We start from the raw sequence: 144,179 nt of genomic DNA, 5'->3' as shown, positions 1-144,179 counted from the left end.
ATATGACACTGTAAACAGCCCCGTCTGGTCGAGCTGTCTCATCTACATATCTATCACGTGCAGCACAAATGTTTGTGCAATACAAATTACAATTGTAAATACACATACAACTTCTGTATACTGGTTACAAATTATTGCTCTTATTGTTGTGGTTGTAACATGGGTATATAATATAGTATATGATATAGAAAATAACATAGTATATAATATAGTATATGCTATAGTACTATGTCATATAGACTGCAGGTGTGAGGTGGATGGTAGGTGAATATATAGTGTATACTTCTGGTACATGAGATAATATAGTAGCAGTACATAGTACTGCGTATGAGCATAGGTTGTTGATACTCAAACAAAACAAGACTAGTATATCTGTTTGAAGAGGGAACGACCATCCCTGAACCGAGGGGGGTTTAAGAGTACATATGTCGCCATCTTACAATGCTGTGATTGCAAACATTCTCCAATCCTCTGTGAACAGTACACATGGCCACTGTAACTCTAGTTAATGGTCACGGTAATTTGCATATGAAACTGCTCGTTGGTTTGGGTCATTACGCCACTGTATTGTTTATAAGGGTGGGGCACCTGCAGTCACTGTATTGTTTATAAGGGTGGGGACACCTGCAGTCACTGTATTGTTTATAAGGGTGGGGACACCTGCAGTCACTGTATTGTTTATAAGGGTGGGGACACCTGCAGTCACTGTATTGTTTGTAAGGGTGGGGACACCTGCAGTCACTGTATTGTTTATAAGGGTGGGACACCTGCAGTCACTGTATTGTTTGTAAGGGTGGGGACACCTGCAGTCACTGTATTGTGTATAAGGGTGGGGACACCTGCAGTCACTGTATTGTTTATAAGGGTGGGGACACCTGCAGTCACTGTATTGTTTACAAGGGTGGGGGTACCTACAGTCACTGTATTGTTTATAAGGGTGGGGACACCTGCAGTCACTGTATTGTTTGTAAGGGTGAGGACACCTGTAGTCACTGTATTGTTTATAAGGGTGGGGGTACCTACAGCCACTGTATTGTTTATAAGGGTGGGGTACCTGCAGTCACTGTATTGGTTATAAGGGTGGGGACACCTGCAGTCACTGTATTGTTTGTAAGGGTGGGGACACCTGCAGTCACTGTATTGTTTATAAGGGTGGGGTACCTACAGTCACTGTATTGTTTATAAGGGTGGGGACACCTGCAGTCACTGTACTGTTTATAAGGGTGGGGACACCTGCAGTCACTGTATTGTTTATAAGGGTGGGACACCTGCAGTCACTGTATTGTTTATAAGGGTGGGGACACCTGCAGTCACTGTATTGTTTATAAGGGTGGGGACACCTGCAGTCACTGTATTGTTGATAAGGGTGGGGGTACCTACAGTCACTGTATTGTTTATAAGGGTGGGGACACCTACAGTCACTGTATTGTTTATAAGGGTGGGGACACCTGCAGTCACTGTATTGTTTGTAAGGGTGAGGACACCTGCAGTCACTGTATTGTTTATAAGGGTGGGGACACCTGCAGTCACTGTATTGTTTATAAGGGTGGGGACACCTACAGTCACTGTATTGTTTATAAGGGTGGGGACACCTGCAGTCACTGTATTGTTTATAAGGGTGGGGACACCTACAGTCACTGTATTGTTTGTAAGGGTGAGGACACCTACAGTCACTGTATTGTTTATAAGGGTGGAGACACCTGCAGTCACTGTATTGTTTATAAGGGTGGGGACACCTGCAGTCACTGTATTGTTTATAAGGGTGGGGACACCTGCAGTCACTGTATTGTTTATAAGGGTGGGGGTACCTACAGTCACTGTATTGTTTATAAGGGTGGGGGCACCTGCAGTCACTGTATTGTTTATAAGGGTGGGGGCACCTGCAGTCACTGTATTGTTTATAAGGGTGGGGACACCTGCAGTCACTGTATTGTTTATAAGGGTGGGGACACCTGCAGTCACTGTATTGTTTATAAGGGTGGGGACACCTGCAGTCACTGTATTGTTGATAAGGGTGGGGGTACCTACAGTCACTGTATTGTTTATAAGGGTGGGGACACCTGCAGTCACTGTATTGTTTATAAGGGTGGGGACACCTGCAGTCACTGTATTGTTTATAAGGGTGGGGACACCTGCAGTCACTGTATTGTTTATAAGGGTGGGGACACCTGCAGTCACTGTATTGTTTATAAGGGTGGGGACACCTGCAGTCACTGTATTGTTGATAAGGGTGGGGGTACCTACAGTCACTGTATTGTTTATAAGGGTGGGGACACCTGCAGTCAGGTGAGACTGAAGAGGCCACTTAGATGATGACGAAGCGCCTGTGTCAGTAAAGGGTGTGTCCAGATGAACTTGTTCAAGCTTCTTACCTGGGTTACTGAGCGGCATCAAGACAAGACTGTGTAGTAACGATATACACGTTGTGCATGTATGCTTGCCTCTAATGTCCTTTCGTTGTTCTATTTATTTATTTATTCTGTTTTGTTGTTTTATTTTGCATGTGAGGGATGTATGCGAGTGGTAGAAGCCATTGTGTACTGGAATTAAATTCCTCATGTGCATCGGCCAATAAAGTTGATTCTGAACAACACCAAGGCGGCATGGTGGCGCAGTGGGTAGTGCCGTCGCCTCACAGCAAGAACGTCCTGGGTTCGAGCCCCGGGGTAGTCCAACTGTGGGGTTCATCCCCGGTCGTCCTCTATGTGGAGTTTGCATGTTGTCCCTGTGTCTGTGTGGGTTTCCTCTGGGGGCTCCGGTTTCCTCCCACAGTCCAAAGACATGGAGGTCAGGTGACTCAAAGACATGGAGGTCAGGTGAATTGGCCGTACTAAATTGTCCGTGTGTGTGTGTGTGGGGGGGGGGGCTGTGATGGCCTGGTGGCCTGTCCAGGGTGTCTTCCTGCCTGCCACCCAATGGCTGCATCCCTGGGAGCAGCATAAGCGGTTCAGATAATGGAGGGTGGATGGTTCAGATAATGGAGGGTGGATGGGTCACCAGCAACACAGCAGTATCAGATGGTGCATGGGAGACCGGCCAGGCACCAGCTGCAGTTGGGTTTTTCTCTTGAACATGGTTTGCCTGCATCCTTATGTGACAGAGAAATGAATGATGTGTTGAAGCTACCTGAGGTACATTCAGAGGCACTGAGAAGGCCCGTGTCATCCATTGATCAGCCATTTACACACAAGGTGTTTCGTTCCCTCATACCTTGTTGTTTTGTTGTCTAGATTAGCATTTCCTTTACCAATTAAGTTGTGTGTGCAACAAAAAGCAGGCAGAAATCCCGCTTTGCCTCTCGCCTTTCTCAATTAGTCTAAGGCAATAAAAACCTCTCTCCCCCAGGGAGCTGCTTCGCCCGTGAATACTAAAGAGCAAGTCACAACCCGTCAAAACAATAATAAAATCCCTTACAGAGAAGGAGCCCCCCTCAGCTCCACTAGTCCTGTGCAGGTTTCCAGAGAGGGAAAAGAGACCCTAACAACACATAACGGCAGCTAAGAATCACATACACGACAGGCTCTGCTGATACTAACGACTATGCAAGCTCTCAGTTCCTGTTCTGTCTGATGCGCTCAGCCGGGGAACAAACGCAGTCGCCATCCTGAAGCAATGGCTGACTACTTGCTCAGGGGGCAACTTTGCTGACAGCACAAAGACCAAGTCCATATTCAGAACTACACCCATCATTCAGAGAAGAATGGGTGTTCTCTCCATCCTCCTCTGCCATTTCACACTCGGGCAAGATGATCTTTGTCAGAGGAGGAGCAAATCCCACAGCCAGGGCAGCCCTGACAGACAGTGTGCATACCGCCACAGCTCACATGAAAGGAAAGCTCACCCCAGTGAGGCGTCTCCTCTTAGGATAGCACCACATGTGCCGTTGGGATTACCCCATGTGAGGTCTGTGCCACTGGTCTTTGAGCAGGGAGAGGAAGCGAAACGGACATGCAAAGGAAAAATAAAAAGGTTGGGGGTACAATATCCTGGTAATAGCTTGTTTGCATATGAGGCACGAAGTGTAGGTGGAGGGCAGGAAGTGGTTTTCTACATAGGAAGCACTGTCACACACTCTCAAAATGCCAGTCGCTCACATCGATTAAACAGAGAAACTATGCGGAGTGTTCATCGAGCACCAAAAGCTGCTGTTCGTATGGGATGGAATGCAAGAAACTGACCGAAAACGGATGTGTATGTTCGTTTGGATGTGTGTGTTAGTTTGGATGTGTGTGTTAGTTTGGATATGTGTGTTAGTTTGGATGTGTGTGTTAGTTTGGATAGGTATGTTAGTTTGGATGTGTGTGTTTAGTTTGGATGTGTGTGTTAGTTTGGATAAGTGTGTTTAGTTTGGATGTGTGTGTTTAGTTTGGATGTGTGTGTTAGTTTGGATGTTTGTGTTTAGTTTGGATATGTGTGTGTTAGTTTGGATATGTGTGTTAGTTTGGATGTGTGTTTAGTTTGGATGTGTGTTAGTTTGGATATGTGTGTTAGTTTGGATAAGTGTGTTAGTTTGGATAAGTGTGTTAGTTTGGATGTGTGTGTTAGTTTGGATGTGTGTTTTTGTCTTTGTGTAGCACTGCTGTGGGGTGCAGGAAACATGTTTCGCTTCGTGGGCACAAGTGCATGGGATGAAATGACAAATAACGTGTGTCCCTGCTTCCTGATCAGCCAAGTAAGCAATACATTTTCTAATTGTGCCTTTGCCAAGATGGAGAATGGGATGATATCCTGTAATGTACAGCTGAAACATATCTATGAAGACCCAAGTTGGCCTACAGCACTGATTAGAAGACAAATCGATGTCATACACATTCAACACCAGCCCCTTAACCTTCTACCCCCCCCCCTCTCTCTCAATGTATTATGACTGAAGGAGGCCAGGAGCCTGGGGCTGGGGTGGGGTGTTTGCTGTGCCATCCAAGGCTCATCTGCTCTGTGACGGCCCCGAGGCAGCAGCGGCTGTCACCGGCAGAGCAGACTTCCTGCGCCCAGCCGAGGCCTCTGTTGGACCGAGACAAGCTAATGAGGATATGATCAGATCAGCGTCTTCACCCTGACACGACCCCAGCCGCTGGCACCACCGAGGCGACCTTTTCCACCTGCCTCCCTCCTCAAAATGAACAACCGCTACCTTACACAATATCCACAGATGAACAGGAGGGAACAGATGTTGTATATTATTGTTGTGAGGACCATAACGCCCAATTATTGTTATTATTATTTCTTTCACGTTTCCTGTTTTACATCGTGTAGAGCCGGGTCCAAACTATGGACCTGAGGCACTATAGGGCAGATGTCACCTGATTGACAGTACCCATTGTAATTTGTGGGCTGTTCCGAGTAGGGCGATCTTCTGGATTGCACTGATGTTGATGTTTGCTGGGATACGGTTGGTGAACTTTTCCATTCCCTTCTTCATGAGTCCTAGAGCTCCGATGACCACTGGTGTTGTTTCGGTCTTCATTTCCCACATCCTGTTGATTTGTCTGTGAATGTTCTCGTTATCCAAAGGAATTGAATCGAGTGCAACTGGACTTGATATACCAAGTCCAGTTGCACTCGATTCAATTCCTTTGGATATCCTGTTGATTTCAGTCTCCAGGTCTTTGTACTTGGTCAGCTTCTCTGTGACTTTCACTGAGGTGGTTTTTCAGATGGTGTTGCCATGTCGATGAGCATGCACCTCTTTTGCTTCCTATCCCTGATAACGATGTCGGGCTTGTTGGATTTTATCTCTCTGTCAGTGTGGATGGGCGTGTCCCAGAGGATGGTGACTTCATTGTTCTCAGTGACCGTTTTTGGCTGATGTTCATACCACTTCTCAGTCGTCTTGATCTTATAACTCCTGCAGATCTTCCAGTGCAGGTATGCTGCCGCCCTGTTGTGTCTGTACATGTACTCGGTCTTTGCCAGTTCCGGGCAGCCTGAGACAATGTGGTCAATACATTCCACAGATTCTGCATTTTGGGTCTTTTCCATCTTTGATGATGCGATGGTGATAGGATCTGGTTGCCAGGCTCTCGTCTTGTGCAGCGATTATCAGGCCCTCCATCTCTGCTTTCAGCCCGGTGCTCCTCAGTCACTGGTGTGTCTTTTGTTGGTCCACGTCTGTATCTTTCATTCTTTTTGGGTATTTCCCGTGCATTGCTTTGTCCTCTCAGGTTTTTGGCAGTTGCCGCTGGCCATGGTGTTTTGCCTTCGGCTTCACTCGTTTGGCGTAGATGGTAGTTGCCTCATCAAGCTCTTTCTTGAATTGCGCAGCTTCTTTATTGATGGAGTAGATCTGATGTTTTACTATTCGGAGGAGTGGGTCATCTGTTTTTGTCAGGTAGGCATCCAGCCCGATAGTGGTAGTCTTGAAGGTCAGTTCGAGTTGGACTAGGCCTCGTCCTCCTGAAGCTCTTGGTAGGTACAGCCTGTCGACATCTGCTTTCGGGTGGTGCATCTTCTCCATGGTCAGCATCTTTCTTATCTTGGCGTCTAGTCTCCTGATGTCATTCAGTTTCCAATTGATGATGTTGAAGCTGTACATCACTACAGGTATCGCTAGGGTGTTGATAGCTTCAATTCTGTTAGCTGCATTGAGTTCGCTCTTCAGTACCATACACACTCTCCTGTGGTACTCTTTCTGGATCTTCTCATTCATGGTTGAGTGTTGTATACCATCTCCTTCGTTCACTCCTAGGTACTTGTATATGCTATCTTGGTCTAGCTCTTTGATTACGGTGTCAGTGTCAAGGTCTAAGTCTGCAGTCTTGGTAAGTCTTCCTTTCTTGAAAGTGACTTTGGCACACTTGTCGATTCCGAATTCCATCTTGATGTCATCGCTGAAGGTCTTGACAATGGTCAGTAGACCCTTCTGCTGATTGTCGTCCTTGCTAAAGGTCTTGAGGTCGTCAATGTAGAACAGGTGGGTCCGTTTGCCATTCTGTGATTTGTACCCATAGCTGATGTTGTTCAGTAGATTGCTGAGTGGTGCTAGTGCAAGGCAAAAGAGCAGTGGTGATAGTGAGTCCCCTTGGAAGATTCCGCTTCTGATGCTGATCAGTCTCGATGTTAACGACCCCTCTGCATGATGGAGATTCAGGGTGGTCTTCCAGGTCTTCATGCTCTCTGTGATGAATTTGACAGTTGTTGGGCAGTTTCTGTAGATCTTGAGGCTCTTCTCTAGCCAGGAGTGTGGCATGCTGTCAAATACCTTCCTGTAGTCAATCCATGCTGTTGACAAGTTCTTTTTTTCCCCCGATTTAACCTCTTGCAATATGGCTTTATTGATGAGTAGCTGGTCTTTGCATCCATAGCTACCTTTCTTACAAACCCCAATTCCAATGAAGTTGGGACGTTGTGTAAAACGTGAATAAAAACAGAATACAATGATTTGCAAATCCTTTTCCACCTATATTCAATTGAATACACTACAAAGACAAGATGATTAATGTTCAGACTGATAAACTTTATTGTTTTTTGCAAATATTCCCTCATTTTGAATTTGATGCCTGCAACACGTTCCAAAGAAGCTGGGACAGGGGCAACAAAAGACTGGGAAAGCTGAGGAATGCTCAAAAAACAGCTGTTTGGACCATTCCACAGGTGAGCAGGTTAACTGGAAACAGGTGAGTGTCATGATTGGGTATAAAAGGAGCATCCCTGAAAGGCTCAGTCGTTCACAAGCAAGGATGGGGCGAGGTTCACCACTTTGTGAACAACTGCGTGAGCAAATACTCCAACAGTTTAAGAACAACGTTTCTCAACGTATAACTGCAAGGAATTTAGGGATTTCATCATCTCCAGTCCATAATATCATCACAAGATTCAGAGAATCCAGAGAAATCTCTGCACGTAAGCGGCAAGGCCCAAACCAACATTGAATGCCCGTGACCTTCGACCCCTCAGGCGGCACTGCATTAAAAACCGACATCATTCTGTAAAGGATATGACCACGTGGGCTCAGGAGCACTTGGGAAAACCATCGTCAGTTAACACAGTTGGTCTCTACATCTACAAGTACAAGTTAAAACTCTACCATGCAAAGCCAAAGCCAGATATCAACACCACCCAGAAACACCCCGCCGGCTTCTCTGGGCCGAGCTCATCTGAGATGGACTGACGCAAAGTGGACAAGTGTGCTGTGGTCTGACGAGTCCACATTTCACATTGTTTTTGGAAATCATGGACGTCGTGTCCTCCGGGCTAAAGAGGAAAAGGACCGTCCAGATTGTTATCAGCCCAGAGTCCAAAAGCCAGCATCTGTGATGGTATGGGGTGTGTTAGTGCCCATGGCATCATGGGTAACTTGCACATCTGTGAAGGCACCATTAATGCTGAAAGGTACACACAGGTTTTGGAGCAACATGTGCTGCCATCCAAGCGAGGTCTTTTTCAGGGACGTCCCTGCTTATTTCAGCAAAACAATGCCAAGCCACATTCTGCACGTGTTACACCAGCGGGGCTTCGTAGTAAAACAGTGCGGGTACTGGACTGGCCTGCCTGCAGTCCAGACCTGTCCCCCATTGAACATGTGTGGAGCATCACGAAGCACAAAATACGACAACGGAGACCCGGACTGTTAAGCAACTGAAGTCGTACATCAGCAAGAATGGGAAAGAATTCCACCTACAAAGCTTCAACAAGTAGTGTCCTCGGTTCCCAAACGCTTATTGAGTGTTGTTAAAAGGACAGGTGGTGTAACACAGTGGTGAACATGCCCCTGTCCCAGCTGCTTTGGAACGTGTCGCAGGCATCACATTCAAATTGAGGGAATATTTGCAAAAAAACAATAAAGTTTACCAGTTTGAACATTAGATATCTTGTCTTTGTAGTGTATTCAATTGAATATAGGTGGAAAAGGATTTGCAACTTATTGTATTCTGTTTTTATTCACGTTTTACACAACATCCCAACTTCACTGGAATTGGGGTTTGTACATCCCTTCTGTTCTGCTGGTAACAAGTTATTTTTGTCGACGACGTTATAGGTCCTGTCTGTGATGATGGAGGTGATGATCTTGTACATTGTTGGTAGGCAGGTGATGGGTCTGTAATTCTTTGGGTTCTGTGTCTCCTCTGTCTTCGGGAACAGGTACGTGGTCCCCCATGTGAGACATTTCTTCTTCTTCTTCTTCTGATTATCATTATTAGGTATTACCCAATTTCCCCTCGGGGATGAATGAACTATTTTGATTCTGATTATTATAATAATAGCATAAAATATGATGTGTGTGATGTGGTGTCTCTACATAACTCAATATTAAGGACTGTGGACTACACTTCTTGCATAGCATAATTTTAACAGACTGTGTATGCAGCCCTCATTGTTAATTCAGTCTGTCTGGAGGATATCAGTTCAGCAGCAGAGATGTATTTTAAAGAGGGTTGATTTTAAACTGATTCGTGATTATTCAAAAAGACAACACTGTACTGAGGGAAGCTTTGTTAGATTTGTAAATGAATGAAATTTTGTTCTAATTAAGGGATGCTAATCTGGCATGGAGTGCGAGGAGCTAAAACAACAGCCACACTGATGCTGCCTAAATCTATTGTCAGAAAAAATGTGTGGAAATAGAGCCAGTGCTGCTCAAGCATTGCCCTACATACCCCTCCCTAGTGATGGGTAATTGGTGTGTTTGTATGTAGGGGCTCCATCACACCCCCGATTGTTGTCATTAGCAGGAGCAGCCGCCAGCTGCAGCGCACGCACACCAGGCGTTCATGCTGTCATACTCTCCTCCACGCCCAGCGTTCAGACAGGGACAGCACTTTGTGATGGTTGCTATCGGTGTTGCCTTTAGGAAGCCACTGAACTTTGATGGAGCACAGAGTGTGAAAAGCCATGCTGAGTGCTCGGTATGCACCACTGAACATTTGCTTGACAGAGTAAAGTAAAATCAGAACCAGAGAGGAGACCCGTTCATTTAAGCATCCGGGCTGAGTGATTATAAAGAGCTCCAATACCACGTTCTGTCTCTGCCTACGAGGAATTCTATATATCGCCATTTTCTCACTTAACAATGTGGCCATCTATTGCATTTCACAGGAAACCTCTCAAATCCATTGTGAGCTACAGAGCAGGAAGAGGAATATGATTGGGAAGCTAAGCCCTGAGAGTAAATAGGCTTTGTTTACCGCTCTGTGCTAATACATCAACTCAATTATCACCGTCATGATGAAGGAGAGGTTTCTATAAGCTGAAACCAATTTTAACTCTGAATTGTCATCTCTTAAAAAGGGCCGTTCTATCATTCTGAAAGGCTGATGTGAGCCATTAGCATGCACAATGAGGTGCACTTCATCTTCACACAGGCAGCACATTAACTTCACACACGGCGCTGGAGCGACACTACAATACAGAGGCACTTTGAGATTCAACAGTGGAAACACAGGGCTGCACTACACCAGCACATATTGCTTTTCCCGAGTTGGTTACCGTGTCAACGCTTCCTGTACATCCTTTTCTGCTGCTTACGGAAAATCACGACATTGCTTTGAGGAAACATGCAACAGCCAAACCCACCTGCTTCTTACGCCGGCAACACAGGCCAAAAACACGCCTCAGAGAACCCCCTGAGGATGGTCACCGCATGTCTTCAGTGACAGACAGCTCATTCGGTTGTGTGGGAGTGAAAGGGGGCTGCCGGAGTGTTTATTCCCCTCAGAAAAATCAACATGTCTAATCTTGGAAGGGAGGGAGAGTCGTTTTCCAGAGTTAATTTTCTTCCTGTCAGAGTAACGGCTGTTAGAGGCAGTGCAGCATCACTGCATTGCATTTCCGCTGGGTGCCTGTCCAAATTGAGATTGGTCACAGAGGTCACATCACAACTGAACTGACTCATGTGTATAAACGCAGGCATTATTTTTTTCAGTCTCGTGCATGCAACATGAAATAAACAGCCATGGATGTCTGAGGCACACTAGAAGGATCAAGATGTGCAGAGACACCGAAGAGAATATGAGCACTTCCGTCCCTGTTACAATACAGGGACACTGAAGGTGCCTGAGGACAATAATGTCAGCAAAGCCTTCATGATCACTTTTTAATTTTTGTACCATCTTGTTGGTACATTACTCATGACAAAAGTACAGTACAGCAATAATCCCAAGCCACACACTACTGGATTAGGCCTTATAAATACAATTGAACACTTTTTTCTGTGCCCATTGGAAATTGTGATTTTTGTTGTTCTGGAAATGTTCAGATCACTCAAACGTAGACAATCAAGGCAAAAGAATATACACATTAAACATGGCACACACCAGATGACTTTGTATTGAAAATGAAGTAGACCACACAGAATCACAGATTAAACCGTATTTTTTGGATTTTTAGTCATGAAAAGGCACATACTAGAGAGTTGGGTCAAGATCGGGCATCACATACTAGAGAGTTGGTCAAGATCGGGCTTCACATACTACAGAGCTGGGTCAAGATTGGGCATCACATACTAGAGAGCTGGGTCAAGATCGGGCATCACATACTACAGAGCTGGGTCAAGATCGGGCATCACATACTAGAGAGGTGGATCAAGATCGGGCATCACATACTAGAGAGGTGGATCAAGATCAGGCATCACATACTAGAGAGTTGGTCAAGATCGGGCATCACATACTAGAGAGTTGGGTCAAGATCGGGCATCACATACTAGAGAGGTGGATCATGATCGGGCATCACATACTAGAGAGGTGGATCAAGATCGGGCATCACATACTAGAGAGTTGGTCAAGATAGGGCATCACATACTAGAGAGTTGGTCAAGATCGGGCATCACGTACTAGAGAGGTGGATCAAGATCAGGCATCACATACTAGAGAGCTGGGTCAAGATCGGGCATCACATACTAGAGAGCTGGGGCAAGATCGGGCATCACATACTAGAGAGGTGGATCAAGATCGGGCATCACATACTAGAGAGGTGGATCAAGATCGGGCATCACATACTAGAGAGTTGATCAAGATCGGGCATCACATACTAGAGTTGGTCAAGATCGGGCATCACATACTAGAGAGGTGGATCAAGATCGGGCATCACATACTAGAGAGGTGGATCAAGATCGGGCATCACATACTAGAGAGGTGGATCAAGCTCGGGCATCACATACTAGAGAGGTGGATCAAGCTCGGGCATCACATACTAGAGAGGTGGATCAAGATCGGGCATCACATACTAGAGAGGTGGATCAAGATCGGGCATCACATACTAGAGAGGTGGATCAAGATCGGGTATCACATACTAGAGAGATGGGTCAAGATCGGGCATCACATACTAGAGAGATGGGTCAAGATCGGGCATCACATACTAGAGAGGTGGGTCAAGATCAGGCATCACATACTAGAGAGTTGGGTCAAGATCAGGCATCACATACTAGAGAGGTGGATCAAGATTGGGCATCACATACTAGAGAGTTGGGTCAAGAGTAGGCATCACATACTAGAGAGTTGGGTCAAGAGTAGGCATCACATACTAGAGAGGTGGATCAAGAGTAGGCATCACATACTAGAGAGTTGGGTCAAGATTGGGCATCACATACTAGAGAGTTGGTCAAGATCGGGCATCACATACTAGAGAGATGGATCAAGATCGGGCATCACATACTAGAGAGTTGGGTCAAGATTGGGCATCACATACTAGAGAGGTGGATCAAGATCGGGCATCACATACTAGAGAGGTGGATCAAGATCGGGCATCACATACTAGAGAGGTGGATCAAGATCGGGTATCACATACTAGAGAGATGGGTCAAGATCGGGCATCACATACTAGAGAGGTGGGTCAAGATCAGGCATCACATACTAGAGAGTTGGGTCAAGATCAGGCATCACATACTAGAGAGGTGGATCAAGATTGGGCATCACATACTAGAGAGTTGGGTCAAGAGTAGGCATCACATACTAGAGAGTTGGGTCAAGAGTAGGCATCACATACTAGAGAGGTGGATCAAGAGTAGGCATCACATACTAGAGAGTTGGGTCAAGATTGGGCATCACATACTAGAGAGTTGGTCAAGATCGGGCATCACATACTAGAGAGATGGATCAAGATCGGGCATCACATACTAGAGAGTTGGGTCAAGATTGGGCATCGCATACTAAACCATTACACTCAGGATCAGTCAGACTCCTGATTCCCACAGCCTGAAATCTCACAGAAACTAAAATGACCCAGGAGGACTCGGACAATGTAAAACATGGAGGCAGACAGTCAGACCAAGCTCACAGTGCTTGTTGGTTGCACATTATTGTGCAAAGAAGACGAAAGAAAAGACAAAAGAAACAAGATATGGAAGAAGCCGTGGCTGGGAGGAGGGGTTCAGTATTGCCTGTATATTGTGCAGAGGGAGCTTGACATTGTGTTTGGTTTCAGCTGGGCTCTTATTGGCTGTTGTGGGTCTCTGTTCAAGATGGAATCAGCGTTCAGCCCATTTTGAGTCATGTTTGATATTATCCGTCCTTCCCCGACTGGATTGTGAGTAGATCTTGAGGTTTAAGATTGAATCTGTAAGTCCGCGGTGGCGTAGCGGTCTAAGCATCGGCTTGGTGTCGATGCAGTTGCCCACTGGGGACTGGGGTTCGCGCCCCGGTCTCGTCAGATCCGACTATGGCCGGACTCGATGAAGCAGCAATCATTGGCAACGCTGTCTTCTGGAGGGGGGCGGAGTCGGCTTGTGTTCGTCATGTGAATGCGTCTCTGTGTGTGTCGGAAAAACAGTGGTTCGGCTTGGATTCGCCTTGTCACGAAAGTGGGGAGGCGCTTTCCTTCGAGACTGCCGGCCGGAGAGATGCAGTTGGCGAACGCATGTAATATGAGGGTGGGTGTTTGAATTAAAAATAGGGATCAATTGGCCACTAAATTGGGAGAAAAAAGGGAAAAATCAGAAATAAATTTAGAAAAAAAAAAAAAGATTGAATCTGTAAATACTTGGAACTACAGGATAAACACTGTGGGACTTTATATTACAGGACCCCCCCCTCCCCCAATTCTCTGTAGGAAAAAAATCGTGCCTGAAATTCAGCCCAATTATCCTCTAGTGTGTGCAAGGCCTTTGAAAAGTGTACATAACTTAAAATGTTGACTAACTTTCAGCATAAATAAACAACATGACAGACAGACAGAGACAGACAGATAGAAAGAAGAAGTAACTCTCAATACTGCAAGCCTGCACCACAATAACATGTAGACAGACAGACAGAACGACACAGACAGACAGATAGATAGATAGATAGATGGATAGAACAAGTAACTCTCAATACTGCAAGCCTGCACCACAATAACATGTAGACAGACAGACAGACAGAACGACACAGACAGACAGATAGATAGATAGATGGACAGATAGATAGATAGAACAAGTAACTCTCAATACTGCAAGCCTGCACCACAATAACATGTAGATAGACAGACAAACAGACAGACAGACAGATCGAATGACACAGACAGACAGACAGACAGACAGATGGAAAGAACAAGTAACTCAATACTGCAAGCCTGCACCACAATAACATGTAGACAGACAGACAGATAGAAAGAACAAGTAACTCTCAATACTGCAAGCCTGTGTCACAATAACATGTAGACAGACAGACAGACAGACAGACAGACAGACAGATAGAACAAGTTACTCAATACTGCAAGCCTGCACCACAATAACATGTAGACAGACAGACAGACAGACAGACAGACAGACAGACAGATCGAATGACACAGACAGACAGACAGACAGACAGATACATAGATAGGTAGATGAAACGACACAGACAGACAGATATATAGATAGACAGATAGATAGATGGATAGATAGGTAGAAAGACCAAGTAAATTTCAATACTGCAAGCCTGCACCACAATAACATGTAGACAGACAGACAGACAGACAGACAGACCGATAGAGAGAACGAGTAACTCTCAATACTGCAAGCCTGCACTACAATAACATGTAGATAGACAGACAGACAGATAGAAAAAGTAATTCTCAATACTGCAAGCTTGCACCACAATAACATGTAGATAGACAGACAGACAGATAGATAGAACAAGTAATTCTCAATACTGCAAGCTTGCACCACAATAACATGTAGATAGACAGACAGACAGATAGATAGAACAAGTAATTCTCAATACTGCAAGCTTGCACCACAATAACATGTAGATAGACAGACAGACGGATAGATAGAACAAGTTACTCAATACTGCAAGCCTGCACCACAATAACATGTAGACAGACAGACAGACAGACAGACAGATAGAGATAGATAGAACAAGTAACTCTCAATACTGCAAGCCTGCACCACAATAACATGTAGACAGACAGATAGACAGACAGACCGACACAGACAGACAGATAGATCGAACAAGTAACTCTCAATACTGCAAGCCTGCACCACAATAACATGTAGATAGACAGACAAACAGACAGACAGACAGATCGAATGACACAGACAGACAGACAGACAGACAGATAGAAAGAACAAGTAACTCAATACTGCAAGCCTGCACCACAATAACATGTAGATAGACAGACAAACAGACAGACAGACAGATCGAATGACACAGACAGACAGACAGACAGACAGACAGATAGAAAGAACAAGTAACTCAATACTGCAAGCCTGCACCACAACAACATGTAGACAGACAGACAGACAGAGGCAGACAGACAGAAAGAACAAGTAACTCTCAATACTGCAAGCCTGTGTCACAATAACATGTAGACAGACAGACAGAAAGACAGACAGACAGACAGATAGAAAGAACAAGTTACTCAATACTGCAAGCCTGCACCACAACAACATGTAGACAGACAGACAGACAGACAGATAGAAAGAACAAGTAACTCTCAATACTGCAAGCCTGTGTCACAATAACATGTAGACAGACAGACAGAAAGACAGACAGACAGACAGATAGAAAGAACAAGTTACTCAATACTGCAAGCCTGCACCACAACAACATGTAGACAGACAGACAGAGACAGACAGATAGAAAGAACAAGTAACTCTCAATACTGCAAGCCTGTGTCACAATAACATGTAGACAGACAGACAGATAGAAAGAACAAGTTACTCAATACTGCAAGCCTGCACCACAATAACATGTAGACAGACAGACAGATACATAGATAGATAGATGAAACGACACAGACAGACAGATATATAGATAGACAGATAGATAGATAGGTAGAAAGAACAAGCAAATTTCAATACTGCAAGCCTGCACCACAATAACATGTAGATAGACAGACAGACAGACAGATAGAAAAAGTAATTCTCAATACTGCAAGCTTGCACCACAATAACATGTAGACAGACAGACAGACAGACAGACAGATAGATAGATATAGAAAAAGTAATTCTCAATACTGCAAGCTTGCACCACAATAACATGTAGATAGACAGACAGATAGAAAGAACAAGTAACTCTCAATACTGCAAGCCTGCACCACAATAACATGTAGACAGACAGATAGATAGACAGACAGACAGATAGAAAGAACAAGTAACTCAATACTGCAAGCCTGCACCACAATAACATGCAGACAGACAGACAGATAGACAGACAGACAGACAGACAAACCAAGTAACTCTCAATACTGCAAGCCTGCACCACAATAACATGTAGACAGATGGACAGACAGACAGACAGACAGATCGAACGATCTATTGTACCTTTGAAATCAAAACTCAAAACAAACTAGAAGTCTGTCGGGCCCTAAAAACAAGCTATGATTTGGAAGAACACCTCTTAACGGTCAGAGACAGGAAGCAGCGACAGACCCTCACCAAATACAGGCTCAGTGACCACAGTCTAGCCATTGAAAAGGGGAGACACAAAAAGACGTGGTTGCCAAAAGAGCATCGAACATGTGGTCAGTGTAGTACAGATGAGGTGGAGACAGAGTTGCACTTCCTCCTTAAATGTGACAAATGTGAAAAACAGCGCCGGGCTTTTGTCCAGGAACATGTGACTCCAGAGTAGCAGGACATGGAGGATGCAGGTAAGCTGCGGGGGGTCCTGGGAGGGGGGCAGCGGTGAGCATTGCAGCAAGATCTAGATTATCTTGCCACAACCTGAGAGACAGTGGGGGACGGCACCTATTGCTACTATTGTTATTTAATATCATAATCATTGTTGTTGCTTCACATGCTTTGGCAATATGTACACAAATGCATGTCATGCCAATAAAGCACATATTGAATTGAATAGATAGATAGATAGATAGATAGATAGATAGATAGATAGATAGATAGATAGATAGATAGATATAGATAGATAGATAGATAGATAGATAGATCCTGCAGCATCAGAACCGTTCAGAGGCTCATTCTGTTATTCATTCTGTTATTCAGAGCATATACAGATTGACGACACAAGGACACAGCCAGAAAGTACTGAAAAATTAAACTGGTGAATTTTAAAATCACATCGCACCTCATGCACACATGCCAGAATCCTCCAAAGAATCCTTTGCTCAGCTGTATCCTAATACCATCAATGAAATGTCCTCAAAGAAACCCCCTTTCTCTGAAAAGGTGGACAGCAATGGTTAAGTCATTATGTTACCGGTTCGACTCCCGCTGTGTCCCATGAAGAAGACACGCTGGTCAACACATTTATCAATGCCTAACATGAAGGCCAGTGCGGTTTGGGTCTGAAGTGCATGCAGCTGTTGGTTTGAAGCAAAAGGGCGGCCTCAGGAGATGATGTGAGGAGAGGCCTGAGGAGATGCCTAGGGGAGATGATGTGAGGAGAGGCCTGAGGAGATGATGTGAGGAGAGGCCTGAGGAGATGATGTGAGGAGAGGCCTGAGGAGAGGCCTAGGGGAGATGATGTGAGGAGAGGCCTGAGGAGATGATGTGAGGAGAGGCCTGAGGAGATGATGTGAGGAGAGGCCTGAGGAGAGGCCTAGGGGATATGATGTGAGGAGAGGCCTGAGGAGATGATGTGAGGAGAGGCCTGAGAAGAGGCCTAGGGGAGATGATGTGAGGAGAGGCCTGAGGAGAGGCCTAGGGGAGATGATGTGAGGAGAGGCCTGAGGAGAGGCCTGGGGAGATGATGTGAGAAGAGGCCTGAGGAGATGATGTGAGGAGATGATCTGAGGAGATGCCTGAGGAGATGATGTGAGAAGAGGCCTGGGGAGATGATGTGAGAAGAGGCCTGAGGAGATGATGTGAGGAGAGGCCTGAGGAGATGATGTGAGGAGATGATGTGAGGAGATGATGTGAGGAGATGATGTGAGGAGAAGATCTGAGGAGAGGCCTGAGGAGAGGCCTGAGGAGATGATGTGAGGAGAGGCCTGAGGAGATGATTTGAGGAGAGGCCTGAGGAGAGGCACGACAGGAGAAGCAGGCTACAAAGTCCATTTTCTTTGAAGATAAGGGCGAAGACAGCATCTCTTTGAGTCACGAGGAATAGAATAGAGATTGGAGTTCCAGCTGTACATTATTTCTCGGCAGAGGAACCATTTTTCTGGTGTTAAAAAAGACACAGCAAAAGACGTGGTTGAATAGTTCTTTCTAATGAGAGACTTTCCACAAAGTTAGTTGATTGTACCTTTGTGTACCTTTGAAATGTGTGCACAGGCACGGATATGATGTTGAACACCTGGCACACAAAAGGTGCTTTGTTTGTGTGCCCACTCTCAAAAACACATTTAACCCATAAGTTAAAGCTTATGCATTTCCCTTACATGTACATTTTCCATCAGTTTGATCACATAGCTCCAACGTAAAACATGACAGTTTTTTCTTGGACTGTCATGTTTTATACTGCAGTTTTGTGGTCAGATTGGATGGAAAATGTACATGTAAGGGAAATACACTTAACTTACGGGTTAGATATTTTGTCAAGTGCATGGCTGCATGTTATGAGCATGTGTGTTTCATGAGCTCATCTATCAGAGGCGCACACTAGAGGCTCGAGCTTCAACATTCAACACACTCGACAAAACAAAAGAGAATCTCGTTTTCCACATTTGGCCAAGACCTTCTGGTTTTCCCAACCATTAGCCGTGACTCGTCACGTAGCAAATTCCTGGTTGAGATGAAAGTCAAAGATAGTCACGTCCCCAATGACACTGAGCTCCACGGCGTTGGGCTGCTGCTTAAAAACCCTCTCACCCCCACGGTGGAGGAGACTGAGGACAGTGTGAAGGTGATATTACTACACCGATTTACTGAGCAGCCTTTCCCTCCCTCCCTCCCTCCCTGCAAGCAGATGGTGAGCTGGAGCGACGCTGGCCGCTATCTTCTCATCTGCGGATCTGTCTCTGCCCATCAACAGCTGCCTCATGGGCAGTAAGCGTATTGATTACAGGTGGCACTGAACCCTGGACGGCCCGGCAGAGGCAGATGGCACTCTGTGGAGAAAACAAGAACAAAAGGAGTGGCACACAAACGCAGAATATTAATACCTCAAGTTTGACTTTTGAATTTCCCTTCATACTGAGTGTTTCTTCTCTGTGCCACTGGGGTAATTAATGATGGGAAAAGAGTGGTTTGAGGCTTTTTTCACCTTTTACTTCTCGCTGTGTTTGTTTATTTATTTATTTTTGTAATGAAGGTGCAAAGATCAACTGAAATTCTGCCATGGCATGATGAATCCAGAATACCAATTGCCTGGAAACGTGGAGATTAGTCTAATTAGGTTCGTTACACAAGAAACACACATACACGCACAAAACCCACTCACACACCTACACACACACACACACACACACACACACACACACACACACACACACACACAGAGTTACAGGTAAACACATACACACAAACACACACCACCAATTAGCCTGGGCTATGTCTCCTTGCGGATATAGACCACCTACCAGGACTCTCAGCAGGCTCTGTCTTGTGGAGTGACTGAATCTACAGGTGCTCAATGTTTCCAACTGCCCTGTTCTGCATACCAGACCCTCCTCTCCCCCAGCCTCATTAAAACCCTGATCAGCTGGGTGGCCTCATTATTTGACCTCTCACAGAGTGCACTTGGCTTTAAATGAACTGTTGGGTTGCAGTTCCAAGGGACTAGTTAGAGGTGTGTGCTGATGGTTTTGAGGCTCTTACAGCACAAATGCTTCATGTCTGAATCATGACTATGAATTATATATATATATAAATAAAACAGCTGCCAGAAAATGACACAATCTAATCAATATAGATAGCATTTATTCAAATGGGGTTTGTCCAGAGGCAGCTGGAGAGGAGGAAGGGTTGGCGTGTGGAGGTGAGAGTCAGAACTTTGAATGTTGGCACTATGACTGGTAAAGGGAGAGAGCTGGCTGACATGATGGAAAGAAGAAAGGTAGATACACTGTGTGTGCAAGAGACAAGGTGGAAGGGGAGTAAGGCCAGGAGTATTGGAGGTGGGTTCAAACTCTTCTACCATGGTGCGAATGGGAGGAGAAATGAGGTAGGGGTAATTCTGAAGGAAGAGTATGTCGAGAGTGTGCTGGAGGTGAAGAGAGTGTCAGACAGAGTGATGAGTATGAAGCTGGAAATTGAAGCAGCCGAAAGTAGTAGTAGTTGTTGTTCAAATGGGGTTTGGGTGAAAAATAAGATTTCAGCAAATGCAAAAGACATCTTCATATTAATGAATAATACGACCATGCACAACACGTAGCCCAAACGTGTCTTAGCTGTTGTCATGAAAATCCCTGACCTATGTAAGATTTATCATTTTGTCTCCAATGCCATTATTATTTGATACTCTGCTGTCTTGTATCTCACAGTCATCTTAGATCAGCTTCCAAAACTGACTGGAAGGCTCACTTCTTAGATGGGTGCTACTTTTTTTAAAGTCTGTCTTTAGTGCAACGAATTTAAAATAATTAAATAAATAAAATCAGTGGTTCCAGCAGAGGGGCAACAGCATTTCAATGATTAGGGGTGAAAAATTATTATGGATATGGGGCTTTAAAGCAAAAATCCTGAAGGTTTGTTGTTTGACAACTTTGTAATCATTAGATCCATTTAAAATGAAACGTGTTGTGTCAGCACCTTCCCCACAACCACACAGTCAACCCTGAGTTTTACCTGTTTGTGTTACAGTACCTGTTGGTGAAGGACTTCTGTAAGAGTTTAGTCTGCTATTTCTGCTTTTTAGCCACTTAGCTTCTCCTTCAAACCCAGCACTACATGCCTTATTCATCCACATTTAGCTTGCTATGGTGAAGACACAGAACAGAACGTTTACGCACCAAATAATTTTCCCAGGAAAGAGAGACCTGATAGTAACCAATAAGACGGTAGTAAAGAGATACCTGAAAGAAATACCTGATAGTAACCAATAAGAAGATAGTAAAGAGATACCTGAAAGTAACCAATAAGACGATAGTAAAGAGATACCTGATAGTAACCAATAAGACGGTAGTAAAGAGATACCTGAAAGTAACCAATAAGATGGCAGTAAAGAGATACCTGAAAGAGATACCTGATAGTAACCAATAAGACAGTAGTAAAGAGATACCTGATAGTAACCAATAAGACGGTAGTAAAGGAGATACCTGAAAGTAACCAATAAGACGGTAGTAAAGAGTTACCTCATAGTAACCAATAAGATGGTAGTAAAGAGATACCTCATTGTAACCAATAAGATGGTAGTAAAGAGATACCTGATAGTAACCACTAAGATGGTAGTAAAGAGATACCTGAAAGATACCTGGTAGTAACCAATAAGACGGTAGTAAAGAGATACCTGATAGTAACCAATAAGACTGTAGTAAAGAGATACCTGAAAGAGAAACCTCATACTAACCAATAACACGGTAGTAAAGACATACCTCATAGTAACCAATAAGATGGTAGTAAAGAGATACCTGAAAGAGAAACCTGACAGTACCCAATAAGATGGTAGTAAAGAGATACCTGAAAGAGATACCTGATAGTAACCAATAAGACGGTAGTAAAGAGATACCTGATAGTAACCAATAAGACGGTAGTAAAGAGATACCTGAAAGAGATACCTGATAGTAATCAATAAGACGGTAGTAAAGAGATACCTGGTAGTAACCAATAAGACTGTAGTAAAGAGATACCTGAAAGAGAAACCTCATAGTAACCAATAAGATGGTAGTAAAGAGATACCTGATAGTAACCAATAAGATGGTAGTAAAGAGATACCTGAAAGTAACCAATAAGATGGTAGTAAAGAGATACCTGAAAGAGATAACTGATAGTAACCAATAAGACAGTAGTAAAGAGAAACCCGATAGTAACCAATAAGTTGGTAGTAAAGAGATACCTGATAGTAATCAATAAGACGGTAGTAAAGAGATACCTGATAGTAACCAATAAGACGGTAGTAAAGAAATACCTGAAAGTAACCAATAAGATGGTAGTAAAGAGATACCTGATAGTAATCAATAAGAATAAGATGGTAGTAAAGAGATACCTGAAAGACATACCTGATAGTAACCAATAAGACGGTAGTAAAGAGATATCTGATACGAACCAATAAGATGGTAGTAAAGATATACCTGAAAGTAACCAATAAGATGGTAGTAAAGAGATACCTGATAGTAATCAATAAGACGGTAGTAAAGAGATACCTGAAAGACATACCTGATAGTAACCAATAAGACGGTAGTAAAGAGATATCTGATAGTAACCAATAAGATGGTAGTAAAGAGATACCTGAAAGTAACCAATAAGATGGTAGTAAAGAGATACCTGAAAGTAACCAATAAGACGGTAGTAAAGAGATACCTGATAGTAACAAATGAGATGGTAGTAAAGAGATACCTAAAAGTAACCAATAAGATGGCAGTAAAGAGATATCCGATAGTAACCAATAAGATGGTAGTAAAGAGATACCTGAAAGAGATACCTGATAGTAACCAATAAGACAGTAGTAAAGAGATACCTGATAGTAACCAATAAGACGGTAGTAAAGAGATACCTGAAAGTAACCAATAAGACGGTAGTAAAGAGTTACCTCATAGTAACCAATAAGATGGTAGTAAAGAGATACCTGATAGTAACCACTAAGATAGTAGTAAAGAGATACCTGAAAGAGATACCTCGTAGTAACCAATAAGACGGTAGTAAAGAGATACCTGATAGTAACCAATAAGACAGTAGTAAAGAGATACCTGATAGTAACCAATAAGACGGTAGTAAAGAGATACCTGAAAGTAATCAATAAGACGGTAGTAAAGAGTTACCTCATAGTAACCAATAAGATGGTAGTAAAGAGATACCTGATAGTAACCACTAAGATGGTAGTAAAGAGATACCTGAAAGAGATACCTCGTAGTAACCAATAAGACGGTAGTAAAGAGATACCTGATAGTAACCAATAAGACAGTAGTAAAGAGATACCTGATAGTAACCAATAAGACAGTAGTAAAGAGATACTTGAAAGTAACCAATAAGACGGTAGTAAAGAGTTACCTCATAGTAACCAATAAGATGGTAGTAAAGAGATACCTCATTGTAACCAATAAGATGGTAGTAAAGAGTTACCTGATGGTAACCACTAAGATGGTAGTAAAGAGATACCTGAAAGAGATACCTGGTAGTAACCAATAAGACGGTAGTAAAGAGATACCTGATAGTAACCAATAAGACTGTAGTAAAGAGATACCTGAAAGAGAAACCTCATACTAACCAATAACACGGTAGTAAAGACATACCTGAAAGAGAAACCTGACAGTACCCAATAAGATGGTAGTAAAGAGATACCTGAAAGAGATACCTGATAGTAACCAATAAGATGGTAGTAAAGAGATACCTGATAGTAACCAATAAGATGGTAGTAAAGAGATACCTGATAGTAACCAATAAGACGGTAGTAAAGAGATACCTGAAAGAGATACCTGATAGTAATCAATAAGACGGTAGTAAAGAGATACCTGAAAGAGAAACCTCATAGTAACCAATAAGACGGTAGTAAAGAGATACCTGAAAGTAACCATTAAGATGGTAGTAAAGACATACCTGAAAGAGATACCTGATAGTAACCAATAAGACAGTAGTAAAGAGAAACCTGATAGTAACCAATAAGTTGGTAGTAAAGAGATACCTGAAAGAGATACCTGATAGCAACCAATAAGACGGTAGTAAAGAGATACCTGATAGTAACCAATAAGATGGTAGTAAAGAGATACCTGAAAGTAACCAATAAGACGGTAGTAAAGATATACCTGATAGTAACCAATAAGATGGTAGTAAAGAGATACCTGAAAGTAACCAATAAGATGGTAGTAAAGAGATACCTGAAAGAGATACCTGATAGTAACCAATAAGACGGTAGTAAAGAGAAACCTGACAGTAACCAATAAGATGGTAGTAAAGAGATACCTGATAGTAACCAATAAGATGGTAGTAAAGAGATACCTGATAGTAACCAATAAGACGGTAGTAAAGAGATACCTGAAAGAGATACCTGATAGTAACCAATAAGACGGTAGTAAAGAGATACCTGAAAGAGATACCTGGTAGTAACCAATAACATGGTAGTAAAGAGATACCTGAAAGTAACCAATAAGACGGTAGTAAAGAGATACCTGATAGTAACCAATAAGATGGCAGTAAAGAGATATCCGATAGTAACCAATAAGATGGTAGTAAAGAGATACCTGAAAGAGATACCTGATAGTAACCAATAAGACGGTAGTAAAGGAGATACCTGAAAGTATCCAATAAGACGGTAGTAAAGAGTTACCTCATAGTAACCAATAAGATGATAGTAAAGAGATACCTCATTGTAACCAATAAGATGGTAGTAAAGAGATACCTGATAGTAACCACTAAGATGGTAGTAAAGAGATACCTGAAAGATACCTGGTAGTAACCAATAAGACGGTAGTAAAGAGATACCTGATAGTAACCAATAAGACTGTAGTAAAGAGATACCTGAAAGAGAAACCTCATACTAACCAATAACACGGTAGTACAGACATACCTCATAGTAACCAATAAGATGGTAGTAAAGAGATACCTGAGAGAGAAACCTGACAGTACCCAATAAGATGGTAGTAAAGAGATACCTGAAAGAGATACCTGATAGTAATCAATAAGACGGTAGTAAAGAGATACCTGGTAGTAACCAATAAGACTGTAGTAAAGAGATACCTGAAAGAGATAACTGATAGTAACCAATAAGACAGTAGTAAAGAGAAACCCGATAGTAACCAATAAGATGGTAGTAAAGAGATACCTCATTGTAACCAATAAGATGGTAGTAAAGAGATACCTGATAGTAACCACTAAGATGGTAGTAAAGAGATACCTGAAAGATACCTGGTAGTAACCAATAAGACGGTAGTAAAGAGATACCTGATAGTAACCAATAAGACTGTAGTAAAGAGATACCTGAAAGAGAAACCTCATACTAACCAATAACACGGTAGTAAAGACATACCTCATAGTAACCAATAAGATGGTAGTAAAGAGATACCTGAAAGAGAAACCTGACAGTACCCAATAAGATGGTAGTAAAGAGATACCTGAAAGAGATACCTGATAGTAACCAATAAGACGGTAGTAAAGAGATACCTGATAGTAACCAATAAGACGGTAGTAAAGAGATACCTGGTAGTAACCAATAAGACTGTAGTAAAGAGATACCTGAAAGAGAAACCTCATAGTAACCAATGAGATGGTAGTAAAGAGATACCTGAAAGTAACCAATAAGATGGTAGTAAAGAGATACCTGAAAGAGATAACTGATAGTAACCAATAAGACAGTAGTAAAGAGAAACCCGATAGTAACCAATAAGTTGGTAGTAAAGAGATACCTGATAGTAATCAATAAGACGGTAGTAAAGAGATACCTGAAAGAGAAACCTCATAGTAACCAATAAGATGGTAGTAAAGAGATACTTGAAAGAGATACCTGATAGTAACCAATAAGATGGTAGTAAAGAGATACCTGAAAGTAACCAATAAGATGGTAGTAAAGAGATACCTGAAAGAGATAGCTGAAAGTAACCAATAAGACGGTAGTAAAGAGATACCTGATAGTAACCAATAAGACGGTAGTAAAGAGATACCTGATAGTAACAAATGAGATGGTAGTAAAGAGATACCTAAAAGTAACCAATAAGATGGCAGTAAAGAGATATCCGATAGTAACCAATACGATGGTAGTAAAGAGATACCTGAAAGAGATACCTGATAGTAACCAATAAGACAGTAGTAAAGAGATACCTGATAGTAACCAATAAGACGGTAGTAAAGAGATACCTGAAAGTAACCAATAAGACGGTAGTAAAGAGTTACCTCATAGTAACCAATAAGATGGTAGTAAAGAGATACCTGATAGTAACCACTAAGATGGTAGTAAAGAGATACCTGAAAGAGATACCTGGTAGTAACCAATAAGACGGTAGTAAAGAGATACCTGATAGTAACCAATAAGACTGTAGTAAAGAGATACCTGAAAGAGAAACCTCATACTAACCAATAACACGGTAGTAAAGACATACCTGAAAGAGAAACCTGACAGTACCCAATAAGATGGTAGTAAAGAGATACCTGAAAGAGATACCTGATAGTAACCAATAAGATGGTAGTAAAGAGATACCTGATAGTAACCAATAAGACGGTAGTAAAGAGATACCTGAAAGAGATACCTGATAGTAATCAATAAGACGGTAGTAAAGAGATACCTGAAAGAGAAACCTCATAGTAACCAATAAGACGGTAGTAAAGAGATACCTGAAAGAGATACCTGATAGTAACCATTAAGATGGTAGTAAAGACATACCTGAAAGAGATACCTGATAGTAACCAATAAGACGGTAGTAAAGAGAAACCTGATAGTAACCAATAAGTTGGTAGTAAAGAGATACCTGAAAGAGATACCTGATAGTAACCAATAAGACGGTAGTAAAGAGATACCTGATAGTAACCAATAAGATGGTAGTAAAGAGATACCTGAAAGTAACCAATAAGATGGTAGTAAAGAGATATCTGATAGTAACCAATAAGATGGTAGTAAAGAGATACCTGAAAGTAACCAATAAGATGGTAGTAAAGAGATACCTGATAGTAACCAATAAGACGGTAGTAAAGAGAAACCTGACAGTAACCAATAAGATGGTAGTAAAGAGATACCTGAAAGAGATACCCGATAGTAACCAATAAGATGGTAGTAAAGAGATACCTGATAGTAACCAATAAGACGGTAGTAAAGAGATACCTGAAAGAGATACCTGATAGTAATCAATAAGACGGTAGTAAAGAGATACCTGAAAGAGATACCTGGTAGTAACCAATAAGATGGTAGTAAAGAGATACCTGAAAGTAACCAATAAGACTGTAGTAAAGAGATACCTGAAAGAGATACCTGATAGTAACCAATAAGACGGTAGTAAAGAGATACCTGAAAGTAACCAATAAGATGGTAGTAAAGAGATACCGGATAGTAACCAATAAGACATTAATAAAGAGATACCGGATAGTAACCAATAAGACGGTAGTAAAGAGATACCTGATAGTAACCAATAAGACGGTAGTAAAGAGATACCTCATAGTAACCAATAAGATGGTAGTAAAGAGATACCTGATAGTAACCGATAAGACGGTAGTAAAGAGCTACCTGAAAGAGATACCTGATAGTAACCAATAAGACGGTAGTAAAGAGATACCTGAAAGAGATACCTGGTAGTAACCAATAAGATGGTAGTAAAGAGATACCTGGTGGTAACCAATAAGACGGTAGTAAAGAGATACCTCATAGTAACCAATAAGACGGTAGTAAAGAGATACCTGAAAGAGATACCTCATAGTAACCAATAAGACGGTAGTAAAGAGATACCTGAAAGAGATACCTCATAGTAACCAATAAGACGGTAGTAAAGAGATACCTCATAGTAACCAATAAGACGGTAGTAAAGAGATACCTGAAAGTAACCAATAACATGGTAGTAAAGAGATACCTGAAAGACATACCTGATAGTAACCAATAAGACAGTAGTAAAGAGATACCTGATAGTAACCAATAAGACGGTAGTAAAGAGATACCTGATAGTAACCAATAAGACGGTAGTAAAGAGATACCTGATAGTAACCAATAAGACGGTAGTAAAGAGATACCTGATAGTAACCAATAAGACGGCAGTAAAGAGATACCTGATAGTAACCAATAAGATGGCAGTAAAGATATACCTGATAGTAACCAATAAGACGGTAGTAAAGATATACCTGAAAGAGATACCTGATAGTAACCAATAAGACGGTAGTAAAGATATACCCGATAGTAACCAATAAGACGGCAGTAAAGAGATACCTGATAGTAACCAATAAGATGGTAGTAAAGAGATACCTGATAGTAACCAATAAGATGGTAGTAAAGAGATACCTGATAGTAACCAATAAGACGGTAGTAAAGATATACCTGATAGTAACCAATAAGACGGCAGTAAAGAGATACCTGATAGTAACCAATAAGACGGTAGTAAAGATATACCTGAAAGAGATACCTGATAGTAACCAATAAGACGGCAGTAAAGAGATACCTGATAGTAACCAATAAGACGGTAGTAAAGATATACCTGAAAGAGATACCTGATAGTAACCAATAAGACGGTAGTAAAGATATACCTGATAGTAACCAATAAGACGGTAGTAAAGATATACCTGAAAGAGATACCTGATAGTAACCAATAAGACGGCAGTAAAGAGATACCTGATAGTAACCAATAAGACCAGCAACCACAAGCATTTTTAATGTAGAATTTCTCGGATAATCTACTACTACTATTACTACTACTACTGCTAAAACTGCATTTTTAATCTACTACTACTACTACTACTATTACTTCTACTACTGCTACTACTACTGCATTTTTAATTTAGAATTTCTCGGATAATCTACTACTACTACTGCTACTACTACTATTACTTCTACTACTGCTACTACTACAACTGCATTTTTAATTTAGAATTTCTTGGATAATCTACTACTACTACTACTGCTATAACTGCTACTACTAGTCTCAGCTGCTCCCGTTAGGGGGCGCCACAGCGGATCATCCTTTTCCATCTCTTCCTGTCCTCTGCATCTTGCTCTGTCTCAGCAGCCACCTGCATGTCCTCCTTCACCACATCCATAAACCTCCTCTTTGGCCTTCCTCTTCTCCTCTTCCCTGGCAGCTCCATATTCAGCATCCTTCTCCCAATATACCCAGCATCTCTCCTCCACACATGTCCAAACCATCTCCATCTTGTCTCTCTTGCTTTGTCTCCAAACCGTCCAACCTGAGCTGTCCCTCTAATAGACTCATTCCTAATCCTGTCCTTCTCCGTCACTCCCAGTGCAAATCTTATCATAATTTCTTGGATAATCAATTGTCTTAAATACACCAGCAAAGAAACGACATCAGAAGGATATTTACCTGTGTGTAGGTCTTCAGGATCGTAAATCAAAGCTTGAATATGACCAGGGACGGCTGGTATAAATGGGCTAACAGGACTAAGCCCTCCCTATCTTTTACAATAAATATGACATAAGTTATTGTTAAAAACCTTAGAACAGATTCTTTCAAGTTTCTGCGGAATCTAGAGCAGCAACAGCACCAAACAGTCACAAGAAACACAGGATCTGTCTAAATGGGGCTGTTTTTTACAGCCCAAACAGTAGAATCAGCTTCCACTCGTCTTCTTAGTGAGCGAGTGACAGGCGTCTTGACACGCCCCCTTGATTTGCGGCTCAGTCCCCAGGCCGCTGGCTTCTGACCAGTAACAGCGGACGTACAGAGTGACGGTACGTACAGCGAGGAGAGCGGGAAGGGGAAGGTGAGCGCGGGCGTTAGCATGAACGAGGTGGATTATTTACTTTAGCGTCCATTTTCTTCGATGTCTTTGGAGGAAAATTTGGAAGTGAAGAGACTGGGGACACATCGTCCAAATAACACAAAGGGACAAACTCATAAGTTTGTGTTACTTGGTTTCAACAAAAAGACTGGCTAATGGCAAGTGTAGCAAAGCTAAGAATTCACTTTTCTGTTTCCCATGCTAGCTTTTTAGAGGAGACACGGCTGGGACCCAAGAAGGGATTCTGGATTTGACACATTGATCCATCAGAATTAGGAAACTCTGTGTGTGTGTGTGAGAGAGAGAGAGAGAGAGAGAGAGAGAGAGAGAGAGAGAGACAGAGAGAGACACAGAGAGAGACACAGAGAGAGAAGATAGAGTTATTTTGGCATCAGCCCATTCTTGTGAGTACTCCTCCTGGAGAATGGTGTAGTAGAGCACTTGCTATAACAAAGTATACATATAGTGTCGTTGCTGTAACTTGGTATCTCGGATGTGATGCTGCTGCAGCGTGAACTACTGATGGGTTAGCCCACCCACCCAATATCACCAGCAGCCATCACTGCTAAAATGATGTTTATGCTACAACAGAGATGATCAGACATGCTGTAGAATCTCTGAGATGGTTTAGAAAAACAGGCTTTAATCTGTATTCCTAGATCACCACAACCAGTCCTAAATCCTTGAGAAATAAGGGCCTCATGTGTTGTTGTTCTCACTCTTATGCTTTTATCTCCCTGTTGCAATCCAGAGCTACATGGTTTCAGTGCTGCCTAGTCCATATACAAAACAGCCTACATTTGGCATTGCAACAACTGTAAAGTAGGTGAGCATCATGTGGCACTGCATGAGTACGAGTCTGAAACCCTGCTTTGGCCTGAAGCCAAGGAGATGAGAGACGCAAGGAGTGAATGCCAAGTACATCAACTACAAATAAGAAAAACTTTCAGCTTTCAATACGTCACAGCCCATTTTGAAGTGAAATTTATTCAGACCGCTCTCTTTGAAAATCCTTCTTCCCCAGACCAACTGAGCGGTGTTTAAAAACTTCTGAGGTTCCTTCTGCAGGGCAGTAATAATAAGGTTAAGACCTGGTGGAGCACTTTTTAATTACTTCGTCGTAGTCAGGGTCCTTGGAGTAGTGTTTTACCTCATTCAAAAACCCAAATGTTCCCACAGAGGCTATGGGGTCAAACACTCCCAGAAATGAACAGACTTAAAACACACCCTTTCCAGTGAAACACTCCCTCCAGGTACCTCCTCGTAATTAACAAAGTTTGTATGCGTTGTGTTCCACTTTGAAACAGTTCAAGTGGATGCAGATTAGGGAGTAAACATGAATATCAAAAGTAGAATGACATTATGTAATCCTCCAGGGCACCTTACAGTCGTTCAGGCAGCACGCCACAGCATCCACATGCACTCTGCATTGTTGCTAAATGTCACGGTAACAACCTGGCCAATCAGGGTACAAATCTCCTTCCAACACGGCCTCCTTGCTGACTTTCATCATTATACTGTGCACATGGGCAGGAGGCTTTGAAGGGCCTGGTATTATTAAGCACTGCGGGCTCTTGAAAGGAGCCCTCTTTTCATTTAGTAGTCTCAAGAAGATGATTTGCATTCAGGGGTTTTAATTGTCCTGTGTGATGTTCAACAGGGTAAGCTGCTGGAGAGAGCTTGCTCCTCTCATCTGCATTGTTGATTGATGGATGATGATTTCTCCCTTGAACTCCCAGGGCTGGAGAGTTCAGAGGGCTGGGGGTGGCTGGTAGGGGCGGAGGGGCAGAGTTAGGCGGGCAGGAAACCGGGTCGACTCAAGTGAGAGGACAAGCGCTCGTGTCAGCCCACACATTCAAGGACAAAAAAGGCACAGTCAGCCAGAGAGGCTATTTAAAAGGATGCCTTCATTTTCCAATGCTCCCTAAAAGAGCAATCTGCAAACAGGCCATTAGTCAGCTACCAAATATTAGTTGATAGTATGACTGAAGGAAATACTGCAGTAAGCAGCTTTGGTAATATTTGCAATATTTCACTTACTGGCATCAGTGCCAACTTAACAATGCAATTCACAGTTTTAAGCATTTGATGGCCAAACAGTCGCTCAATTCACCATGGCTCTCGCACAGATTGCAGTCTCATCTCCCGACCAATAAATATACACTTTGGGACAATATGTGGTTGCAGTCTGACAGTAAGTCGATAGTTTCAGTATTTGAAAACAGAGAAGCCAGCCCCCCAGCATGCTATCAAAGGCATAAATATCTCAAGAGTCGAGTCTGGCCTGTGAATCGATACAGGTAAAATCCACTATCAGAGACAGATTCCATTAGAAGCATACAGCAGCTTGCCACTTTCTAAATGGGGATCGCAGAGCAAAGTAGCCAGGATGCTTCGGACACCTCTACAAATAGTCTCAGCTTTATTCAATTCGACTATTTTCAAATGGCACCTTTTACAATCACACAATGTGAAGGTAATACTAAGGAACTGAATATGCTGTTCAGCTCTGAGGCAAAAAAGATTAGCCCAGCCTGCAGATGTGCTAAACCCACGTGGCGTTGACGTCAAGTGGAGGGGGGAAAAAAAAGAGGGAAAAATTAATGCTGCAATCAGTTCCAGTTCACTACATGGACATGGCTAATTAAATCAACCTTTATTCCTCACAAATATCCACAGCATGAACTACATCGCCAACCCAAATTCTGGAGTGGTGACTGGCATCTACTGCTACGAGTGTAAGTACATCATCCCCCCATCCTGAGGTAAACAGACACCCAGCTGTGATAGTTTTGCAAGTTCTGTAAAAAAAAAAAATGGAGGCATATTTTAGGCATGTAAAGGTATATTTCTGCCGATTGCTCTTCAGTATTTAGTCCACTGTATGTTTGATGCAAAAATAAAACTTTCACTCACAAACTTTCCTTCGTTCCTTTTAAAGGAATCCAGTTTTACAAGAGGTGGGAGACGGCAGTAAAAATAGCAGGGTTTAGTTTGGGCGCATCCACGATTACACTGAGTGAAGGCACTGCTACTGCTGATAAAGGAATGCATTTAAGGAAAAATGAGGGGGCTGGCTGACTGAGAGCTCAGGGTGGCAGAACATCATCCCGTGTGAATCAAGCACTCTTTACTGCATCCAGTCTTTGAATAATGCATGCTAGCTAGCCGCATGCAGACGCAGCAGACGCACAACTCTCTGTAGCATCTCTTCTCCCCACAGCCAGACTGCAAGCCCCCCATCCACACACATCAAAACTACAAAAACAGCTGTTGGATATAGGGATATGGAGAAACACCACCAGACTAAGCCACATGTTGGCCTCTTGCACAGTGTGCACAGTTTTATGGATAGTTAAGTTTTGATATTGTTTGTCGTCAAAGTCTTTCTTTATTCAAGAGGGGACAATGGAGAAACAGATGTGCATATACAAGAGATGAGAGTGGGATGAAAGTCTTCCTATTGTTGGAATCACCTCAGTGATGGGTCTATGAGCATTCCAGCTCCATTTTACATAGCTCGTTTTCTGCCCTCTGTAGCACTTTCTAGGCTCTGTGGACCCATAATTCATTTGAGAAGCAGTGACAGGTTCGCTTTGAGGTCAGGTGACCTCTGAGAAATCCCCAATTTTGCTTGGCACATCTCCAACTGTACAGTATGCTGTCACGTACCTTATAAGAATCAGGGTCCTGTGGTTGCCATGGTTTTACAGTGAGATGCATCCCCATACAATGTCAAAACATTAAAATACCTCCTTGCAAACCCCTATGAGTTTTATCTCTTTGAAATAAACCCGTTTCCCCCTTGGCACTGTAATTGTGACAACTCTGTCAGAGAAGATGTGTGCCATGACTTTTTTTAAATTTTATTTTTTGCCTTTATTAGGTAGTGGACAGTGAAGCGGAGGACATGAAACAAGGAGAGAGAGAGAGAGAGAGAGATAGGTATGACACGCAACAAAGGTCGTTGGCTGGAATCGAGCCAGGGATGTTGCGGTTAGGTGGCATGCACTGTAACCATTTGGCCACCAGGGTGCCATATGCCTTGACTTTTATACAGAAACTTATATTTTGTCATTAATTCTGGAAGAAAGGTCAAGGTCACATGTGTTTGATAGAAGCAAATCAATCTATCCACTGAAGTTACGCCAAACTAGCATGGATGAGCTAAATCATTTCTGTGCCCGCTTCGACGAGGACAATACTGACCCAGCCACAAAAAGCCCCAGCCACCCAGAAAACCAGGTGCTCACTCTATCGATCGCAGAGGTCAGAGAATCACTGCACAAAGTGAACACACAGAAGGCCGTCGGACCAGACAGCATACTGGGCCGGGTCCTCCGGGAATGTGCCAACCAGCTGGCTGAGGTCTTCACACCTGTATTTAACATCTCACTGTCCCAATCCATAGTCCCGGCATGCTTTAAGACCACCTCTATCATTCCTGTCCCCAAGAAACCAACATCCACATGTCTGAATGACTACCGACCCATAGCACTCACCCCCATTGCTGTGAAGTGCTTTGAAAGACCGGTTCTGGCTCGCATCAAAAATATTATCCCCCCCCAACATTCGACCCACATCAGTTCGCCTACCATCCCAAAAGGTCTACTGAGGATGCCATTGCCACTGCCCTGCACTTTGCTCTGACCCACCTTGAACTTAACACATACACTCACCGGCCACTTTATTAGGTACACCTTGCTAGTACCGGGTTGGACCCCCTTTTGCCTTCAGAACTGCCTTAATCCTTCGTGGCATAGATTCAACAAGGTACTGGAAACATTCCTCAGAGAGTTTGGTCCATATTGACTTGATAGCATCACGCAGTTGCTGCAGATTTGTCGGCTGCACATCCATGATGCGAATCTCCCGGTCCACCACATCCCAAAGGTGCTCTATTGGATTGAGATCTGGTGACTGTGGAGGCCATTTGAGTACAGTGAACTCATTGTCATGTTCAAGAAACCAGTCTGAGATGATTCAAGCTTTATGACATGGCGCGTTATCCTGCTGGAAGTAGCCATCAGAAGATGGGAACACTGTGGTCATAAAGGGATGGACATGGTCAGCAACAATACTCAGGTAGGCTGTGGCGTTGACACGATGCTCAATTGGTACTGAGGGGCCCAAAGTGTGCCAAGAAAATATTCCCCACACCATTACACCACCACCACCAGCCTGAACCGTTGATACAAGGCAGGATGGATCCATGCTTTCATGTTGTTGACGCCAAATTCTGACCCTACCATCCGAATGTCGCAGCAGAAATCGAGACTCATCAGACCAGGCAACGTTTTTCCAATCTTCTATTGTCCAATTTTGGTGAGCCTGTGTGAATTCTAGCCTCAGTTTCCTGTTCTTAGCTGACAGGAGTGGCACCCGGTGTGGTCTTCTGCTGCTGTAGCCCATCTGCCTCAAGGTTCGACGTGTTGTGCGTTCAGAGATGCTCTTCTGCATACCTCGGTTGTAATGAGTGGTTATTTGAGTTACTGTTGCCTTTCTATCAGCTCGAACCAGTCTGGCCATTCTCCTCTGACCTCAACAAGGCATTTTCGCCCACAGAACTGCCGCTCACTGGATATTTTCTCTTTTTCGGACCATTCTCTGTAAACCCTAGAGATGGTTGCGCGTGAAAATCCCAGTAGATCAGCAGTTTCTGAAATACTCAGACCAGCCCGTCTGGCACCAACAACCATGCCACGTTCAAAGTCACTTAAATCACCTTTCTTCCCCATTCTGATGCTCGGTTTGAACTGCAGCAGATCGTCTTGACCATGTCTACATGCCTAAATGCATTGAGTTGCTGCCATGTGATTGGCTGATTAGAAATTTGCGTTAACGAGCAGTTGGACAGGTGTGCCTAATAAAGTGGCCGGTGAGTGTACATCCGGATGCTGTTTATAGATTACAGCTCTGCCTTCAACACCATCATCCCCGCCAAACTCCTCTCCCTTGGCCTCAACCCCTCCCTCTGTAACTGGATCCTGGACTTCCTGACCAACAGACCTCAGTCTGTTAGGTCAGGTGACCACACATCCTCCACCCTGACCCTCAGCACAGGTGCCCCTCAAGGCTGTGTTCTGAGCCCCCTCCTTTTCTCCCTCTTTACCCACGACTGCCTGCCAACTCACCCTTCAAATGTTATAGTTAAGTTTGCAGATGACACCACAGTCATTGGCCGTATCACCAACAATGACAAGATGGCTTACAGGGACGAGACTGAGCACCTCACATCATGGTGTACTACCAACAATCTTGTCCTTAATGTGCAGAAGACAAAGGAGCTGATTGTGGACTTGAGGAGGTCTAGAAGCTGCAGCCACTCCTCCATACACATCAATGGGGTGGAAGTGGAGTGTTTCTCCAGCTTTAAATTCCTTGCAGTTCACATCAGCGAGGACCTTTCGTGGACATTAAACACCCAGGCCCTTGTGAAAAAGGCCCAACAACGCCTGCATTTCCTGAGGAGGCTGAGGGGCGCCCGTCTACCCCCCAAATTTCTCACCAACTTCTACCACTGCACCATAGAGAGCATCCTGACCATCTGCATCTCAGTGTGGTACAGCAACTGCACCTCAGTAGACCAGAAAGCTCTGCAGCGGGTCGTCAAGGCGGCCCAGCATGTCACCGGTACCCAGCTCCCAGCCATAAAAGACATTTATCACAAACGCTGCCTTCGAAGGGGTCTGAGCATCAGCAGAGATCTCACCCACCCCAACCATGGACTGTTCTCCCCCCTGCACTCTGGGAGGTGCTACAGGAGCCTCAGAGCCCGCACTACCAGGCTCAAAAACAGCTTCTTTCCACAAGCTGTTGCCCACCTGAACCTGGCTACCTACTGAATGTCTGTCGATATTTTTAAATATTTTGTACTCCAGCTCTCTTTTAACTTATTTTAGCTTTTGGTCTTCATGTTTGTATATCTTATACTGTGTTTGCTGTGTTTATCTGTGTCTGTCTTGCAGTGGTTGGTGAAGCCACAGCCCTCATTTCATTTTTAACATGTGCCTAAACATTGTTTTTAATGAAAATACATTGAATAACAAAATATCATAGGATGTGGCAGATAATTTTTTAAAGCGTTGATTCAAGTTTCCCTACGTAACCATTCATGTAACGTAGTTACAATATTTAAACACTTCACAGATAAGCCAGACAATTAAATAAAAAAATTAAATAAATAAAAACTTCCTTGCTGACCTGCATAGCACAGCATCTGATGAGACACCGCCCTGAAGACATACAATATGTCATAACCCAGAGGAATCCAAGCAGCATTTCTATGACACAGCCTACTCATCAGCCGACAGTTCTAGCTGCAAACATTTTCAAAAAGTAAAGAAAAAATTAAGATAAATCGGAGAGGCTGGAGGCTGTTTTGCTGCATGATTCAGGCTGGCTTCAGACAAAGACAGATTGCTTTCGTCAAGAATACAACACAGCTGTCGCAAGATTCCAGCAGAGAAACAGCGAACACTTAAGAGTATTATGCACAGCACATGAAAGGTAACCAGATTGAAACACATCACAACTACCATGTGGCGTTCCATCCCCATAGGAGCTAGCTGCACGAGGAGGATGAAATCAGCAGAAAACTGGCAGGGGATTTAGATCTGAGAGAAGAACTGCAAGCTTCAATAGAAGCAGTCCATTATCTCTAATCATTTGGGAGGCTATCTGAAACAAGACCTTTAAACCACAACCCAGTCTTCTGAAGACCATCTACCCACTAATAAACTGGCTTTTCAATTAGTGCCTATCTGACAACCTAACGACGAGAACACAAAAACCAATTACACGGTGTGCTGCAGATAACTCCTAAGCCACTTAATAGGTCCGATTTAACTTCTTTCTTTTTCGAGCCTTCCCTCCACCACCACAGCCCTAGGGCTTTACTGTTCTCGAGATATAGCCAGGTGTCTGCTAGAATTGGTATCGAAGGCACATCAGAGTTAACAGGCAGGCCCGTCTCCTGGAGGTCTTGATGACTTTTTTTTATGTCTATGTAGACATGGGACGAGGGGGCACAGCTTTCATCATCTGCTTCAGGTGCTGACATTGCTCTCGCGGTTCAGCATCTCACCTACTGTAACCCTACGTATGGGCTTAAAGAATGTCTCTTAATCAACACAATTAAAAGCGCTCAACTTCCTCCAGCTTGGTCAGCTCCCTACAGACAGTCTATTCCACTGCCTACCAACACAGGGATCGCCGGTTCGAATACCTGCGTTACCTCCGGCTTGGTCGGGCGTCCCTACAGACACAATTGGCAGTGTGTGCGGGTAGGAAGCTGGATGTGGGCATGTGTCCTGGTCGCTGCACCAGCGCCTCCTCTGGTTGATCAGGGCACCTGTTCGGGGGGAGGGGGAACTGGGGGGAATAGCGTGATCCTCCCATGCGCTACGTCCCCCTGGTGAAACTCCTCACTGTCAGGTGAAAAGAAGCGGCTGGTGACTCCACATGTATGGGAGGAGGCATATCGTAGTCTGCAGCCCTCCCGGATCAGCAGAGGGGGTGGAGCAGAGACCGGTAATGGCTTGGAAGAGTGGGGTAATTGGCCGGACACAATTGGGGAAAAAAAGGGGGGGAATCCCCTCCAAAAAGCGTTCAACTCAATTTGAACACACTAGCAAATCATTAAAAACATTCCATGGTTTGTGTGTGTGTTCAACCCACAAGAACAAAGATTGCTGGTGAAATTCCCCATCGTGGGATTTGGCAGCACAGAAAACATGGTCCTTGCAGTACTCTGACAAAAAAAAAAACATGCACAGGCTTGTCAGACCTGTGCAACCCCAAATGGTGTGGTGGAGAAAGAGGGCGCTAGATAGAGAGAGAGAGAGAGGCGGCAGACCTGGGGAATGAGAATTTCTGGATGCATCAGAGCTGAATAAGTAGACCGCCAGACCAAAGTGCACCACTAGCCTGGAGCTGTCTGTACTGGGACCATACATGCAAGTACTTCTAATGTCAGCACGAACCTCTACTTATACGTAGTTGTACTTTCCAAAAGCAGGGAAAGAGCAAAATGTTGTTTGTTCCAACTGGAAAATCACAATATGGGGTCATCAACTGTACATCCATCCGCCGCTCGCTCAAATAAAGGCTAATGTGTCAGCATTTTTCCTTTGTCAGTCATGCACAAGGGAAAATAAATTCCCACATTTTAATCAAACCCTGGAGTGATCTACTTTCATTATCTACCCCATATGAGGCAACCTGTCTAACTGCGTCACACAATGCACAAATCAGTCATCATTTGCATCAAAATAGTATGTGAGTGGGATCTTCTGTCACGTCTCACAGCGTGTTCCTCATGTCTAGAAAAGCAAATAAAAGCCATTTTCGCTTCAGGTTTGTTTGTACAAATGAGTGGGAATGAAGAGACAGTAGATGCATTTATCAAAAATGGCAATTTGCTTAATGGACTCTGACAAAGCCAGTGGCTGTCGTTATTTAGACGCAGATGACTTCCTCTGTCACTGCCGCCCGCCAAAGAAAAGGAAAGAGCACTCCCTCCTGGGTCTAAAGACTGACAGCCAGCCACGAACATGGTCTATCTGACGAGCTGTCTATCTGACTAGACTGTCTAACTAACTGAATGCCTGGGCATCAGTGTATCTCCCTTTGTTTCGAATCACTTTCCCTTCAACCCCACCTCATCCCTGTATTTCAGGGATCCATCCTCCATTAATTCTGAATCGGGCGACCAGAAGTCCCATGTGGGTGGTGGTACGAGGCGGTGCCGGCTCCAGGACACTCAGAACAGTGCATTGTGCGAAGCCCAGAAATAAATAAAAGATGGCTGACATGATTACAGAGGGAGGTCTAAAATGCAGCGTGTCTCTCAGTAAGGCATCAGTCCAGCATCATGTGATATGAAAGCAGACAGTAGAGACACCACCACCACCACCACCACCACCTCCACACACACACACACACACACACACAGCCCAGGGAAACAGCAGCTACACATAGCGGGGATGCGTTCAAGTCCAACAGTGGTAAACATTACACAGCACGAATCTGAACAAAGTGTGAGCTGCTAGCTATTCAGCTGTTCTGCTGCTGAAGGGCTGAGCTGCAGGCCTGCATGAGCGGACAGTCACGCTACCAGCACACAGCTTTCCCTGTGAAAACAACGAGACGGGAGCCTGATGCTGAGGCAACAGTGCCCTCTTGAAGAAAAACACAAGCCATTACCTTTATGTACACTACAGTTCACTTCTGACTTTGTCTTTTTTACTTGGGATATGCTTTGTGGTATTGTAAACTAGTCACATTTCTACTCTTCTTGCAGGTTTTTTTTAAACAGGTTTTATGGTCCAATCATCATAATATTTCAAACATAATGTAAAGGTCCCCGAAACCTTTTCAGTGGGTTCACATGAATATGTTGTCTCCCATCTCATCTCATCATCCACCGCTTCTCCGGGGTCTGGCCATGGTGGCAGCAAGCTAAGTAGGGCCTCACCCCAGCAACGTCCCTCTCCCCAGCAACGCCCTGCAGCTGCTCCTGGGAGACACCAAGGCATTCCCAGGCCAGAATGGACATGTAGTCCCTCCAGCGAGTTCTGGGGTAGAACAAGCCCTTGTTTAGGGGGGAAATGGGGGGGGGGGGGGTTGCCATACAATGACAGTCAGAGAGACTGGCATTAGGAGTTTACATCCTGATGGGAGAGCAGCACAGTGAAATCATTTCAGTTAGTCGGCAAGATATCATGGATTCACATGCATTACTGCATGAGGCTCAAAATAGCACCGCCTGGACCAGTCTGCGATGCCGGAAGTCGGCACGCCCGGCTCCTGCTTTTGCCTACCCCGCCCGGCATGCATTGCACCCTACCCCAATGCTCTCATCCTGGCGGGTGGTGGGTCCACAGGGTGAATATGTTGTACTGACATATATATATTTTTATGTAATATGCATGTATGCTCCTCAATTACCTATATTGCTTTTCAACAGAAAGCTGTATAGAATATATTTGTGCTGTGGGATTCATTCTTCTCTCTCATCGTATTAGAAATGGACTGGTGATGGTCAGGTTATGCGGTTTCCTTCTGATGCAGTTATTCTACATTAACTCCACGTTACGTTTTGCAGGAGAGGAGGCGAGTAGATGCTGAATAAGTAAATCGTATTAAAAAATCCAGTGTCTATGTATATGTACACCGACTGGTGGTATAGTCACTCCGTGTGCCTTCCGACTGCTAAAATAAAGCTTCTTTTAAACGGTGCATCAAAAACAGAGTCTTATAACAGCTGCAGCAAGGCGCCGCTGTGGGACTGCTACCATGACATTAGTATCCACACAACCAAACTAAAGTCCTGAGGGCCTCAGGTTCGAAGACGGTCGACTATAGCCTCTCATAAGGCATCTAAACACACAACGAATAGAATTATTCTGTAATGAGGCTTAAGACTTGCTAATGGCCATTAATCTCTAGCACTGTCACAGCTGCACAGCTTCGCTGTCTCGGCCTGGCATCAAAAGAAGTGAGATTAGCCAGAAATCCTACAGGGATGATAAGTGTTTCCTCGCATTCCCATATAGGGACAGAAGACCCACAGAGAGACTGGTGGATGACCTGCCTGCTGCCATGGAAACCTTTACCATTAGTATGGTAACTAACTTCAAGCAAGGAGTGTCAAGTCTATCAAGCAAATAGCCCATGACTAAGACGCTGACATCCTGCAGAAGAACGAGTTTCACTGGGCTTGTCAGAGGTGCTGTGAGATAGCACAAATGATGCTGACATTATTTTTTTCAGAGACATTATCACTTTGTCTGACATTTATCAAATACAGTGCTTTCAGGCCTAGTTTGCATTTGCCATGTGACAGTTTGAAGTGGACGAATGAACAGAAATGTGTGGACCTACTGTGCACACATGAAAATGCTGGAAACATCCTCATCCATACGTACAAATGTGTTCGCACACACCCATGGCATATTTTAGCCCTGACATTGGTCTCAGACACCAGTGCAGAGCCTGGCTAAACCCTGAATTCAAACACCAGTTGGCTAACACTGCTGTCTCAGTGATGGCTCGTTGCAAGAGGTAGACAACAGGTGTTTGGAAGAAGGAATACAAATAACCATCAGGCTTTGCCTCTGGACGTCTCTGTCGAGTGACCCACCCTGAACCCAGACTGGTTGGGGTCCAGGAGGTTGTTCTGGTGGAGGTACAAAGAAAGTTGGTTAAAGACAGCACGTTCGAAAGTTTTGGATAGAAAGGGCAGCAGGGAAACCGGTCTGTAGTTTTTGACGTCAGAGGAGTTAAGTGATGGTTTCTTGAGAAGGGGGGTGACTCTAGCAGTCTTGAAGGCAGATGGAAAACATCCTGCCTGGAGGGAGGTATTGATGAGGTGGGTTAGATAGGGAAGGAGTTCAGGTGCTATAGACTGAAGAAGAGGGGTGGGGACCGGGTCTGATGAGGTTTAGAAACTCGTTGGGGGAGAGGGGAGCGAGGTGGGATAGTGCAAGCAGCACTAACCGGGTGGTGAGAAAAGGAGGATCTGATGTCATTTACCTTCTTGTCAAAGAAGTTAGCAAAGTCATCAGGGAGAAGGGAGGAAGTAGGAGGAGGTTGAAGTGTAGAGAAGGTTTCAAATAGTTTCTTAGGATTAGAGGCAGAGGATAGGATTTTAGAGTGATAGAAGGCAGCTTTAGCAGCAGAAAGGGAGGAGGAGAAAGTGGAAAGAAGAGATTGGAAGTTGAGAAGGTCCTCTGGGAGTTTGCCTTTTCTCCATTTGCGCTCTGCCACTCTCAGGCTCCGTCTGTCAGTACGTACTGAGTCGGACAGCCAAGGGGCAGGTGGAGTTGGGCGTGCAGGCCTGGAGGTGAGAGGACAGAGATTGTCCAGAGAAGAGGAGAGGGTAGAGAGAAGAAGATCAGTAGCAGTGTCAGGGGGTAGGAGAGAGAAGGATTCAGGTGTAGGGAGGCTAGAGGTAACAGAGGAAGAAAGATCAATGGCGGAGAGAGAGTGGAGGTGTCTACGGGTGGAAACCATGTGGGTAGGGGGAGGGGCTGAGGGGGGTGAAGAGAGGGAGAGAGAGTAGGACATGAAATAGTGGTCAGAGAGCTGGAGGGGAGTAACAGAGAGATTGGAAATAGGACAGTGTCTAGTAAAGATAAGGTCCAGCTGGTTGCCGGCCTTGTGGATAGGAGGAGAGGGTGAGAGGTGAAGGTCAAAGGAGGAGAGGAAAGAGAGAAGAGGATCTAGAAGGATAAGTGCAGAGTCATCAACAGGGAAGTGCGAGACAAGTGTGTCAAGCTCCTCCAGAAACTCACCAAGGGGGCCTGGTGGGCGATACACAACCACGATGGTGAGTTTGACTGGATAAGAGACAGTAACAGCATGAAATTCAAAAGAGGGCGGAGAAAATTGTGGAATGGAAACAAGAGAGTATTTCCATTTCAGGGAGATCAGCAGGCCAGTACCACCACCCTGCCTCCCAGCTCTGGGAGTGTGAGAAAAAGAGTACACATCAGGCAGAGCTGCGGGTGTGGTAGTGTTTTCTGGCATGATCCAGGTCTCAGTTAGAGCAAGAAAGTTGAGGGAGAGCAAGGATGCTGAGCCTGAGATAAACTCAGCTTTCGGCACTGCAGACTGGCAATTCCAGAGCCCTGCCGTCACCACTTGCTCCACGTGAGTGGAGAGAGTGGGATAGATGAGATTGGTAGAGTCACAGCGCCTAGGAGTGACCCAGTGTCTATGCCAGCCCCGGGAAGAGGAAAGGACAGGAATGTGAAGGAAACACATAGTCTATACTAGGTACACAAAATAAAGATGACTGACCGGATCTAAAAAGAGCAGTCCGTGCTTGATGAAGTCTTGGCTTGAAGAAGTCGCGCTTGCCTTTGTTCACTCTCGCCTTCGTTCAACCTAGGCTTGTTTGCCTGACGCTTGTTTGCCTGATGCTTCCAAGTAGCAGCAGTGATTTAAAGAACACTGATTGCTAATTGTCCGCCAGGAGTGCAGGCCACACCCTGGCCACTTAACATCCAATTGGCCAAAGAGGTACACTGAAAATAGGCCTATTGCCCAGAAACTGGTCACTTATGTAAAACTCTATCAAACCTCACACAATACTATTAAAACTGCAAACAGCAAGTTACCAAGGAATATATTTATCAGCTAAAAGGATAACTAAGTCAAAACAGCTAGGCAACAAGAAATATTTAAGGACACACTAGGTGAAAAACAGCTACAGCTAGAATAAGTAAATAAGACAGGTAAATAAATATGAACTATTTTATGAACTATTATATGAACTATTTTATGAACTATTATATGAATTATTATATGAACTATTATATGCGCTATTATATGAACTATTATACGAACTATTATGAGCTATTATATGAATTATCATATGAGCTATTATATGAACTATTATATGAATTATTATATGAACTATTATATGAGCTATTATATGAACTATTATATGAACTATTTTATGAAATATTATATGAGCTATTATATGAGCTATTATATGAACTATTATACGAACTATTTTATGAAATATTACATGACCTATTATATGAGCTATTATATGAGCTATTTTATTAACTATTATATGAACTATTATATAAACTATTATATGAACTATTTTATGAACTATTATATTAACATTTTATGAACTATTATATGCACTATTATGAATTATTATATGAACTATTATGAGTTATTATATGAGCTATTATATTAACTATTTCATGAACTATTATATGCACTATTATATTAGTTATTATATGAACTATTATGAGTTATTATATGAACTATTTTATGAACTATTATGAGCTATTATAAGAACTATTATATGAGTTATTATATGAACTATTTTATGAACTATTATGAGCTATTATAGGAACTATCATATGAACTATTATATGAGCTAATATATGAACTATTTTATGAACTATTATATGAACTTTTTTATGAAATATATGAACTATTAAATGAACTATTTTATGAGCTATTATATGAACTGTTTTATGAACTATTAAATTAACTATTTTATGAGCTATTATATGAACTGTTTTATGAACTATTTTATGAACTATTATATGAGCTATTACATGGATTATTATATGAACTGTTTTATGAACTATTATGTGAACTATTATATGAGCTATTACATGAATTATTATATGAACTGTTTCATGAACTATTATATGAACTATTATATTAACTATTTTATGAACTATTTTATGAACTATTATATTAACTATTTTATGAACTATTATGAGCTATTATATGAGCTATTATATGAATTATTATATGAGCTATTAGTTTGTATGAACGGTGGAGAGAGGGTGGCAAATAACCCCCAAAGTTGCCGGCTCTATTTTCCGCCCGCAGAGAATCTATAGTTGCCCTTAAGCAAGATAAAGACCAAGCCGGCTCAGTGGATGGAGGACCTAACTCAAGCACGCTTCAAGTCTCTGCGCGTGGATTTTCACATCGCACTGGGGCGCATGGACGGAAGGAAGGAAGAAAGAGCGCGTGGACGGAAGGAAGGATGGACGCATTGACAGAACACAATAAAAACACTACGCCGTGGCTTGGGAAGTGCTCCGGGCGCACTGATGCGGACGGTGAATGAGCTTTATACAAGCAGGGAATGTGCACGTTTGCTTTGTCCAACAGCGCCCCTCAGCGGTGGCTGGAAACCAAAGAGAGGACGTCTCCGCTGCGAGCGGAAGTACCGTTGCTTGGCAACCGAGAGGTAAAACAAGCAGAGCAACTCTCCGAGCTTTCTAAATGGCGGGCAAGAAGAAAGAAGCGAGCCTGCAGGTTGGTGACGGACAGCTTGTTTCCAGACACATCCTGGCTGAGTGACGTGTTTCCTGACTGACGGCCTGTTTGCGCCCCTGCTTTTTAACCGGTCTCGCTGCTTTTTTCCATTTTAGGCGTGTGTCACAAACCAAGCGCAGTGGGACGAGATGCTCGCCGCAGCAGGTTTAGCAGGTACGCTTCCGACTGCCAGGACAGACGCGCTTCCTCAGTAAAACCACGTGAATGGAGAAAGACGTCTGAACGATAAGCGCGGTGGAGTGACTTTAATTTGTTGTGTGTTGCTGCCCCGCTGCGGTCATTAGGGGAACTGCAGAATAATACGCCTTCCTTATTAAGCCCCTCTGCCTCTACCGACCCTTTCTGTAGTTGTGGACGTGTACCAGCAGTGGTGTGGTCCCTGCCGGGCTGTGGTCAGTCTCCTCCGCAAGATAAAGAACGAACTGAGTGACGACCTGCTGCACTTCGCAACGGTAAGCCCGAGACAGGCAGGAATGTGATATGGGAGGAAAATCTGACTAGAAAGTCCTAATCACTTAATGTGTGTGTGTGTGTGTGTGTGTGTGTGTGTTCCATGCAGGCTGAAGCAGACAGCATTGATGCTTTAGAGAAGTATCGAGGGAAATGTGAGCCGACCTTTCTCTTCTATGGGGTGAGCGTGTGTGTGTGTGTGTGTGTGTGTGTGCGTGTGTGTGTCTAAAGTGTGCGTTAGACATGGTTGCGTTCACCGTGCATGTTGCAGAGCCAGCAGACAGTGTGTGTTTTGGGTGAGCAGGGAGGAGAACTGGTCGCTGTGCTGCGTGGGGCCGATGCCCCTCTCCTTCAGAGGATGATTTCAGAAGAACTGGCCAAGGAGAGGCTGATCCTAGAACAAGGGGGCGAACGCATAGTAGTGAGCTGGATAACAAACACACACACACACACACACCTGCATGCTCCCATGTGCACACAAGTGTTCACATCTGTGTATATGGTACACATAAACCCTATTTTTTGGCTTTCTTGTTTTTATATTTTCTTTATTGATTTCTTTTTCTTTCTTTTTTGTATGGCAGGTTAAAGATGAAGGTCTAGTGGACGAGGAGGAGGAGGAAGAACAGCAACAGAATGATGAAGGCCTCCTTGGTACTGTGAAAAAAGACTATCTTGTCTTCGGATGAATTGTCCAGTCTTGCGGCGCTGTCATCCGCGCTGATGTTTGTGTTGGTGTTTTTGTTCTGTTCGGTCATTCATCATCATCTTCATCATCTTCATCATCTTCTGTGGTGCGTTTTGCTGTCTCAGTGGTATTAGGTCTTACCCAAGATGCTTTTCTCTTTGTCTTTGTCTTCTTCTTGCTCCTCCTTTCCTTCTTTAGTTCCTGCAAGGAAATCCTACACCGTGGCCATCATCAAACCAGACGCCGTTGCTCACGGAAAGGCAAATGAGATTATTATGAAGGTGCAGTACAGGGAGAGGAACGCCATTTGTTTCCTTTACATAATAAGAGTGTCTCACTCTGCCCAGCATTGTTCGTGTTTTCATACTGATCAGCACTGACGTGATGGCTATGTACTGTGTTTTCTGTGGGTAGATTCAAGATGCCGGGTTTGAAATCCTGGCCCACGAGGAACGCATGTTGACTGAGTTTGAGGCTCGAGATTTTTACCAGCACAGAGCAGCAGAGGTACGGTGTGACAAAGTGCAAGACTACAAACAGGACGTTTGCATATGCAGATCTACAGATGAGGATGATACAAATGACATTATTTACAGAGAAGGATGATGGGATGAGCATGCAGTAGTGCATTTCAGAGAGCCCCTCTCTGCTTGAACAAGCCCTTGTTTAGGGGGGAAATGGGGGGGGGGTTGACATACAATGACATAGTCAGAGAGACTGGCATTAGGAGTTTACATCCTGATGGGAGAGCAGCACAGTGAAATCATTTCAGTTAGTCGGCAAGATATCATGGATTCACATGTATTACTGCATGAGGCTCAAAATAGCGCTGCCATGTAAGCAGATTTGGTTTTCGCTTACCGAGCAGTTGGTGATGAGTGCAAACGATTAGAGAGTCAGAAAATATATAGGAGGAATCAGACCAGGGTAAAGTTCCCAGATTAGGGCACACGTAAAGCAGGAAAAATGCACAAACATAGGAGCATATCTACCACATGTGCCTTCTGAATACGGATTTTATTCTCCATTCACACCCTCTCTTTCCATGTCTTGCACTACATGACTAAAAGTATATGGCCAAAGCATATGGACGTCCTTTCTAATGAGGGGGTTTGGCTATTTCAGCCACACATCCGTGCCATGCAGTCTGTCTCTACAGACAAACACTGGCAACAGAATGGGCTGTACTGAAGAGCTCAGTGACTCTTTCAATGTGGCACTGATGCCACCTTTTCAACAAGTCAGTTGGTCAAATTTCTGCCCTGCTAGATCTGCCCTGGTGTACTATGAGTCCGTTATTGTGAAGTGGAAATGTCTCAGCAACAACAGCTCAGCCGTGAAGCAGTAGGACACACAAGCGCACTGTACAGGACCCCTGAGTGCGCAACACATAGCGTGTAAAAATTGTCTTTCCTCAGTTTCAAAACACACTACCGAGTTCCAAACTGCCTCTAGAAGCAATAACAGCACAAGTGCAATGTGCAATGCCAAGCGTCGACTGTAGTGGTGTAAAGCACACTGCCATTGTTCTCTGTAGTGATGAATCATGCTTCACTATCTGACAGTCTGATGGACCAATCTGGGTTTGGCAATGCCAGGAGAATGCTACCTGCCCAAATGCATATTGCCAGCTGTAACGTTTGGTGGGGGAGAAATAATGGTCGGGGGGAAAAGTCCATGTTTTGGGCTTGGCCCCTTAGTTCCAGTGAAGGGAAATCTTAATACTGCCGCATACAATGACATTCTAGAGTTATGTGCTTCCAACTTTGTGGCAACCGTTTGGGGAAGACCCTTTCCTGTTTCAGAATGACAATCCCCCTGTGCACAAAGCAAGGTCCATAAAGATATGGTTTGCCGAGTTTGGTGTGGAAGAACTTGACTGGCCTGCACAGACAGAGCCCTGACCTCAACCCCATCCAACACCTCTGGGATGAACTGGAATGCCGAATGTGAGCCAGGCCTTCTCATTCAACATCAGTGCCCGACCTCACTAACACTCTTGTGGCTGAATGCAAGCAAATCAACACAGCCATGTTCCAAAGTCTAGTGGAAAGCCTTCCCAGAAGAGTGGAGGCTGTTATAGCAGCAAAGCAGGGACCAACTTCATATTAATGCCAATGGTTTTGGAGTGAGATGTTCAACAAGCACATGTGTGCTGTTCAGCTGTCCACATATATTTGGCCATGTAGTGTTTGTCTTTGTCTCACATGTTAGCATGTACACATGCATACTGTGTGGGCCTCTGCATGCATAGATGTGAACTGTATATGCACGTGTCCCTGGATTTGAATGTGTATACCTGTGTAAGTGTGTTTTGTGTTAATGGGTGTGCTTGTATAGTTGCATGCTTGCTACACATGTATAGATGTGTGTGCATGTACATGTTTATGTCACCCACACTTGGGGTGGTACTCATGTGTACGCGATGGCAATTTGCAGGCTTGCTTTGAGGAGCTGGTGCAATTTATGTCCAGTGGCCCCTCCCACATTCTGGTGCTGTCCCAGGTAGAGGGATCAGCCAATGTTATCCCAGCATGGCGAGAGTTCATTGGCCCAGCAGACATGGAGGAAGCCAAGAGGGACATGCCAACAAGGTTACCTGTTCACAGTGATATACAGTGTTTCACTCAGACAGATCATTTGTAAACCTACCATGCTCGCAGAGACTCATTAGACACCATTGTCACAGAAGTCATCGTCCAGTATGTCTAATTCATAAACATGAACACTTGTATATATGCTCTCATTTTAACGTAGGCCTTAAGTGAGTCTTAAGCTCTGTGAGTGTTATATGACCATGCAGGGCATTCTATAGCAGGTATTGTAAGGTCTGGACAAGCAAATTAAAAGCACATTTTAGCCTGCTCCGTCAGACACACCCAAACATTCTGCTCCTCCCTGCTTTAACACCAGCTGAGTAACCATCTGTTCTCCTCTCCTTTCTCCCGTTGCCTCCTGCAGCTTGCGAGCGCAATACGGCACACAGACGCTTTTCAACGCCGTGCATGGTAGTGAGGACACTGACCAGGCCAGCAGGGAACTCGCCTTCTTCTTCCCCAACTTCAGAAGCGCCTCGGTAGCAGAGCAGGATGGGGAGGAAAAGCGTGTGGAGAGAACACTGGCTCTCATCCGGCCTGACATTGCCAGAGAGAACAGAGGTAGGAATTATGCCAAATACACAAAGTATGCACATAGACATATGCACGCATGCATGCATGCACGCACGCACACACACACACACACACACACACACACACACACACACACACACACACTTGAGCAAATATATGCCCACTGAATGAAGTGCACAGGAGCACTTGTTTAGGTCTCTTTACCAGTTCTTTAAGCTAGCTTTCAGACAACAGAGATTTAGATGGCAGCTATTGATCTTGATTACCTATGAGATATTTAATGTTCCGCAGAAGAGATCTTATCTCAAATCAACAAGGCTGGTTTCACGGTGGCTCTCCAAAGAGAGGTGATGTTGTCAGAGGAGCAGGCTAGGCAGTTCTACTCAGAACATGTTGAAGAAGACTACTTCCCTGCACTGCTCAAAAACATGACCAGGTAATCTCCAGTTGTCCAAATATAAAGAAAAATGTCAGCCATACAGAGTACCATGATATTGAAGAGATATATTCAATATGTTTCTTTGCAGTGGGCCCGTACTGGCTCTGGCTCTGGCCAGGAAAGGCGCTGTCGATCACTGGAGGGCCATCCTTGGTCCCACTGATGTCAACAAAGCCAAAGAGGGGGCTCCTGGTTGGTGAGTTTGTGTATCCCTAAGACATCTAAACTCTCGTCTCACTAAAATCAGCCAAAAGGATGTCACTAGGGTATAACACATGGAGTGGCGTTTGTGCTACCTGTCATGTTGCCACTTTCATTCACACACATGTATTAACCACCCTTACATCCTATGTGTATTAGTCTAAGGGCCCAGTTTGCTGTGGAGAATGAGCCTATCAACCAGCTACATGGAAGTGCAAACACTGAGGCGGCAGAGCGAGAAATCGACTTCTTCTTCCCCAAGCAGCGGACCCTGGCTGTAATTAAACCTGACGCCATGGAGAAACACCAAGGTTCAACGGTGTCAGTCAATATATGGCTTAATTTGCCTCACATTTATAATGCACACCATGCCAGCAAATTTCTTTATGTGAAGAGATGATGCAGCCGACAACTTGGTTACCACTAGATGTACTGTTATTCCAGCTCCTTTCTATTTATTCTGACAGAGGAGATTCTGGAGGAGATCCGTGGGGGAGGGTTCTCAGTGATGCAGTTGAAGGAGACAGTTCTGTCCAGGGGGATGGCTGAGGAGTTCTACAAAGAGCACAGGGACAAGCCTTTCTTCAGCCAGCTGGTGGAGTTCATGTGTCGGTTAGTCCATCTCTGGACACAGCCACGAGAGTAGTGCAAACTGACTACAGCAAAACTGCCCCAATTCCCATTAGCAGTGCGAGCTGCAGTCAACCTTTTAGTCTTAGCATCTTAGAACCGAGGCAGCCCCAAGCAAGTGGCTGGAAAGTCCATCTCGATTTCATTCTTATTCCACTGCACATCTCGATTCTAGGCACATCTTCCGCTCCGATAAACCCCTTCACTGGGTTGTTACACAACTGATCAAACACAATGGGCATAGAGATGTGTGCAGCTGGGCGCTTCACTCTGAGACAGTCTTGGCTGTCACTCTCATGGTTCTCTAAGGTTTAGCCATTACTGTAGCGACAGATCCAGACATCTCAGGTCATCCTAAGGCGATTTAGAAAAACAATATTGATAGCCAAAATAGTTTTTACCCCTTGCCATGTTTTTTTAAAACCTACTGTCCAAAGGCTGTTTGATAATGCTGCAGGGAAAATGCCTAGATAATAAATGGATTTCACTCCACTGTGCTGCTCATTACATCTTCCATACATTGTTTGTGTGCTCTTTTCCATTACACATGTCCCTTGGCGTGTTGACAAGCTGTTGAAGTATAGTCATCAAGAAAACCTGTTGCTTTTAATTAGTCAACACAAACATAAACCTTGGAAGAGGATGTACTCATCGCTAAATCTGTGGGTGTGAAAGGTGGGTGTGCATGTCCAGCTAGTTTTTGGCAGCCATCGGTCCAACTGGCTGTTAAAGATGCAGTAGCAAAAGGCCAACTGACTAAGCAAACGTCATAGAAAAAATGAAAGGCCTTGACCTAACATGAGAAGTGCTGGCAAGCAGGGGGAATAATGCACTCTCTCAGTTGCCATGTTAGCCTTGATTTCAAATAAGCAATGGATTAACTGCCCATAAAAGGGCACCTTGAAATCAAATCGATCTGTGTTATCTCCCCTTTGAACGAATGTGAATTTCTGACTGTTCCAGAGGACCCTGTACAATGCTGGTCCTGGCCAAGGAGAACTCAGTGGAGGAATGGAGGGCTATGATGGGCCCCAAAGACCCAATGCAGGCCAAAGAGACAGCACCAAGCTCCTTGAGGGCCCGATTTGCTTCCGACATTCTCCACAACTCTGTCCATGGCTCCTCCACTCAGCAGCATGCTGAAGAGAAGATCCGCTTCATCTTTGGTGACATCTGCTCGGACACAGAGTTAACCAGCAACACAGAGCTTGACACCGCCCTGCTAGGTAATGATGTACACTTGTGAGTTGAGGACAGTTATTATTGTACACAACCTAATCCAACAGCCAATTTGACAGCTAACATAGGATGACTGAGATGAATTTACAGACTCATCAAATTTATTTGGGAAATTCACTCCATCACAATCAAATCAAGGCCCATTTATATATTTATAGAAAAAGAGCAAGATAGTTTTGATGATGCCATAAATTCAGAAATGTTGAGACCTGCCACAGGAGAAACCTCTGATGATGTTCACCAAAGACATGGAAGTACTCTAAGCATGAGACGCAACTGAGACTGACTACTCTTTTTAAACATATCATACATTCCAAGGAGACGGCAGAAACTCTTCAGATACCAACAATGGACGAGGAACGGTTGTCTCTCCCGAACCGGGGAAAACGGATGGCACTGATCTGTGTAGCGTCACAAACAGCAGTCAAAACGTTGAAGGTAAAACGTTATAATGGTCTTCCCACGTACTGTACAGGGCTCATTCAGTTTTGTTTCGTATGAACCAGCCTTCAAGTGCATTTTGGTCGCCCATTGTGTATGATGTTTATTCTAAATGTGCTATATTTTCTTTCCCTGCTTCATAATTAACAGCTCTGAGAAATAACCCTGGTCCATTTATTACTCAGATAAGCTTCAGCCCTGTATGACTGACGTTCTCAACAACCACACTCGTTACATCGACAATTTTCATTTTACAGGTGACCAGAAACTTGAACCAAATCCTTGCAGCCTTCAGACCCCCGAGACTCAAGAACAGGACCGACATTAAACCATTATCTACAATCTTCCTCTCTTCTGTTATTCTGTAAACGAACAATACTACAAACTGTGTTGCTGTAATGAAAAATACACCTTTTACGTGTTTTATGAACACTTTCATATGAAACTTTTTTTTCTCACTCTATATTGTAGTGTTAATTGACATACAAACTAAAGTTAGAGAAGAACTATCCTTTCACAATTCAACATCAATATTGTCTTGGACTCTTTAAAGGGTTTTCTGTTGATTGTGACGGTTTCTTGGTCGATTTTGTTCCATTTGAAGTGGCAAGCATCTTCAACCTGGATGTTCTCCTCCGTTTAACAATGTCCCCACTTTTCTTTCCCCCCTCCAGTAGCTTCTTTGCTATTGCAATTCTTTCCTCGGCAAGCTCTTTTGAGAGTGTGTCCGTTAACCTGGGAACTTTGGTGGCCCTGGTAGCCAATAGCACATGGTTTAGGCCCACTTGGACAGGTCGCACAAAATTCCAGTTGTAGAAGATTTTAGACAGGATCAGGGTGATTACTGCAGCTATGTTATTATGATGAGTTGGTCAGCAAATATTTTGTTGCTTGGAAAACTTTCAGGAAGCACCGTTTGTCACCATAGCAACTAATCAAGTTCCGAGTTCCGATAGCTTCCATTGATTTCATTCAAGATTGTGAAAAATAAGGTTTATTACATGTTTATTTACATTAATTAACCAACTGAAGGATTTTTAAACAAAGTTCATACCAGACATGATAAATCGATGTCAGCGACATCTGAGGGAAATGAGCGCTGATTACTCCAAACAAACGAGACCTTTTGTGGGTCCATCCATCATCCAAACCGCTTATCCTGCTCTCAGGGTCACAGGGATGCTGGAGCCTATCCCAGCAGTGATTGGGCAGCAGGTTGGGAGACACCCTGGACAGGCCACCTGGCCATCACAGGGCCCCCACACACACATGTAAGGGCAATTTAGTACGGCCGATTCACCTGACCTACATGTCTTTGGACTGTGGGAGGAAACCGGAGCCCCCGGAGGAAACCCACACAGACACGGGGAGAACATGCAAACTCCACACAGAGAATGACACGGGATGACCCCCAAGGTTGGACTACCGCGGGGCTCGAACCCAGGACCTTCTTGCTGTGAGCCAACCGCGCTAACCACTGCACCACCGTGCTGCTTTTCATAAATATATTACAAAAAATACAAATTAATTTGATGAACTTTAATTTATATAACCCACAAATTTTAAGAAGGATCTGTGTAAACCTTTGAAAATTGCAGTCTGATCAAAATGTAAAAAAATTTTTCAAAACATGTAACTTCCTAACTTGCTCAGTACTTGAGACATGACCGCATGCAACCTTACTGTAGATGATCCATGTCATCATCTGCTGTGAAAGTCCTCTGGAACATCTCTGTGATGGTACTCTGCAGAGTCCTGAACAAATTCTGATGATAACTCTGGAGACAACCAACCTCTAGATGTTATCTTCACAGGCACGTCCTTTGAAAAAAAAAATGAATATGTTGGTTCAACTTTATGAATTATGCTGGCTTGGGGACTTTAACTTTTGTGAGCAGTAACACAAAATTTGATCAAGTCACCTTTATAGAATTTTTTCAAAAGCAGAACAGATGCTTCCCAGGTCACGTAGTGAAACAGTCTTTGATGCATCTCTTTTTGTGAGGGCTCTCTGTGACTATGTCATCATGCTGTCCGTAAGCGTGTCCCAGGTCATCTTCTTCCCAGTCATCCAGAGCATCCAATAAGACTGCCTCATCCATGTCATGATCTGCTGTGAAAGTCCTCTGGAACATCTCTGTGATGGTACTCTGCAGAGGGTCCTGAACAAATTCAGATAACTCATGAGACAATCAACCTCTAGATGTTATCTTCACAGGCACGTCCTTTGAAAAAAATGAATATGTTGGTTCAGCTTTACAAACTATGCTGGCTTGGGGACTTTTAACTTTTGAAAATGACTACATCATTGCGAGTCATACAGCCTACATTCATATGTAATGTCCTAGGTGCACTTAGTTCCCTAGTAGACAGCAGGGTTACTGAAGGTTTGTTATATCTTATAGAAAGCTCACCTTCGAGTGGAAGGTTGAATTCAGTGCATTTTCAGAGAGGTTTGACTCAGAAAGGCCAACCTGCTCCAAGACGTTCATTTTTGCCTGGATCATGGGCCTAGAAAACAAACACATCATGCTGGCACAGTACAGCAAAACCAATTCACTAATTGAGACAACATACATATTTGAGAACCTGTGTGAACTTCATCCTGGCCTACCTGCTCAAGCTAGTTTGTATCTGACTGTCAGAGGATGGACTTATTTGAAGTGTCACCTACAGATACATACCAGAGGTAATCATCAGCAGTCCCTTTGGCCACCAGGTAGTGAATGTTTACATTGCCGGTCTGCCCAATGCGGTGCACCCTATCCTCTGCCTGAATGAGAACCTGCAGAAAATGAGGAAAATCAACTATGCTGTCACTCAATGTGACCAAACCTTCCAGTAACAGCAGATGCCAAACCAGCACAGAACAAAAGGTAGGATGGGTATTAGAGTCGATGCTAAAAAAAAAAGAAGAAAAAAGCATACCTTAAATAGGTAACAACATTTGGTAAATTATACAGTACTAGTCAAAAGTTGGGACATACCTACTCATAGTAGGGTTTTATTTTCTCTTGGCTTTCCCCCCTTTTCTCCCCAATTGTATCCGGCCAATTACCCCACTCTTTGAAGCCGTCCGGGGAGGGCTGCAGACTACCACATCTCCTCCGATACATGTGGAGTCACCAGCTGCTTCTTTTCACCTGACAGTGAGGGGTTTCACCAGGGGGACGTAGCGCATGGGAGGATCACGCTATTCCCCCTAGTTCCCCCTCCCCCCTGAACAGACGCCCGACTGACCAGAGGAGGCGCTAGTGCAGCAACCAGCACACATACCCACATCCGGCTTCCCACCCACAGACATGGCCAACTGTGTCTGTAGGGATGCCCGACCAAGCCGGAGGTAATGTGGGGATTCGAACCGGTGATCCCTGTGTTGGTAGGCAACGGAATAGACTGCTACACTACCCGGACGCCCCGGTTTTCTTTATTTTTACTAAATTTCACTTAAGTACTAAATGAAACAACTTTTTGGTTGGGGGGCATTTCAAAATGGATATATTTTACATTTAAAATCGTTTGGGATTGAAATTCAAAAATTGGCAATGAATTCAAGATTCTGAAAAACATTCATTCCATCAGCTGTGTCCAAACTTTTAAGTGGTACGGTGTACTGTAGGTTTTACAAATATTTTACAATGGTTGTCATCCTGTGCCTTACCCCTGGGTTCCAGAAGAGTTCTGCGAAGACGACCAGGTCAGCAGCGTGCAGAGTAACACCCATGTTGGCGGCAGTGATGGACAGCACTGCCACGCAGCTCTTAGTCGAGTGCTGAAACTTCTCACACAACTGCTGGCGCTCCGCTGATGGAGTGGAGCCATCAATACGGATATAACTGATATTCTGTAGTGATGACAGAAATTAGTTCAAAGTTGCAGTCACACTTTCTAGAACATTAAACCAATGACAGTTCCTCAAAAGAGAGAGAAATAAGCGGAGTCATCAATAATGAACCAAATCTCAAAGACACTACTGTGATTTCCCGCTTTGTCAACAACCCACAAACAAATTAACTCAACACCCTCAGAGTGAAGAATACCAAGCACAACAGTGAGGAGAAACAGGGATAAATAAGTGCATTTATTTGTCTTAGCAAGTAGGCAGCAGGGTAGCATAAGTGAGTAGGCAGACTTTCCAAATGTGGACCTAAACTGGGCAAGCATCTGCCCTACTAAAGTGTCCTTAAGCAAGACACTAAATCCCTCACCCCTACCTGCTTTACAGACACTGTTCTGTAAATGACCATGCACTCTGAGAAAGTGGACAACGGAAAAGAGCTATCATCTAGCAGCTAAATAAAAGTCACATTATTACTATGAGCTGAAATGTGAGCTCTCCTGCCCAACATCAGTTCGGTGGGGCTATAGTAGTGATGAGAGTTATTATATGAGAATCATAATGAAAGACCTCGAGTCATTTACGGATAAAGGAATCTTTTGAGTTAAAACACAAAATAACTTTTGCTGTTTTATTCAGCACTAATAATTGGTTGTAGGTTATGGATATTTCCATTTGACTCCCTAAATGAAAATAGGGTTGCTTCCAGAGATCCCGCTATCTTCCACTGCCAACCAAGTTACACAGAGCAATTAACCCAATTCCACCTAATACAACAAGAATGTGTTGTGAAAGATTTTAATCACCTTCTTTCCAAGTTCTTCAGTGATGTGGTCCAAAACCAGTTTGTGATGGGCAAAAACCAGAAACTTCTCCCTTCCACATTCCAATATGTCCATGATATACTGCCTGGAAATTATACCATTGCACAGTCATTCAACAGCTTTTTAGTATTCTAATATTTTCAGCACTTAAATATTTTAGTATTTCTAACTTTTTAACACTGATGTATTTTCATTGTCTGTACTTTGTATCATCTTGTTGCATTCCAACTGCCCTATTTGGGACATCTCATCTCATCATCAGCCACTTCTCCGGGGTCAGGTTGCGGTGGCAGCAAGCTAAGTAGGGCACTCCAGATGTCCCTCTCCCCAGCAATGCCCTCCAGCTCCTCCTGGGGGATCCCAAGGTGTTCCCAGGCCAGATTGGACATGTAGTCCCTCCAGCGAGTTCTGGGTCTACCCCAGGGTCTCCTCCCAGTTGAACGTGGCCGGAAAACCTCCAAAGGAAGGCGCCTAGGAGGCATCCTAATCAGATGCCCAAACCACCTCAACTCGTTCCTTTCAACGCGAAGGAGCAGCGGCTCTACTCCGAGCTTCCTCCGGATGTTCGAGCTCCTCACCCTATCTCTAAGGCTGATCCCAGACACCCTATGGAGGAAACTCACTACCCAAAGCTCATGACCATAGGTGAGGGTTGGAACAAAGACTGACTGGTAAATTGAGAGCTTTGCCTTCTGGCTCAGCTCCCTCTTCACCACAACGGTCCGGTACAACGTCTGCATTACTGCTGATGCTGCACCAATCCACCTGTCAATCTCCCGCTCCATCCTACCCTCACTCGTGAACAAGACCCCGAGATACCTGAACTCCTTCACTTGAGGCAACAACTCATCCCCAACCCAAAGGGAACAATCCACCATTTTCCGGTAGAGAACTATGGCCTCAGACTTGGAAGTACTGACTCATCCCAGCCATTTCACACTCAGCTGCAAACCGCCCCAGTACGCGCTGAATGTGTTCAGTACAAGCCATCCGGTCCTTTTATAACCAAAGAGAGAGCTTTGGCCGTATTCTCGGCAAAAAGGCAAACCCGTTTTCGATGGGTGTCGGACTTCGCCGAGGTTGTCCCTTGTCTCCAATTCTGTTTATGATATTCATGGACAGGATCTCAAGGCACGGCCAAGGTGAGAAGTGTGTCCGTTTTGGGAACCTCAGAATTGCATCTCTACTCTTCGCAGATGATGTGGTTTTGTTGGCTTCATCAGAACGTGACCTCCAGCATGCACTGGGGCAGATATTTGGGACATTTAAAGTTGAAAGTCAAATATAACATTGAACATGGCACAAAGATGATTTTGAACAAAGCACATTCTACTCAATCTTCCCTATAATCTTTCAAAAATAATTCAGTAGCCACCAAAAGTGTTGTATCAACATAGTAGTCTAGGGGGAAAAATTACCTTTTCCTAAGCATCATTACGTGACTTGTTTCATTGAACTTGTCAGATATAAGCTGATATGATGTGCAGATTCTCTATAATAGCGTGTACACATACATAATGACTTGCAGCTTGGCCTCAGCCGTGTGGCTATAGAAGATGAGCAGGGCCTCTTTCTCTTTCATCTTCTGAAAATGAGATAAAGAAGAGCATGAGATAAGAACTGACAGGATATTCTGTTTGATAAGATCACTCTTACAGTTAAAAGTGGGAAGATAATGCACAACCAAGGTCAACTACTGGCTCAGATCAGGAGCATATAAGTAATGATAAAATACTCCTCTCTGTAACGCTCTGGTCACTTGAAGGCAGCTTCAAATGCGTGTATATTTGGCGTTCAGGGTCTCCCTCTAATAAAGCTACAACAGAGTTCACCTTTTAACAATGGAATGAGTCCTCTTTCAAGGTACCAATAAAAGAAGCAGCATTCCATGGGCAGTAATTAAAAGCACTTACACTACCGTTCAAAAGTTTGGGATCACCCAAACAATTTTGTGTTTTTCATGAAAAGTCACACTTATTCACCACCATATGTTGTGAAATGAATAGAAAATAGAGTCAAGACATTGACAAGGTTAGAAATAATGATTTGTATTTGAAATAAGATTTTTTTTACATCAAACTTTGCTTTCGTCAAAGAATCCTCCATTTGCAGCAATTACAGCATTGCAGACCTTTGGCATTCTAGCTGTTAATTTGTTGAGGTAATCTGGAGAAATTGCACCCCACGCTTCCAGAAGCAGCTCCCACAAGTTGGATTGGTTGGATGGGCACATCTTTGAGCAGATTGAGTTTCTGGAGCATCACATTTGTGGGGTCAATTAAACGCTCAAAATGGCCAGAAAAAGAGAACTTTCATCTGAAACTCGACAGTCTATTCTTGTTCTTAGAAATGAAGGCTATTCCATGCGAGAAATTGCTAAGAAATTGAAGATTTCCTACACCGGTGTGTACTACTCCCTTCAGAGGACAGCACAAACAGGCTCTAACAGGTACTATTTAATGAAGATGCCAGTTGGGGACCTGTGAGGCGTCTGTTTCTCAAACTAGAGACTCTAATGTACTTATCTTCTTGCTCAGTTGTGCAACGCGGCCTCCCACTTCTTTTTCTACTCTGGTTAGAGCCTGTTTGTGCTGTCCTCTGAAGGGAGTAGTACACACCGGTGTAGGAAATCTTCAATTTCTTAGCAATTTCTCGCATGGAATAGCCTTCATTTCTAAGAACAAGAATAGACTGTCGAGTTTCAGATGAAAGTTCTCTTTTTCTGGCCATTTTGAGCGTTTAATTGACCCCACAAATGTGATGCTCCAGAAACTCAATCTGCTCAAAGAAGTGCCCATCCAACCAATCCAACTTGTGGGAGCTGCTTCTGGAAGCGTGGGGTGCAATTTCTCCAGATTACCTCAACAAATTAACAGCTAGAATGCCAAAGGTCTGCAATGCTGTAATTGCTGCAAATGGAGGATTCTTTGACGAAAGCAAAGTTTGATGTAAAAAAAATCTTATTTCAAATACAAATCATTATTTCTAACCTTGTCAATGTCTTGACTCTATTTTCTATTCATTTCACAACATATGGTGGTGAATAAGTGTGACTTTTCATGGAAAACACAAAATTGTTTGGGTGATCCCAAACTTTTGAACGGTAGTGTATGTTCAAATCTTAAATTCTTTGGCCCTCAAACTAGCTTGCTTGGGACTTATTTTAATCTCAAGCTTATTTTAAGCTTGATATTAAAAAAAAGAAAAAGAAAAAAAGGCAATTGGTCAAAACAGACTACAAAGCCTTTTTCACTTGTGTTAAGTTCCATAACCTTTTTCATGGCCTGGAAAGCACAATATTTGATTTTGAGGATTTCACAAGTTTTCCAGGAGACAACAGGAAGCCTGATGTGACTTACGTTGGGCTGTCCCTTGGCCAGCTCCTTAGCTGCAGCTGAGAGGGCAGCTTTGAGCCGGGTGTTGACTCCATCTATGGTCACCATGACAACCTTGCGCTGTTTGGCAGGCAGCTGGGAGAGGACATCGGACTTGAGGCGACGCAGCATCAGGCATTCCTCCAGCAGCAGCTTCAGCTCCCCGAGGTTAGACGACCCAGAGTAGTCCCAGCCCCAGGTCAGCTATGAGAGACCAGATGAAAGATGGATTGAGCGAAGAAGGTGGGGCAGGGAAGGAAGGAATAATGGGTTGGGGAGGGGTTAAAGAGAGGTGAGAGAGAGAAAAAACGTAGCTGCCTTTATTGCTTAAGTAGACAAGCTTTCAATTGTATAACTAAAAAAGGGAAAAAAAAGATTCTCTCAAACCAAAATCAAACAAATCTAATAATAAGCCAATTAAAATGTACACGACTAAAGTAGTTGTAATGTGTACAAGTTCAAGTACAAGGACGATAACAAAAGGATGGAAATAGATAGAAAGTCGCAGTCGGGTTATCATTTCACCTGGTATTAAATTTCATAAAGCACGCCGTTTTGTACACATCAACGGACAGCAGTTTGATAGTGCACTAAGCTCAACAACAAAAGCATTAATATTCCAAAAGTGTTGTGTGCCAGATGACAATCTCGTGACATTATGTCTCTTGTGCATAAAGTCAAACCCTCCCTCCAAGTATTGTAGAATATGTGTTGTAAACCAGACAGATAAAGAAGTCACAAATATCCCAGATCTAAAGTCCTCTGTGTACTCAGAGGTCTCTTGGAATCCCAGGCAATTACCACTTTAATGCCAACAGGGGCAGGTATTGACTATCACACTCAGTCATGGGGCCCAGAAGAGTTTAACTACCTGTTTGGCATTGCAGTAACGCATCCCAAACTCATGGAATTGTGGGAAGAGGGTGGGTCTGACAGCAAAGATCTGGGTGTAGAGCTCTGAGGGTCTGGACATGGCAGGGGTCCCAGACAGAAGGATCACCCTCTTTGCTGCCTGAGGACAGAAATCAGTTCTGATCAAAGTGAGTCAAGGTGACGGAGCAAAAAATTAACAGCATCCACTGAAACTGGTACGTTTTTGACAGTGGGTTGTCTGTTCACCAGTGACTTTCACAGATAAACAAAAGTCACTTTCTATATGGCATATTGATATAGATGAAGACAGGTATTGAACTCAGGGATCCAACAGCCAATGTAGCAAATGTGCAAACAATTATTTTCTTGCCTTGCAAGTTTGGGAATCATTATTTAATAATTTCTGAAAAGTTCTTCTTGTGTCTTGTTAGACAGCTCAGACACCAAGTGATACTGACACTGAGTTGAGTTTTATAATCTTAATTGAGTGTTGGATTCTGGTGCTCTGTCTGTTCCTGCTAAGATAGAAAAGATATTATAATTGAAAGGCAGCAACTCTAGACCTTCCTTTCTTTAGTTTGTAGTTTTGGTAGGACACTGTGTTACATATATCAAACCGCTTTGAGTCTGCTAGCATCTGCACAATTCAAATTCCCTGCAGGAGTTTATTGAAGTTTATCACATCTTATTTTACGGATTCAAGCTCTACTCACAACAGAGTTTCCCTGTATAACAAAAGCTGTACACCAATCCATTAAACTGATCCTATACCAAGTAAGAAAACAGAGGATAGAAAAAGTACCTTTAGCAGGGGCAAAGCAGCTTTCCATCGTGCGGTCTTCATGTTCTTAAGGAAGTGGGACTCATCCTACATAAAACAGCAGGAACATGTAATACAATCATATATAGTACAATCTATTTTTTTCCAACTGCCATTGCGTTCAACAACAATCACCCCTCATATTAATAACTTCATAAATTCATCAAAATTCAATGTCTGTTTATCTTAATTATGCCAAGGATTTAGGAGCTAACACAATTCAACCTGGAAAACAGTCACACCTACAAGACAAATGAGTTCAACCAGACTACTAACCATGATGAGGACATTAAAGTTGGCTAATTGCTGTTTGTCCATCCTGCTGAGGAGGTCGTAGCTGATGATGTTAACCAAACCGGAGCGCAGGCTGTCTTTGGCCTTCACCACCACGTTGATGCTGTCCGGACACACTGAGGGAAGCCAGCGTCTGAAAGCCTTCCAGAGAAATAATACGTCACCTCGACAAATAAAGAGGAAAACAGCTCCAACTCAATACAGCCCTTACTTCTGACATTGACAGTTTGTGTAATCTTTAATGGCTTGTGAGTGTCCAAGAAACATCTGATGAAAAAAGAATTAACATGTTTGTGAGCGACAGCTGATCAAAGGATTACTAGTCACTAATATTGCTTATAATTCAGCCTCACTAATGACACAATGTTTCCGTTTCTAAACAGCCAATCATGCCGTGTGAGACATTATCCATAACTGTGGCCCAAATGCTTCTGACAATTCACTTCCTTGCGCTCCATTTGCCTGTCAGATTAGCTTTAGCTCACTGAGTCACAGCTCAAACGCTTTGCAGCATGTCTGCCTGAATGCAAAAAGGAAAAACAGTGCCGATAAGAGTCCAGCCAGAGAGATGTTGATGTCCTTTAATGAGGAGACACCCTGTGACTACACTTCTCTTTGATTCGGAATCCTGATGGGGGCACTGAATTGATGAGGGATATATATATTTAGAGACTGGGTAGACTTTATCATCTTGTGAGTAGACATAAGACCAATAACAGCTTGTTTAAAACGTACAACTACAGTAACCTGTATGTGAAGGTGTTCACTAAGCAGAGAATAAATAGAACACAAGGGAAAAATTCAGAGGAATGATAGAAACCTGAGATAAACTCTCAAACTAGCCAGCGTGGAATCGTATGGGGAGAACCGAGGACAAAGGCCTGAGGCAAACAACAGTTTGATGATGTTAATTGACTATTTCAAGCTCTGAAGCTCTCATGTCAGGTAGTGCAAAACTGACAGAAAGACAATCAACAAAGTAGCCCTAATAAACAAATAAACAGCATAATATTCAAAAATGTCAGTTACATGCCAAGAAAAATTATTTATCATTTGAATTACCAATTGTACCCTTAAGAAAAAAAAAAGATGCCTGAAATTCAACACTCCCGTCTTCTCTGCTGAAGATAAATTACCTACCCGAGTGCAAGCAGCCTTTAGGGACTGCATTAAAATTCCTCAAATACAGAGTGCTTCAAGCACAAACCAGCATTATAATGTGTAGGGAACAGCTATGGCTTAAAGGGACAAGAGAGGTGGATTGTACATATATCCTTAAGAGGGAGTCTGTTGATTTAATGCTGACTATTAATGCCATTGGGCTTGTTGTCTTAAATAGAGAAAAAGTGATTAACTCAAATACCCACAAAACAATCAGAGGAAGGGCAATTTCAGCTAATTTACCAGGCTGCATAACTATGACTAACGAGATAGTCTGTTGAATATTTTTACCTCAGCCCAGGTGAATCGTACAGAGGAGGGTGACACCACGAGTAAAGGCCACTCTTTCCTGTAGTAGGCTGCAATACAGATGGCCTGCACTGTTTTCCCCAGGCCCATGTCATCAGCCAGCAGGAGCCGGCCTTCTTTAGAAACTGCAACACTACAGATACAATCAATGAATACTGATTTTTTTTAAAAACAACTACAGAATCTACACAGCGGCATAGTCAAAACTGATTCAATGCACCAAAATTAAAGTTACCAACTAGAGGCACAAAAAAAAACATTTTAAGGGGAACGACTAGGAACACCAATACTAGAACCTCCTGTTGTCTGTTTTTCTTTCTTATTTTTTTAAAGTTGTTTATTTTTACTAATAGCTTTATTTTGTTATTAAAAAAAACTTTACATTTTTTCTATTATTAATGTATTAAAAGAGGACATCCTTCATGCAAGACTGTGCAAATGAAGATGTAATGTCTGATGAATTATGAGAAAAGTAACTCCCTTCATTGACAAATGAGCAAATTATAGACCAACTTCCATGTCCAAAAATTGACAGAGCAGTTGGCTAAACTTAACAGGCAGAGTACAAGCACTAATGGGTGTGAAAAGGCACCTACTTGACTCCCTCCCTCTGGAAGGGCATAAGGCCACCGGTGAGTGAGGGGTCGATGCAGGAAAGGTCTGCCTCAGGGACCTCTAACAACCTGACCTGAGTCCCATCAAACCTGGCTGAGAAAGTCTGGATCACTGCCCTGGGTAGAGGCTCCACCTCCACGTCTGCTTTCCCACTGAGGACATCCACTAAGTGTGGAAAACAGAGTGATAAGACAAGATGGCAAATATAAAGGAAGCAAACAGGGAGATGCCGGTAAACAACTTGCACAACAGAGGGGATAAAACTCACTAAGTCCTTTGTAATCTTTCAGCAAGAAACTCCACTTCCTTGTTTTCATGTCTAAATACACAGGGGAAGAAAAAATGTTGGAATTGCAGGAATTAGCTAAATGTTAAATTCAAACAAGAGAGTCACAACTCATCAATGAAACATTGAGCATGTGATATATAATTACCATAGCTTTTGCTTGGCATTTGCTTGAAAGCAGCAACGACGTCAACATGGTAACCGATGTCAACCTCAAATTTTGACTGAGACACCAGAAGGCATTGACCCTGAAGAGTGGCTTTGGGTTTCTGCCAACTATTACAGAGCTTCAGCAGTGCTCCAATTGCTGCACCATCACGAGCACGACTAGATGCTCCAGTCACATCCATTGCCTCCATACCCTCAAGAGGCTTCAGGGACACACTGGAAAGAGTGCCAGCTTCCTCCACTGCAACACAGAGCCAACAGCAGAGGTTATGCAGCATTAGCAAGGGGGGGGGGGGACAGCACCATGACAGAAAATATTTAACTAATAAAACGATATGAACTTTAGATATAAAGAAGTTTGACCTAATCAGACAAAGGAAACTAATTTAAATGGCATTCTGCATATAAGCTGAGAAATTCTTTGTAATGTACATACTAAGCTGTTGATAGTCCCCAAGACTGAAATTCCACATCTTTGTCGCAGGATCTAAAGTAAAGATAAGGATATCAATCAGTGAAAAAAAAGAGAATCACTGGTTTGCATCACTTAACACTAACGGATCCTGTATCAAGAATAGGTTGAATGAAGTGTCCGGTGCTTACCATAGCTCTTAGAAGGTATTGCTTTAAAAACAGCAATAAGCTCTTTATGGTAGCCCACCTCTACTCTGAAGCGATCCTCTGTGTGAGACACACACTTCCCTCTCACAGAGATGGTGGGCTTCTTTGTTGGTGCAGCATTTACTCTTGAGGAGTTTGAACTATGGACACGCTCACTGCCTTGTTTGTAGAACAGGTTAACTGCACCAGTGGAGGTAGTAGAGGGAATAGTAGACTTTTGCTCTATAGGTTTAACTCCAAAGCTATCCCTGCCAGACAAGCCAGCACTATTCAAATGTTGACCCTTTGACTGATGAACAGGGTGTGTTATCTGCACCTGCAAGGAAAGATAGTACACACCATGTGGTAAAGCTTTCCCGAAACATGAACCAAACAGCAAACAAGAGAAGAGAGAGAGAGATGAGGCCTCACCTGTCTTGAAGGAGCAGCGTTATGGAGAACTGTCTGAGCACTTTCTGAGAACGACTGCGCAGAATGTGTGCCTTGGTTCTGTAAGACTGCTTTGAAAGGTGGAAGAAAAGGACCTGGTCGAGAAGCAGAAGTGGAAGCTGGCCCTGCTTGATGACCCGGGACACTGGGCGTCACCGGTACATTCTGCTGCCTACTGAAATGTCTGTTGTAGCCCGCCGATGTTTGCTGGTTTGTGGTTGTTTGCTGGCCAAGTCTTTGGGCTCTCCTCTCTAAAGCCTTCTGCCGGTTGTCTTCAATTTGTCGCTTCTGTTCCACAGTCAGCTGATCAGACATTGTTTGTTGGTTTGGACTTGCGGTTTACTCAGCTTGGTGCAGTGGGGCAGCTAGCGTTAACGCTAAGCTAACTCGCCTAGGAACGTTACACTCCGCAGTCACCCATAAGTCCACATGGCCGAAAATCAAGCTCACGCCTGGCCCACACATGTGACTTGCTGGTTACCGGAACCAGCCAAGCCGCTCATCCACCGGAGGTCCACCTGAGGTCGGCCGTCCACCTGAGGTCCACCGGAGGTCCCCAGGAGGTCCACCGGAGGTCCACCGTTGACAGGGTCAGATGGCGACGTTATTCGTGCCGCTAGCTGTCCTGTGCTAAGCAGTGAAGCTATCGGGCTAGCTAACGTACCCAGTGCACAACCTAGCAACAGCCAAGCGAAACCAACTTGTCCCGTGAAGCAACAGCGCGTCACGCTGCACGCGGCTCCCGCGTGAGTGACGGCGGGTTGACCGACAGACACAGCCGAACCTACACGCTCGAGCAAGCTCATGCGCCGCAGCCCGCCTAACGCGCGCGAGTCCGCCGCGCCGGAACTGACGTTTAATAACAGAGGAGCACGTGTTCCGCTCCCCGCGGCCCTCCCCCGCGGCCCTCCGGGGCCGGTTAGGCTCTACGTGACGTTTACCACAGTGTTGACCCCTCCTGTTTACTCTGCGTCAAACCACCACCTCCCCGCAGGCCTCCTTGTGGTCTGCATCAGCCCACCTGCTTCTTAGCCGGGGAGCTGTTACCAAGGCGACACATGTGACACATGTCAGTAAGGTGACCGGGAACGTTACGTTCAGTTCGACCCATTTTAAGAGCATCAGGCGTCACGTGTCTTCCTCTGCCGCGCGTGCGTCTTTCCCCCTGATGTCCCCTCTTGTGTCGCCCTGTTTAACCGCTGGGGCCCCGCACGTCTTTCCCCCCCCCCCCCGATGTCCCCTCTTGTGTCGCCCTGTTTTAACCGCTGGGGCCCCGCACGTCTTTCCCCCCCTGATGTCCCCTCTTGTGTCGCCCTGTTTTAACCGCTGGGGCCCCGCACGTCTTTCCCCCCCTGATGTCCCCTCTTGTGTCGCCCTGTTTTAACCGCTGGGGCCCCGCACGTCTTTCCCCCTGATGTCCCCTCTTGTGTCGCCCTGTTTTAACCGCTGGGGCCCCGCACGTCTTTCCCCCTGATGTCCCCTCTTGTGTCGCCCTGTTTTAACCTCTGGGGCCCGGCACGTCTTTCCCCCTGATGTCCCCTCTTGTGTCGCCCTGTTTTAACCGCTGGGGCCCCGCACGTCTTTCCCCCCCTGATGTCCCCTCTTGTGTCGCCCTGTTTTAACCGCTGGGGCCCCGCACGTCTTTCCCCCCCTGATGTCCCCTCTTGTGTCGCCCTGTTTTAACCGCTGGGGCCCCGCACGTCTTTCCCCCTGATGTCCCCTCTTGTGTCGCCCTGTTTTAACCGCTGGGGCCCCGCACGTCTTTCCCCCTGATGTCCCCTCTTGTGTCGCCCTGTTTTAACCGCTGGGGCCCCGCACGTCTTTCCCCCTGATGTCCCCTCTTGTGTCGCCCTGTTTTAACCGCTGGGGCCCCGCACGTCTTTCCCCCTGATGTCCCCTCTTGTGTCGCCCTGTTTTAACCTCTGGGGCCCGGCACGTCTTTCCCCCCCTGATGTCCCCTCTTGTGTCGCCCTGTTTTAACCGCTGGGGCCCCGCACGTCTTTCCCCCCCGATGTCCCCTCTTGTGTCGCCCTGTTTTAACCGCTGGGGCCCCGCACGTCTTTCCCCCCGATGTCCCATCTTGTGTCGCCCTGTTTTAACCGCTGGGGCCCCGCACGTCTTTCCCCCTGATGTCCCCTCTTGTGTCGCCCTGTTTTAACCGCTGGGGCCCCGCACGTCTTTCCCCCTGATGTCCCCTCTTGTGTCGCCCTGTTTTAACCTCTGGGGCCCGGCACGTCTTTCCCCCCCTGATGTCCCCTCTTGTGTCGCCCTGTTTTAACCGCTGGGGCCCCGCACGTCTTTCCCCCCCGATGTCCCCTCTTGTGTCGCCCTGTTTTAACCGCTGGGGCCCCGCACGTCTTTCCCCCTGATGTCCCCTCTTGTGTCGCCCAGTTTTAACCGCTGGGGCCCCGCACGTCTTTCCCCCTGATGTCCCCTCTTGTGTCGCCCTGTTTAACCGCTGGGGCCCCGCACGTCTTCCCCCCCCCCCCCGATGTCCCCTCTTGTGTCGCCCTGTTTTAACCGCTGGGGCCCCGCACGTCTTTCCCCCCCTGATGTCCCCTCTTGTGTCGCCCTGTTTTAACCGCTGGGGCCCCGCACGTCTTTCCCCCTGATGTCCCCTCTTGTGTCGCCCTGTTTTAACCGCTGGGGCCCCGCACGTCTTTCCCCCTGATGTCCCCTCTTGTGTCGCCCTGTTTAACCGCTTGGGCCCCGTACTTCTTTCCCCGTGATGTCCCCTCTTGTGTCGCCCTGTTTAACCGCTGGGGCCCCGCACGTCTTTCCCCCCTGTGATGTCCCCTCTTGTGTCGCCCTGTTTAACCGCTGGGGCCCCGCACGTCTTTCCCCCCCTGATGTCCCCTCTTGTGTCGCCCTGTTTAACCGCTGGGGCCCCGCACGTCTTTCCCCCCCCTGATGGCCCCTCTTGTGTCGCCCTGTTTAACCGCTGGGGCCCCGCACGTCTTCCCCCCCCCTGATGTCCCCTCTTGTGTCGTCCTGTTTAACCGCTGGGGCCCCGCACGTCTTTCCCCCCCCCCCTGATGTCCCCTCTTGTGTCGCCCTGTTTAACCGCTGGGGCCCCGCACGTCTTTCCCCCCCTGATGTCCCCTCTTGTGTCGTCCTGTTTAACCGCTGGGGCCCCGCACCTCTTTCCCCCTGATGTCCCCTCTTGTGTCGTCCTGTTTAACCGCTGGGGCCCCGCACGTCTTTCCCCGTGATGTCCCCTCTTGTATCCTCCTGTTTAACCGCTGGGGCCCTGCACGTCTTTCCCCTGATGTCCCCTCTTGTGTCGCCCTGTTTAACCGCTGGGGCCCCGCACGTCTTTCCCCTGATGTCCCCTCTTGTGTCACCCTGTTTAACCGCTGGGGCCCCGCACGTCTTTCCCCTGATGTCCCCTCTTGTGTCGCCCTGTTTAACCGCTGGGGCCCCGCACGTCTTTCCCCCCCCTGATGGCCCCTCTTGTGTCGCCCTGTTTAACCGCTGGGGCCCCGCACGTCTTTCCCCGTGATGTCCCCTCTTGTGTCGCCCTGTTTAACCGCTGGGGCCCCGCACGTCTTCCCCCCTATAGAAACAGTTTAAAATACTGCATAACAACCTGGGGAACGGCACCACTGCCACATCCTGAAACAATATAACTGTCTTCATTTTGATCATTTCTTGTTTTATTCAGATGTATGCCTGATGTTCAACATGATTCACGGACCCCCCCCCCCCCCCCGAGAGCTTGCCTGGCCTCTCCCGACAGTGACAGAACTGTACGGGTCAGGACCAGAGCATCTTCAAGGGGAGCTTGGGTACCACAGTTTAGGAAGACTACTTGTAGTCAGCCAGCCACTCCAGTAAAAGTGGTGGGAAGTGGACCCCCCTCCCCCTGGTGTCAGAGAGTCAGCCAGCCTCTCCAGTGGGAAGTGGTGGGAAGTGGACCCCCCTCACCCTGGTGTCAGAGAGTCAGTCAGCCTCTCCAGTGGGAAGTGGTGGGAAGTGGACCCCCCTCCCCCTGGTGTCAGAGAGTCAGCCAGCCTCTCTAGTGGGAAGTGGTGGGAAGTGGACCGCCCTCCCCCTTGTGGCAGAGAGTCAGCCAGCCTTTCCAGTGGGAAGTGGTGGGAAGTGGACCGCCCTCCCCCTGGTGTTAGAGAGTCAGTCAGCCTCTCCAGTGGGAAGTGGTGGGAAGTGGACTGCCCTCCCCCTGGTGTCAGAGAGTCAGCCAGCCTTTCCAGTGGGAAGTGGTGGGAAGTGGACCCCCCTCCCCCTGGTGTCAGGGAGTCAGCCAGCCTTTCCAGTGGGAAGTGGTGGGAAGTGGACCCCCCTCCCCCTGGTGTCAGGGAGTCAGTCAGCCTTTCCAGTGGGAAGTGGTGGGAAGTGGACCCCCCTCCCCCTGGTGTCAGAGAGTCAGCCAGCCTCTCCAGTGGGAAGTGGTGGGAAGTGGACTGCCCTCCCCCTGGTGTCAGGGAGTCAGTCAGCCTTTCCAGTGGGAAGTGGTGGGAAGTGGACTGCCCTCCCCCTGGTGTCAGAGAGTCAGCCAGCCTTTCCAGTGGGAAGTGGTGGGAAGTGGACCCCCCTCCCCCTGGTGTCAGAGAGTCAGCCAGCCTCTCCAGTGGGAAGTGGTGGGAAGTGGACCGCCCTCCCCCTGGTGTCAGAGAGTCAGCCAGCCTCTCCAGTGGGAAGTGGTGGGAAGTGGACCGCCATCCCCCTGGTGTCAGAGAGTCAGCCAGCCTCTCCAGTGGGAAGTGGTGGGAAGTGGTCCCCCCTCCCCCTGGTGTCAGAGAGTCAGCCAGCCTCTCCAGTGGGAAGTGGTGGGAAGTGGACCGCCCTCCCCCTGGTGTCAGAGAGTCAGCCAGCCTTTCCAGTGGGAAGTGGTGGGAAGTGGACCGCCCTCCCCCTGGTGTCAGAGAGTCAGTCAGCCTCTCCAGTGGGAAGTGGTGGGAAGTGGACCGCCCTCCCCCTGGTGTCAGAGAGTCAGTCAGCCTCTCCAGTGGGAAGTGGTGGGAAGTGGACCGCCCTCCCCCTGGTGTCAGAGAGTCAGTCAGCCTCTCCAGTGGGAAGTGGTGGGAAGTGGACCGCCCTCCCCCTGGTGTCAGAGAGTCAGCCAGCCACTCCAGTGGGAAGTGGTGGGAAGTGGACTGCCCTCCCCCTGGTGTCAGAGAGTCAGCCAGCCTTTCCAGTGGGAAGTGGTGGGAAGTGGACCGCCCTCCCCCTGGTGTCAGGGAGTCAGCCAGCCTTTCCAGTGGGAAGTGGTGGGAAGTGGACCCCCCTCCCCCTGGTGTCAGGGAGTCAGTCAGCCTTTCCAGTGGGAAGTGGTGGGAAGTGGACCCCCCTCCCCCTGGTGTCAGAGAGTCAGCCAGCCTCTCCAGTGGGAAGTGGTGGGAAGTGGACTGCCCTCCTCCTGGTGTCAGGGAGTCAGTCAGCCTTTCCAGTGGGAAGTGGTGGGAAGTGGACTGCCCTCCCCCTGGTGTCAGAGAGTCAGCCAGCCTTTCCAGAGGGAAGTGGTGGGAAGGGGACCCCCCTCCCCCTGGTGTCAGAGAGTCAGCCAGCCTCTCCAGTGGGAAGTGGTGGGAAGTGGACTGCCCTCCCCCTGGTGTCAGAGAGTCAGCAAGCCTTTCCAGTGGGAAGTGGACCCCCCTCCCCCTGGTGTCAGAGAGTCAGCCAGCCTCTCCAGTGGGAAGTGGTGGGAAGTGGACCGCCCTCCCCCTGGTGTCAGAGAGTCAGCCAGCCTCTCCAGTGGGAAGTGGTGGGAAGTGGACCCCCCTCCCCCTGGTGTCAGAGAGTCAGCCAGCCTTTCCAGTGGGAAGTGGTGGGAAGTGGACCCCCCTCCCCCTGGTGTCAGAGAGTCAGCCAGCCTCTCCAGTGGGAAGTGGACCCCCCTCCCCCTGGTGTCAGAGAGTCAGCCAGCCTTTCCAGTGGGAAGTGGACCCCCCTCCCCCTGGTGTCAGAGAGTCAGCCAGCCTCTCCAGTGGGAAGTGGTGGGAAGTGGACCGCCCTCCCCCTGGTGTCAGAGAGTCAGCCAGCCTCTCCAGTGGGAAGTGGTGGGAAGTGGACCCCCCTCCCCCTGGTGTCAGAGAGTCAGCCAGCTTCCCGGTGTTTAAAAAGCGTCGTAAGCTTTGGTTAAAATCAGCACACACGTGTAATCACAGATACATGTCCTTGCTTTTATATGTTGCACATGCTGTAGTGAATTCGTGGGACAACGCAACCACAGGAACTGCCGCAGCCGGGAAGCGAACCCGTATCGCCGGCACCGCAGGAGACATCGCTAACCGCTCGACTAAAGGGTCAGACCCGCCAGCCACCTAGCGGCCAGCGTGCCTTCTTATCCATGCACGTTACACTACTTCAGCTGTCACTCGGGCATTTTGTTCTGCTTTTTATTCAGAGTAGTTACTATATGTGTCTTAGTCAGGGGCAGCCCAGGGTTCTGGCCTGAACCCGCCTAGGGTTCTGCCTGAACCGGCCCAGGGTTCTGGCCTGAACCAGCCCAGGGTTCTGCCTGAACCAGCCTAGGGTTCTGGCTGGAACCAGCCCAGGTGCAACTGACCGTAGACTTGTGTGTAATTTATAGTTCCGGCCATTGAACAGGCCAGACTGGTTTTTAGAGCTGTTGTCATAGTTTAGGTCAGATTGTTATTTATTGATGTTTCAGGTCAGTTTACTATTTATATTTATTGTTGCTGAATAGATGAAACCCATATTCATTATGTTGTTGTCATATAGGCCAGATTGCTAGTTATATCCCCTGTTTTAAATAGATCAGATTGTATTTATAACTTTTGAGATTGGTTTTCTGATGTATTGTCATGTTTTTACTTCTGTATTAATTGTTGTTTGTCTGCCTGTCCAATAGTTTTCTGATGTATTGTCATGTTTTTACTTCTGTATTAATTGTTGTTTGTTTGCCTGTTCGGGGACTGCAGATGCAAATTAGCTGCCGGCTAACTCTGGTGCAACTGTAAAATTGTGCGTTGTCCCTGTCAAATAGACAATTAACAAAAGTAAACTAAAGTAAACTAAAGTAAACATCAGCATATGAACTCCTTCTCACGGCCGCCATTCCCACCATGGCCAACAGCACCTCAAAACATGTTTGAACGAAATATTTTCATACACTGAAATCACACCTGAGCCTACACTCTTTATATATATATATATGTGTGTGTGTGTGTGTGTATAATGTGCATATATTTTATTTATTATATGCATACCTTGTTTTCATATATGCATGTATTTTATGCCACGTTTTCATTTTATATATATGTATATATGTGTGTGTATGTATGTATGTATATATGTGTGTGTGTGTGTGTGTATATATATATATATATATATACACACACACACATATACACACACACACACACATATATACATATTTACTTGAAGCCATCTCCAGCCAGTTTCACAGGTACTCGCTGGTTGCGTCAGGGCGCTGCGGTGACGTCACGCCTGGGGAACTGATGGTGGAGCTGAAGCTGCAGCCGCAGTTCAGCGGCCAATGATCACCGATGCTTCCGGAGCCACGAATGCGTTCACCTAATAGGACAGTCCGAGACAGACCCGTGTTGGGATTTAATAGATGGATTTTAACGCAGCGACTTGTTCCTCGAATATGGAAATTGGATGTTCCGAGACCACGTCTGTGGAGAGGCTTGACCGGACAGCGATCTGCAGTCGGGCTCGGAGCCGCTGAGAGAAAGCCTGGGATCGGGAGACATACCGGGACAAGTGTCGCCCCGCCAGGTAAGACAGGAGTGCTTCCATACATGGCCCACCCTCCGGTCTTTAGTGTTCGCTGTGACGGGGCCAGGACGTCCGTCGCCACCACCCAGCACCCAACACCCAGCACCCAGCAGCCTGCCCGCCTGCCCGCCTGCCCGCCTGCCTGCATGCCTGCCCGCCTGCCCTGGCATGTGTGGTTATTGTGTGGTGAGTGTGTGGTTAGTGTGTGGTTAGTGTGTGGTTATTGTGTGGTGAGTGTGTGGTTATTGTGTGGTTGGTGTGTGGTTATTGTGTGGTTATTGTGTGGTGTGTGTGGTTATTGTGTGGTTGGTGTGTGGTTATTGTGTGGTTATTGTGTGGTTGGTGTGTGGTTATTGTGTGGTTATTGTGTGGTGTGTGTGTGGTGAGTGTGTGGTTATTGTGTGGTGTGTGTGGTTATTGTGTGGTTATTGTGTGGTGAGTGTGTGGTTAGTGTGCGGTTAGTGTGTGGTTATTGTGTGGTGAGTGTGTGGTGAGTGTGTGGTTAGTGTGTGGTTATTGTGTGGTGAGTGTGTGGTTATTGTGTGGTGAGTGTGTGGTTAGTGTGTGGTTATTGTGTGGTGAGTGTGTGGTTATTGTGTGGTGAGTGTGTGGTTATTGTGTGGTGAGTGTGTGGTTATTGTGTGGTGAGTGTGTGGTTATTGTGTGGTGAGTGTGTGGTTATTGTGTGGTTATTGTGTGGTGAGTGTGTGGTTAGTGTGTGGTTAGTGTGTGGTGAGTGTGTGGTTATTGTGTGGTTATTGTGTGGTGAGTGTGTGGTGAGTGTGTGGTTAGTGTGTGGCGTGCGGGCAACGCTGACGGGTTGCTGATGGAGGGTGGTGTTGCCGCTGAGCTTGAGAGGATGTGCGCTGTGTTGTGTTACGGCTCAGGTTGTCAGCAGTTTCCCTGGCAGACGTGTGATGCTCGTCGCTGCTCTGGATGCAGATTTGGAGGGAAAGCCGGAGTTGCACAGACATGGATGATGACATGACGGTTATGAATGATGACATGACGGTTATGAATGATGACATGACGGTTATGAATGATGACATGACGGTTATGAATGATGACATGACGGTTATGAATGATGACATGACGGTTATGAATGATGACATGACATGTGATGGTGGAGGTGAGAGAAGCGTTGTCTGTCTGTCTGTCTGTCTGCATGCACGTTACTACCAATCTAACACGCGTGTTCTCTTTCAGCGCTTCCGGTTGACCTCCATGGCTTCAGACACGTGTTTGCACCGCTGGGATTGGTGTCTTTGCTGGGACTTGGTACCCGCCTGCCGGGAGACTTAAGAGATACGATCCTCTGAAAGCAATACGCATCTCCACGAAGTAGAGACACGAACCAGCGACATAACTCCCTGCAAACAGACTGGGAAGCGTCCCCCTCTCCCCCTCCTCCCCCCCCCCTCTCCTCCCCTCCCTCCCTCCCTCCATGACAGATAAAGAAGTGCCCGCTAAGTGACAGAGGCGCATGTTGTTGGCATCCGGCGGCATTGCACGGTGCTGTGATCTTCTAGCGGGGAACAGACGGATGCTGCGCGGCCAGGGCATGCTGAAGAGCCGCTGCTGCGTCCTGCTCGGTGACCTGAGGGTGCTCCTGCTGGGGCCGGCGGCACCACCACCGCCTGCGCCGCCTGCGCCGCCTGCGTTGACCCCCATGAGCGGACAGACGGCAGACGGCCGTGAGACGGGCGGGAACGGTTTGTCAGGCGTCACCGTCTCGGACAACAACAACACGTTGGTGCGGGGCCAGCAGCTCGCAGGTGACTGGAGTGCCCCGGCTGCAGGGGGAGCCACTGCGCCGGGTGGAGACCGACAAGTGGCGGGTTGGGTGGATGCGGCGGAGCTGTCGGCAGCCCTGCGCGGCTGCAGCGGCTCCTCCGATGACTGCTCAAAGGGCAAGCTGGAGGAGAGGTTCTCCCTCAGCAGCTACACGGAAAGTGGCTTCAGGACGCCTGTGTGCAGGATCTGTTTCCAGGGGCCAGAGCATGTAAGTGGTGTTAACGTTGATGCTTCTGGGCTTAGATATCTTTCCATTTGATGGGCTGCAGGTGAACCGAGCTACTGTCATTATCCAAGTCACGTCAGTTGGCTAACATCTCTCACTGGCAGAGAGTCAACCCAGACATTAGCTATTCATATTTGTGCAAGACAGCACAGCTAGTCCCGAGTTTCTTCTTCTTCTTTTTTTTACATGAATATCCACTGGTCAGGTTTTCCCTTCCCACTGTCTTGTTAGGATAATCACACAGTTGCTGGAGAGTTCCCTCTGCAAGGCTCCCACTGCATCCATCCCGGCATGCTTACTTTGTGGGGGATAAAAAGACAGCTACCAGTAGGAGGGTAATGAGAGAGCTCGTCCCTCTGGTTGACAAGTGTGGAGGATACAGAGAGATGCCCTAACCACTCATTACAGCCATGTACTCTGATTGTGAACACAGTTCACATGGAAGCACTTACATGGAAGATAAATCAAATCATGTCTGTCACTCTGGTGCTTGCACATGCCAGAGTGAGACAATGACAATTCACGTGGACAAAACAGGAAGCTATTTGGAGACCTGCAGACTCATTAGTCACACTGTGCGTCTTTGCCTTTGAGACCATATTGATGAATAGGACACACTTCAGGACTCGGGGGGGGGTGTGGTGGTGGGGGATCAACTGAGAAAAATCTGAGAGGATTTGACGAAGGTGGGCTGCAGAAAATAAGATTAAATGATAAATGAAGAGCAGAACGTTAGCCATTTGCCGCCACATTAGCGACTTCTCTTTGCTCTGTGAGACAACGTGGACGAATATGTCCCACCCGGCAGTAAAGCAGAGGGTTGTTTATGGGAGAAGGGGGAGGAATACGGCTAACGGGGCACACAGTGAATTCCACAATGGAGCTATGTAGCTGCATTGTCTTTTCGTAACCTAGTTTAGTGTAACCTGCCTTTCAGACTCATCACTCCACGGTTCCACTATTACAGTTCCAGCAGCCAAATCTCCTTTTCCTACCATCAACTAATTACTCCAACGGTGAACTTGAGCATCGTTCTACCTCTGAGCTCAGCCTCTCAAATCATTACTGCCCTGGGATCTAGTTAAGAGAATGGAAGACGAGGCCTCAGATCCTTGTTATTTCAAACGCTCCACAGCGAGGCAGGGGGCTTGCGACGCATACCGAACACAGACAGCCCTGGAACTGTGCAGCGTTTCCCGCGGCCTCCTCTAAGTCATGGTATCGACGCCTCCTTGAGACAGTGCAGCTGCTCAGTAGGCGCTTGTTTTTATGCCGTCTTTTCATTATGCAAGTCCCAATCTATCAGCAGCCTTCCTTCTCCTATCGGCTGTGCCGCCGCGTTGGGTGAAGTCCAGATACAGATCTGCTGAAGTGTAAATGGGCACAGGAGCAGGCAGCTCCATTGGAAAAGAGAGACGAGTGGACGGACGGACTGTCCGGGTGTCACCGCGCAATACAGGCAGCGGGGACACCGTAGTTCTCCCATGTTCTCTCGTGCCCTTCAGCATGTCACGTAGAGCGAGGCGGCCTGTATCTGATCTGACAATCCACCTCCACAACACTTCCATCCCCGCGGCTGTGATTCTCAAGACAGTGTTAGGAGGCGAGAGAGGGGCATGGTTTCTTCCCCTAAGAAGCCTGCTAGGGAAGTGTCTTCGGCTGAGTGTGAGACACAAGAAACCAGTAAAAAAAAGGATTTTTCCTTCGATTAAATACACTGCCATCACATAATCTGACTTTTTCAGGGACAGTCTTTGTGATCTTGGTGAATCAGTCACGGTATCTTTGGTACCACTGGGATTAGACGCATTAGCCCCTAATGAGTCACAGACACGGCGGCATAACAACACACGGGTCAGGCCTGACCGCCCAGCTTTATGCATTGACAGAGAGAAGGAGCGCACAAGACAGCCACGAGAAGCATACGCTGGAAGTGCCTTCTTTACGTTTCGCTGCCCTTAGGACGAGACATGCTCCTTTCATACTGATTATAGCGATAGGTTGAAGGGTTACTTACTGTAGGGCACAAACACCAAAGTACAAGAATCAACACCCCTACAAGGCCCAGAACATGGACGTCCGCTGCATAGCTCTAATATTTGCCCATCACCTTCTACAACACTAAATCAGCGGCTCCTGGCCTTGGCTGGCAGACAGCTGCCAGAGCATCATGGAGGCCAAAGGCTTTGGGTCCCTCTTGTGGCTTACAGCTGCCTTTCCCACCGAGGTGCACGGCTTCCTGACCGAGCTCCATCACAGCCTTGCTATAGTTCAACTGCTGGTGGTAATACACACACCTCCCAGATGTTTGCTCTGGCGATATGTACGGCTTCTAACACCTCTGTGATTTACAGTCCAAATTACTTTGTTGTTTCAAGCCAAAACATCTCTTCTGGTGTTACATTATACCCACACACAGTAATGCATAGAAGGTTTAGCCAGTTCTAGCTGATGTGGCACATTGACAAGCCAAGGGTAAGACCCACAATAAATTCATATCCTTTACCTCAGTACAGACTATTCATCCAGTGTCCGTATACAGCTACCTTGGGACCGCTTTCAAAACATTTTGTATCGGCTATTTTCAACAGGAGCTGAACCAGAAGCTTTTACGAGAGGCCTTCCACACATCCACAGGACAGTCCACTCAAGCTCAAAGCCACATCTAGGTTGACTCACATGGCTCTTGCTTTTGCTGTATTCAAGCTTGGGCTCTTGCACCTCGTTTAGACTTCATCCCTCACAGTACAAACTAGCACGGTTCTCTTGGCATCCTCCTCATCCTCACACAATTCAGCAGATGTAGCGTAGTGGTCTATTCCACTGCCTACCAACATGGGGATCGCTGGTTCGAATCTCCGTGTTACCTCCAGCTTGGTCAGGCGTCCCTGCAGACACAATTGGCCGTCTCTGTGGGTGGGAAGGCGGGTGTGGGTATGTGTCCTGGTTGCTGCACTAGCGCCTCCTCTGGACGGTCAGGGCACCTGTTTGGTGGGGGGGACTAGAGGGAATAGCGTGATCCTCCCATGCGCTACGTCCCCCTGGTGAAACTCCTCACTGCCAGGTGAAAAGAAGCGGCTGGTGACTCCACATGTATGGGAGGAGACATGTGGTAGTCTGCAGCCCTCCCCGGATCAGCAGAGGGGGTGGAGCAGAGACCGGGACAGCTTGGAAGAGTGGGGTAATTGGCCAAATACAGTTGGGGAGAAAAAGAGGGAAAAAATTCAGCAGATGATAACACACCATATGTACCCCATGCCCCCTTTTAAGAGGACTTAAACCAGGGGAGCCATGGCACATTTCTGTGTTTGTGGAAGCCTCTCCTGCTGTGTCATGTACTGTCACGCTGAAGTGCCCCTTTGGGGGAGGGGGAGGGGGGGCTCATTTTCCTCCATCCTCACTTGAGCTGCATGCTAAGAATGTGAGATTCCCTGACGCTTACGAAACAGGCCAGCTCTCACTCCTAAATCCTAATACAGATAATGCACTCGCACAGTTCATTTGTCAGGAGGACAATGAGAGCCCTTGAGGGGCTGAGATAGCATCCTCGCTCCTTTCAGGGCCCACAGCGCCGAGGCACGATGCTTTCTGCATTGCATCCCATGCAGGACGGCTGCGACGCGGTTTCCTGTGGGAGGGGGGGGGGAGGGATGTAAACACTTACATAAGCAATTGAAAAACGTGGGCTCTTGCCAAATCTACTGGCAGGACCTGTGAGGTCGTAAAGCCATGTTATCGCTCTTCTATTCAACGACTCCATTAACTATTACCGAAATGGTTCCCGTAGAATCAGTGGTGTTTGCGAAGGCCCCCGGCTCATGCTTTATGAAGGGTCGTTATAAGGAGATAAATCTGAAACTATGTGCAGCCTGTCGGGTCCATTGTGCAGTGGCTGTATTTCCATTCTGCCCGGCTTGTTGGATATGGTCATAATATCCACAGAGAACCTGTATCTCAGAAGACCGCCAGGGGCGCTTCTGGAGGAAGGAGCACTTCCAAGGTACAAGCTTCCGGTTTCTGTCTCCCATAGGAGACACTTGTCTTGGATCAGAGGACTTACAGCACAAGACAGACATATCACAGCAAAAAAACCAAAAAACCAAAACAAAAAACCACACTTTAAGACCTGACCTGAAGTAAACCCATCACACTATCTACCCCCTCCAAAAAAACCCCACCCCAACGAAAAAACAATCAAATACAAGCATGACAAAAACATGTCTCCATATTCACAGCTCACTGTTTACATATCACAAAACATGCAGACTGTTGACAAGTTACACATCTCTCACGGTACACACTTCCATCCTGCAGTTGTCTGGCTGTCCCCCTTGTCTCTCCTCCACCAGTTGCCTATTCATGACTTTAACTGATAGATCACAGAAGGTTGAACCAGTCCATCTGGACACACCGTTTACTGAGAGAAACGTCTCATCATCATCATGTGACCTCTTCAGTCTCACCTGACTGCAGGTGTCCCCACCCTTATCAATAATATAGTGGTGGGGACACCCGCAGCCACTGTATTGTTTATAAGGGTGGGGACACCTGCAGTCACTGTGTTGTTTATAAGGGTGGGGACACCTGCAGCCACTGTATTGTTTATAAGGGTGGGGACACCTGCAGCCACTGTATTGTTTATAAGGGTGGGGACACCTGCAGTCACTGTATTGTTTAGAAGGGTGGGGACACCTGCAGTCACTGTGTTGTGTATAAGGGTGGGGACACCTGCAGTCACTGTATTGTTTATAAGGGTGGGGACACCTGCAGCCACTGTATTGTTTATAAGGGTGGGGACACCTGCAGTCACTGTATTGTTTATAAGGGTGGGGACACCTGTAGTCACTGTATTGTTTATAAGGGTGGGGACACCTGCAGCCACTGTATTGTTTATAAGGGTGGGGACACCTACAGTCACTGTATTGTTTATAAGGGTGGGGGTACCTGCAGCCACTGTATTGTTTATAAGGGTGGGGGTACCTACAGTCACTGTATTGTTTATAAGGGTGGGGGTACCTGCAGCCACTGTATTGTTTAGAAGGGTGGGGACACCTGTAGTCAGGTGAGACTGAAGAGATGATGAAGGAAGGTTTCTGTCGGTGTGTCCAGATGAACTGGTTCCAGCTTCTGTGACATTCTCACCTGGGTTACTGAGCAGCATCCGACATGTGACTGATAGAGGGACAGACGAATGTCCATGGAGAATGTGCTGGCACAGCGTGTCCCTGTAGTACTGCTCCTCAAGTCGTTGACTCATACTCCAGACACACCAATCCAGAATCTCTTGTGTGGGTTTGAGGTGACCTGCATGTGGTCATCTTGCCCAGCTTGTCGTGGAGTCTGCTTGCCTCGAGTTCACCGCCTCAAGAATGTGAATTCCCAGAAGCCCTTGGGGTCTCCTGTGATTAGCTCCCCACACAGCAGCAGGCAGGCGGGATTTAGGGTGTACAGGAGAAGGTAAACCACGCTGCGCTCTCTGTGGGGCCGAAGGGTTGCTGAGCAGAGACATAATACCGTGATACATGAATACAGTGTGTGTCCACCCTTCATACAAACAAAGAGTGCTGTTTGACTCGGTCGGCGTGAGGACCTTCAGCCGTCAGTGTGTGTCCGTGTACGTGGGCTGTGGGGCCACATCTGTTAGCAGACTCCATTGCTCACTCCCGCCCTCTGTGGCAGGGGATGGGATCTAGGTTTCAGCTCTTGGCTGTGATCAGACCTGTCACAGCGAGTCGTCCGAGTCCCACTGGACAAGGCAGAACTGTTCTGGTGCCCCTGCCAACACACTCCCACTATGGCCATCTGTGGATGGGCCTTTTCTCCCCCTCTCTCCACTCCCCCCCCCCTCCTCCCCGTGCTGCAAACGGGCCGCCGCGCCTTCTGTCAGAGATGTGAGGACACCGATGGCGAAGATGGATCATCTGAAACTTGATTGCTTTGTCTTTTTGCCCAGGCGGCACGGTGGCGCAGTGGTTAGCATGGTCACCTCACACAAGAAGGTCCTGGGTTCGAGCCCCGGGGTGGTCCAAACTTGGGGGCCGTCCCAGGTTGTCCTCTGTGTGGTGTTTGCATGTTCTCCCCGTGTCTGCGTGGGTTTCCTCCCTCAGTCCAAAGACATGGAGGTCAGGTGAATTGGCCGTTCTAGACTGTCCCTAGGTGTGTCTGTGTGTGTCTGTGTGTGTCTGTGTGTGTCTGTGTCTGTGTGTGTGTGTGTGTGTGTGTGGGCCCCGTGATGGCCTGGCGGCCTGTCCAGGGTGTCTCCCCGCCTGCCACCCAGTGACTGCTGGGATAGGCTCCAGCATCCCTGCAACCCTGTATAGGAGTATAGGAGGGGTGGTTTGGATGATGGTGGAGGTTTTTCTGCCCCCACGCTCTCTGCAGTACGTGGTGGAAGGTGGAGGTTTTTCTGCCCCCACGCTCTCTGCAGTATGTGGTGGAAGGTGGAGGTTTTTCTGCCCCCGCGCTCTCTGCAGTATGTGGTGGAAGGTGGAGGTTTTTCTGCCCCCACGCTCTCTGCAGTACGTGGTGGAAGGTGGAGGTTTTTCTGCCCCCACGCTCTCTGCAGTATGTGGTGGAAGATGGAGGTTTTTCTGCCCCCACGCTCTCTGCAGTACGTGGTGGAAGGTGGAGGTTTTTCTGCTCCCACGCTCTCTGCAGTATGTGGTGGAAGATGGAGGTTTTTCTGCCCCCACGCTCTCTGCAGTACGTGGTGGAAGGTGGAGGTTTTTCTGCCCCCACGCTCTCTGCAGTACGTGGTGGACAGCGGAGGTTTTTCTGCCCCCACGCTCTCTGCAGTACGTGGTGGAAGGTGGAGGTTTTTCTGCCCCCACGCTCTCTGCAGTATGTGGTGGAAGATGGAGGTTTTTCTGCCCCCACGCTCTCTGCAGTACGTGGTGGACAGCGGAGGTTTTTCTGCCCCCACGCTCTCTGCAGTACGTGGTGGACGGTGGAGGTTTTTCTGCCCCCACACTCTCTGCAGTACGTGGTGGAAGGTGGAGGTTTTTCTGCCCCCACGCTCTCTGCAGTACGTGGTGGACGGTGGAGGTTTTTCTGCCCCCACACTCTCTGCAGTACGTGGTGGAAGGTGGAGTATTTTCTGCCCCCACGCTCTCTGCAGTACGTGGTGGACGGTGGAGGTTTTTCTGCCCCCACACTCTCTGCAGTATGTGGTGGAAGGTGGAGGTTTTTCTGCCCCCACACTCTCTGCAGTATGTGGTGGACGGCGGAGGTTTTTCTGCCCCCACACTCTCTGCAGTACGTGGTGGAAGGCGGAGGTTTTTCTGCCCCCACACTCTCTGCAGTACGTGGTGGAAGGTGGAGGTTTTTCTGCCCCCACGCTCTCTGCAGTACGTGGTGGACGGTGGAGGTTTTTCTGCCCCCACACTCTCTGCAGTATGTGGTGGAAGGTGGAGGTTTTTCTGCCCCCACACTCTCTGCAGTACGTGGTGGAAGGTGGAGGTTTTTCTGCCCCCATGCTCTCTGCAGTACGTGGTGGAAGGTGGAGGTTTTTCTGCCCCCACACTCTCTGCAGTATGTGGTGGAAGGTGGAGGTTTTTCTGCCCCCACGCTCTCTGCAGTACGTGGTGGACGGTGGAGGTTTTTCTGCCCCCACACTCTCTGCAGTACGTGGTGGAAGGTGGAGGTTTTTCTGCCCCCACACTCTCTGCAGTACGTGGTGGAAGGTGGAGGTTTTTCTGCCCCCACACTCTCTGCAGTATGTGGTGGAAGGTGGAGGTTTTTCTGCCCCCACACTCTCTGCAGTACGTGGTGGAAGGTGGAGGTTTTTCTGCCCCCACACTCTCTGCAGTATGTGGTGGAAGGTGGAGGTTTTTCTGCCCCCACACTCTCTGCAGTATGTGGTGGAAGGTGGAGGTTTTTCTGCCCTCACACTCTCTGCAGTACGTGGTGGAAGGTGGAGGCTTGCTGGACGGTGAATGTGGCTGCTGAACACACAGCAGCTCGTGTCAGTGGGCTGTAAGGGGCTGTGATGCCGGAGGGGTTTGGCTGCCTTACTGCCCCGCCGGTGCGGCTCGTGTTCGGTCCGTTACAGACTGAGAGGCGTCTTTACGAGGGAGACCTGCTTTGAATTCCTTCAGATCTACTTTTTGTTCCAGCTTCGATGGGTGAAACATAAAAAAGGCTGTGAGCGTACATCTTGCTGGTCCCCACTTGACATGAGGAGCAGTATGCTTTAATGAGCTTGGGGCCCGAGGGGAGGGGCTAAACTGTCCTCCATATCTCAGGCTGAGACAGGGATGAAAAGGTTAAGGGATCCCAGAAGAAATTAATTCCAACTCTATTGTGCAGAATGTTTTTGATGGGGTAGACTTCAATTTACTTACCTTCATTTATCTGGAAAATGTTCACTGAATTTTTATCATGTTTTTCCGCAGTGCTCCGCTTCACACACTCGTGTGAAATGATCTCGTGCACTTCCTTTATGTTTCATGCTGGCTGGGGAGTGGCCTCACTGGAGCGACTGGGGTTTAGTGCCTTGCTCAGGGGCATCTTGACAGCAGCTGTGGGGGAAGAAAGAGGGCCTCTCGTTCACCTTCCCTGTCCAGGTCTCCCTAAGTAGGTGTGGGGTTTGAAACAGACACACTTTGGTGACAAGCTCACTTCCCCAACTTCTGACTCGCCATCGCCTCAAGGTTTGGCTCAAAGACAGAGGTCAAATGACTCGTGACCAGCACTGCTTGTTACTCACCTCAGACACACACACACACACACACACACACACACCATGTCACCCGATACTTGTATGGACCCTTCATTGACTACATTCATTCCCTAGCCCTTAACCCTAACCTTAACCTTAACCCTGACCCTAACCTTAAATTGTACCCTAACGTTAATCCTTACCCTGACTCTAACCTTAACCCTGACCCTAACCTTAAATTGTACCCTAACGTTAATCCTTACCCTGACTCTAACCCTAACCCTGACCCTAACCTTAACCCTGACCCTAACCTTAATCCTTACCCTGACCCTAACCTAACCTTAACCCTGACCCTAACATTAACCCTGACCCTAACATTAACCCTGACCCTAACCTTAACCCTAACCCTGACCCTAACCTTAATCCTTACCCTAACCCTAACCTTAACCCTGACTCTAACCTTAACCCTGACCCTAACCTTAAATTGTACCCTAACGTTAATCCTTACCCTGACTCTAACCCTGACACTAACATTAACCCTGACCCTAACATTAACCCTGACCCTAACCTTAACCCTGACCCTAACATTAACCCTGACCCTAACCTTAATCCTTACCCTGACCCTAACCTTAACCCTGACCCTAACATTAACCCTGACCCTAACATTAACCCTGACCCTAACCTTAACCCTAACCCTGACCCTAACCTTAATCCTTACCCTGACCCTAACCTTAACCCTGACCCTAACCTTAACCCTGACCTAACCTTAAATTGTACCCTAACCTTAACCCTTACCGACTCTAACCTTAACCCTGACCCTAACATTAACCCTTAGCCTAACCTTATCCCTAACCCTAACCATTAACCCTAACCTTAACCCTTACCCTAACATTAACCATCATAACTACATGCCTAACCTTAACTCTTACCCTAACCTTAACCCTGACCCTAACCTTAGCCCTGACCCTAACATTAACCCTTAGCCTAACCTTTTCCCTAACCCTAACTACATGCCTAACCTTAACTCTTTACCTAACCTTAACCCTGACCCTAACATTAACCCTTAGCCTAACCTTATCCCTAACCCTAACCCTTAACCCTCACCCCAACCCTAACCCAACCCTTACCTTAACCGTAACCATCATAACTACATGCCTAACCTTAACTCTTACCCTAACATTAACCCTGACCATAACATTAACCCTAACCCTAACCTTATCCTTAACCCTTACCCTAACCCTTAACCATCATAATTACATGCCTAACCTTAACACTTACCCTAACCTTAAGCCTGACCCTAACCTTAACCCTGACCCTAACCTTAACCCTTAGCCTAACCTCATCCCTAACCCTAATCCTTAACCCTAACCCTAACCTTAACCCTAACCTTAACCATCATAACTGCATGCCTAACCTTAACTCTTACCCTAACCTTAACCCTGGCCCTAACATTAACCCTGTCCCTAACCTTAAGCCTGACCCTAACCTTAATCCTGACCCTAACCTTAACCCTGAACCTAACCTTACATTTTACCGTAACCTTAACCCTGACCCCAACCTTAACACTTACCCTAACCTTAACCCTTACCCTGACCTGACCTTAACCTAATCCTGACCCTAACCTTAACCCTTAGCCTAACCTCATCCCTAACCCTAATCCTTAACCCTAACCTTAACCCTTACCCTAACCTTAACCATCATAACTGCATGCCTAACCTTAACTCTTACCCTAACCTTAACCCTGGCCCTAACATTAACCCTGTCCCTAACCTTAAGCCTGACCCTAACCTTAATCCTGACCCTAACCTTAACCCTGAACCTAACCTTACATTTTACCGTAACCTTAACCCTGACCCCAACCTTAACACTTACCCTAACCTTAACCCTTACCCTGACCTAACCTTAACCTAATCCTGACCCTAACCTTAACCCTGACCCTAACCTTAACCCTTACCCTAACCCAAACCTTACCCTAACCTAACCCTTACCTTAACCCTGACCCTAACCTTAATTCTTACCCTAACCTTAACCCTTACCCTGACCGACTCTAACCTTAGTCCTTACCCTGACCCTAACCTTAACCCTAACCTTAACCTTAACCCAATCCTGATTCTAACCTTAACCCAAAACCCAAATCCTGACCCTAAAATAGACCCTTTTCCTCATGGGGACCCATAAAATGTCTCCACAAGGTAGTTGGTGTCAGGTTTTACTATCCTACTGGGGACCAAATGTCTCCATTAGGATAGTAAAACCTAGTGTACATACTCTCTCTCTCTCTCTCTCTCTCTCTCTCTCTCTCTCTCTCATTCTCTCTCTCTCTCTCTCTCTCTCTCTCTCTCTCTCTCTCTCTCTCTCTCTCTCTCTCTCTCTCTCTCTCTCTCTCTCTCAGCCAAACATACCAAAGAGACTAAGAAGGTTTAAATTTACATCTAGGTTTTCATTTGTAGTTTTTGGCTGTAAGTCCCTGCAGAGAGGTATGATGTTATTCCTACATTATTCCCACTTTACCAACATCTCACATCCTTACTTCCATATGCTGCAAAGGTCAAAGGCAAATAGTTCAAAATCAGTATCAAAATATTGCACATGGCTCACATATTAAAGATGAGCGGTGTTAAGATGACGGTGGAAACCCCCGCAGAATTTTTTTTATTCCTGTGTCTTAAAGACGCACTCAACGTCATTTTATGAAAACAAAGAACTCTCGCTCACAGAGGACTTGTTGAAGGGGCTGATGCTGTACGGGTCAAGCGAGCCCTCTTGTTTCTAGATAACTCTGCTCTGAAATAAAGTATTCTTTAAAGAGCGGACATATAAGCAGCCTAATTCTGTCCTCCGAGGTAGAACCGTATGTATGTTAAGCAGAACATTACTTGTACGTTAAGCAGAACATCACTTGTACGTTAAGCAGAACATCACTTGTACGCTAAGAAGAACATCACTTGTATGTTAAGCAAAACATCACTTGTACGTTAAGCAGAATATTACTTGTATGTCAGCAGAACATCGCTTGCATGTTAAGCAGAACATCACTTGTATGTCAAGCAGGACAGCACTTGGGTGTGGAGCAGAACATCACTTGTATGTCAAGCAGAACATCACTTGCACGTTAAGCAGAACATCACTTGTATGTTAAGCAGAACATCACTTGTACGTTAAGCAGAACATCACTTGCATGCCAAGCAGAACATCACTTGTGTGTTAAGCAGAACATCACTTGTGTGTTAAGCAGAACACGTTTATGTTAAGCAGAACGTCACTTGTGTGTTGAGCAGAACATCAGTGGGGTGGGGTAATGGGACGGGTACAATTGTGCAGAAAAAGGGAGGAATTTTTTAAAATAAAGATATGGAACAATATTTTGATCTACAAAATCAACAATTAGAACGTTTGCATGAATGCTAAAACCCTGGCACGGTAATAAAACCAAACACACAACAATTCAACTTTGACTCTTCTGCTTTGTTCTTGACACAAACTGCTGCCTGACCCCTCCCTCCCGACTTACTGCGCCAGTGAACAGTCATGATAAAAGCCTGATCCCTCCCTCCAGTGTTACTGCGCCAGTGAACAGTCATTAGAAGAGCCTGACCCCTCCCTCCAGTGTTACTGCGCCAGTGAACAGTCATGATAAAAGCCTGACCCCTCCCTCCAGTGTTACTGCGCCAGTGAACAGTCATTAGAAGAGCCTGACCCCTCCCTCCAGTGTTACTGCGCCAGTGAACAGTCATGATAAAAGCCTGACCCCTCCCTCCAGTGTTACTGCGCCAGTGAACAGTCATTAGAAGAGCCTGACCCCTCCCTCCAGTGTTACTGCGCCAGTGAACAGTCATGATAAAAGCCTGACCCCTACCTCCTGTGTTACTGCGCCAGTGAACAGTCATTAGAAGAGCCTGACCCCTCCCTCCAGTGTTACTGCGCCAGTGAACAGTCATGATAAAAGCCTGACCCCTACCTCCTGTGTTACTGCGCCAGTGAACAGTCATTAGAAGAGCCTGACCCCTCCCTCCAGTGTTACTGCGCCAGTGAACAGTCATGATAAAAGCCTGACCCCTCCCTCCAGTGTTACTGCGCCAGTGAACAGTCATTAGAAGAGCCTGACCCCTCCCTCCAGTGTTACTGCGCCAGTGAACAGTCATGATAAAAGCCTGACCCCTACCTCCTGTGTTACTGCGCCAGTGAACAGTCATTAGAAGAGCCTGACCCCTCCCTCCAGTGTTACTGCGCCAGTGAACAGTCATGATAAAAGCCTGACCCCTACCTCCTGTGTTACTGCGCCAGTGAACAGTCATTAGAAGAGCCTGACCCCTCCCTCCAGTGTTACTGCGCCAGTGAACAGTCATGATAAAAGCCTGACCCCTCCCTCCTGTGTTACTGCGCCAGTGAACAGTCATTAGAAGAGCCTGACCCCTCCAGTGTTTTTTAAGCAATATATTTATTGAATTTTGTTTGCAAATTACATCAAAACAAGTAATAGCACAGTACAGCAAATATTTTCACCCCCCCCCCCCCATAACCCCGTCCCTATAACAAGTAATACAATTGAAAGCAGGGTTAAAGAAGATAATAAAGATAAAAATTAAATTAATAAAATAATAATAACAATAATTTCTTTCAGACTGATTAGAGGGTGTGGTTTTTTTTTCAGTTGCTTTTACGCATATAAACTGTCAGATAGAGTTGTTCTACTCCCCCAGAGCTTGTTCTTGATTAAGCAAGTTACCAACATTAGTATTACATCTTAAGAAGTACAGAAACAATCCCCAGATTTGATCAAAAACACTTTGTTTACGTCTAACAATATACATTATCTTTTCCATTGACATGTTTGAAGCCATTTCTTTAACCCACATACCAATTCTTGGTCCATCAACACTTTTCCAATTAAGAGCAATTACACGTTTTGCTTGTAATATACACATATCTATAAATCTGAACTCATTGCTATGTAAATGTGGGATGGTAGGATATAAACCAAGAATAAAAAGCTTTGGACTCAATGATAATTTCTTTGACAAAATTTGATCAATCATATCAACAACGTCTTGCCAGAAGGTTTTCACTTCCACACATTCCCATATACAGTGAAACAGCGTCCCGCTTGCCTCACTACACTTAATACAGGTATCAGGAATATTGTCATTAAACTTGTGCAATTTAACAGGAGTTATATATGTACGCATCAGCCATTTATACTGCAGAAGCTTTAGGTTCCTGCTAACTGTCTGTCTCTGGGCCTCTTTACATGCCTCACTCCATTCTTCTAAAGATATTTCCTCCTCTATATCTCCCTCCCATCATCTCAGTTTTGTCTCTGATGATTCATCAGATCCAGATACAAATAAGTCATACATAGTTGAAATTAAACCTTTATCATAACAGTGTTTTGTGACTGCAACTTCTAATATACTAGAAATGGTAGGAATGTCTAATGAATGGCTTTGACAGGATATAAAACTCCTTAGCTGAAGATATTTGAAAAAAGGATTCCTTGGAATGTCATACTTGGTAGATATTTCCTCAAAGGACATGAATACTTCATCCTCCTCCCTGTACATGTCTTGCACTTTCCTTAACCCCTTTTCAGCCCATAATTTAAATCCCCTATCATTGTGCCCTGGTTTGAAATTGGCATTACCCCAAATAGGACTGAAGCGTGACTGGCACATATTTATATTCAAATACTTACAAGCATCGAACCAAACATCAATCATATTCAATATTATAGGGTTGTCTGTATTTCTCTTCAGATATTTACGGTCTGCTGAATACAAATACAGGTGCAATGGTAAGCCTGGTTTAACAGAGCAGGCTTCCAGATCAATCCAAGCTGGGGGACTTCCAGATGAGAAGTAAAACATCATCGACCTTAATTGTGCTGCCCAGTAATACCATTGGATATTTGGACATTTCAGGCCTCCTCGATCATATGGTAGATAAAGTAAAGATAGACGTAATCTAGGACGTCTATTTTGCCAAATAAAGTTGGTAAACAGTTTCTTGGTTTTCGTGAACACAGATGAAGGAGGGGGTAGGGGGACATTCTGGAACAAATAAAGAAATTTGGGAAGTATATTCATCTTTAGGATATTAATCCTGCCGATCATTGAAATAGGTAAGGATGTCCAACGCTCTATCGAAGCAATACTAGCGTCCAGGATGGGCTCATAATTTGACTGAGCAATCTTATTCACCTCAGGGACAATTTTTATTCCCAGATATGTAAATGTGTCTGTTGGGTTGAAGGTAGAAGCATAAACAAGACCATTCTTCCTCTCTGTTTCATTCAGTAACATTATAGATGATTTGGAGTAATTAACTTTATAACCGGATATTTTCCCAAATGTTTCAATAAGGCTTAGGAGCGCTGGGATAGAGTTATGCAGATTTTTAAGCATTAATATCACATCATCGGCGAAGAGTGCTACCTTGTGCTCCAGATGTCCCTCTCGAATTCCATAAATATCGCTGTGTGTCCTCACCGCTATAGCAAATGGTTCTATCGCTAGGATAAAAAGTAAAGGCCATAAAGGGCTCCCTTGAGGGCAACTTCTACAAATGTTAAAAGGTTTAGAAACCTTACTATTCGTCAAAACTTCTGCAGTAAGCCCTGTACAAAGCAATCTTATCCATTTGATAAATGTATCCCCAAGGCCAAATCGTGTTAACGCCTCAAACAGATAAGACCATTCAACACGGTGGAAGGCCTTCTCTGCATCAAGTGAAAGTAAGGCCGTGTCAGGCGCCTCCCTCTGACTGTATAAAATATCGAGCACTCGTCTAACGTTATGAAAACCCTGTCTCCCTTGAATGAATCCGTTCTGGTCTTCCCCCACTACTCTAGGTAGAAGATCCTCCAATATTCTTGCAAGAATTTTACAGAGTATTTTTGTATCAGAATTTAGGAGACTAATTGGACGCATATTTTCACATTTTGTATTTGGTTTCCCCGGTTTTGGGAGTAAAGTGATTAGGGCGCCCCTCATAGATGTAGGGAGAAGACCATTCTCAAAGGATTCCTGAACCATCTCCAAGAGGGGTGGTATTAATTTGGTTTGAAATGTTTTATAAATGTCTATAGGGATGCCATCTGGACCCGCTGATTTTCCAGCCTGCATACACCCAATTGCTTCTGCAATTTCCAATGCAGTTACATCTTGATCTAATACTCTACATTCCTCTTCCGAAATTTTAGGAATATTAAGATTGTCTAGGAATTGTGTTTTCGTGTCCAGATTAGGAGAGCACTCAGAGCTGTATAATTTCCCCTTAGAAGTCTCTAAAGGCTTCATTAATCTCTGTCGGGTCCACTATAGTTCTACCACTTGGGACTTCAATACAATTAATAGACCTTTCTGTTTGTTGTTGTTTAATGCACCGTGCTACAAGTTTTCCGGGCTTTTCCCCCTGATCATAGTAGGACTGTTTGAGTCTCATTAAATCAGCAGCCGCTTTATTAGCTGCCAGTTCATTGTACTATGATCTAAGCAGTAGCAGTCTTGCATGAACATCTGTAGGTATATGTCTATTATTATATATTTCTGTTTCCAGTTTTTTAATTTCCTCATCTAATGTCTTCATTTCAAGTCGTGTAGCCTTTTTCTTGGAACTAGTGAAGGAAATGATTTGGCCCCTGATAAAGGCTTTGAAAGCCTCCCACCTTGTGCTAGCAGAAGTCTGGGACTTGTTACATTCAAAATACAGGTCAATCTGCTTATCTAAGAAATCTATGAATGTAGGATCCGCAAGCCACCCGGGTTGAAAACGCCATCTCGGGGGTCGCACACTAAGTTATTATCTTCATAGGTCAAGGATACTGCAGCGTGGTCAGACAGAACTATACTACTATAATGACATTCATCTATTTTGGAGGCAAGTAGTACTGAAACCAAAAAGTAGTCTATGCGTGAGTGAGTTCTATGAGTACCGGAATAGCAGGAATATTCTACTGCGTTCGGTTTACCATGCCTCCAAACATCAAACAAGTTCAATTCCTTCATAAAATGGTGTATCGTCTTTCTGGACTTACTGTGGGTATCATCTAAACCAGTTGACCTGTCTTTTGAAGGATCTAACGTACAGTTAAAGTCGCCAGCTATTATGTATTTCCCAGGATGATTTGAAGCAGTCAAAAACAGACTATTATAGAATTTAGAGTCATCTTCATTGGGGCCGTAAACATTTATCAAAGTTAAGGTTTCAGATAATAACCTACCCTGGACTACAATATACCCCCCTGCAGGGTCCTTCACTACATGCTGTACCTGTAATGGAACCGATTTATGAATTAGTATCATAACCCCTCTAGCATGAGTGGTGTAAGGAGCAGACAACACTTGACCCTGCCATCGTCTTGCTATTTTGGGAACATCCTCATCCACCATGTGTGTTTCTTGTAAAAAAAAAAACTATTTTTGATTTCAAGGATTTTACGCTGCTCATTACCTGCTTCACCTTTGTGAGTTTGATCAAACCCCTACAATTCCACCAAGTACGTTTTACCTTGCAACTCTCTGACATTGATTCCGGTATGTTATATTAGGAACCGTAGTGAAAAAGTACTTTGACATACCACACCCACTGATGAAAGAATAAATAATAAAATGAAACCACAAAAACCCACCCTCAACCCCATACGAACCTGAAGTCCAGGAACTCTGGACATCCCCTCCCATCCCACGTTTATCTAGCGCTAAAACGAGTTTCTCTACCTTTTCTTTTCTTCTCGCTCCAGCTCGCTGTCTTACTTTTTCTAAATACTAATCACACATAACTTCAGTAATGAACTGTGCAACGCTTACAACATGTAGGCATATATAACATTAACCACCCGAACACATACACCAACCTGGAACCCGTGCATGCAGACTGGAAGACGAGGAGACACATCCACCAACCTGGAACCCGTGCATGTAGACTGGAAGACGAGGAGACACATCCACCAACCTGGAACCCGTGCATGCAGACTGGAGGACGAGGAGACACATACACAAACCTGGAACCCGTGCATGCAGACTGGAAGACGAGGAGACACATACACCAACCTGGAACCCGTGCATGTAGACTGGAAGACGAGGAGACACATACACCAACCTGGAACCCGTGCATGTAGACTGGAAGACGAGGAGACACATACACAAACCTGGAACCCGTGCATGTAGACTGGAAGGCGAGGAGACACATACACAAACCTTGAAACCGTGCATGTAGACTGGAAGGCGAGGAGACACATACACAAACCTGGAACCCGTGCATGCAGACTGGAAGACGAGGAGACACATACACCAACCTGGAACCCGTGCATGCAGACTGGAAGACGAGGAGACACATACACCAACCTGGAACCCGTGCATGTAGACTGGAAGACGAGGAGACACATACACAAACCTCGAACCCGTGCATGCAGACTGGAAGACGAGGAGACACATACACAAACCTGGAACCCGTGCATGCAGACTGGAAGACGAGGAGACACATACACAAACCTGGAACCCGTGCATGCAGACTGGAAGACGAGGAGACACATACACCAACCTGGAACCCGTGCATGTAGACTGGAAGACGAGGAGACACATACACCAACCTGGAACCCGTGCATGTAGACTGGAAGACGAGGAGACACATCCACCAACCTGGAACCCGTGCATGCAGACTGGAAGACGAGGAGACACATCCACCAACCTGGAACCCGTGCATGTAGACTGGAAGACGAGGAGACACATCCACCAACCTGGAACCCGTGCATGCAGACTGGAAGACGAGGAGACACATCCACCAACCTGGAACCCGTGCATGCAGACTGGAAGACAAGGAGACACATACAGCAACCTGGAACCCGTGCATGCAGACTGGAAGACAAGGAGACACATCCACCAACCTGGAACCCGTGCATGCAGACTGGAAGGCGAGGAGACACATACACCAACCTGGAACCTGTGCATGCAGACTGGAAGACGAGGAGACACATCCACCAACCTGGAACCCGTGCATGCAGACTGGAAGACAAGGAGACACATACAGCAACCTGGAACCCGTGCATGCAGACTGGAAGACAAGGAGACACATCCACCAACCTGGAACCCGTGCATGCAGACTGGAAGACGAGGAGACACATACACCAACCTGGAACCCGTGCATGTAGACTGGAAGACGAGGAGACACATCCACCAACCTGGAACCCGTGCATGTAGACTGGAAGGCGAGGAGACACATACACCAACCTGGAACCCGTGCATGCAGACTGGAAGACGAGGAGACACATACACAAACCTGGAACCCGTGCATGTAGACTGGAAGGCGAGGAGACACATACACAAACCTTGAAACCGTGCATGTAGACTGGAAGACGAGGAGACACATCCACCAACCTGGAACCCGTGCATGCAGACTGGAAGGCGAGGAGACACATCCACCAACCTGGAACTCGTGCATGCAGACTGGAAGACGAGGAGACACATACACCAACCTGGAACCCGTGCATGTAGATTGGAAGACGAGGAGACACATCCACCAACCTGGAACCCGTGCATGTAGACTGGAAGACAAGGAGACACATCCACCAACCTGGAACCCGTGCATGTAGACTGGAAGACAAGGAGACACATCCACCAACCTGGAACCCGTGCATGCAGACTGGAAGGCGAGGAGACACATCCACCAACCTGGAACTCGTGCATGCAGACTGGAAGACGAGGAGACACATACACCAACCTGGAACCCGTGCATGTAGATTGGAAGACGAGGAGACACATCCACCAACCTGGAACCCGTGCATGTAGACTGGAAGACAAGGAGACACATCCACCAACCTGGAACCCGTGCATGCAGACTGGAAGGCGAGGAGACACATACACCAACCTGGAACCTGTGCATGCAGACTGGAAGACGAGGAGACACATCCACCCACCTGGAACCCGTGCATGTAGACTGGAAGGCGAGGAGACACATACACCAACCTGGAACCCGTGCATGCAGACTGGAAGACGAGGAGACACATCCACCAACCTGGAACCCGTGCATGCAGACTGGAAGACGAGGAGACACATCCACCAACCTGGAACCCGTGCATGTAGACTGGAAGACGAGGAGACACATACACAAACCTGGAACCCGTGCATGCAGACTGGAGGACGAGGAGACACATCCACCAACCTGGAACCCGTGCATGCAGACTGGAAGACGAGGAGACACATCCACCAACCTGGAACCCGTGCATGTAGACTGGAAGACGAGGAGACACATACACCAACCTGGAAGCCGTGCATGTAGATTGGAAGACGAGGAGACACATCCACCAACCTGGAACCCGTGCATGTAGATTGGAAGACGAGGAGACACATACACCAACCTGGAACCCGTGCATGCAGACTGGAAGACGAGGAGACACATACACAAACCTGGAACCCGTGCATGTAGACTGGAAGACGAGGAGACACATACCCAAACCTGGAACCCGTGCATGCAGACTGGAAGACGAGGAGACACATCCACCAACCTGGAACCCGTGCATGCAGACTGGAAGACGAGGAGACACATACACAAACCTGGAAGCCGTGCATGCAGACTGGAAGACGAGGAGACACATACACAAACCTGGAAGCCGTGCATGCAGACTGGAAGACGAGGAGACACATACACCAACCTGGAACCCGTGCATGCAGACTGGAAGACGAGGAGACACATACACAAACCTGGAAGCCGTGCATGCAGACTGGAAGACGAGGAGACACATACACCAACCTGGAAGCCGTGCATGTAGATTGGAAGACGAGGAGACACATACACAAACCTGGAACCCGTGCATGCAGACTGGAAGACGAGGAGAGGGAAAAGTCTGTAGCCTGGTCACAAGAGTCCGCGATGCATTGGGCCTTCCTCCCTCCGACAGGCGCACAAACCGATGATGACTCTCTCTGTCCCTTAGGCCTAGGCCTACTGGGATGTGCCCACGTCATTTCGGCTGGTGCTTGGACATTGTCTCTCATTCAGGGTTAAGGGCCTTCCACAAAAGCTGAATAGTCTAGCTATAAACGAGACTCCGTCCTGTCCAGGTAGAGAAAGAAAGCCTAAACAAAAACAAAATGGCAACAGCCCGAACACGTAGCTACATCTTTCATGTAAATGGAAATAAAATAAAATAAAGTGGGCTTAATAGCCTACTGCGTCAGTCCTTATCCGAGGGATTGAATAAACCTCTCCACTTCTGCTGGGGTGTGAAAGGTGTGGGGTCTCTCGTCGTGTGTTAACAGGAGCCGGGCTGGAAAGAGGATTCTGTGCTTGTGGATCCCCCGGTCTCTCAGCTTCTTCCGGACCTGGTCGTAGTCGCGCTGCATCTTGTGCACCCCAGCAGAGAGGTCGATGTGAAAACGGACCGGCGTGTTCTTGTAAAGGACCTGTCCCTTGGTTTTGGCTGCCTTTAGGACTCGCTCCCTGTCCTTAAAGTTCACGAACCTCATGATCAATGTCCTTGGACGACCCGTGCGAGAGTCTACCGGAGCGCCGGTTCTATGAGCCCGCTCCACTACCAAGCCCTCCCGCGGATCCATGTTCAGAGCCTCCGGCACCACTTCTCCAGACATGCAGGTGCATCCTGGCCCTCTTCTCTCTCCGGTAGCCCACCAACCTTACGTTATGTCGCCGACTCCTGCATTCCAAGTCCTGCACCTTGTCAGTAAGGCTTTTGACGGCGCTTTCCAGCGTGCTGACTCGGGGTGTTCGCTTCTTCACGTCGTCCTCCACCTTGTCAGTCAGGCTTGTGGCGGTGCTCTCCAGCGTGCTGACTCGGGGTGTTCGCTTCTTCACGTCGTCCTCCACCTTGTCAGTCAGGCTTGTGGCGGTGCTCTCCAGCGTGCTGACTCGGGGTGTTCGCTTCTTCACGTCGTCCTCCACCTTGTCAGTCAGGCTTGTGGCGGTGCTCTCCAGCGTGCTGACTCGGGGTGTTCGCTTCTTCACGTCGTCCTCCACCTTGTCAGTCAGGCTTGTGGCGGTGCTCTCCAGCGTGCTGACTCGGGGTGTTCGCTTCTTCATGTCGTCCTCCACGTCACACAGCCGTTGTTCGGCCTGTTCCATGCGACCCGTGCAGTCCTGCATCTGTTTCTTTACATCCGCCATTGGCGCTTGCACTCCATCACTTTTCTTGTAAAGTCCACTTTTCAAAGACTGTGTGGCTTTCATGATATCTAGGTCGCTATTCTTATCTGTGTCTAACATTTCCTCATCTTCTTCCTCGTGGTCGTCTCCTTCGTTAGCCATATTTTCAACCTGCATGGCGTCGCTAACCTTCTCGGCCTCTTCCTCGTGTCGGGATTTCCTTTTCTCCTTCTCTTTTTCTCTCTTTGCCTTTTCTTTCGGGTTTTTCCCTGACATTTTACTTCTGGGTACTCTCATATACGTATTGCGTGACTTTGGACAAGATTCGGATTAGTATTGTAGGATTAATTTACACGGTAGCTGCAGAGCTTGAGATTTGCGACCTCGTAGTCCCTCGCCATAACCGGAAGTCCCCTCCAGTGTTACTGCGCCAGTGAAAAGTCACGACAAAAGCTTGATCCCTCGCGTGTTACTATAAAAGCCTGACCCTTCCCGTGTTACTTCGCCAAGGAACAGTCATGATAAAAGCCTGATCCCTCCCTCCGGTGTTACTGCGCCAGTGAACAGTCTTGATAAAAGCCTGATCCTTCCCTACCGTGTTACTGTGCCAGTGAAGAGTCATGATAAAAGCCTGATCCCTCCCTCCGGTGTTACTGTGCCAGTGAAGAGTCATGATAAAAGCCTGACCCCTCCAGTGTTACCGCGCCAGTGAACAGTCACGACAAAAGCTTGATCCCTCCCGTGTTACTATAAAAGCCTGACCCTTCCCGTGTTACTTCGCCAAGGAACAGTCATGATAAAAGCCTGATCCCTCCCTACCGTGTTACTGTGCCAGTGAAGAGTCATGATAAAAGCCTGATCCCTCCCTCCGGTGTTACTGTGCCAGTGAAGAGTCATGATAAAAGCCTGACCCCTCCAGTGTTACCGCGCCAGTGAACAGTCACGACAAAAGCTTGATCCCTCCCGTGTTACTATAAAAGCCTGACCCTTCCCGTGTTACTTCGCCAAGGAACAGTCATGATAAAAGCCTTATCCCTCCCTCCCGTGTTACTGCGCCAGTGAACAGTCTTGATAAAAGCCTGATCCCTCCCTACCGTGTTACTGTGCCAGTGAAGAGTCATGATAAAAGCCTGATCCCTCCCTACCGTGTTACTGTGCCAGTGAAGAGTCATGATAAAAGCCTGACCCCTCCAGTGTTACCGCGCCAGTGAACAGTCACGACAAAAGCTTGATCCCTCCCGTGTTACTATAAAAGCCTGACCCTTCCCGTGTTACTTCGCCAAGGAACAGTCATGATAAAACCCGGATCCCTCCGGTGTTACTACTTCAGTAAACAGTCATGATAAAAGCCTGACCCCTCCGGTGTTACCGCGCCAGTGAACAGTCATTAAAAAAGCTTGACCCCTCCCTCCCATGTTACCGCGCCAAGGAACAGTCATGATAAAAGCCTGACCCCTCCCTCCAGTGTTGCTACGCCAGTGAACAGTCATGATAAAAGCCTGATCCCTCCCGTATTACTGCGCCAAGGAACAGTCATGATAAAAGCCTGATCCCTCCCTACCGTGTTACTGCGCCAGTGAACAGTCATTAGAAAAGCATGACCCCTCCAGTGTTACTGCGCCATTGAACGGTCATGATAAAAGTTTGACCCCTCCCTACCGTGTTACTGTAAAAGCCTGACCCCTCCAGTGTTACTGCGCCAGTGAACAGTCATGATAAAAGCCTGACCCCTCCCTACCGTGTTACTGCGCCAGTGAACAGTCATGATAAAAGTCTGACCCCTCCGGTGTTACTACGCCAGTGAACAGTCATGATAAAAGCCTGACCCCTCCCTCCAGTGTTACTACGCCAGTGAACAGTCATGATAAAAGCCTGACCCCTCCAGTGTCACTATCAAAGCCTGACCCCTCCCGTGTTACTGCGCAAAGGAACAGTCATGATAAAAGCCTGACTCCTCCGGTGTTACTGCGCCAGTGAACAGTCATGATAAAAGCCTGACCCCTCCGGTATTACTGTGCCAGTGAACAGTCATGATAAAAGCCTGACCCCTCCCGTGTTACTGTGCCAAGGAACAGTCATGATAAAAGCCTGACCCCTCCCTCCAGTGTTACTACGCCAGTGAACAGTCATGATAAAAGCCTGACCCCTCCAGTGTCACTATCAAAGCCTGACCCCTCCCGTGTTACTGCGCAAAGGAACAGTCATGATAAAAGCCTGACTCCTCCGGTATTACTGTGCCAGTGAACAGTCATGATAAAAGCCTGACCCCTCCGGTATTACTGTGCCAGTGAACAGTCATGATAAAAGCCTGACCCCTCCCTCCAGTGTTACTACGCCAGTGAACAGTCATGATAAAAGCCTGACCCCTCCCTCCCGTGTTACTGCGCCAGTGAACAGTCATGATAAAAGCCTGACCCCTCCCTCCAGTGTTACTGCGCCAGTGAACAGTAATGATAAAAGCCTGACCCCTCCCTCCAGTGTTACTGCGCCAGTGAACAGTCATGATAAAAGCCTGACCCCTCCGGTATTACTGGGCCAGTGAACAGTCATGATAAAAGCCTGACCCCTCCGGTATTACTGCGCCAGTGAACAGTCATGATAAAAGCCTGACCCCTCCCTCCAGTGTTACTACGCCAGTGAACAGTCATGATAAAAGCCTGACCCCTCCCTCCAGTGTTACTGCGCCAGTGAACAGTAATGATAAAAGCCTGACCCCTCCCTCCAGTGTTATTACGCCAGTGAACAGTCATGATAAAAGCCTGACCCCTCCGGTATTACTGGGCCAGTGAACAGTCATGATAAAAGCCTGACCCCTCCCGTGTTACTGCGCCAGTGAACAGTAATGATAAAAGCCTGACCCCTCCCTCCAGTGTTACTACGCCAGTGAACAGTCATGATAAAAGCCTGACCCCTCCCTCCAGTGTTACTACGCCAGTGAACAGTCATGATAAAAGCCTGACCCCTCCCTCCCGTGTTACTGCGCCAGTGAACAGTCATGATAAAAGCCTGACCCCTCCCTCCAGTGTTACTACGCCAGTGAACAGTCATGATAAAAGCCTGACCCCTCCCTCCAGTGTTACTACGCCAGTGAACAGTCATGATAAAAGCCTGACCCCTCCCTCCCGTGTTACTGCGCCAGTGAACAGTCATGATAAAAGCCTGACCGCTCCCTCCAGTGTTACTGCGCCAGTGAACAGTCATGATAAAAGCCTGACCCCTCCCTCCAGTGTTACTGCGCCAGTGAACAGTCATGATAAAAGCCTGACCCCTCCGGTATTACTGTGCCAGTGAACAGTCATGATAAAAGCCTGACCCCTCCCTCCAGTGTTACTACGCCAGTGAACAGTCATGATAAAAGCCTGACCCCTCCCTCCAGTGTTACTGCGCCAGTGAACAGTCATGATAAAAGCCTGACCCCTCCGGTATTACTGTGCCAGTGAACAGTCATGATAAAAGCCTGACCCCTCCCGTGTTACTGTGCCAAGGAACAGTCATGATAAAAGCCTGACCCCTCCCTCCAGTGTTACTACGCCAGTGAACAGTCATGATAAAAGCCTGACCCCTCCAGTGTCACTATCAAAGCCTGACCCCTCCCGTGTTACTGCGCAAAGGAACAGTCATGATAAAAGCCTGACTCCTCCGGTATTACTGTGCCAGTGAACAGTCATGATAAAAGCCTGACCCCTCCCGTGTTACTGCGCCAGTGAACAGCCATGATAAAAGCCTGACCCCTCCCTCCAGTGTTACTGCGCCAGTGAACAGTCATGATAAAAGCCTGACCCCTCCCTCCAGTGTTACTACGCCAGTGAACAGTCATGATAAAAGCCTGACCCCTCCCTCCCGTGTTACTGCGCCAGTGAACAGTCATGATAAAAGCCTGACCCCTCCCTCCAGTGTTACTGCGCCAGTGAACAGTAATGATAAAAGCCTGACCCCTCCCTCCAGTGTTACTACGCCAGTGAACAGTCATGATAAAAGCCTGACTCCTCCGGTATTACTGTGCCAGTGAACAGTCATGATAAAAGCCTGACCCCTCCGGTATTACTGTGCCAGTGAACAGTCATGATAAAAGCCTGACCCCTCCGGTATTACTGTGCCAGTGAACAGTCATGATAAAAGCCTGAACCCTCCCGTGTTACTGCGCCAGTGAACAGCCATGATAAAAGCCTGACCCCTCCCTCCAGTGTTACTGCGCCAGTGAACAGTCATGATAAAAGCCTGACCCCTCCCTCCAGTGTTACTACGCCAGTGAACAGTCATGATAAAAGCCTGACCCCTCCCTCCAGTGTTACTGCGCCAGTGAACAGTCATGATAAAAGCCTGACCCCTCCCTCCAGTGTTACTACGCCAGTGAACAGTCATGATAAAAGCCTGACCCCTCCCTCCCGTGTTACTGCGCCAGTGAACAGTCATGATAAAAGCCTGACCCCTCCCTCCAGTGTTACTGCGCCAGTGAACAGTCATGATAAAAGCCTGACCCCTCCCTCCAGTGTTACTACGCCAGTGAACAGTCATGATAAAAGCCTGACCCCTCCCTCCAGTGTTACTATGCCAGTGAACAGTCATGATAAAAGCCTGACCCCTCCCTCCCGTGTTACTGCGCCAGTGAACAGTCATGATAAAAGCCTGACCCCTCCCTCCAGTGTTACTACGCCAGTGAACAGTCATGATAAAAGCCTGACCCCTCCCTCCAGTGTTACTGCGCCAGTGAACAGTCATGATAAAAGCCTGACCCCTCCCTCCAGTGTTACTGCGCCAGTGAACAGTCATGATAAAAGCCTGACCCCTCCCTCCAGTGTTACTGCGCCAGTGAACAGTCATGATAAAAGCCTGACCCCTCCCTCCAGTGTTACTGCGCCAGTGAACAGTCATGATAAAAGCCTGACCCCTCCCTCCAGTGTTACTGCGCCAAGGAACAGTCATGATAAGACACATGCGTATGATATGCGCATGTGTGCTTGTACGACCCTTCAAAACAGTCAACCAGACCATGTGAAGGACTACACGTATTATGTATGCACGTGCATGTACAGTCCAGCAGAACAAGAGCACAGACTCGCCCGCCCAACAGCAAATCCGTCATCGACCTACCCTGCGTCTCCAGTTTGCACCAAGTCTTTGGTGCTACACTGTATTCCAGGTGCTGCTGGTCAAATATATAATCTCTCGTCACAACATGCACTGACGCAGTGCATCATGGGCTGGTTAGTACAGCAGTTCACTGTGAGAACTGAAATTGATATTCTTCTCCGTCACCTCTACTACAAATTGCCCAGAAAAGATGCTCAAAGTACAGAAAATGTGTGTGTGTGTGTGTGTGTGTGTGTGTGTGTGTGTGTGTGTGTGTGTGTGTGTGTGTGTGTGGTGGTCTGAAAATCATGTGAGACAATAATCATAACTTTTAGTGCAACTATACAGTTTTTGAAAACCGGTTGGAAATAGTGGTTTTATTTTCAAAACCTGCCCATGAATTTTGTAGTATGATCACTGCATACTGACTGACCGTCAGAATAGCGTCTGTTGTCCTGAAGCGTCTTGGGTTTTTAGTCGCTGTTTGGTAATACTATCTTGTCCCTATAGGGGGAGCTCCTGAGCCCGTGTCGCTGCAGTGGGTCGGTGCGCTGCACCCACCAGCCCTGCCTCATCAAATGGATCAGTGAGAGAGGCTCGTGGGCCTGCGAGCTGTGCTACTACAAATACCAGGTCATTGCCATCAGCACTAAGAACCCCCTACAGGTGAGTCATCGCTAGTGACGGCAGCGCTGCAGGTTTTAGAGTTTCACATTTCATGTAAAGGTAAACTTAAGAGCAATTAATGAGACAATAAGGGAGTCCAAATTGTGGAAATTTCAGGACCAGTATGCTATTGAAATATCTAAAAGCAGGGATGAATTCGGTAAGATAATGTGGCAAAAGAGATAATTGGGAATTCTAATATCAAATGAAACATTTACACACTGAGAAACAAAACTTGTAGATAACAGAGGTGTCAGGTGATCTTGGAGGGAGCATTACTGGACTTGGTTTGAGGGTAGATGGCCCCAGGCTCGCTCTCTATGAGACTCACTTTGGGCGCCTTTTTTTTATTCAGATCATGATTTGTTTTTGGTCGAGAGGAGGGATCAGATCACTTAAAACACAATTTTCAGTAATCACAAGTCTAATCTGACGTACTCACAAACTGACCCTGCATTACTCCGGTGTGTGTGTCTGTCCGCTCAGTGGCAAGCCATCTCCCTGACAGTGATAGAGAAAGTGCAAATCGCAGCAGCCATCTTGGGCTCCCTGTTCCTGATGGCTAGCATCTCCTGGCTGGTGTGGTCCTCCTTCAGCCCCTCAGCTCGCTGGCAGCGCCAGGACCTGCTCTTCCAGATCTGCTACGGCATGTATGGCTTCATGGACGTCGTCTGTATCGGTGAGACCGAGACACTACATTTCAGACAAACACTGTTGGGTAGTGCCTCATTACTTTATTACCTGTGTTAGTTACATATTACTAGTTACATGTAACGGCGTTATGTAATTACATTACAAAATAAATGTGACTGTAATGTTAGTTACTGGGGAAAATATTTAATTGAATTACAGTCGCTAATCAAAATGTTGGCGATTACAAAGGCGTTACATCCAAATATATGATTTTTTGGTGAAAAGCTTATGTTTAGAATACAACATTCATTCTGTTGCTTTGCATCTTTTTGCCATGCAGGAATGCCTTTTTCTTTTGTATATTTCCAGACAACACAGGTCAGAACTTTGAAGAACTTTTAATAAAAGTCCGACAGTAATCAGTGTTAAGTACTGTTGTGAGATTTACACTTCCTGGTTTACATTTTTTCAGGACATTTCAGCTTCTTTGATTTTCTTACCTGAACTATTGAGCATGCATAGAGACGACATTTCAGCTTGGTATGTCACCTCCATGCCTCCACAGGTGTTTAGGAGAGATGGCAGTGGAGTTTTTAACTAGATTGTTTAACACAATCTTGGAAAGTGAGAGGATGCCTGAGGAGTGGAGAAGAAGCATACTGGTGCCGGTTTTCAAGAACAAGGGTGATGTGCAGAACTGTAACAACTACAGAGGTATAAAGTTGATCAGCCACAGCATGAAGATATGGGAAAGAGTAATAGAAGCTAGGTTAAGAGGAGGAGAGGTGATGATCAGCAGCAGCAGTATGGGTTCATGCCAGGAAAGAGCACCACAGATGTGATGTTTGCTTTGAGAATGTTGATGGAGAAGTATAGAGAAGGCCAGAAGGAGTTACATTGTGTCTTTGTAGATTTAGAGAAAGCATACGACAGGGTGCCGAGAGAGAGGAGGTGTAGTATTGTATGAGGAAGTCGGGAGTAGCAGAGAAGTATGTAGGAGTGGTGCAGGATATGTATGAGGGAAGTGTGACAATGGTGAGGTGTGTGGTTGGAATGACAGATGGGTTCAAGGTGGAGGTGGGATTACATCAAAGATCGGCTCTGAGCCCTTTCTTGTTTGCAATGGTGATGGCCGGGTTGACGGACGAGATCAGGCAGGAGTCTCCATGGACAATGATGTTCGTGGATGACATTGTGATCTGTAGTGAGAGTAGGGTGCAGGTGGAGGAGAGCCTGGAGAGGTGGAGGTATGCACTGGAGAGAAGAGGAATGAAAGTCAGTAGGAGGAAGACGGAACACCTATGAGTGAATGAGAGAGAGGACAGTGGAATGGTGAGGATGCAAGGAGTGGAGGTGACGAAGGTGGATGAGTTTAAATACTTGGGGTCAACTGTCCAAAGTAACGGGGAGTGCAGGAGAGAGGTGAAGAAGAGAGTGCAGGCAGGTTGGAGTGGGTGGAGAAGAGTGTCAGGAGTGATGTGTGACAGAAGGGTACCAGCAAGAGTTAAAGGGAAGGTTTACAAGATGGTGGTGAGACCAGCTATGTTGTATGGTTTGGAGACAGTGGCACTGATGAAAAGACAGGAGGTGGAGCTGGAGGTGGCAGAGATGAAGATGATAAGATTTTCACTGGGAGTGATGAAGAAGGACAGGATTAGGAATGAGTATATTAGAGGGACAGCTCAGGTTGGACGGTTTGGAGACAAGCAAGAGAGACAAGATTGAGATGGTGTGGACATGTGTGGAGGAGAGATGCTGGGTATACTGGGAGAAGGATGCTGAATATGGAGCTGCCAGGGAAGAGGAGAAGAGGAAGGCCAAAGAGGAGGTTTATGGAGGTGGTGAGGGAGGACATGCAGGTGGCTGGTATGACAGAGGACGATGCAGAGGATCTGCTGACGGGTGATCTGCTGGGGCGACCCCAATGGGGGAGGGGGGAGTATTAGTAGTAGTAGGACATTTCAGCTTTATTGCCCAGTTTAAAACATTTGTTAGAAAAGTAATCAAGAAGTAACCAAATGTAATAAGTTACATTACATTGATGAAGTAATAGATAGATAATTTTATTAGCCACATGACCAAGGCCGGTGGAATTTGTTTTTGGTACACTTCAAATTTTACACTCTGCAGCACAATAACACAACATGGACAACACCAGACACTCCACATATTACCAAGAACAACACAGTTACACAATAACAGAAATAAACATATCAGGCATAACAGGTGGTATTTATGCCATTGGTGTGTGAGGAGGGACTATAGGGAGGAATTAACATATTTACATTATTTGTACATTTTTAACAGGGTAACAAGTAATCTGTAACTCATTACATTTCAAAAGTAACCTCCCCAACACGGTTTATTACATTCAATATAGTCTCGCTTGACTGCCACACTTTTAACTAACGGCGTAAGGAGACCAGACCTCAAGTCGTGGACCTGAGGTCTGGTCTCAGGCGACTACATTCACTGAATTAAAAGTTTTGAATCTTGTTTGAAATGCTCTTGCTTTTTGGATCAAGTGGACTTCTACGATGACGGCTTCAGAGTTTAGTGTTGGTTGTATGATTCCTGAGCAGAGTGTTCAGGTCAGGACTTGCCACACATGTTTGTATACAAATAACAGTACAAACATAATTTCATGTGAGGCCAGAACTCAGCTAATGAATTAAACATGCTGGCAAATGTTTTCAAGACTCAGCGCTGTCTTGAAAGCAACTAAATGTTTTTTTCGAAGCATCCGTACAAAACACACCTTTAACACAAGATTAAGTGAGTCAAGTTGCAATCCCAGGCAAACTTTCAAGATAAAAGTACGGTACACTGCGACAGCCAGTGGTTAGCGCAGTCACCTCACAGCAAGCAGGTCCTGGGTTCGAGCCCCAGCGTAGTCCAACCTTGGAGGTCGTCCCGGGTCGTCCTCTGTGTGGAGTTTGCATGTTCTCCCCGTGTCTGCGTGGGTTTCCTCCGGGGGCTCCGGTTTGCTCCCACAGTCCAAAGACATGGAGGTCAGGTGGATCGACTGAACTAAACTGCCCCTAGGTGTGGATGGGTCGGCCCTGTGATGGACCGGCGGCCTGTCCAGGGTGTCCCCCCTGCCTGCCGCCCGTTAGGCTCCAGCATCCTGCGACCCGAAGTTGGATAAGCGGTTTGGATAGTGGGTGGCTGGACGGACGCTGCGACAGCCTCTGACAAAAACCTGTAAAATGGCATTTTCGGTGAAATCTTCTAACTGAAGGTTCAAACTGGTGAACATGTGGTACAGGGAGAGTTGTAAATTGTCACACTGCTCCCATTTCAAAAGACAGAGGATGATGCCTCAAAAATCTAACAGTAATATATGTGACTTCCTGTTCTGAAATCCAACATCCTGCTTACAGCCTGCACAGTGACCTGTGCAGGCTGTAAGATGAAAAGTTTTATTGTTCACCCCCAAACACAAATAAGTGACCCTGCAGAGTTGATGAGACCACACCTTGTTGTGTTTGCACACAAATAAGTGACCCTGCAGAGTTGATGAGACCACACCTTGTTGTGTTTGCACACAAATAAGTGACCCTGCAGAGTTGATGAGACCACACCTTGTTGTGTTTGCACACAAATAAGTGACCCTGCACAGTTGATGAGACCACACCTTATTGTGTTTGCACACAAATAAGTGACCCTGCAGAGTTGATGAGACCACACCTTGTTGTGTTTGCACACAAATAAGTGACCCTGCACAGTTGATGAGACCACACCTTGTTGTGTTTCCACACAAATAAGTGACCCTGCACAGTTGATGAGACCACACCTTGTTGTGTTTGCACACAAATAAGTGACCCTGCACTAGAGCTGTGAACGAATGCCAAAAATAGGCCTCGAACGAATAACGAATATTACACACTGAGGTTCGAATGGCATTCGAATACCTTGAATTTGCATATCACCCCCAAAAATCAATACAGAGAGAGTAAGTCTATTGTAGCCCGTGTTTTTATTAACAGCATATTTATGACAACATACAACTCCAGCACATTGTCCGCACATATTAGTCCAAAAACTGTTGTTGAGCCCCCCTAAACATAAAATAAATCTGACTAGGAAAAGGCCAGATGATGTTAACTAGGGCCTACTCTAAGTAACATACAAGTAAAATAAATCTGACTAGGAAAAGGCCAGATGGTGTTAACGAATTTACCGTAAGTAACATAGGCATAGTAAATTATCCATGACCCACGGGGCTTAAAAAAATAAAATCAAGAGTCCTACTCACTGTAGTAGTATAAGAAGTTGTGCTAATAGTGGTTTGCGAGAAAAACCAAAGCGTCCACGTGTTCAGACTCGAGAGCGCTCCTTTTTTTGGTGACTATGTTTCCCGCATCAGAAAAGACACGCTCAGAGCGCACGGATGTCCCTGGCACGGCGAGGTATCTCTGAGCCATCTTCCCGAGGTGTGGATATTTTCCGGAACCACACGCCTTCCACCAGAGAAGTGGGTTTTGGTTGGCAGGCGTTGTTGCTTGGCCTGGGCAGGAGTTGACGTACCGGTAAACGTTACGGAATCGTCTGCTAGCTTTTCGGGATGTTTAGCATCGAGATGATTGCTCAGGTTGGTAGTGGTGGTGCGGTAGGACAGTTCTGTCTTGCATATTTTGCAAACAACTTTGTCACGGGTTCTCTCTTCGATTTTCCCATTAACAGCCCAAAACCCAAAGAATTTCCATACGTAACTTCTCAGATGTTGTGGAGTATGAATGACTCTCGCAGGAGATGTGCTAGTGCTAGTGCTAGCGCTTGGGTCACAGCCAACGTTCTTCTCGGATTCCGCCATTTCCTGTGTTCTATGAGCCCGCCCGCTCGGCGTGGGAACTGACAAGAGCTTTTTAATTTCCGGTTTTACTACGGATGTAGGCTATGCTTATTTTCATAAAATACGTTTCACGAAACCATCATTTATTTCCATTTAAACGTGTGTGCATTAATAATAATAATATTAATAAGGGGGAAAAAATATATTAAAAAAATATATTACAAAAAATCGAATTTCATATTTTCATATTCAAATTCGAATATTATACCATAATTCGAATGTACATTCGAATTTCAAATGCTATCTGACAGGCCTACCCTGCACAGTTGATGAGACCACACCTTGCTGTGTTTGCACACAAATAAGTGACCCTGCACAGTTGATGAGACCACACCTTGTTGTGTTTGCACACAAATAAGTGACCTTGCACAGTTGATGAGACCACACCTTGTTGTGTTTGCACACAAATAAGTGACCCTGCAGAGTTGATGAGACCACACCTTGTTGTGTTTGCACACAAATAAGTGACCCTGCAGAGTTGATGAGACCACACCTTGTTGTGTTTCCACACAAATAAGTGACCCTGCAGAGTTGATGAGACCACACCTTGTTGTGTTTGCACACAAATAAGTGACCCTGCAGAGTTGATGAGACCACACCTTGTTGTGTTTGCACACAAATAAGTGACCCTGCACAGTTGATGAGACCACACCTTGTTGTGTTTGCACACAAATAAGTGACCCTGCAGAGTTGATGAGACCACACCTTGTTGTGTTTGCACACAAATAAGTGACCCTGCAGAGTTGATGAGACCACACCTTGTTGTGTTTGCACACAAATAAGTGACCCTGCACAGTTGATGAGACCACACCTTGTTGTGTTTGCACACAAATAAGTGACCCTGCACAGTTGATGAGACCACACCTTGTTGTGTTTGCACACAAATAAGTGACCCTGCAGAGTTGATGAGACCACACCTTGTTGTGTTTGCACACAAATAAGTGACCCTGCAGAGTTGATGAGACCACACCTTGTTGTGTTTGCACACAAATAAGTGACCCTGCAGAGTTGATGAGACCACACCTTGTTGTGTTTGCACACAAATAAGTGACCCTGCACAGTTGATGAGACCACACCTTGTTGTGTTTGCACACAAATATGCGACCCTGCAGAGTTGATGAGACCACACCTTGTTGTGTTTCCACACAAATATGCGACCCTGCAGAGTTGATGAGACCACACCTTGTTGTGTTTGCACACAAATATGCGACCCTGCAGAGTTGATGAGACCACACCTTGTTGTGTTTCCACACAAATAAGTGACCCTGCAGAGTTGATGAGACCACACCTTGTTGTGTTTGCACACAAATAAGTGACCTTGCACAGTTGATGAGACCACACCTTGTTGTGTTTGCACACAAATAAGTGACCCTGCAGAGTTGATGAGACCACACCTTGTTGTGTTTGCACACAAATAAGTGACCTTGCACAGTTGATGAGACCACACCTTGTTGTGTTTGCACACAAATAAGTGACCCTGCAGAGTTGATGAGACCACACCTTGTTGTGTTTGCACACAAATAAGTGACCCTGCAGAGTTGATGAGACCACACCTTGTTGTGTTTGCACACAAATAAGTGACCCTGCACAGTTGATTAGACCACACCTTGTTGTGTTTGCACACAAATAAGTGACCTTGCACAGTTGATGAGACCACACCTTGTTGTGTTTGCACACAAATAAGTGACCCTGCAGAGTTGATGAGACCACACCTTGTTGTGTTTGCACACAAATAAGTGACCCTGCAGAGTTGATGAGACCACACCTTGTTGTGTTTGCACACAAATAAGTGACCCTGCAGAGTTGATGAGACCACACCTTGTTGTGTTTGCACACAAATAAGTGACCCTGCACAGTTGATTAGACCACACCTTGTTGTGTTTGCACACAAATAAGTGACCTTGCACAGTTGATGAGACCACACCTTGTTGTGTTTGCACACAAATAAGTGACCCTGCAGAGTTGATGAGACCACACCTTGTTGTGTTTGCACACAAATAAGTGACCCTGCAGAGTTGATGAGACCACACCTTGTTGTGTTTGCACACAAATAAGTGAACCTGCAGAGTTGATGAGACCACACCTTGTTGTGTTTGCACAGGCATAGAGGAGAAGGACGAAGGTGTCCGTTGATAAACAGCTAAAATCTGTTATGGGCTTTAAAGTGCGACTGGGAACCTAAAAAATATATATCAAGGGGCGTCCGGGTAGTGTAGTGGTCCATTCTGTTGCCTACCAACATGGGGATCGGCGGTTCGAATCCCCGTGTTACCTCCGGCTTGGTCGGGCGTCCCTACAGACACAATTGGCGGTGTCTGCGGGTGGGAAGCCGGATGTGGGTATGTGTCCTGTTCGCTGCACTAGCGCCTCCTCTGGTCGGTCGGGGCACCTGTTCAGGGGGGAGGGGGAACTGGGGGGAATAGCGTGATCCTCCCATGTGCTACGTCCCCCTGGTGAAACTCCTCACTGTCAGGTGAAAAGAAGCGGCTGGTGACTCCACATGTATGGGAGGAGGCATGTGGTAGTCTGCAGCCCTCCCCGGATCAGGAGAGGGGGAGGAGCAGAGACCGGGACGGCTCGGAAGAGTGGGGTAATTGGCCGGATACAACTGGGGAGAAAAAGGGGGATTTTTAAAAAAAAAAAAATCAAAATCTCATCATCATCATCATCACAAAACAACGTCTAGGCCTTGTCTGTATGGTGCTTTTCTTGAACAGCCACCCAAAAGCGAGTGAGTGATTAATTTTTTTTTTAAAATTTTAATAAAATTGTTTGTTTTGGTTTTTATTTTTTTATTCATTAATTTTGTGTGTTTGATGCAATAAGTGGACGCCAGAGCCTCGTGTCTCAGCTGTCGGTGAGCGTTCCAGCGCTGCGCCCCTGGGGGTGAAGAGGAGTCAGGTAAAAGTGCAGCGAGGTGATTTGTTCACTTTAAGTGACCGATGCAAAAAGCATGACTGGTTTCATTGGAATTCTGTTTTCGGCTTTTCAGCCGTAATTGTTTTGAATTTTGGACATTTCCATTTGGAATATTGATCAATCTAATTAGCCAGGAAGATTTATTCCATTTTAAAAAGGCAGAAACTTCGGTTGTGATGCAGTTTATCTCAATTAGAGCCTGTTTTTCCCCAATACCTTTGAATTAGTCTGGTTTATTCAAAACTAAATTGCATTCGGTTGTGAATTTGAAACAACATATTGTTCAGAAGGCGTAGCGTCTGGCGGTCACGACAGTTTACCCAGCCACAGGGCAAGTGCACACTGTAACTTAGCCATTTAAATTCAAAAATGCGTATCTGTGCACGAGGCTATCTTCTTTTATTTGACATGACAACTAAGTGTGAGGGGGGAACAAAGCGTGACGACCTCCCCTCGCCTCCCCTCTCCCATGCCCAGGTCTTGCTCTTGTGCTGTGTTAGTGCGTTTGAGTAACAGTGAAAACACCTCCCAGCTGCCACCGCAGCGGACAGCAGGGTGAGAGGAAGAGGAGATGGCGGTCTCCGGTTTGGTGGCGTGTGACGGTAGGGTCATCAACTTTGCTCTGGACAGACACGAACTTGTCACCTGGCACACATTACTGACAAATAATTTGACTTCCTCTCATCTGCACACAAATATGGACTGCAAGACAAACACGCCACTGGGGAGGAGACAGTAAACGGAGGAATAGAATTAAGTGGCCACCAAATACTTGGCAAGGCACTATGACTGTGTTGCCGCACGGCTTAAACCTTATGTAACTTCCTGTCATGTAAGTCCTGTCCAGTCAGTCTGACCGGACTTGTTAAAACAACTGCAGGAATAAGGTCACAACAAGGCATGCGTACAAGTTCAGTACGTTCACATAAGCCACATGTAGCCGTGGGCTGGACACAACAACAAGTTGCATATGAGCACACAACAAGTTTGCCCTTATATAAACCCAACATGACAAAACAGGTGGTGTGTCCAAACAAGTCTGCAGGGATCTCATCACACACTGATTTCGGTTTTCCAGCATAGTGAGTTCAGTGAGGCCGAATCAATGAGCAATTTTGGACTGTGATCAATACCCACCGAATGAATACTCCATCTTTGCAAACCCAAAAGCTAAAACCAACTAAAACCGAAGTATAGCTCCATGCACTAAATTGTGCCATTTCTAGAATAGAAATGGAGATCTTATCTTCTACAGTGCTTTAAGGTTCTCTTACTCTCTGACCTAATACCTTCTCAACCCACAGTTAACCTTCACTCCGTCTTGACGCTGTCACACAGCACACAGTGGCTCTAGTGCTGCAGAGGTATATCACTCTGTGGTATCATTAGCACCGCTGCCAGACAGGGACTTTGTCTAATTGATGTTCTGATCTCCACAGCGCTGATTGTACACGAGGGACCTTCAGTGTTTCGCATCTTCCACCGCTGGCAGGCCGTTAACCAGCAATGGAAGGTTCTGAACTATGACAAGTCCATGGACAGTGAGGACCTGAAGCATGCCGCCATAGAAAGGACTCTCTCTCAGCCCAACCAGGGCCACCATGCTGGGGTGGGAGTATCCGCTTCCACCTCCTCTCTGATGGTGGTGGCCTCCACAACCCCGGGCTCCACTGCTACGACCGAGGTGACTGCCACGGGTGGACTAAGCTTGCACGCGGACCCCAACAGTGGCACCACAGTGCCAGACCAACACTGTCCCTACAACATCCTCCACCTCCTCAGCCACCTGAGGCAGCCGGAGCCCCGCAACCAGCCCAACAATAGCACACGTGAACTGGTAATGAGAGTCACCACAGTCTGAGGATTCAGTCGAGGCCTTGTCTTGTGTGGCAGAAGATGAACTCAGTGGTTGACAGCTGAATAAGGCCTTGCCCTTACTGCGCTAGACCAATGCAGTGATTCTCGTTTGTCTCCAGCTTCATCTCTGATGTCCTTATGTGGGTTGAATAAAAATCACAGTTGTCTGATTTGCAGAATCGGATGGAAAATATTTATTGTATTTGGCATTCCTTGCAAGGGATATTTGCTGAGGTTTTTGATCAGGACTCTGTCTGCTTCACATTACAGCAACAAGAAAATGGCATATTTTTGTAATATTTTGCAAATGGGAATTTACTCTCATCTTGTCAGCAATATTATCCACATAGAAAGAGAAGATGTATGTACTGCATGTTTGTGATTTGCAGCTGTATTCAAAGATCAAGTGATCTGGATAACTGGGTTGGCCGGTCAATAGTACACTCTGGGCCTTAATCCCCGTTTCAAAACATGTTTCTCTCCAAAAGCCATACTCTCAGTCACCGCTCAGCCACCATGCAGCAGCAGCCCCCCACTCTCAGCATCAAGCTCAGACGGGCTCTGTGATACATGTTCAGAACCCGAATCTCACGTCCATGAAGGACCTTCTTTTCTTTTTTTTGGGAGGCTTGTCCTCGGAAACTTATTATGGGAGGGAAAACATGGTCTTAAAAGCATGCTGGCAGCAGCAGTGTGCATCCCAGTTCCCCAGCTCTCCTAAGCTCCGACACAGCAGGCAGGACAGTCCGGTCTGGACTCTGTGTGTGTGTGTGTGTGTGTGTGTGTGTGTGTGTGTGTGTGTGTGTGTGTGTGTCTGTGTGTGTCTGTGTGTGTCTGTGTGTGTGTTACAGAAGGTCATTTGGACTTGGGTCTCCCCAAAAATGATTCAGACGCTAAAACCTAAACTTTTTGGCGGCATAGTGGCCCAGTGGTTAGCTCTGTCACCTCACAGCAAGAAGGTCTTGAGTTCGAACCCCAGGATAGCCCAACCTTTGGGGGTCATCCCAGGTCATCCTCTGTGTGGAGTTTACATGTTCTCCCCATGTCTGTGGTGAGTTTCCCCCAGGTGCTCTGGCTTCCTCCACCATCAGAAAGACCTGCATGTTAGGGTTAATACTCCTGTCTGTGCCCCTGAGCAAGGCATGGCAAGAGGAACTGGAGTTGGTCCCCAGGTGCTGCACGGCAGCTGCCCACTGCTCCTAGCTACACAGCTAGCATGGGTTACATGCAGAGCGTCATTTCCCCACGGGGATGAATAAAGCGTCTCAGAATTTTTTTTAAAATCTGACAATCTGTGGTGCGACAGGACATGGTCATGGTGTGAAGATGCTTTTGAGATGCCCAGCTTGAGATCTCGAAGCCCCTTCTAGCATCAATTAAGTGACCACATCCTGAGCTCAGAAGTTCACCAAACGAGCATGAATTGCCAGAAGTACAGTAGGCACGGGCAGTCAGGCAGCTCACTGATTTTCTGCTGAATTATTTAAAGCAAAGTGCTGATATCGATGGGTGCACAACGCCAACTTGCAAGGCGCTGGAGGTTGCAGAGAGTTCACCGTGAATTTGTGTGCCTCAGTTCTCATGACACCCCGTCTCTACAAATGCACCGCTGCACTCACACCTGGGGTCGATAAGCCCCAAACCCAAAGAGAGGTGAAGGAACGAGGAAAAGCTTAAGAAACCGACGTGACCCAATCTTCTGAGTGTTGCTTTACAGGATCTGATTTGGGACCTGTAAGTTATAAAGGTTTAGACATGTAACTGTCACGTGTTGCACATATTGAGGTCAGACCAACTTCATGCTGAGGGAGGATTATTCTGCATGGGGATCAAACTGAAGTTCACAGAAGATTGAATGAATTCATCTGGACACAACATGTATTGAGAGATACGTCTCATCATCGTCTAAGTCACCTCTTCAGTCTCACCTGACTGCAGGTACCCCACCCTTATAAACAATACAGTGACTGCAGCTGTCCCCATCCTTATGAACAATCCAGTACAATCCAGTAAAATACAGCACAATACAGTACAACACAGTGCCTAACGACTGAATCCAACCACCAGTTTCATATGGCTGTGACCATTAAGTAGCGTTTCAATGGCCACGTGTACTCTAAACTCTAGTTAACGGTCACACCCATATTTGCATATGAAAGTGGTGGTTGGTTTGGGTGGATATGCCACTGTATTGTTTATAAGGGTGGGGGTACCTGCAGTCACTGTATTGTTTATAAGGGTGGGGACACCTGCAGTCACTGTATTGTTTATAAGGGTGGGGACACCTGCAGTCACTGTATTGTTTATAAGGGTGGGGACACCTGCAGTCACTGTATTGTTTATAAGGGTGGGGGTACCTGCAGTCACTGTATTGTTTATAAGGGTGGGGACACCTGCAGTCAGGTGAGACTTAGATGATGATGAGACGTTTCTGTCAGTAAACGGTGTGTCCAGAAGAACTGAGTCAAGCTTCTCTGACATTCTCAACTGGGTTACTGAGCAGCATCAAGACTCTGACTGAAGGTTTGGTTTTCAGAAGAACGGTGAGGGGCCGATTACTGTAAGTCCTGTTTCATGTTGCAATGATGTGTTCTCAGATGATCCTTTGAAACAACACACCAGCCCCTGTGGGGTGTGGCTCCTCTGCACCTTTTCAGTTCATCCTGCAGTTTCACTTTAAACATCAGATGGTGCCCAAAAAGAATTGAATCAAGTGCAACTGGACTTGGTATATATCCGTGAAGACGTTTCACTTCTCATCCAAGAGGCTTCATCAGTTCGTGCCTTTCTGACTAGACCAAGCTAGTCTGACTGGCTGGTGCTGAGACTCAGATATTTATCCTCTTTGGAGTCGTTGTCAGAGCTATAGATGTCCATGGCTCTTTGTGTTCCGATATTGAGCAACGCCCGTCGTTATCAGAGCTATTGATGTGCATGGCTCTTTGTGATCCTATGTTAAGCAGCGACGGTGGTTGGGGGTGTTAGTTTCGACTTCATTATTCAGTGGTCATGAGAGTGGTTGGAGCCGTTAGTGAGCGACTGTTGTTCTTGGAGGCTAGGCTTCTTGACTCTCCTGGAAGGAGATGAAAGGACGGCATTGTAAGTGGGAGATAGGTGGTGTCGCAGACCTCCTCCTCTGTTGAGGGATGGTTTTTCCAGTTTTGCATAGATGGCTTCCTTCAACCCCTTTTTCAAACCATCTATCTTCTCTGTCTAAAATGTGTACGTTGCTGTCCTGGAAGGAGTGTGTCTTCTCCTTTAGGTGTAGATAGACTGCTGAGTCTTGTCCTGAGGAGTTTGGCCTTCTGTGTTGGGCCATCCGTTTGTGTAGTGGTTGTTTGGTTTCTCCTATGTATAGGTCAGTATAATCCTCATTGCATTGTACAGCATACATCAGATTGCTTTTCCAGGTGTGTGGTACACGGTCTTTGGGATGAACCAGTCTTTGTCGGAGTGTGTTGCTGGGTTTGAAGTATACCGGGATGCGGTGTTTGTTAAAAATTCTCCTGAGTTTCTCGGAGACCCCAGAAACATACGGGATGACTGTGTTATTCCTTCTGTTCCTCTTCTCCTCATCGCTCACCTGGTTGGTCTTTCTGGAACGTGTTGCAGTTTTCACAAAGGTCCAACTGGGGTAGCCGCAGGTTTTTAAAGCTAAACATTGGAGCTAAACATCGGAGCACAAAGAGCCATGGACATCAATAGCTCTGATAACGACTCCAAAGAGGCTTAATATCTGAGTTTCATCACCAGCCAGTCAGACTAGCTTGGTCTAGTCAGAAAGGCACGAACTGAGGAAGCCTCTTGGATGAGAGGCAAAACGTCTTCACGGATATATACCAAGTCCAGTTGCACTTGATTCAATTCTTTTTGGATAACACATGACCTGGATGAATGAGAACATTCACAGACATCAGTTGGTGCCTTTCACTTTTTTGCAGCTGTGATTGAGCCAGTGGATAGTTTCCCTCTGTGAAATACTTTTTTCAAACAGAAAAGAGCCAAAATTGAACCAAAGACTGTTGGAACCGTTTTTGCTGCTTCGCAGTTGAGGGAATTTTGATGACAAAAGCTGAATCTTTCAATATACTCTGATCTACCACATTATATTTTTTCAACCAAGTTTTTAATATTAACCAGATTTCTGAAATAACTTTGACACGGAGATTTTAGAAGGCCGGTCGTGTTTATCAAATAATAATAAAGATATACCAGGTAAAGTTTTTTTTCATCCTACATGGTGCACTGCTATTGTACGTTTTCCTTTCATGTGCATAAAATTGCCCCCACAAAAAAAGCATTTTTTGCCGAATAGATAGAAGACTGAACCTTTGAAAGTGGGTAAATGCATACAGCTAATGTACTGCTGAAGCAGGTCATCGCACATCTGAGTCATAAAATAGCAGCACATTCGTGTCTCGCTCCTCTGAAAATGAAAAGGAGAAATCCTGAGGAGCTGCCCATTTCTTTTGTGCCGAGATAAAATGATAGCCATTATAAAGCCTAGAAGCATCTTTGGTCAAACACAATACAGGCGATACCACAAAGGAGGGCTCCTCTGCTGTCCTCTGACTGATGATCCATCCTCGTACCTTCTGCAAGTGTACACTTTGAGTATAAAAAACCCACGAACCATAACCACCATATTAGAAATCATCACATAGAGACGAGGGCTTTGGCAGGACCAGGCCTGCCTACAGAAATGGCTGGGCCCCTGAAAAGGTCCAGGGGACCCCCCCCCCCAATCTATTCTACTGATATCAATGCATGCGTGTGCTCTCTCTCTCTCTCTCCTACTAAACACATACATGTAAACTGAGAGAGACTTACTCAGTAACAGGGGCTACATAGGCACAGGCAGTGTGTGTGGGCACGCACACACACACACACACACACACACACCATAATACAACTCTTTGACACACTTGAAAACACCAAGGTCAATCAAGATCTGCTACACTTACACCACACATTTCTTAGTAGAAAATGCAATTTCTGACCTTACGGCTCCACCGTTGCCTGCTATACGGCCATCTTCCATGTCTTACTGGATGCAAAGCCTTTGATCGTGTCTTTAAAATTCATCTGTTTAGCCAGTTCACACTCAATGAAACGTATTGCCATTATCATTGCTTATATTTTGGATGAACATGATCTGCCTGCCGTCCAATGAGTGCTGGGATAGGCTCCAGCAGGATGAGTGGTTCAGATAATGGATGGATGGATGGATGATTATTACTGGTGGCATGGTGGTGCAGTGGTTAGCACGGTCACTTCACAGCAAGAAGGTTCCTGGGTTCGAGCCTCGGGGTTGTCCAACCTTGGGGGTCATCCCAGGTCGTCCTCTGTGTGGAGTTTGCATGTTCTGCCCGTGTCTGCGTGGGTTTCCTCCGGGTGCTCCAGTTTCCTCCCACAGTCCAAAGACATGTAGGTCAGGTGAATCAGCTGTACTAAATTGTCCCTAGATGTGTGTGTGTGTGTGTGTGTGTGTGTGTGTGTGTGTGTGTGTGTGTGTGTGTGTGTGTGTGTGTGTGTGTTGGTTCTGTGATGGCCTGGTGGTCTGTCCAGGGTGTTTCCCCGCCTGCTGCCCAGTGACTGCTGGGATAGGCTCCAGCATCCCCGCAACCCTGAGAGCAGGATAAGCGGTTCAGATAATGGATGGATGGATGATTATTGCTGCCCTCCTTGGGCCCCACCTAGCAGCTGAGCCCCAGAAAGCTTTCCCCATTGCTCCCCCTCATGGGCGGCCCTGTGCAGGACAGATAATGGTAGAACAAGAGGAAGGGTCTACTGTCCCTGCATTGTCAAGACAGCCTCAGTGGCAGGAATGACTCTCAGCATCTTGTTTTTTGTGGCTCGTGTTTCCCCCTGGTGGCTCATTTAAAGACTGCTCTCAAGGACTTCACGCTTCCTCACAGGTCAACACTATCCACTCAAGTCTCTCTCTACAGTGTGCTTGATAATCTTTTGTACTTTTTTTTTAAATGATCGACGCCATTCTTTTCATTCCATGAAAGGACAATAATACATGCTACTTGCTGTGTTAATACACTGCACTTGCTTCTCCGAAGTCAGCGGAGAGGGCCTTGGAGAGGAGAGGTAACCGTTGGAAGTTACATAACAATTCAGTATCCAGTATCAATGATACACAAGTGTGAACAAAGTTTTCACGGTAATAAGCATAAACTTGTGTAGCCATGCCTTGCAGTCGTATTCTAAAATTCCAACAGAAAAGCATCCTGATCCCGTTGGGTCAAAGTCCACGGGCGCCACTTCACTTCTTGGCAAAAGAAAATGTTTCTGTGTGTGCATTAGTGCTTTTTTTCTAGGAAAAGAGGTGGTTATTATGTTTTGGCACTAAGTGCTGTTGATAATTATTCAAATGACAGATTCATTGTTGTTAAGCTTTTAACCTCTTTCTCAGACTGTTCCCTGACCTGGGTGCTGGCGACTTGGCTGGACAACAGCATCCATTACTGAAGTTTGGTAGTTTTGGTAGTACAAGTGACATTTTTAGAGAGAATCCCCCCCCCTTTTTCTCCCCAATTGTACCAGGCCAATTACCCCACTCTTCCAAGCCATCCCGGTCACTGCTCCACCCCCTCTGCTGATCCGGGGAGGGCTGCAGACTACCACGTCTCTTCTGATACATGTGGAGTCACCAGCCACTTCTTTTCACCTGACAGGGAGGAGTTTCACCAGGTGTATGTAGCACATGGGAGGATCACGCTATTCCCCCCAGCTCCCCCTCCCCTCTAAACAGGCACCCTGACCGACCAGAGGAGGCGCTAGTGCAACGACCAGGACACATACCCACATCCGGCTTCCCAACCACAGACAGCCCAATTGTGTCTGTAGGGACGCCTGACCAAGCCGGAGGTAACACGGGGATTCAAACCAGCGATCACCATGTTAGTAGGCAACAGAATAGACTGCTACACTACCTAGATGCCCTAGAGAAAAATTTTGAACAGAAAATAGAAGATTTGAATATAAATGAGCAGGTGAGCATTCAGCTGGGTTTCATATTTTCAGTTCTGTCCGGTCTGAAATGATAGAAATGCTGCTTCTAACTTAACATTTCTACTTAAGATTTCTACTTAGCTGTCGAAGACAGCTTCCTTCACAAACGCCATATTTCAAACCATCTGTCTGTCAGTAATAAGTGAAATCTATCAAAACAAAGGCCAGAGGGCAAATAAAAGCGGTGTTTAATGTAAATGAGCTATTCTCACTCACAGATTACTTCCACCAGGGTGCAATATGTTCACGCAGTAACTGCATAGTGGATTTACAACTGTTTTTTTTTTGTTTTTGTTTTATTTGTTTTTTAAGAAATAGCAAAATTTAGTGCAGTCTACAATAGATTTCAGTAGAGCAGGAACCACAAAGTGGTACCCGAAGAAAAACAGAACATCTTTAATCAACACTCTTGTGACATCAGCTGCAAGGCACGGAAACATGGACAGACAGTTTATCAACACAACAAAGTCATCATCACTGTGTGTGTGTGTGTGTGTGTGCATGCAGCTTGAACATGGACACCATGTGTCTATTGCAACACAACCTCAGTAGCGTGACATCTGAACATTTTTCCTGTGCCCTCGAGCATCCAGCACATCTAGCACAGTTCTGATATCTGCAGCTGGGCGGTTATTTCTGAAGGCTGTTGACCAGGCGGCAGAATCTCACCCTACCTTCCCACTCAGCACCTTCTTTCACAAAGAATCTCACCCTACCTTCCCACTCAGCACCTTCTTTCACAAAGAATCTCACCCTACCTTCCCACTCAGCACCTTCTTTCACAAAGCATCTCACCCTGCCTTCCCACTCAGCACCTTCTTTCACAAAGCATCTCACCCTACCTTCCCACTCAGCACCTTCTTTCACAAAGCATCTCACCCTACCTTCCAACTCAGCACCTTCTTTCACAAACCTTCCCACTCAGCACCTTCTTTCGCAAAGAATCTCACCCTAACTTCCCACTCAGCACCTTCTTTCACAAAGCATCTCACCCTACCTTCCCACTCAGCACCTTCTTTCACAAAGCATCTCACCCTACCTTCCAACTCAGCACCTTCTTTCACAAACCTTCCCACTCAGCATCTTCTTTCGCAAAGAATCTCACCCTAACTTCCCACTCAGCACATTCTTTCACAAAGCATCTCACCCTACCTTCCCACTCACCACCTTCTTTCGCAAAGAATCTCACCCTACCTTCCCACTCAGCACCTTCTTTCACAAAGAATCTCACCCTACCTTCCCACTCAGCACCTTCTTTTGCAAAAAATCTCACCCTGCCTTCCCACTCAGCACCTTCTTTCGCAAAGAATCTCACCCTACCTTCCCACTCAGCACCTTCTTTCACAAAGAATCTCACCCTACCTTCCCACTCAGCACCTTCTTTCACAAAGCATCTCACCCTACCTTCCCACTCACCACCTTCTTTCGCAAAGAATCTCACCCTACCTTCCAACTCAGCACCTTCTTTCACAAACCTTCCCACTCAGCACCTTCTTTCACAAAGCATCTCACCCTACCTTCCCACTCAGCACCTTCTTTCACAAAGCATCTCACCCTACCTTCCAACTCAGCACCTTCTTTCACAAACCTTCCCACTCAGCACCTTCTTTCGCAAAGAATCTCACCCTAACTTCCCACTCAGCACATTCTTTCACAAAGCATCTCACCCTACCTTCCCACTCACCACCTTCTTTCGCAAAGAATCTCACCCTACCTTCCCACTCACCACCTTCTTTCGCAAAGAATCTCACCCTACCTTCCCACTCAGCCCCTTCTTTCAAAAAGAATCTCACCCTACCTTCCCACTCAGAACCTTCTTTCACAAAGAATCTCACCCTATCTTCCCACTCACCACCTTCTTTTGCAAAGAATCTCACCCGAACTTCCCACTCAGCACCTTCTTTCACAAAGAAACTCACCCTCCCTTCCCACTCAGCACCTTCTTTCACAAAGAATCTCACCCTACCTTCCCACTCATCACCTTCTTTCACAAAGAATCTCACCCTACCTTCCCACTCAACACCTTCTTTCGCAAAGAATCTCACCCTACCTTCCCACTCAGCACCTTCTTTCACAAAGCATCTCACCCTACCTTCCCACTCAGCACCTTCTTTCACAAAGAATCTCACCCTACCTTCACACTCACCACCTTCTTTCACAAAGAATCTCAGCCTACCTTCCCACTCACCACCTTCTTTCGCGAAGAATCTCACCCTACCTTCCCACTCAGCACCCTATTTCACAAACCTTCCCACTCCCCACCTTCTTTCGCAAAGAATCTCACCCTACCTTCCCACTCAGCACCTTCTTTCGCAAAGAATCTCACCCTACCTTCCCACTCGAAACCTTCTTTCGCAAAAAATCTCACCCTTCCTTCCCGGTCGGCACCTTCTTTCGCAAAGAATCTCACCCTACGTTCCCACTCGGCACCTTCTTTCACAAAGAATCTCACACTACCTTCCCACTCAGAACCTTCTTTTGCAAAGACTCTCACCCTACCTTCCTACTCGGCAGCTTCTTTCGCAAAGAACTCACCCTACCTTCCCACTCGGCACCTTCTTTTGCAAAGAATCTCACCCTACCTTCCCACTCAGCACCTTCTTTCACAAAGAATCTCACCCTACCTTCCCACTCAGCACCTTCTTTCACAAACCTTCCCACTAAGCACCTTCTTTCGCAAAGCATCTCACCATACCTTCCCACTCAGCACATTCTTTCACAAAGCATCTCATCCTATCTTCCCACTCACCACCTTCGTTCGCAAAGAATCTCACCCTACCTTCCCACTCAGCACCTTCTTTCACAAAGCATCTCACCCTAGCTTCCCACTCAGCACCTTCTTTCGCAAAGAATCTCACCCTACCTTCCCACTTATCACCTTCTTTCGCAAAGAATCTCACCCTACCTTCCCACTCACCACCTTCTTTCGCAAAGAATCTCACCCTACCTTCCCACTCAGTACCTTCTATCGCAAAAAATCTCACCCTACCTTCCCACTCGGCTCCTTCTTTCACAAAGAATCTCACCCTACCTTCCCACTCAGCACCTTCTTTTGCAAAGAATCTCACCCTACCTTCCTACTCGGCACCTTCTTTCGCAAAGAATCTCACCGTACCTTCCCACTCGGCACCTTCTTTCACAAAGAATCTCGCCCTACCTTCCCACTCGGCACCTTCTTTCGCAAAGAATCTCACCCTACCTTCCCACTCGGCTCCTTCTTTCGCAAAGAATCTCACCCTACCTTCCCACTCAGCACCTTCTTTCACAAAGCATCTCACCCTACCTTCCCACTCAGCACCTTCTTTCACAAAGAATCTCACCCTACCTTCCCACTCAGCCCCTTTTTTTGCAAAGAATCTCACCCTACCTTCCTACTCGGCACCTTCTTTCGCAAAGAATCTCACCGTACCTTCCCACTCGGCACCTTCTTTCACAAAGAATCTCGCCCTACCTTCCCACTCGGCACCTTCTTTCGCAAAGAATCTCACCCTACTTTCCCACTCGGCACCTTCTTTCGCAAAGAATCTCACCCTACCTTCCCACTCGGCACCTTCTTTCGCAAAGAATCTCAACCTACCTTCCCACTCGGCACCTTCTTTCGCAAAGAATCGCACCCTACCTTCCCACTCGGCACATTCTTTCACAAAGCATCTCACCCTACCTTCCCACTCGGCATCTTCTTTCGCAAAGACTCTCACCCTACCTTCCCACTCAGCACCTTCTTTCAAAAAGAATCTCACCCTACCTTCCCACTCAGCACCTTCTTTCGCAAAGAATCTCACCCTACCTTCCCACTCGGCACCTTCTTTCGCAAAGAATCTCACCCTACCTTCCCACTCGGCACCTTCTTTCGCAAAGAATCTCACCCTACCTTCCCACTCGGCACCTTCTTTCGCAAAGAATCTCACCCTACCTTCCCACTCAGCACCTTCTCTCAAAAAGAATCTCACCCTACCTTCCCACTCCGCAGCTTCTTTCGCAAAGAACTCACCCTACCTTCCCACTCGGCACCTTCTTTTGCAAAGAATCTCACCCTACCTTCCCACTCAGCACCTTCTTTCACAAAGAATCTCACCCTACCTTCCCACTCAGCACCTTCTTTCACAAAGAATCTCACCCTACCTTCCCACTCAGCACCTTCTTTCACAAAGCATCTCACCCTACCTTCCCACTCAGCACCTTCTTTCACAAAGCATCTCACCCTACCTTCCCACTCAGCACCTTCTTTCACAAAGAATCTCACCCTACCTTGTCTGTGAATGTTCTCATTCATCCAGGCCATGGTTATCCAAAGGAGTTGAATCAAGTGCAACTGGACTTGGTATATATCCGTGAAGACGTTTTGCCTCTCATCCAAGAGGCTTCCTCAGTTCATGCCTTTCTGACTAGACCAAGCTAGTCTGACTGGCTGGTGATGAGACTCAGAATTTATCCTCTTCGGAGTCGTTATCAGAGTTATAGATGTCCATGGCTCTTTGTGTCCTGATGTTTACCAACGCCCATCGCTAACAGAGCCCATCGCTAACAGAGCCCGTCGCTAACAGAGCCAGAGCCACAAAAGAGCCACTCATATCTATGGCTCTGTTAGCGACGGGCATTGGTAAACATTGGGACACAAAGCGCCATGGACATCAATAGCTCTGATAACGACTCCAAAGAGGATAAATTCTGAGTCTCATCACCAGCCAGTCAGACCAGCTTGGTCTAGTCCGAAAGGCACGAACTGAGGAAACCTCTTGGATGAGAGGCGAAACATCTTCATGGATATATACCAAGTCCAGTCGCACTTGATTCAACTCCTTTGGACTCACCCTACCTTCCCACTCAGCACCATCTTTCACAATTCAATTCAATTCAATTCAATTTTATTGTCATTAAAAACAATGTGCGGGCACGTGTTAAAAATGAAATGAGGGCTGTGGCTTCACCAAACAGTGCAAGACAGACACAGGCAAACACAGCAAACACAATATAAGATATACACACATGAAGACCAAAGCTAAAAATAAGTTAAAAGAGAGCTGGAGTACAAAATATTTTAAAATATTTACAGACATTCAGTGGGTAGCCAGGTTCAGGTGGGCAACAGCTTGTGGAAAGAAGCTGTTTTTGAGTCTGGTAGTGCGGGCTCTGAGGCTCCTGTAGCACCTCCCAGAGTGCAGGGGGGAGAGCAGTCCATGGTTGGGGTGGGTGGGATCTCAGCTGATGCTCAGACCCCTTCGAAGGCAGCGTTTGTGATAAATGTCTTTTATGGCTGGGAGCTGGGTACCGGTGATATGCTGGGCCACCTTGACGAGCCGCTGCAGAGCTTTCTGGACTACTGAGGTGCAGTTGCCGTACCACACTGAGATGCAGATGGTCAGGATGCTCTCTATGGTGCAGTGGTAGAAGTTGGTTAGAATTTTGGGGGGTAGACGGGCGCTCCTCAGCCTCTCAGGAAATGCAGGCGTTGTTGGGCCATTTTCACAAGGACCTGGGTGTTTAATGTCCACGAAAGGTCCTCGCTGATGTGGACTCCAAGGAATTTAAAGCTGGAAACACGCTCCACTTCCACCCCATTTATGTGTATGGGGGAGTGGCTGCAGCTTCTAGACCTCCTGTAGTCCACAATCAGCTCCTTTGTCTTCTGCACATTAAGGACAAGATTGTTGGTAGTACACCATGATGTGAGGTGCTCAATCTCGTCTCTGTAGGCCATCTCATCATTGTTGGTGATACGGCCAATGACTGTGGCGTCATCTGCAAACTTAACTATAACATTTGAAGGGTGAGTTGGCAGGCAGTCGTGGGTAAAGAGGGAGAAAAGGAGGGGGCTCAGAACGCAGCTTTAAGGGACACCTGTGCTGAGGGTCAGGGTGGAGGAGGAGTGGTCACCTAACCTAACAGACTGCGGTCTGTTGGTCAGGAAATCCAGGATCCAGTTACAGAGGGAGGGGTTGAGGCCAAGGGAGAGGAGTTTGGTGGTTAGTTTGGCGGGGATGATAGTGTTGAAGGCAGAGCTGTAATCTATAAACAGCATCCAGATGTATGTGTTGTTAAGTTCAAGGTGGGTCAGAGCAACGTGCAGGGCATTGGCAATGGCATCCTTAGTAGACCTTTTGGGACGGTAGGCGAACTGATGTGGGTTGAATGTGGGGGGGGGGATAATGTTTTTGATGTGAGCCAGAACCAGTCTTTCAAAGCACTTCATGGCAATGGGGGTGAGTGCTATGGGTCGGTAGTCATTCAGACATGTGGATGTTGGTTTCTTGGAGACAGGAATGATAGAGGTGGTCTTAAAGCATGCCGGGACTTTAGATTGGGACAGTGAGAGGTTAAATACAGGTGTGAAGACCTCAGCCAGCTGGTCGGCACATTCCCAGTAGACCCAACCCGGTATGCCGTCTGGTCTGGCAGCCTTCCGTGTGTTCACTCTGCGCAGTGATTCTCTGACCTCTGCGACTGATAGAGTGAGCACCTGGTTTTCCGGGTGGCTGGGGATTTTTGTGGCTGGGTCAGTATTGTCCTTGTCGAAGCGGACATAGAAATGATTTAGCTTGTCTGGCAGGGAGGCATCATGGACAGTGGGACCGCGATTAGAGCTTTTGTAGTCTGTGATAGACTGAATGCCTTGCCACATTCACCGAGGATCAGAGTTATTGTGAAAGTGGTCCTCTATTCGTAGGGAATATTTATGTTTGGCTGCTCTGATGCCCTTTTTGAGGTTGGATCTGGCTGCGCTGTAGGCCTCAAAGTTACCTGACTTAAATGCTGCATCCTGGACTTTCAGCAGCTGCCAGACCTCACTGGTCATCCAGGGTTTCTGGTGTGGAAAGGTGCGGACCAATTTTTTTGTTGTGACACTCTCAGTACAAAAGTTAATGTAGGCTAGTATGGCAGATGTCTGTTCATTTATGTCTATATGGCAGCCATGGGTAGCTGAATGTGCAAAAATACTCCAGTCTGTGTTTTCAAAACAGTCCTGGAGTTCAGAGACTGCTCCTTCTGGCCGGACAGTGATTGTCTTTACTGCTGGCTTGATCCGTTTTATTAGGTGTATGTAGGCTGGGACCAGGAACAGGCAGAGGTGGTCAGAATGCCCCAGATGAGGGCATGGAGTAGCTTTGTATGAGTCCTTGATGTTTGTATAGAGATGGTCCAGGGTGTTTTGTCCACTAGTGGGGCAGGAGACATGCTGATGGGATTTGGGCAGTACAGCCCTGAGGTTAGCCTGATTAAAGTCACCACCTATGATAAAGGCATTGTCCAGGTGTTTTGTCTGTTGTCTGCTGATGGCACATTGTAGCTGCTTAAGTGCTTCCTTAGCATCAGCATGTGGGGGGATGTATACAGCGGCGATGGTAATGGCCGTTAGCTCCCCGGGCAGGTAGAAAGGCCTGCACTGAATCATAAGGAGCTCCAGATCAGCAGAGCAATGCCTTTCAACGATCTTTATATTGTTGCACCAAGAGTTATTGACATAAATACTCAAACCTCCTCTGCGGGTCTTGCCGGAGTCCGCTGTCCTGTCGGCACGGAAGGCTGTGCGGCCCGCTAGCTCGACTGCCGAGTCGGCTATGTTGCTGTTGAGCCAAGTCTCCGTAAACATCAGCAGACAGCAGTTCTGCAGCCTTTTCTGAGAGGACAGCCTGAGTCTTATCTCCTCCATTTTGTTAGCTAACGACCGGACATTAGCCATGAAGATGCTGGGGAGGGAAACTTTGAAGGGAGCGCTACTTAGCTTAACATGTAGCCCGCCTCATTTACCTCTCTTTTGTTTACGATGCCGACGGGGGGCAGCGTTTCCACTGCGAGACCGGTGAGCGGATAATATCGATGGGGAAATTGTCCGTGAGTAATCCGTTCTGAGGTTTAAAAGTTCCTGACAGTTGTAGAAGAGCGCATGACCTACACTTGTAAATAAACTTAAAACTAACATATAAATAAAAAAGAAAACACGACACTGAACAGGGAGCCGCAGTAGCCGCTGCGTCCAGAGCGCCGCCATCTTGGGCTGTTAACCACAAAGAATCTCACCCTACCTTCCCACTCAGCACCTTCTTTCACAAAGAATCTCACTCTACCGTCCTACTCAGAACCTTCTTTCACAAAGAATCTCACCCTACCGTCCTACTCAGAACCTTCTTTCACAAAGAATCTAACCCTACCTTCCTACTCAGCACCTTCTTTCACAAAGACCCCCACATGCTCGGCTGTTCTATAAACAGCGCCAGCACATCCGTGAGCAGGTCAGTGGCACCATCAGCGCGCTTCTCTGAATGAGCCCCAGATGAGCTGCTTCCTGTGTACGACGCCTCTGAACATGGAGACACAGACAGCCGTGGGTCCACATGCTGACGCTACTTGTTACACTTCTAACTTGCGTATTATGCCAAGTAGAACCGAATTAAATCATACGCACACCAAGAGCCACGTTTCACATCACTTCACTTTACTCCATATTTCTTCTTCATCTACATTCCGCATCAAAGCGCGACGTAATGACGTAATCAATACACGACATCCCCCCCTTACTTGAATTAGAACTCTAATGTCTCCTTTACATAAACAACAGGTCATATCTGAATGTTAATAACATATTCTCTCACAGAATAAACATTCCTGCCCCCTAGCATTATGTACTAATTTTCTCTATTACCATACACATGAACATATTGTAACGTGCATGGATAAGAAGACACGCTGGCCGCTGGCTCGCGGATCTGACCCTTTAGTCGAGCGGTTAGCGATGCCTCCTGCGGTGAAGGCAATACGGGTTCGCTTCCCGGCCGCGGCAGTTCCTGTGGTTGCGTTGTCCCCCGAATTCGCTACAATATGCATTCTCACGTTGAATTCACTTCTTAACACAACCTGTGAATCTCTGGGGCATCTTTATTTCTGGGCGAGGTCTCTGTCTGTGCTGTCAGAGGTCGGCATGGGGATGACCACTGACTGGGTGTCTCTGGTGTGGACCTCTCTGTATGTTCAAGTCCCTGGTTTTCATTCTCACTCAGTATTGTCTGTGTTTCTTTTCCAGCAGGTGATGACGTCAGCTCAGCTGGTGTGTACCTTTTGACATGGGTTGTGTTTCTGGAGTACTGAGCTCCTGTGGGTGACTCGACTACCACATTGTTACCGTTCTTACTGATTACCGTGTGTGGTGTCTGGTTGAAAGTTGTCGTGAACTTATCTGCTTTGTCCTGTTTCAAAAGGACTTCATCTCCCACTTGTACTTGGACTTCCCCTTTCGCTCTGCATCAGTGTCCCGTGCCTCCAGGTCACTCCTAGGTGTACTGATGTCCGGCAGCTTTCCTCTCAGCTTTCTGTTGAACAAGTGTTTGGCTGGGCTCTTGCCCTTTGGTGGAGTGGTCTATGGATCTGTAGATGGTGACGTACCTCTGGAGTTCCTTCCCCCAGTCCAGTCCGCCCGCCTGTATGATGTGTATCCGTTTCATGATCGACGCGTTTTGCCTCTCCACTTCTCCGTTTGCTTGTGCCCATTTAAGCGTTGTTTTCACGTGCTGTATGCCGTTGTCTTGACAGAACTCCTGGAACTGTGATGACAAGAACTGTGGTCCACAATCGGACCTGATAGAGACAGGTAGACCGTGGCGGCTGAATATGTTCTCTAGATCAGTGTTTCTCATCCGGGGGTCCGCGGACCCCTAGTGGTCAGTGGTGTAATTGCAAGGGGTCCGTGAAAATAAAATATCTTTAAAAAAAAAGATCCTATGACATTTATAGAAATAGGATTATTTTACTCAAATGTGACTGAGACCTTTATCTACCTAAACTATTGTAACGTGCATGGATAAGAAGACATGCTGGCCACTGGCAGCCGGGTATGACCCTTTAGTCTAGCGGTTAGCGATGTCTCCTGCGGTGCGGGCGATACGGGTTCGCTTCCCGGCCGCGGCAGTTCCTGTGGTTGCGTTGTCCCCCGAATTTGCTACCCTATAAAGGGTAACAGGACTTTTTTCTCTAATTACATCTGTTTCACAAGTGTAATTTATTGTATTTTAATAAGAGATCTCGCTCCCGTTTGCATTGTTAAAAGTTACTGCATAAAAATTCTGTTGTTACATATATCTGAAAGTTACTGAATACATATTCTGTTTTGTTACATGTATCTGAAAGTTACTGAATACATATTCTGTTTTGTTACATATATCTGAAAGTTACTGAATACATATTCTGTGTTGTTACATATATCTGAAAGTTACTGAATACATATTCTGTTTTGTTACATATATCTGAAAGTTACTGAATACATATTCTGTGTTGTTACATATATCTGAAAGTTACTGAATACATATTCTGTTTTGTTACATATATCTGAAAGTTACTGAATACATATTCTGTTTTGTTACATATATCTGAAAGTTACTGCATAAGAATTCTGTTTTGTTAACTATATCTAAGTTACAACTGAAAGCTCTTATTTTTGCCCCAAAGAGTGAATAAATGCTATAATGCAATTTAAAATGCAGTTTCTATCAAATTGCAACCCCCCTCCCCCAAGATCAGGTGGAGGGGCCCTCAGGGTAGATCAAAAATACGCAGGGGGTCCAGGACCCCAAAAAGGTTGAGAACCACTGCTCTAGATGGTCTATCACTTTGTCTGTCGTGGTGGATCGCATGATCGCGTACTCATAATTTCTGCTGTAGTAGTCTACAACTACTAAGATAGAATGTCCTGTTGGTAACGGACCTAACAAATCCGTGGCAATATCCTGCCATGGTCCATCAGTGAGAGCTGTGGGCCGCAATGGCTCTGGTACGTCGGGCCGCGCCACTAGTTGGCACCCGTGACATGACTTAACATATTTCTCTGTTGCCCCGTACATCCCTGGCCACCACACCTTTCCCCTGAGATGCTGTTTTGTCCCTACAACATACCTAAATGTCCTTCATGAGCTAAGGCTAGAGTTCTGTTCTGTAGGCTCTGGAGTAGAACAATTCTCGTTCCTCTTAACACCAACTGTCCTATAGTGCATAGTTCCTTTGCGATAGGCGCATAGGCTGAACACTTCTAAAACCGGTCACTCTGTATCGCTTTCCTCACCTCATTCAGTTCTTCATCCTCTGCAGAGGCTCTCTCCACCTCTTTTGTAGTCAGCGCCCTGGGCGTCGCTTGCACTGCCACAAACCACACGTATTCTTCCGCTCCATGTGCATGTGTCGTCTTCTTTGCAGTGTCCCCCAGGAGACGAGACAGAGGATCAGCAATGTTGTACTTTCCAGATATGTGTATCATTTGAAAGTCATAAGGTTGGAGACGGAGCACCCAACGCTCGATCCGGGCGCACGGTTTTGATCTGGGGCTGTAGATCACCTCCAGAGGCTTATGATCCGTTATCAGCTCGAACCTCTTGCCCTATATGTATGGGTGTAGGCGTTCACATGCCCAAACCAGTGCCAGGGCCTCGCGCTCCATTTGAGAATATCTCCTCTCACAGTCTGTCAGGCTCCTGCTCACATAACATATAGGCACCATAACTCCCTGCTGTTCCTGTATCAGAATTGCTCCTATGCCTACCGGCCCTGCATCAGCTATCACTTTTGTGGGGGCATCTTTATCAAAGTATGCCAGTGTGCCCGCCTCAGCTAACTTATTTTTCAGTGTCTCAAATGCCTGTTTCTGCTCTGGGCCAAAGACAAATGGCACATCCTTTTTTGTCAGTCTCCGCAGCGTTTCTGAGATGGTGGTGAACTGCGGTATGACTCTACTACTGTACCCGGCCAAGCCCAGGAAACTGCGGACCTCTGATCCATTCTCCGGCTCACATGCTTCAGCCAGTGCTCTCACTCTCTCGCTTGTGGGCCCTATCCCCATGAACACTAGTTTGTCCATCTGAAACTGACACTTCTCACCATTTAAGGTCAAGCCGTATCTCTCAAGTCTCTCCAGTACGGCGTGTAGTCACTGGTCATGTGTCTCACGATCCGGTGTGTGGATGATGATGTCATCGAATATGTTTGCAACTCCTTCGATGCCAGCCAGTGCCGTTGCCACTTCATGTTGGTACTGCTCACTCGCAGACGAGACCCCAAATATGAGCCTTTTGTAGCGGTATGTTCCACTGTGCAGGGCGAGTGTTGTTATGGCTCTTGACTCTGGTGTGAGCTCGATTTGACGGTAGCCCCATTTTAGATCGAGTTTACTAAACACAACTGAACCGTTCATGTCATGTAACAGTTCATCTACTGTCGGGATTGGATATCTTCCCCGGATGATAGCCCTGTTTGCCGTTCTCATAACTGGGCATAGTCTGATGTCAGTATCTTTTGCTTTGGGAACTACTACGACTGGGTTTACCCACAGTGTTGGGCCCTCAACCTTTTCCATAATGTCCATGCTTAGCAGCTCCTCTATCTTCTTGTCGACTGCCTCCCTCAGATGGAACGGTACTCGTCTCAGTGGTTGTGCTACGGGTTCCACGTCGTTGTCGGTGTGCAGACTGATCTGTTTGGTATTGAGCTTACCAACCCCTGTGAAGAGCTTTGGGTACTTACTCTTTACCTCTGCCCTGTTATCAGTCACCGCTGCTACATCTACACCCACTTTTAGCACACCTAGCTCCATAGCTGTCTCTCTCACTAGCAGTGGTATTCCCTGACCCGCTACTACTGTGAACTCTGCTTGGGTTTCCCTTTTCCCTATCTTCACCTCACATGTGAACACTCCCTTCACTGGCAGTGGTTCCTTTGACGAGTATGTATACAGCTTTTTGTCTGAAGTGGAGGACTGACACTTAATTTTTTTTCTTTTTAGTCCTTCCCATGTGTTTTCATCTTCTATATTGGTCATAGCCCCTTTAGCTGGTCCCTGTATATCTCAATGTCTCTTCCATTAAAAAGAAGGGACTTACTTTTAGCTGGTCCCTGTATATCTCAATGTCTCTTCCATTAAAAAGAAGGGATTTACCTTTAGCTGGTCCCTGTACATCTCAATGTCTCTTCCATTAAAAAGAAGGGATTTACCTTTAGCTGGTCCCTGTACATCTCAATGTCTCTTCCATTAAAAAGAAGGGATTTACCTTTAGCTGGTCCCTGTATATCTCAATGTCTCTTCCATTAAAAAGAAGGGACTTACCTTTAGCTGGTCCCTGTATATCTCAATGTCTCTTCCATTAAAAAGAAGGGACTTACTTTTAGCTGGTCCCTGTATATCTCAATGTCTCTTCCATTAAAAAGAAGGGATTTACCTTTAGCTGGTCCCTGTACATCTCAATGTCTCTTCCATTAAAAAGAAGGGATTTACCTTTAGCTGGTCCCTGTATATCTCAATGTCTCTTCCATTAAAAAGAAGGGACTTACCTTTAGCTGGTCCCTGTATATCTCAATGTCTCTTCCATTAAAAAGAAGGGACTTACTTTTAGCTGGTCCCTGTATATCTCAATGTCTCTTCCATTAAAAAGAAGGGATTTACCTTTAGCTGGTCCCTGTACATCTCAATGTCTCTTCCATTAAAAAGAAGGGATTTACCTTTAGCTGGTCCCTGTATATCTCAATGTCTCTTCCATTAAAAAGAAGGGACTTACCTTTAGCTGGTCCCTGTATATCTCAATGTCTCTTCCATTAAAAAGAAGGGACTTACTTTTAGCTGGTCCCTGTATATCTCAATGTCTCTTCCATTAAAAAGAATGGATTTACCTTTAGCTGGTCCCTGTACATCTCAATGTCTCTTCCATTAAAAAGAAGGGATTTACCTTTAGCTGGTCCCTGTATATCTCAATGTCTCTTCCATTAAAAAGAAGGGACTTACTTTTAGCTGGTCCCTGTATATCTCAATGTCTCTTCCATTAAAAAGAAGGGACTTACCTTTAGCTGGTCCCTGTACATCTCAATGTCTCTTCCATTAAAAAGAAGGGACTTACCTTTAGCTGGTCCCTGTATATCTCAATGTCTCTTCCATTAAAAAGAAGGGACTTACCTTTAGCTGGTCCCTGTATATCTCAATGTCTCTTCCGTTAAAAAGAAGGGACTTACTTTCAGCTGGTCCCTGTATATCTCAATGTCTCTTCCATTAAAAAGAAGGGATTTACCTTTAGCTGGTCTCTGTACATCTCAATGTCTCTTCCATTAAAAAGAAGGGATTTACCTTTAGCTGGTCCCTGTATATCTCAATGTCTCTTCCATTAAAAAGAAGGGATTTACCTTTAGCTGGTCCCTGTATATCTCAATGTCTCTTCCATTAAAAAGAAGGGACTTACCTTTAGCTGGTCCCTGTATATCTCAATGTCTCTTCCATTAAAAAGAAGGGACTTACCTTTAGCTGGTCCCTGTATATCTCAATGTCTCTTCCATTAAAAAGAAGGGATTTACCTTTAGCTGGTCCCTGTACATCTCAATGTCTCTTCCATTAAAAAGAAGGGATTTACCTTTAGCTGGTCCCTGTATATCTCAATGTCTCTTCCATTAAAAAGAAGGGACTTACCTTTAGCTGGTCCCTGTATATCTCAATGTATCTTCCATTAAAAAGAAGGGACTTACTTTTAGCTGGTCCCTGTATATCTCAATGTCTCTTCCATTAAAAAGAAGGGATTTACCTTTAGCTGGTCCCTGTACATCTCAATGTCTCTTCCATTAAAAAGAAGGGATTTACCTTTAGCTGGTCCCTGTATATCTCAATGTCTCTTCCATTAAAAAGAAGGGATTTACCTTTAGCTGGTCCCTGTATATCTCAATGTCTCTTCCATTAAAAAGAAGGGACTTACCTTTAGCTGGTCCCTGTATATCTCAGTGTCTCTTCCATTAAAAAGAAGGGATTTACCTTTAGCTGGTCCCTGTATATCTCAATGTCTCTTCCGTTAAAAAGAAGGGATTTACCTTTAGCTGGTCCCTGTACATCTCAATGTCTCTTCCATTAAAAAGAAGGGATTTACCTTTAGCTGGTCCCTGTATATCTCAATGTCTCTTCCATTAAAAAGAAGGGATTTACCTTTAGCTGGTCCCTGTATATCTCAATGTCTCTTCCATTAAAAAGAAGGGATTTACCTTTAGCTGGTCCCTGTATATCTCAATGTCTCTTCCATTAAAAAGAAGGGATTTACCTTTAGCTGGTCCCTGTACATCTCAATGTCTCTTCCATTAAAAAGAAGGGATTTACCTTTAGCTGGTCCCTGTACATCTCAATGTCTCTTCCATTAAAAAGAAGGGACTTACCTTTAGCTGGTCCCTGTATATCTCAATGTCTCTTCCATTAAAAAGAAGGGATTTTTTTGAAGATATTTTGAGTTTTCTTTTTTTTGTTTTTTTGAGCTTGAGACAGTGGATGAGTTTGTAAAATCCATCCACCTGACCTACATGTCTTTGATTCACCTGACCTAAATGTCTTTGATTCACCTGACCTACACATGTCTTTGATTCACCTGACCTGCATGTCTTTGATTCAGCTGACCTACATGTCTTTGATTCACTTGACCTACATGTCTTTGATTCAGCTGACCTACATGTCTTTGGACTGTGGGAGAAAACCGGAGCACCCGGAAGAAACTCACACAGACACGAGAGAACATGCAAACTCCACACAGAGGATGACCTGGGATGACTCCCAAGGTTGGACTACCCCGGGGCTTGAACCCAGGACCTTCTTGCTGTGAGGTGACCGCGCTAACCACTGTACCACCGTGCTGCCCGAGTTTGTAAAATGTGTCTGTTATATGCAGAAACAACATCCCTTGGAGAGTTTTGACAGAACACGCCCTGAAATTTATTTGGAACATACTGAAACTGTAATGCATGAGTCCAATACACATTTATGTGTTCTACTCAGTACAACGGATGGACTAGAAATGGAATTGAAACTGGATGGCTATTCAAATGAGTTTTCAGCTGGAACATTTCAGTCAAAAATTTCACTTATGCCCCTTGTGCACTTAATTTTCAATGTGACAGCTTGCCCCAACCTGACTTTTCAGACATCTCTCCTTACCACGACCGTATTATACCCTGAGCTAGGCCCTGAGCTTTGTCATCAAAACATCCCTCTTCTGTTCACTTTTTTCCACAGTATTCCTGCATTTTGGATTTCACAAAATTGCAAACATGCACTAAAATTATCAAAATGCTAAAACATTCACGGAGGCATTGCATAAAATTTGTCCTCACCTCAGAGACCTGCAACCTTGAGTCCACCAACGAAGATGGACGACTTTAGCTCAAGCAGATACCAATTACCTGTTGACATTTTGTCATGCTGCCATGTGATGTAGTAACCAAAATCAATATGTCCAAAGGAGTTGAATCAAGTGCAACTGGACTTGGTATATATCCGTGAAGACGTTTTGCCTCTCATCCAAGAGGCTTCCTCAGTTCTGCCTTTCTGACTAGACCAAGCTAGTCTCCATTGACTTCGTGGACAAGGTCCAAGGCGTAAAACTGGAACCAGCTGAAACCATGGTATCCTACGACATGACCTCATTATTCACCTGCATCCCAACCATGGAGGCTTAGGAAACTGTGAGGCAACGTTTGCTATGGGACGACACTCTCCACAATAGGACCAACCTCAGCCCAGACCAGATTTGCCAACTACTGGACCTTTGCCTGAACACTACATATTTCCAATTCAGGGGCCAGTTTTACAGACAGAAACACGGCTGTGCAATTGGCTCACCAGTATCGCCCATTGTGGCCAACTTATATATGGAAGAGGTAGAACACAGGGCCCTGAACTCCTTCAGAGGAACACCTCCGAGCCACTGGTTCAGATATGTGGATGACACATGGGTCAAAATCCAAACGCAAGAGGTGCAAGCGTTTACCAAACACATCAACTCAGTAGACAAGAACATTAACTTCACAAGGGAAGACGTAAAGAACAACAGTTTGCCGTTCTTGGACTGTGACGTCCACATTGGGGAAGACAGGAGCCTCCACATTGGGGTTTACAGGAAACCTACACACACACACCAATATCTACTTTTCCACTCACACCACCCGCTGGAACACAAACTGAGCGTCATCAGAACTCTGCAACACAGAGCTGACAATGTGCCCAGCAGCACTCAGGCCCAACGAGAAGAACACAAACACCTGAGGGAAGCTTTAAAAACCTGCGGCTACCCCAGTTGGACCTTTGTGAAGACTGCAACGCGTTCCAGAAAGACCAACCAGGTGAGCGATGAGGAGAAGAGGAACAGAAGGAATAACATAGTCATCCCGTATGTTTCTGGGGTCTCCGAGAAACTCAGGAGAATTTTTAACAAACACCGCATCCCGGTATACTTCAAACCCAGCAACACACTCCGACAAAGACTGGTTCATCCCAAAGACCGTGTACCACACACCCGGAAAAGCAGTCTGGTGTATGCTGTACAATGCAATGAGGATTGCACTGACCTATACATAGGAGAAACCAAACAACCACTACACAAACGGATGGCCCAACACAGAAGGCCAAACTCCTCAGGACAAGACTCAGCAGTCTATCTACACCTAAAGGAGAAGACACACTCCTTCCAGGACAGCAACGTACACATTTTAGACAGGGAAGATAGATGGTTTGAAGGAGGGGTGAAGGAAGCCATCTATGTGAAACTGGAAAAACCATCCCTCAACAGAGGAGGAGGTCTGTGACACCACCTATCTCCCACTTACAATGCCGTACTTTCATCTCTACCCAGGAGACTCAAGAAGCCTAGCCTCCAAGAACAACAGTCGCTCACTAACGGCTCCAACCACTCTCATGACCACTGAACAATGAAGTCCAAACTAACACCCCCAACCACCGTCGCTGCTAAACAAATGCAAATCAATAGCTCCGATGGCGACGGGCGCGGCCAAACATCGGAGCACAGGAGAGCCACGCATATCTATGGCTCTGACAACGACGGGCGCGGCCAAACATCGGTACACAAAAGAGCCACTCATATCTATGGCTCTGTTAGCGACGGGCGTTGGTAAACATCGGATCACAAAGAGCCACGCATATCAATAGCTCTGACAACAACTCCTAGAGGATAAATTCTGAGTCTCATCACCAGCCAGCCAGACTAGCTTGGTCTAGTCAGAAAGGCACAAACTGAGGAAGCCTCTTGGATGGGAGGCGAAACGTCTTCACGGATATATACCAAGTCCAGCTGCACTTGATTCAACTCCTTTGGATAACCATGACCTGGATGAATGAGAACATTCACAGACAAAATCAATATGCCAACAAATCAAAATGCCAACAAACCCATGTGACATCGATCCCAGGCAAGACTGGATTAGTACCCCCAGGGGCCCCTGAACACTGAAGCTCATACCCCCCCACACACACACACACGCACACACCACGCCCCAGCCATTAAACCCCACCATAATTATTGAGCTTCCAGTCAAGCTGGCATGTCAAATCCACCAGACCATAATCACACACCTATTGGTCAAAGGCTGAATAAGCAGTCCAGCTGAGCTGGTTTGCCTACACAGTTCAATAGACCAAGTACTGCCATCTGCAGGTATGCCTACACAGTTCAATAGACCAAGTACCGCCATCTGCAGGAAAGCCTACACAGTTCAAAAGATATCCAAAAAGAATTGAATCAAGTGCAACTGGACTTGGTATATATCCGTGAAGACGTTTTGCCTCTCATCCAAGAGGCTTCCTCAGTTCGTGCCTTTCTGACTAGACCAAGCTAGTCTGACTGGCTGGTGATGAAACTCAGATATTTAGCCTCTTTGGAGTCGTTATCAGAGCTATTGATGTCAATGGCTGTTTTGTGTTCCGATGTTTAGCAACGGCAGTCGTTATCAGAGCTATTGATGTCAATGGCCGAACGGAAAGAACACAAACACCTGAGGGAAGCACTAAAAACCTGCGGCTACCCCAGTTGGACCTTTGTGAAAACTGCAACACGTTCCAGAAAGACCAACCAGGTGAGCGATGAGGAGAAGAGGAACAGAAGGAATAGCACAGTCATCCCGTATGTTTCTGGGGTCTCCGAGAAACTCAGGAGAATTTTCAACAAACACTGCATCCCGGTATACTTCAAACCCAGCAACACACTCCGACAAAGACTGGTTCATCCCAAAGACCGTGTACCACACATCCGGAAAAGCAATCTGGTGTATGCTGTACAATGCAATGAGGATTATACTGACCTATACATAAGAGAAACCAAACAACCACTACACAAACGGATGGCCCAACACAGAAGGCCAAACTCCTCAGGACAAGACTCAGCAGTCTATCTACACCTAAAGGAGAAGACACACTCCTTCCAGGACAGCAACGTACACATTTTGGACAGGGAAGATCAATGGTTTGAAAGAGGGGTGAAGGAAGCCATCTATGTGAAACTGGAAAAACCATCTCTCAACAGAGGAGGAGGTCTGCGACCTCCCACTTACAATGCCGTCCTTTCATCTCTACCCAGGAGACTCAAGAAGCCTAGCCTCCAACAACAACAGTCGGTCACTAACGGCTCCAACGACTCATGACCACTGAGTGGAGCACTAACGAAGTCGAAACTAACACCGCCAACGACTGTCGTTGCTAAACATCAGAACACAAAAGAGCCATTGACATCAACAGCTCTGATAACGACGGGCGTTGCTAAACATCGGAACACAAAAGAGCCACGGACATCTATAGCTCTGATAACGACTCCAAAGAGGATAAATTCTGAGTCTCATCTGCAGCCAGTCAGACTAGCTTGGTCTAGTCAGAAAGGCAAGAACTGATGAAGCCTCTTGGATGAGAGGCGAAACGTCTTCACGGTTATATAACCAAGTCCAGTTGCACTTGATTCAACTCCTTTGGATAGCCATGACCTGGATGAATGAGAACATTCACAGACACAGTTTGATAGACCAAGTACTGCCATGTCACTCACACATCACAAGACTAGGTAATCACACAATACAGCTGAATGCAGGTTTCAAAATAAGGCTCTCTAAGTGAGCTAGGAAACTTCACACAGAACTGCAAAAACCAAGATATTGTAGCGAATTCAGGGGGCAGCCCGGACTCGAATCTAGGCTCCCGCACCATGGGCGGCTACATTAACCAGTCGACTAAATGGTCCGACCCGGGTTCGCGTCCCGGCTGTGGTGGTTCCCGGCTGCCCCCTGAATTCGCTACATTGGTGTCAGAAGTGGGATGGTGCGGCCATCGGAAGCACGTGCGCCCAGAGGCGTGAGGGAGCTGGTATGCGGAAGGAGGGGGGCAGGGTAACGACCACGAATGACTAGACTCGCTAGCCCTTGGCTAACGGCTCGGACCCTTTAGGCGACTGGAACGTAGTCGCCCGTGGTGCGGGAGACCCGGGTTCGCGTCCCGGCTGCGGCAGTTCTCGGCTCTGCCCCCTGAATTCGCTGCTTAATAAACTTGACGAACTGACTCCGAAACAAGGGTGACCAGATTTTCAAAATCCCAAAGCGGGACCCTAAATGTACCGCACGCGCTCACAAGCTTGTCTGTCTCGCCGGACGTACATTAAGGGATTTTTATCCCCTCCCACCAAAAAAAAGAGGCTAGAGTAGCCGAGGTTTAATAACCTCACACACACACCGACACATCGGTGTTTAATTCACACGAGGAGTGCAGTGTTTATGTTTTGGGGTTGGATTAGGGAATAACGGGTGGGACAGAACATGGGAAACGTCTCTGTAAGCGCTGAAAACAAATATCATATTGAATATTTTTGCAACTGCCGTGAAAACCGGGTCATTTGGGGGATGGATGTTGAAAACCGGGACATTTTACTGTCTTACAGGTATCTGTCGGGACTCGGGACAGCCAGCTTGAAACCGGGACAATCCCGGACAAACCGGGACGTCTGGTCACCCTAAATATAGCAGCCTCATGCAGACTTCACTTACACATGTCGTACATGCTGTGCAAGCAGCGTATCCACAAAATACACAGCAACACACAAGCACAACACATGATACTGCTCCATGCACCAACATAATCAAACGCTTCTCACCTTTAGAAGTTCTTCTTTCTTGACTTTCTCTTTGCAAACTCTGTGATCAAGTCCTCCAACTCCTACCACTGCGAACGAGCTTGAAGGAGCGTTACTTTCCACTGGTCATCCCCGTCTGGGTCAGTTTCTTCCCCCGTTTTGTCGTCCTTTCCCTAGCTTGTTGTACCCCCGGCAGGGCCAGCGTGTCGCTGCTGGAGCTAATGACTTCCGGGCTAACGTTTTCGTTGCTAGCTAACTGAGGCAGTGTGTCACTGCTGGAGCTAATGACTTCCGGGCTAACGTTTTCGTTGCTAGCTAGCAGAGAATGGAGGAGGCAGCGTGTCGCTGCTGGAGCTAATGACTTCCGGGCTAACATTTTCGTTGCTAGCTAGCAAAGGCTGTGCATTGCTGCAACCGAAGGTAGATGCTTCCAGACTATCGTTACTACTTGCTAGCTCAACATCCTCCATCGGAATGCCCTCTTCTTCGCTTTGTTTAACTTCTTAGGGGGGGGGACCCCCGACCCCTACTTATTAGCGGGACATGTTTTATTGTGGCCGCTTCTTTCACTTCCTTTTCCTTTATTTTCTTTCTTTTGGCAGCCCCGCTGGGCTTTTGGTTAACGCCGTCCATTTTCTGCAGCTTGGCAATTTTCCCCGCACACTTCTCACTGATACAACCTAACTGATAGTGGGTCAGGTAAACATTAATTCCACTGTTTTTAACCTCGACTTGCCTTAACAAAAACTATCTTGAATCTGTGCAGCGTAAGCCCCCTGCTCTCAATGCCCGCCCACCTTGACCGGTAGCCAATCAGTGTATTGCCGCTTGCTCACCAGTCACCACCTGCCCAGCCATCTCACCATAATAATCAAATATGAAACTTCCTTTTAGGCGGCACGGTGTGCAGTGGTTAGCGCGGTCAGCTCACAGCAAGAAGGTCCTGGGTTCGAGCCCGGGTAGTCCAGCATTGGTGGGTCGTCCCGGGTCGTCCTTTGTGTGGAGTTTGCATGTTCTCCCCGTGTCTGCGTGGGTTCCATTTCTGCTTGGGTACAATATCGACTCGGGCTCCTTCAAGTACATATGACGTCATGTTGTGTAACGCTAGCTTTATAGTTATTTAGCTGTGTGTTTTTTACAATCCACGTTGACATAGAGTTGGTTAGTAAAGGTGCGAGAGCCGAAGGCCTGAGCTGCGTCTACGGAGCAAGGCCGCAGGCTCAGGACCCCTGGACGAGCGAACATGCATGAGGGCTGAAGGCCTGAGCTGCGTCTAACGTCAATCTACTGTTTCCCACTGTTCCTAAACTGAACTAGCCCCTACCCAAGCCCCTACCCAATCATAACGCGTGAAGTAGGGATGTCGTCCGTAGTCACAGGACCCCGAGCACATCCGGTAGGGCGAGTAGATCAAGTACTCGCACCGGTTTCCTCCCACAGTCCAAAGACATGTAAGTCAGGTGAATTGGCCGTACTAAATTGTCCCTAGGTATGAATATGTATATGTGTGTGTGTGGGGGGGGGGGGAGGTGTGATGGCCTGGTGGCCTGTCCAGGGTGTCTCCCCGCCTGCTGCCCAATGACTGCTGGAATAGGCTCCCTGAGAGCAGGATAAGCGGTTCAGATAATGGATGGATGGATGGAGACTTCGTTTTCTTGGAAACAACTTTTATTGCATTCTGATTGGATAATTATCAAGAGAATGGGTCAAGCTTTGTCATACATCTGTGAAGCCCGACATAAAAAAGAAGAAGAAGAAAACGCATACACTTTTTTTTTCTCCCATCGTGGAGGGCCTTTTTATGCTTAGGGGCCCCTGGGCACATGCCCAGTTGCCCCTATGGTAGATCCGGTGTAGATCCCAGGTTTCCCCTGGTCTTTCTTCATCCAACCGTCAAGACATTCAGCACAAACTTCTTCATCCGGCTGCCCTGTGTGAGCTCTTGGTGGGCTTTGGGAAAGCGCCCATTGAAACTCCCGCTGATCGAATGGAGCACTTTGTTGTACTACCACAGCTCCAGGAATGACGTTTTTACAGCAGCATGTCTGAGGAAGTGCTGCAGTCGAATGAAGCATACCTTTTCAGTCGGCAGGCCCGATGAAGGACCTCACGGCAGCTACTGCAGAGGAGAGAGCGTGTCCAAGTCATTGCTCTATTACAAAAACATGAATAAAATCAAGGAGGCATGGAAAGAAAGACAGGTCCTCGGTAATGATCTATCTACACTGCACCGGCAAGGAAGAACGTCCTTCATCTGTTTCGGGGGGAGACAATGAAAAATGGATTTTATGCCTTATGGCAATTAGAAGTGAACACATCTTGCTGTCTTTGCAACGCTGTCAACTTCAATATGTTTAAAAAGTTTCCGTGAAAGTG

The 144,179-nt window shown here is 46.2% G+C and overlaps 4 protein-coding genes across 5 annotated transcripts; 3 read left to right on the top strand and 1 right to left on the bottom strand.

The window, feature by feature from the left end:
* The first annotated feature begins 45,687 nt into the window (after positions 1-45,687).
* nme9 (NME/NM23 family member 9) lies at positions 45,688-53,191 on the top strand. Its single transcript, XM_056289322.1, has 16 exons — positions 45,688-45,727; positions 45,923-46,026; positions 46,134-46,205; positions 46,329-46,445; positions 46,609-46,678; positions 46,911-46,993; positions 47,127-47,219; positions 49,152-49,306; positions 49,674-49,870; positions 50,135-50,279; positions 50,371-50,478; positions 50,643-50,794; positions 50,951-51,095; positions 52,077-52,339; positions 52,671-52,790; positions 53,051-53,191. Exons 1-16 carry the CDS (start codon positions 45,703-45,705, stop codon positions 53,119-53,121), a joined length of 1,920 nt encoding a protein of 639 aa, XP_056145297.1. The 5' UTR covers positions 45,688-45,702; the 3' UTR covers positions 53,122-53,191.
* smarcal1 (SWI/SNF related, matrix associated, actin dependent regulator of chromatin, subfamily a-like 1) lies at positions 46,398-67,222 on the bottom strand. 2 transcript variants are annotated; one of them, XR_008810999.1, is made up of 19 exons: positions 66,388-67,222; positions 65,959-66,292; positions 65,792-65,842; positions 65,336-65,596; positions 65,170-65,220; positions 64,883-65,066; positions 64,269-64,419; positions 62,799-62,957; positions 62,505-62,570; positions 61,701-61,841; positions 60,815-61,033; positions 58,970-59,040; positions 57,438-57,540; positions 56,455-56,637; positions 55,478-55,578; positions 55,208-55,304; positions 54,716-54,955; positions 54,477-54,614; positions 46,398-46,418 (listed from the first exon to the last, which is right to left on the bottom strand). XR_008810999.1 is itself a non-coding variant. In XM_056289321.1 (18 exons), the coding sequence occupies exons 1-17, from the start codon at positions 66,718-66,720 to the stop codon at positions 54,758-54,760; spliced, it is 2,703 nt and encodes a 900-aa protein (XP_056145296.1). In that variant the 5' UTR covers positions 66,721-67,222; the 3' UTR covers positions 54,322-54,614; positions 54,716-54,757. The 2 variants fall into 2 exon arrangements, 1 of the variants encoding a protein (XP_056145296.1); XM_056289321.1 differs by lacking the exon at positions 46,398-46,418 and having other exon boundaries at positions 54,322-54,614.
* A 2,867-nt stretch (positions 67,223-70,089) lies between these two features.
* On the top strand, positions 70,090-72,897 carry LOC130120960 (basic salivary proline-rich protein 2-like). Its single transcript, XM_056289789.1, has 5 exons — positions 70,090-70,193; positions 70,281-71,102; positions 71,163-72,054; positions 72,161-72,349; positions 72,793-72,897. Exons 1-5 carry the CDS (start codon positions 70,090-70,092, stop codon positions 72,895-72,897), a joined length of 2,112 nt encoding a protein of 703 aa, XP_056145764.1.
* A 2,776-nt stretch (positions 72,898-75,673) lies between these two features.
* On the top strand, positions 75,674-113,905 carry marchf4b (membrane associated ring-CH-type finger 4b). The gene is made up of 4 exons (XM_056290192.1): positions 75,674-76,132; positions 103,482-103,637; positions 104,124-104,316; positions 113,484-113,905. Exons 1-4 carry the CDS (start codon positions 75,674-75,676, stop codon positions 113,903-113,905), a joined length of 1,230 nt encoding a protein of 409 aa, XP_056146167.1.
* The last annotated feature ends 30,274 nt before the right edge of the window (positions 113,906-144,179 follow it).

The sequence above is a fragment of the Lampris incognitus genome, chromosome 11 (assembly GCF_029633865.1).
Source record: "Lampris incognitus isolate fLamInc1 chromosome 11, fLamInc1.hap2, whole genome shotgun sequence".
Taxonomy (NCBI): Eukaryota; Metazoa; Chordata; class Actinopteri; order Lampriformes; family Lampridae; genus Lampris; species Lampris incognitus.
This window is presented reverse-complemented; position numbering and strand designations above follow the sequence as displayed.

Excerpts from the sequence above, each read along its gene's own strand:
- smarcal1 (XM_056289321.1), bottom strand. The coding sequence starts at position 66,720 with ATGTCTGATCAGCTGACTGTGGAACAGAAGCGACAAATTGAAGACAAC. Across the intron at positions 66,293-66,387 it reads ACGCTGCTCCTTCAAGACAG|GTGCAGATAACACACCCTGT; the intron begins GTGAGGCCTCAT and ends CTTTCCTTGCAG. Across the intron at positions 62,571-62,798 it reads ACTTTAATGTCCTCATCATG|GATGAGTCCCACTTCCTTAA; the intron begins GTTAGTAGTCTG and ends TGTTTTATGTAG.
- LOC130120960 (XM_056289789.1), top strand. The coding sequence starts at position 70,090 with ATGATTCACGGACCCCCCCCCCCCCCCCGAGAGCTTGCCTGGCCTCTC. Across the intron at positions 71,103-71,162 it reads CATCCCCCTGGTGTCAGAGA|AGAGTCAGCCAGCCTCTCCA; the intron begins GTCAGCCAGCCT and ends CCCTGGTGTCAG. Across the intron at positions 72,350-72,792 it reads AGAGTCAGCCAGCCTCTCCA|TCAGGGGCAGCCCAGGGTTC; the intron begins GTGGGAAGTGGT and ends TATGTGTCTTAG.
- nme9 (XM_056289322.1), top strand. The coding sequence starts at position 45,703 with ATGCTCGCCGCAGCAGGTTTAGCAG. Across the intron at positions 49,871-50,134 it reads CATTGCCAGAGAGAACAGAG|AAGAGATCTTATCTCAAATC; the intron begins GTAGGAATTATG and ends AATGTTCCGCAG. Across the intron at positions 50,280-50,370 it reads CTGCTCAAAAACATGACCAG|TGGGCCCGTACTGGCTCTGG; the intron begins GTAATCTCCAGT and ends GTTTCTTTGCAG.
- marchf4b (XM_056290192.1), top strand. The coding sequence starts at position 75,674 with ATGCTGCGCGGCCAGGGCATGCTGAAGAGCCGCTGCTGCGTCCTGCTC. Across the intron at positions 76,133-103,481 it reads GTTTCCAGGGGCCAGAGCAT|GGGGAGCTCCTGAGCCCGTG; the intron begins GTAAGTGGTGTT and ends TTGTCCCTATAG. Across the intron at positions 104,317-113,483 it reads CATGGACGTCGTCTGTATCG|CGCTGATTGTACACGAGGGA; the intron begins GTGAGACCGAGA and ends TGATCTCCACAG.